This window comes from Melanotaenia boesemani, chromosome 14 (genome assembly GCF_017639745.1).
Source record: "Melanotaenia boesemani isolate fMelBoe1 chromosome 14, fMelBoe1.pri, whole genome shotgun sequence".
In the NCBI taxonomy this organism is placed as follows: Eukaryota; Metazoa; Chordata; class Actinopteri; order Atheriniformes; family Melanotaeniidae; genus Melanotaenia; species Melanotaenia boesemani.
The window spans coordinates 12,081,756-12,183,391 of NC_055695.1; the positions used below are offsets into that span (position 1 = coordinate 12,081,756).

General features: G+C 38.1%; 3 protein-coding genes across 6 annotated transcripts; 2 read left to right on the plus strand and 1 right to left on the minus strand.

Moving 5' to 3' along the window:
* Positions 1-5,330: 5,330 nt before the first annotated feature.
* On the plus strand, positions 5,331-14,194 carry mpl (MPL proto-oncogene, thrombopoietin receptor). Its single transcript, XM_042007227.1, has 12 exons — positions 5,331-5,497; positions 6,034-6,154; positions 6,717-6,892; positions 7,428-7,585; positions 8,163-8,310; positions 8,447-8,561; positions 9,572-9,741; positions 10,310-10,452; positions 11,404-11,557; positions 11,897-11,978; positions 12,112-12,199; positions 12,424-14,194. Exons 1-12 carry the CDS (start codon positions 5,386-5,388, stop codon positions 12,886-12,888), a joined length of 1,932 nt encoding a protein of 643 aa, XP_041863161.1. The 5' UTR covers positions 5,331-5,385; the 3' UTR covers positions 12,889-14,194.
* Positions 14,195-15,019: 825 nt separating this feature from the next.
* Positions 15,020-93,322, minus strand: ddah1 (dimethylarginine dimethylaminohydrolase 1). Of its 4 annotated transcripts, XM_042005701.1 has the most exons (7): positions 92,698-93,322; positions 86,599-86,925; positions 38,672-38,771; positions 34,770-34,843; positions 27,866-27,985; positions 22,258-22,401; positions 15,020-17,621 (listed from the first exon to the last, which is right to left on the minus strand). In XM_042005701.1, the coding sequence occupies exons 2-7, from the start codon at positions 86,890-86,892 to the stop codon at positions 17,505-17,507; spliced, it is 849 nt and encodes a 282-aa protein (XP_041861635.1). In that variant the 5' UTR covers positions 86,893-86,925; positions 92,698-93,322; the 3' UTR covers positions 15,020-17,504. The 4 variants fall into 4 exon arrangements, with proteins under 4 accessions (XP_041861635.1, XP_041861634.1, XP_041861637.1 ...); XM_042005700.1 differs by lacking the exon at positions 92,698-93,322 and having other exon boundaries at positions 86,599-87,401; XM_042005703.1 differs by lacking the exons at positions 86,599-86,925; positions 92,698-93,322 and adding an exon at positions 82,935-83,006.
* A 114-nt stretch (positions 93,323-93,436) lies between these two features.
* ccn1 (cellular communication network factor 1) lies at positions 93,437-96,463 on the plus strand. The gene is made up of 5 exons (XM_042005699.1): positions 93,437-94,160; positions 94,327-94,555; positions 94,877-95,221; positions 95,337-95,539; positions 95,658-96,463. Exons 1-5 carry the CDS (start codon positions 94,113-94,115, stop codon positions 95,958-95,960), a joined length of 1,128 nt encoding a protein of 375 aa, XP_041861633.1. The 5' UTR covers positions 93,437-94,112; the 3' UTR covers positions 95,961-96,463.
* Positions 96,464-101,636: the final 5,173 nt, after the last annotated feature.

Genomic DNA, 101,636 nt, shown 5'->3' on the forward strand with positions numbered 1-101,636 from the left:
ACCACCCTTACCATATCTAAAACCCCAATCAAACACAAAGACTTCAGCTGAGCTGTCAAAGAGGTCACAAAAGGAGAACACAAAAACCCTAACAGTTTTAACACCGTGGGAGATCTGCACTAAACTAAGTTTTTCTAATCACAAAACCACCAAGCAAAGCACATGATCATAACCAAAGCTCTCAAGCCAAGGGCAGACTGTCTGTGCAAACAGTTGCCAAAGAATACGCAGCTGCAGATGGCTTTTATTTCCTCGTCAGGTGACGGTATTGATGATGATTGGCCTGGCAATTATCCAGTCAGCTTGATGACGGCAGAGGTGTGGTGTATGGAGCCAGTCCTCAGTAGCAGGAAGCTAGGTGTGTAGAGCATGACCAATCTCAGATGAGTGACAACACACAGGCATTTCCATGCAAAATGAGAGGGCAATTAGTAAAATGAAGCCTTAACACACATCTTTGGTCATGAGTGGGTACTGACGCTTACCTTTTCAATCATTTACATGTAAGAAAACTCATTTAAAGTGAACTAGACATGACAATGAAAGAAACAGCAAAGAAGCACAAAAAGTTTACTAAAATATGAAATTCAGACAGAGGAGCTGAGGAAGGTGCAGAATTGAGCTGAGAAAGAAGATTGCAGAGGACATGGACAGCTACAGGAGAAAGCTGGAGAGCAGACTCCAGTAGAACAACATGAACATGAACTGCAGAACTACATGAGGCCAACAAGCTAAATCAGTTTTTTTAACAAGTCTGCCCACCCTCCCCCCAGCTCCGATCAGGACTTCACCCCCTCTGTACCTCTCACCCTCGAAGACTATTCCCCATCCCCATGCACCTCCTCTGTTCCCCTGCGCTACAGCTCATCAACACCTCAGCCCTCCTGCACCCCACTGGGGTTCTCTTCTCCCCCTCTTGTTACCTTCACTGCTGAAGATGTCAGGAGAAATGTCTGTCACCTTCGTCCCAGGAAAGCCGTGGGCCCTGATGGTTCAGCCCCAGAGTGCTGGCAGGATGTACCTCTCAGTTGTGTAGGACCTTCAAACACATCTTCAACCTGAGCCTGATCCAGATGCTTTTAACACCATTTGACATTCCCTGCTCAACAAGGAGCTACTGGACATACAGGCGCATGCTCCACAACTACCTCACAGGTAGGCCACAGTATGCGAAGCTGGGGAATATTACATCAGACACCACTATGATCAGCACAGGGGTGCCACAGGGGATGGTCCTGTCTCCCTTCCTGTCCTGCCACCTACAGAAGTTCTCGGATGACTCAGACATCATGGGTTGTATCAGCAGGGGCCAGGAGGAGGACGGGTGGGCGAACAGGTTTGTGGAGTGGTGTGGACTCAACCACCTGCAGCTCAATGGTCACAAACACAAAGGAGTTGGTTGTAGAAAACAGAGGACCAATCTGAACTCTGTTGCCATCAGAGGTACAGAAGAGGACATTGTGGACAGCTACAAGTACATAGGTGTCCAACTGGACAATGAACTGGACTGGACAAAAAACACTGATACCATCTTTAACAAAGGTGCCCAATTTTAGTCCTCGAGATCTACTATCCTGGAACTTTTAGATGCAACCCTTCTCCAATACACCTGAATCAAATGGTTCTGCAGATACCTGGCAACGAGCCATTTATTTTATTTCATCTACTTTATAACTCCCCCCACTGCAATAGCAATAAGAATTCCCTAGAACTCCCCAATAAGAACTGCAATATTTATCTGCATATACCTGTTCATACCTTTTCATAACTATATATATATATATATATATATATATATATATATATATATATATATATATGTGTGTGTGTGTGTGTGTGTGTGTTCATAAACATAAGATGTGCAATAATCTTTTTGTTATTTATTTATTTCCTCTGGGACAACAATATTCTTTGGGATCACTAAAGTTGTTGTATTCGTATTTGTGTCACTGAAGTAAAGCTGTTTTATTTGCTGCTCTTAAGCTTGAAACCATAAGACAAAAACTGCTGAAGGGAAAAAAAAGTAACAGAAGTGATCTACACTAAATTCACTGCAAAAAACTGAGAAACAAATGGTAAGAATACAAAAGAATGGAAAGAATCAAATCAAATCAAATCAAATCAAGCTTCATTTATAAAGCACCTTTCATGCCACAGGCAACACAAAGTGTTTTACATGATTAAAAACATTTATGCATATTAAAAACAAAACAAAGTGGAAATACATAATATTACAAAATATTTCACACAGCTGCACGCATGCACACACACACACACACGCACACACACACACACACACACACACACACACACCAAAAACCCCCACCTCCCCATTCTATAAAAACATGATTCTCTTATTTCTGTCTCGAACTGAATGTTATTATAAAATACTAAAAGTTATAAGCATCCGGACTGATGCTGCTGTGAGGAAACAATATCAGTGTCATGGGGATCCATCCACACCAGGGGCCATTCCACCTATGACCAGGTAATTACCAGGTCCAGGGTGTGTCCTCTGTTGTGAATAGGCTGTGTTACATGTTGCTTAAAACCCATGCTGTTTAATATGTTTAGAAACTTGCTGGCGTAGGAATCACTACTAATGTGAAGGTTAAAATAATAGAAAATAGAATAGAAATAGAAAATAAAAAATTAAAATTTGGGGGAGATGCCTTTGAGGATTACTGAAGTGCTGAGCCAAGTTTCAGTTAAAAAGAGACCGTCAATATTATCTAAAATCAGATCATTGCAATAAAAGATTTGTTTGACAGCGATCTGATGTCTAAGAGCCATGTTAAATGTTGCAGGAAAGTTCGGCTGTGAAGTTGTGGATATGTGTTCTGTACTGGGAGCTGTGTTTATGGGACGTAGACATCTGATGGTAAAAGTATGTGGATGTGGACAGACATGTCTGTATCGTCTGCTGGTGATGTGTACTGGTATGTTATGTATGAGAGAGTAAGTTTTAACTGGGGGAGGTGTATAATGGCTGGACTGTCAATCTGAAAAAGCTTTGCAGGACTGGAGGGTAAGATCAATGTTAATGGAGAGAAGATGAGAACCTGTATGATTTGGGTGTAAGCCATCTGATTTGAAAAGCTTTGGTCTATCTATAAGGATAGCATCAGAACAACTGTGGGACATACGTCTCCTACAGCTCAAAAAACGTTTTGGTATCTTGACTTTTCACCAGTGCCAGAGCAGCCATATCTGCACATGATCATAACCCAAAGCTGCAATGATTTAACCAATAACTAAAAAAAGTGAATATTTCAGAAACAAAATTGTTAGCATACTACAGATGAAGAGTCATAATATTGTCTGCTTTTCACAATTATTACTTTTCCCCATCATGCTGACATTACTCTAATCTTTCTTTGTAAAGTCTAGTTTGTATGAAGGAAAACATGTTTTTGCGCAAACACACCATCCAAGCATTTGACACCACATGTCTTCTATTGTAACACATCATGACATGAGAACAGTGAAAAACATTTAGTCAGATTGATGTTTTTTTTCCCTAAACAAATATCACTGCATAATGTTGACAATGACGAGATGAGGCGTCTGCCATCAAAAGAGAGCAATACAGGAACATCGCCTGCTTTACCACCTATTTACATACATCTGTAAATATGTGAACAATCTTCTGTTTCATATTAGCATTGTTGTTACTTTTTGAATTTTGTGTCTTAGTTCTTCCAAATGTTAAAAAAACACATTATGTTCATCAATGCCAAATACAGTTTTATAATGAAGTACAAGAAGTTCTTTTGGGTAACTTGCGTGCAGCTTTTATGTAATCTTCATTACAATCAGGGTACCCCTCAAAGATGTTGTGCAGTGGTAGTAGTGATGTTATCTGTCTGTGGTCAGCATGTGCTCATTTGCTGATTCATATGTTTTTCTTGTACCAGTTTCCGTGCTTGTTTGCTCACTAGTTTCATTATATGCAAACTGCACAAGAACATGCAGTCATAAGAAAATTCCAGTTATATGTAAAACAGTTCTGAGTATTTCTCCCTCAAGCACAAGACAAGCACTTTACTCTTTATTATGGGCTGATTTCTAAAATCAAATATTGCATTTTTCTTAGTAGTAGCAACATTAACGTATATGAAGTCAACAAAATTAACCTTTAAAACCCCAACTATTGAAATTTGGCAGGTTTTTTTCACTGACACTGGCTAATTTGGCATTTGTTTTGCATCCTGTTTCTTCTCTGAGCTCACTCTAGCAAGTAAAGTTAAGCCGATGTTAGCTCTTGTCTTAGCTCTTGCTCTGTCCCTTTCATTCTTAAGGCTGTGGTGAAGGGCATCCGAACCACCCTAGAAAGGGAGACCACCAGGCAAAGCTCCTGGTGTGGAGGAACAGAAAGAAAGATGAATAGCTGCATAAATAGTGAGTATTTTGAATAAATAGGTAAAGAAGTAAATAAAAGAGTAAGGTGGTTTCAAATAAATTAAACAATAGGCTAGGTCTTGAGCCTCTTTTTAAAAACATCTGCAGTCTCTGCAGCCCTGAGACTCTGAAGCAGGCTGTTCAACAGATGAGGGCCTGTAATGATAAAATGAGGCTTCAACATAGGTTTTAGTTATAACTTTGGGAACAACTAAATTTAGGACCTCAGGGTCCATGAAGGCTCATAATTTAAAAGCAGGTCAGATACATAAGGCTAAATCTGTGCACAGTATGGAGGATAGCCAGAGGTACTTAAACCAACAGAACAGCTAATAGATCATGGTATTATGTAAGATGAGTCCCTCAGGTTATAATGTAGTACTCAAAATATTCTTATAAATTATAAGCAAAGTCTTGAAGGTTTCATGAATTTCCAGAGCACACCCCTTCTGGTCTCCAACTGATTTTGAGTAACAATACCATGCTGGTGCACTGTTTCTGAGCAGTCCAGGATGTGGTTAATCAGCAGACACACATAAAACACTCACATGCACGCACACCCACACACTGTTTGCCGTTTGAAGCTTGTTAAGTATTCTGCATCTTCTCTTGTGGATATTTATCAGCTGTAAATTTTACTGACTTTATTAATCAGTCTTTCAACAGGCTTGATTTAAACAAAAATAATAAACGAATAAATAATTAAAAGTTAACATATCTGCCATTTGATATTACAGTTACTTGTAAACACAAGTTATGGAAATGTATATATTATATTAATAAGTCCTGCAAAACTACCTTTTTTGGTACCAGCTTCCACTGTAGTTCACTTCCTCCTTCACGTAAAACTTGTCGCACTGGGACAACCCCCCCATACTGTTCAACCCAACCTACCCATCCCTACTTAAAACCAATCATAAAAGACACAATATACACATGTGTGTTAGTTCAAGTGGTGGCTTGAAATAAACATCTTAATTTACCATGAAGTCAATCTGCATGTGGAAAAGGCTCCTTCTTAACCTATGGATACACATTGGTTTTATGCCTGGATTACATTGCAATACTGGAATCATTAATCATCTGTCAAAGGAAGGTATGGCTTTAGGATGGTTTATGTTGTAACACAGCTGTACAGTTTCAGTCAATTTACTGTAACAGCTGATTTAATTTATTGTTCTGTTAATACCAACAATTAGGTACAAGATACAAAATTCCAAATTCAAAGTCACTGATTAGACATAGTTTGCAATGTGCAGCAATTTAATCAATGTTTGATGTATTTAAATGTTGGAAATACTGTAAATGACCCATTCAAAAAGAAAAAAAATTACATTTAAAGGAGAGATATATCTTGCAGCAGTCACAAGTCATCTGTTTAAAGACAGTGTCTCACTTTTTTTTTTTTAAGAACTATTATCTTTTAAAACTTCTTTTTCTGCAAAGAAGAAAATGCCAAAATTAAAGTGTGACACTGCACACTACTGACTTTTAGGAGGAAGGAGACTCCACCTCAAAATGACAACACTCTGTTCAACAGAAACATCTACCGCAACATTCTTATAAGCACTATGTTTTATTCATTAACTGTTGTTTGTTGTGTTTTTGTGTCTATTTGTCATTTCTTGACAGATGTCTTACTCCTAAAGGATGAGAAAAACCCTAAGTGTTTCACTCGCAGAGAAGAGGATTTTACCTGCTTCTTTGAGACCACAGACAACAAGACTTATGAACTCCTCTATAAATATACATTGTATGTTTTCACACAGTTACAGTATTATGATTCATCTGTTCAGACACTTTAGAAAGTTGATTTTTGTACTATAACCTTTTAAAATGATCTGAATCATGATAGTCTACCTCCGCTACCCCTTCCTTGCATGTTGTGCCTGTTTCCTTGCTGCAACACACCTGATTCAGATAACTGGATCAGAATCAGACTAGTTTGAAGAAGAGTTGACAATTTGACCTCTTAGTCAAAATTAGGAGTGTTGGAGTGAGTAAACATGTCAAACATGAAAGGCAGGGTGGGTGAGGTGACTCCCCCTACCCTTGGTGGACTTGGTAACTGTTACATATTCCAGTTCAGGGTAGCAGGGGACCTGGAGAACAGTTACTAGGTGAGAAGTAGGGTACTCTTAGCTTCTTAGGGTACTCCGTTCTATCTTTAGTCAATTCTAACTGTTCAGAGGCTGCAGATACAGGAGACAGTTTTTAGATTTTGAACTGCTTTTATTGCTATTTAAGTTAATACAAGAATGTTTTACTGATTAATTTAAAAATTCCTCATGTTTTTCTGACTTTTGCTAATCAAGCGGGCCCATGAAGAGGTGTGAAATGTCTGTCCAGAGAACAGAAGAGGGGAATTTTCTGCACATCTGCCTGTTTCCCAGTTCAGATGTTTATACATATACGGAAATCAACATTCAGGTGGTGGAATGCACCTCCAACATCAGCACCTACAGTCGGAGCGTTTATGTGGAGGAGCATTGTAAGACCTTTTTGTTGCTTTCAGAATAATTGATTCCTCATAAATAAATAAATAAATATCAGCTATTTTTTTAAAAACACACTTGTCAATATAATAAAAACAAATTGAGTACTGTAGTGATGTGTGCACATTTCCACCTAATCAAGTAGTACCTGTTACTAACGACATGAATGCATTTTATCACTTTACCATTGCTTATAACTCGTATTTTTACTTACAAATCCATACCAATTCATTTTTATGTGCGTTGTATCAGAAAACAAAATATGGTTAGACTGAAATAGGCAGATTTATTGTTCCTAAAGCAGATCTTTGCATCCATCCTTGCATCTCTATTTTAAGTCCTAGTCCTAGTGCAGGGAAGGCAGCTTGTTAGCTGACTAGAAAACCAGCCAATATCAAAGCACAGCTAACTGTGTAAGCAAGCTTGGGGACCTTCCAGACTGTCGTACATCCACAAATTGAATCTTTTGTCCATAAACGCTAAAGAAATTAAATAGTGGGCTTTGTCATCCCTAATTGTTTTCTTCTGTAGTTCTTTTGGATCCTCCTTGGAATGTGTCCTTAGACCCAAATGGAAATGTGGGACAACTGCAGGTTTCATGGCATACAGAATATGAGAAGTACATGGAAGAAGGCAAAAAATATAGAATTCGTTATTCCTCCAATTCCCTTGGGGAGAAGACAGTAGAGGTATGCACTGCTCTTTACTATCTTAGTAAATTTATTTGGAAATAAATTATGCAGACACTTTTAGTAAATGTAAAGACCGGTGTGCCTTAAGATGAGGTGATCAATTTTTGTGCATCATGCAAAAACAAACAAAAAAAAAAAAGTGTTGATGTTTAAGTCTTTACTTGATGAATGTTAACTTCAGCTATATAACGTTTGCATTGTCATGGCGGTTGGAGGGAAGAAGAGGGATTGGTTTTCAGGTTGCATGTTCATCTATAAAGATGCTTGAGCATAAATAGATCTGTCTGTTTCATTGTTATGAATACAGCATCTAACACTTGCAATGAAAGATTCAGTAGAACTTCAGGTTAACCTGATTAAGTTTGATCTGCTTGGAATAAGTGATTTTGCTGATTATGGAAAATAACACACACACAAATGTATACTATGATACAATTATAAAAGTAATAAAGTGATAAAGTGTTTTATACTTAAATAGTCAAATGGGAATAAAATAAAACCAGTAGTACAAAAAGGGGTGAAATTACCTAATGTGAATTAATTAAATTACAATCTAAAAGGCTTTTATTTTCAGGCAAAGAATACCGACAGCTGCAGCCTTGTGCTACCACCAGGTGAAGTAGTCGAGGTCCAGGTTGCTCTCAAATATGGTTATGATCCAGTTGCAGGGCACTGGAGTAGCTGGTCCCAACCTGTGCGAGCTGCAGTTCCCCAACGTGCAGGTTTGTTTTGAAAAAGGCTAAATGAATGAGTGACTTAGTGAAGGTGGTGGGAAATAAAAACATTATCTTTTAGCAACTAATCAACTGAGCATCTGATTCTTGAATATAACGCTTCAGTAACTGTTTCTCCTTCCAGATGACATCTCATTAGCATGCTACACCTCTGACCTGCATAATGTTGTCTGTCAATGGAAAGGACAAAAATTTGGAGTAGAAAATGATTACAAACTTTTCTACAAGATGGAGCTCGGGTAATGTAAACACACATATGTTACATTACTTGTTGAATTTAGTTGCCAAATCTTTTTCTGGGAGCATTGTCCTCTTTCTGTTTTGTGTCAGTGGAAGAGGACAACACTAATTTGTACAGTTATTTGACTTTCATCGTAGATAATATGAACCCAACAAATTTCGTGTTGTGTCTTGCCAGTGTAATTATTTTTCTCAATATAAATGCATTTTGCATTTAGGACCTGCAACATATTTTAAAAAGAGTTAGGACACTAAAACTTTTGTCAGTTTTTAATGTCGCCATTCCTTTACTATTGATTTGCACACTTTTTAAAATAATTTTGCTGTATGAATGTCATGTGAAGATGATATTTTAGACATTGTTTTATTCCAGTCATTTTGAGCACAGGTTTTATGATGTGATACACTGTGGTACCATTGTTTTTGTTCTAATGGGTGTAACTGAAGGCAGTCCAATCAAGTTTTGATGGACTCTTTTGTTTATTACCATTCACACTTACTCTAAGCGTGGTGTTATCTGAGTTACTCTGCTCTGTGTTATGGCAGCCTGGTGGCTAATTCAGCCTTGTTTACATTATTGTTCCAGTTAAATGTTCTCTCCAATATAGGTTTCACTTTTGGGTTTGGCTCCATTTGTTTAGGACTGATACTTTGCTGCTCCAGCTCAACATTTTTCCACTATTTCAGTGACTTATCCTGTTTGGGATGCTTTTTAAATTCCAAATACATTAACAATCTGTTATCAGCAATCTTAATTACATGGCTAATTATTTTGTTTTTCTTTTGCTTTGTTTTGCTTTTTTAAGCACCTTTTTAATTGTGATTTTGTCATCAAGATAAAAAAAAAAATTCTCCATTTCACATTTTAGGTAGTTTTTAACTTTGTTCATAAACTGTTAATATGTAAATATTATGCAACCTTATTTTTTTTCTTTTTGAAAATAATTGTGTTTTTGACATTTATGTTGTTTTGTTGCATTTCATCATGACAATAATATAATTCTTGCAGAGAATCCTTGAATTGGAGTAACTGGACTGAGTGTCTAGCTGATGAACGCCACACTGACCAGTGCTCTTTTTATGGAAATACGTCCAGACAAATGAGGGTCAAGCTCAGCAGCCCTTCAGCACCTCTCAGCAGTACCTTCTACTCTGAACCATTCATGCTCAGCAACAGCAGTGAGTGATTTTCTTAGTTCCTCTTCATGTGTTTAAAACTCAGAGAGACTTCAGAGTTTATAGTTTTAGTCCTAAGGTGATTGCCCCACTAAAGGAAGAACTGCAAGATGAAGTAGCCCAAAATATGTCCTACCTGTCTGTTAGCAATGTTCCAGAAAAACTACAAAGCCATGTTTCATGAAGCTTGGATCTTGAACAAAGAAGGAATTTTAAGTCTTGTGTGGATAAGTATTACTGCTGTTAACACTGAACATAACACAACTTTGTCTACTGTGAAAAATGAGCTCTGAGGAAGGTTTCTCTAAAATTATTATATCGCTGAACTTTTTCATTAAGTTACAAAAAAATGACATAAAGATTAAATCACTAGTTTTTTTTCAAACAGCTGTTTAGTTATTCAAAGTTAGATGCTTTGGCAGCTCCCAATGCCTCTGCATCCATGTTTCAGTGATTGTGGTGCTTAAGAGCCAATGCAGTACCATTAGTTTACTTTCATTCTGTTTACTTTGTTAGTGCTTGTTCATTCATTTTGCATCCTTTTATTTATTTATTTTTGCTTGTTTTACAGTTAAACCACTCCCGCCACATCATCTAAAATATGCATTTAGACAAGACAAGTTGTGCTTGGAGTGGGAAGCTCCTCTTCCATCCCCGCAAACCAATTTGCAATATGAGGTTGATATTCAGACCAAAGGAGAAAAGCAGCGGAGGGTAAGTTACCGTCAAAGTGTTTAAGATCTTGGTAGAAATGCAGTAAATGGTCAAAATCGAGTTTTCATTTGAAAAGGGGTTTAGAACACATGATTTGTCTTTAGTTGTTTATGCACAAGGGTAAAGTAATCGTGACATCTGTCTTTATTTATAGAACATTAGTGTTTGCAGACAAGTAATCTATTCATTCATGCTTGAACCTGCTGATACAATTTATAAGAAATTATTTTAATGTAGAAACTGATACAAGCAACACAAGTTTCAGCCTGTAAAAGTGATACTATCCTGAAAAGTTCTACAACGTTTGGCCAATCTATCCATCATCAATAATTCCAAGGGAAAAAAAAATCCATACATACTTTATCTCTCTATATATTTCTAAATGGAACATTTGAAAGATTTTGGCCCTTTCTTTGGAATATTGTAAAACCAAAACAAAAAATAAAATAAAAAAGGCTTCAGGCAATAAAGTAAAATATCAAATATTTGCAAACTTGTAGTAGAAACAGTGCATGGAGGTCAAAGCAGGAGACCTAAAGCAGTAAAACATGAGTAATCATCATGCCACCATGATCAGTGTGTAGGTTTTATTGTTTAAACGTTTTGTTGGCAGCCACAGACCATGTCTAGATTTTTATCCAGATGTACCTCATACACTTGGTTCAACATACTGTAACATACTGTACATACATGCTGTAACATATACTTTTTGCTAGTTTATTGCTGATAGTAGTGCTAAACCAAAGTCAATTCTATATCTTCTCATGTTTTGGTGGCAAAGTACAGAATTACAAAGAGTGATTTTGCTGATTTTTGCCGCATTACAAGCTGAAAAAAAAAGTTGTGTAATGAAATATTGAGAAAATTTAAAAGTTATATTTAAATAATGTATTCAAAAAGAAAATTTAAAGGTGAAGTACATCATTACTAATAATCCATTTCTGTCCTCAGAGGATAATATGCCCAGAGACTGTTATCTGTGAGCAGGTTCCGTTGAGTAGCCAGTTCTGGGCTAAAATCAGAGCCAAACCTAATGAGTCCAATCATTTAGGCAGCTGGAGTGACTGGTCTGATATCCTGACTGGTTACACCCAACCTGATTTAGGTAAGCTCTGTTTCTATAAACATTTCTGTTTTTATTCATTATCCAATTTGAAGTGTGTTTCTTTTTCTTAAACAAAAAAAAAAAGAAAAAAAAAAGGAAAAAAAAATGTTGCACAATTGCACCAAATACAGGTCAGAGCATTAAAGTAGATTCTAATTCAACTGTTATGAGATATTTCACTTTTTGTATTTGTTTATAATTGTATAGTTACATCCATTGCTGTTCCTAAACACATTAAAATACAACTTTCTTTGTAATTCAGTATTCAGGAGAGAAATAAAAGAATGCAGTATTCCAAACACTGTCCAAACTTTAATTATGTTTTTTCAACCTTTTCAGGAATGGTGCACAGATGGGGTATCGTTGTTCTCATTCCAGCCATAGCCACCATCTTCATCTGCTTCATTGGCATTTACCACAGGTGATTGTAATCAGATTGTAATCACCAAACGTTGCCACCAATGTTTGATTTCTTTTTTCTAATCATGGCTATTTCAGTGACTTGATATATATATATATATATCTATAAAACTCTCCTGTAATCTTTGTCCAAGTAAACTACAGCAATATTTTTGGCCACCAGTGCCCAACCTTGAAAAAGTTCTACACGGCTTTATGACAGAGATAAACAAGCACAAATGGGTAAGTTATTTAACCACGTAATATAATATAATCATACATCTGGTCTACATGCACCATCACAGTATATCACACATAGCTGCATTTCACATTACACAAAAATCCAAATCTTCTTTTATTGCAGTGGGGAAGATTTAGATGTCTTAAAAACCAATGCATTCTTGCACTTTTCAGTGCATATAGGCATCATTAGCTATTAAAAAGATATGACTGTACTTACCACACAGGATTCACCTGTTACTGCAAAGCAGTGCTTTGAAGAAACCACTTCATCTGTGGTGGAGATCATGGCTGAAGGTGAAGTTCCCAGTTTGGAAAAACTATCAGAAGAATCTTCTGAGTTCCTGTCACTTGATGGAAGCTTTTCTAGTGGAGAGCTGGCCACTGGGAGTCCTGGAACTGAAGTCTTCCCAGATTATGTAACTCTGAATAAAGAAATTGTCATTGCTTGCCTTGAAGGAAACAGTTACGTGAGTGAGTTGACAATAGAGAAAAGAGATTCTGAGGTGGGAGATGAGCGCCTCCAAATTTATAATTGTTCCTGTACTGATAGCTCATCTTGTGTTAAACCTTACTCAGACTTTACTAATCATTGCTACTTACTTATAACAGAGTCTACAGAGAGGTTTAGCTGCAAGATCCATGGTGTAAAGGGTCCAGGTAACCTCTATACTAACCTGCCTTGCAGCTAAATGCTCACTGAAGCCAGTGCAGTTTGTCTAGTGGTGCAGATTTGATGTGTGCTTTCAAACTGACCCCAGAGCACACTTTAAATCTGAACAGTCCCATAAATTCAAGTTAGCTCTAAAAAAAGAGTAAAGCTGTACAAACATCTTTGGATTGACACACTTTGGCTTCAGTGAGGGAGTGTACTGACTTATTTGATTCGTAACAGCTGTAAGTTTTGATCATAGCTTCTCATTGGTCACTTTTGGTCCACTGGCCTTGAGTTATGACAGGTGGGGCCCAGCTAGACTCGATAAAACATACTTTTTGTACTGCTAGTAGAACATGGACAAATTTATGAAAGTACCAATGGGTACAAAAAAGAGACAAGAAAGTATGACAAGACACATATTGCCCTGGCTATGACCTCATAACGGTCAAGTAATGATAATGTGGTGATCATCTGACACTACGAAACCAAATAAGTTACAACTTCACTTCGGGACTTCTCATCCTAAACACAAAGAAAAGCCTAGTGATTACCTCAGAAATAAACTACTCACCTGTCATTAATAGCAGAGTTCTTTTACCAAAGCAAAAGTAGCAATTAGCAGCCAATAAATGAAAAATACCAGACTATTTCTCTGCTAAACAATATTATTTTGTGGTGCATTTCCCTATATGTTGCATTGTATGGGTTGTGCAGCACTTTATTTTTAAGGTACTATATAAATAAATATGGTATGGTAAGGGTTGGGGTACACATGGTAGTGATGGTGGGAGAGGGGATGAGGGGGCGCCCCCTTGAGAAAAAGTTTGGGAAACACTGGTTTAGCTTAGGGCCCTGCAATGAACTTGTGACCTGTCCATGGTGTATCCTGCCTCTCACCTGCTAAATGCTGGGATAGGCTTCAGCTACCCCGCTAGATATTGGATGGATGGATGGATGGATGGATGGATGGATGGATGGATGGATGGATGGATGGATGGTTTAGCTTAGTGTACAGAGCAAGAATACAGTTGCACCACAACACATACAGTTCACTTTAAACATGGGACCATGAAGTAATTGGTATAACTTTGTACATTCTTCATATGTAGCATGAAAGTTACTTTCAACTTCCTCAGTGTTGTGTTTTTTTCTGTTTAGATTTTTTTTTTTTTTTTTTTTTTTTTTTGTGGAGCATTCAGGTTTTATGCTCCTTAAATGTGGAACAAACTCCCAGAAAACTGCCGACTTCAGAAGAAAACTTTTCTATTTGCTGCCTTTTATTAAAATAACTGTTATTTTCTCACACTGAAACTTTATTTCTTTAATTTTCTATTTTATGTTAGCTGTTTTCTTTGTTTTTCTTTTATTTCTTTTAAAATTTGTTACTGCTTCCTGCACCTGGCTGTAATGCTTTTAATGTTTTATGTAAAGCACTTTGAACTTGTACATGAAATGTGCTATACATATAAAATTGCCTTGCCTTGTTATTCGTGTGTACAGTTCAACTCAGCTTATACTGTATAGTTTACACATTTATATTGTATATATCTGAGAAACATTTTATACATGTTAAGAAGAACTCATAAGCCTCTGAAGTGAGATGGTTGACTCAACTGGGAGGGGGAAGCAAAATGTTAACCATCCATTCTTTCCTCTGTGTGCTTTCCTTCATTGTGCATTATATTATTGTATGATTTGCATCTTTTGACAATAAATATAAAGACTTACTTTCTCTTTGTCTTTGCTGAAATCACTTAACCATTCAGACTGTGCAGAAATCAAAACATAACTCAGGAAGTGCTTCAACATTTACAACAGACTTAAACATGTTGCTTTCCTTTCTTCAAACTGAAGTGCATAGTGCCTTTGGTATTTCCAAACCTTGTTTTAGCTGTTTTATACTTTTGCCGACACTAGGTGGAAGCAGAGCTTTTCAGAAATATTGGAAGGCACACAAAACTGAAAATGAGACATTTAGATTTCTGTTAGGACATACATATTAACACAGTTTCCTACTTTGAGCCTTTCTGATGTTTGCCAATCTTGTTCTTAATGAATTCAATGAACACATTTATTGTTAAAAGATGAAAGAAAAGATTGAAAATTACACTGGTATTAAAAACTATCAGATTTTAATCTAAATGTACAAAAACCCACAACACAGATTAAGGTGACACTTGTTTATTAAAGCAGACATTTAGTTTAAAGTGATTGAAATAATTCTTACAACTTGTTTAACAATCAAGAGACCTGAGATGGAGCAATTACAACATCATGACTATGAGTGAGGGCATCAATATGAGGATGAATTAGAGACCTCAGAGCGACCACATTGTGAAGGAACAGTTACAGTTTTGCCCTACCAGAGCTAAACAAGTATTAAAGTTTTTAAGAACATTGATATTAAAGAAAATGCTATGTTATTGAGAGACGGAAATTCGAAACGAAAGAGAAATTTGAGATAAAACGGTATCTGCAGTTAAAGCTTGAGAATCTAAACTGGCTCCGCAACTACTATGTGCTAACATCTCACATTCAGCCAGCCGTCTTCTGTAAAATATACTGCTGTCACACTTTTAACGGCAGGTCATCACATCCACAGTGTTTGCCAGACTGTATGATATCATGGCCATAAATTAGCCCCTGAATTGTCCATGAGGCAATAGGACAGGGTGGGAGAAAGTGAGTGTTGAGAGTGAGAAAGGAAAGGCAAGCGAAAAAGAAAATTTAAAAGAGTCAGTGTTTACTGCTGAACGAGCCTCTCCTCCCGACATGAATTCTTTCCATGTTTCATCACTGCCCACTTGCCCATACGCTAATGTCTATGGAGGGAGTCTGAGTCACCTCCTGATGTTATTTCCTCAACTTTCACTTACAATCACACGGAAAACCAACATGCTTTCACATGTGATAGACTTTAATACATACAGGGTATATAATGCATTATGATGCCTACAGTTATGTTGTCATGTTTACAGGCCTCAGACATGAATTTAACTAAAACAGGACAACATCCTGCAAACTCCTTATGGGGAAACATCAAATCAGAGCTGTTAGCTTGATCTGCATGCCGAGTGCAAACTCTGACTTTAAGTCAGTGCTGGAGGACAAAGTGCCATATACACGCAGAAAGAGAGAGAAAGAAACAGAATAATCAATAAATTAAATGACACAATTACAACCAGTGATTTGTGGGAAATGAGAGTGCTTTTAAAGTCATTCATCAGGACTAAAGTCATTACAGAGGCACTGAAAATTAACAGGAGCAGACAAGCTATGTTGGAATAAATGAAATCTTAGTTTATCTTATTACATTGAAAACATACATTCACGACCAATGCAGGGTTGGCACAGCATACTGTCTTTTTTTTTTTTTTTTTTGCAATTGGCATTCCCATATGAATGTTGCTAAGGCTTACAAGAAACAGTATGAAACCACTGCAACCATGGCTGGTTCTTGTATCACTTAAAAGGTGGTTGCTTTGTCTGATGGCAGCTACAGAATTCTACAGAATTAAGGGTCAGGGAAAAAAATGCCATCAGCTTTGTACAGTGAATATCAATGATTAGAAAGCAACAGTCATTTAAAAAGTGCACACAACTAATTGGCAAAACTTTAACTACTGATCATGACAAATCACAGAAAATGATCATATCAAACTGTGATCACAATAGTTTTTTTTTTTTTTTTAAGAATTTCAAAGGCTATTTCAAACAGCCTTGTCCCTTCTTATCCAAGTTTATACACAAATGTGTAAGTGGTTTTAATTCAGCACCGATTCCAAAGAAACACATAAGATTAACTACACAAGCAAAAACAATGGCTACTTAGCAACTTTTTTTTATAGTTGAGAAACAACTAGATTTATTTCCCTCCTCTTGCTCTAAAATACCATTCTTGAAAAAATAATTTATTGCACATAAGCTAACGCACCAAAAGTAAATCACAGTTAAAAGTTTGCCTGTAAACACTGCAAATCAACTGTATACATAATTTTTCCCCTCGCTGTGTCTGTTAGTTCTGTAGTTTATAATTCTGCAGAAAGGCTGCACTTTACGCAACAAAAATAGCTATTATACAGATCCAGCCTGTTGTCTCAGCTCAGGGCTCTTCTGTCCTAAGTGCTCTGTAGATTCGAGGATAACACTCAACATAGCATATTGTTGTATTTCTCTTCCAGATAAAGATCCTTTTAATGACAGTAAAATAAAAAAAACAATGCAACATTTCCTTTAGCTGTAAAGGAGCAGATACAATCATAAGCCACATAGCCCAAGACAAGGGAAGAACTGATCAAACTTGCAAGCTTGTTTTTTGTCTTATTCTTGGCTCCTTGTTTTAATTTTTGGATTATTTTTACAGAATTACTAGATTTCCAAACCAAAACTAATTACATCTGATTTCAATTTACAATTGAAATTCATTTGGTTCTTCTAAAAATAGGACTTGAGTTTAACTACTGTATTCAGAAACTTTATTAAGAATTAATGGAGTTTTAGTGTCCCTTTAATTACGACATTCTTTGCCCCTAAGCAACATTAAAACAGGTCCATCTTTCTTCTAAGTACCAGGATAGCTTTGTTTAACCTCAGGATCCAGGTTGATCAGGTACAGTGCAGACTCTGCTTGGTTGCCATGGTGTGGGATACTCAGATGTTTGCTTTCTTGTTAACGAGTACAGAGCAGCATGTAAGGGCTCCATCCACCTTGACCTTCTCCAGGTTGGACACAGGGATCAGCATGTGGTCCTTCAATTTCTCAAACACCTGCAAGACCAACAGACATGAGTTTCAGCAGAGAAGCACACCTCCAGTCTTTTAATATTAATCTATTAATATGACTGAGAAGTTCAACATATTGTTGCAGCTTTACGAATTAAATAGTGATATGGATTAAACTAGACAACTGCATAAATTAGTTAAAAGAAACTAAACTACAAAAGCGCAACCAGTGGAATTTGGTGATATTTAGTTGTGAAGTTACAGATTAAATAACTACTCTTCTTAACCTCCCCCTTAAAGCATACAAGAAAATAGAGTGGCTACGGATGATGCAAAAGATCTGCTGTAGAGTTAATGTTTGGTTTGTACATGTAAACACAGAATTCATTCCCAGGCTGTGGATTTATGGGATTGCCACTGGTTGCAGAATCTTATCTTGATAACTTTCTGCCCTGAGAGCCTCCAGTGACGACAAGCCTTCCTTTTCCAGTGAGGAAGATGCTGCCCCACAGCAGCACACTGCTTCCAACAAAAGCTGTTACACTATTGATGCAACACTCAGCATAGCGCTCTGCATCTTCACCACACTTTGAGCCCATGATCCAACCAATGGTTGAAGCAGGGTTCATGCTCACAGGCGCTGTCAGTCAGGCACCAATCAATCACCAGATTAGCAGCACCTGGAAAACCAGAAGCTCAAAACAAGTATCAACAGCAAATGAAGTAGTTTGGAATTGGCAGAGATGATTTGGCAAGTTTTTTCATGGGGAGCCACCTTATGTATCTTTTCTCTGTGCAGATTTGGTACTTTTTACCAGAGTAATGGGTTAGAAAACCTCTTCCACTAATAGTTACTGGTATTAACTAACACTGCCCAGGTGTAGTTTGCTTTTAAAAGCATCTTTAAGTTAAATCGAATGGAGAACTCCTGCAACAATTAAGCTTGTTTACTTGTTAACCTATAATTCTCTATAAAATGAAGCCATGCAGAGACAAAAAATGTTAAGCTGGAGACCAATCATTACAGCTTTCCTTTGTCTTCCCAAAAAAAAAGAGAGGGAGAGAGAGAGAGAGATGAGAGTAAAAACTATTACGACATTCTCTAAAGACCCTTGTAAAATAGTGTTACCCGGTGGATATTTTCCAAAAGAAAACCACTGTTTTCCAACTGCTCCAAACCAGGATATTTTTCTTTTTAAGCTCTTACTTCAACCCCACAGTGATATCAAGCGAGGCCTTAAAGCACAGCCGGAGGGACCTACTAAACACATTTATGTGTCATGATGCAATATGGCTGACAAAGCTTCTGGTGATGCAGATGACATGCCCAATACCAGCACATTGAAGTGCCAAACTCTCAGTTCTTCTCTGCTCAAGACATGTGTAGCACAGGATTAAAATCTAACCCCTTCCTGAATAATTTAACAAAATGGCACTCCCATTCCTCCAGCACTATTCTGACAGTGGAAACTATGGTGTTAATGTGTGTTTCCACATGTTCCTTTTCTTGAATTTGGCAGGATCAATTCACTGTGGAAATTTGAATGTCTTGATGTGTCCAAAACTTTCTTCTGTGTTGAATATATGATTTTAAAGCCATGTTAATGGTGAGCTACATGCTCATTGTAATTTAACGGTGACATGTTTAGCATATCATGTTTAACATGTTCACCGTTTTGCATTGATGGAACCTTAGTAGCTAGTCTGGATATTTTAAATGAGTGGTGCCCAAGTTCAGTCCTCAAGATCTACTATCCTGGAACTTTTTAATGCAACTCTTCTCCAACACACCTGAGTCAAATGAATGGCTGGTTACAAGGCGTCTGCAGAGCTGAATGGCATGTGGATGAGGGAATTGAGCCATTTGATTCAAGTGTATTGGGAAACGGTTGCATCTAAAAGTTGCAGGATAGTAGATCTTGAGGACTGGACTTGGGCACCCCTGTTTTAAACAGACATTAAGGTGAGCACATGTTACTACAGATGGGACAACTGTAATGCCTCTGCCTGTTTTGACCAGGGATGACAGTAAAGTTTAACTAGTTCTGTGATTTTTATTCCTTTAAATTTGTTGTCTATGAGTCATTGATTCATTGTTTTGCAACATCTTTTCACCCAGTTTGTTTTATGTCTGCATTGTTGTGCACCTATTGCTGACTGAGCAGTTACCCATATATGCCAACAAACTATTTCATGGTTTTTAGGTCTCAAGAACTAAACACTATATTTATAACACAGAACTTATTTTGGTATGCTTATAGATTGCATTAGTTTAGAAGCATGTGGTCAAAGACCAAGATATAGGCCACTGTAAGATTTGTTTGTTTTGAATGGCTACTGAAGTTCTGCTAAACTTCAAAGTTTGGTAATTCTATGGATTACCTATATGACCACTCTACCCTAAAAGACCTACATTATGCCTGATCATAAGCAAGGGAAACTGGACATCATAGACGTGTTGGTATTAAGAAGACCCTCCATACATGGGTTGTAGGACATCTACTGAAAGAGGTATTCTGCAGACCACTGGTTCCAGTTTGTTGATCTCATTCATTTCGGACCCATTTGGAGGGTAAGACAATTGTCATGCAATGCTTCAAGCCACTAAATTCTGTGCATCGTTATTCTATGAAACCACAAATGCTAATTAAGATAGTTGTTGAGAAATAAGTTCAATAGTCTTAAGAACATAAAACCACCTCTTTCTCCTATAAGTTATTATTATTTTAGAAAAACTTCATGGAAAAAATTGGTGTTATCTAAGTCAGATGGATTTATTTTTTCTGAGGAGTAAAAAGTTGTTTATACGTGTTCTTTAAAGTGTTTAACGAACCAAGCATTACTGCCACCACAAAAACCAGTCTTCAGTTCAGGCCATATAATCAGTGGGGTAACTCAGAGAAGGTTGAGCATTCACATAACTTTCCCAACACAACATCAGTAAATCCCCTGCTGTTTACAGCACCTCCGAATCCAAAGAGTACCTTTTTTTTATCATCCCCAGCAGAGTTCTCATTACAGCAGTTGAGATTTATATGTTGGGTCAGGTTGACATGGTCCCGCACAGTAGGAACTGGACCTTTTTGTCTGCTCGGTTCCTTTATCTCTAAACAGAGCTCTCCAGAGCCGTCGCCACTGCTTACCATTAAAGATGCCCCATCTCCACCCCTTCCGACCCCACCAATCCTCTCTCATGACCCCCTGCCTTTGTGAGACAAGAACTCTTATGTAACTTCACGAGCAACTAAAAATAGACCGGAGGTTAGGGCAGACAGTGTTTGGACTTACAAAGCAGCAGATGTCTTGCAGAGTGTCTCATTGATGCTGACAAATCTCCACATCTTATAGGCGGAACAAGCAAAAATTTCCCTCCGGGAAACATGCATGGTAGTCAGCTCTGATATAACAGTCCTGTTTAATTGTGTCTTGTACTATTAATTTCTTTTCTTTTTTACTATTTTAAATTATGATGTGTTAAATGCAGATTTGGGGCCAAAACTGAGTTCCAGCCTAACTCTGATGAGTTTAAACCACATAATGGAAAACAATTCATGGAATAAGCATACATTCTTCCCAAATGTATGCTCCAAATGTCCTGTTAAAAGGTGTTCCCAAAGCAAAAAGCATGATATACACAAATCATTTTCATCATTCCCAAGTTGAACTCCCTCTTAATCATCCAGGAAAACTGAAACTTCTCTGTGGATTTAGTTCCAAAGATGCATAATTTTGTGAATTCCTCTTTCTAAAAATAACTGGCGAGTGTTTGGGTTTTAACCACAGAGTACATTTCGAGGTCTGAGTACTGTCTCTGTAGATTGTACGTTACCAGACTTGAGCCTGTGAGAATCCTTTCTGACTTGTTGCAATGGGGACTCACCCAAAAGCATCAGAATAACACAGCAATTACTGCTCAAACTGTCCAAAGCCCAGCGGACAAAGAGAGACAATAACACATCACTCTTGTCATGCTACTGCTGGAATGATGTGTCATGGGTGTAAGACCCATTTGATGGGAAATCTAAGTACCGGTTTCATCTTTTTCAACTACTGCTGAGGAAAGCAGATAGCTGGTGTATGCGGGAAAAATATTGTTACCGACAGTTTAATAAAAGATGAGCTTTGTGTTTTTACATTAAGATGTCAAAGTGCCTTTTTTGCATTAAGTTAACCTGATAAATGGAGGGCAGTGTTTGATGACAAGTGAAAGTACCAATGAGCAAAATATAATGATCAACAACACAGATTTCAACTATCAATATATATGAAATGTGACAATGCTGTATGATGATGGGGGGGGCTTGACGTTATTGTTGTAGATGAAAAGGGGGCACAGAAGAAAACGTTTGGAAGGCATAGGGTTAACTCAAGTTTTGCTTCACATCAAAGTCTATGCTTCTTTGTTTAAAAGAAGAAGAAAAAAGCCCAGGCTTTGGTTAGCCTGCTGTGGTCTGTGCAAAATAACCAAATAGATTATGGAGGCTTTTCCTCTCCGGGCAGTTGTTTTTCTCAGAGGTCAGGACAGGATGAAGCACAACAAAGAGCCACCAAACCAATCTGGTTTTCCTGACAACAGCCCTTTCTCTTCCCTCCCACAGGTGTAACCTCAGGGTTTTGGATGACTATGTAATTGTGTGTTTAAGACAAAGTTAGTGTGGATGGGAAATGAGCTGAGCATTACCTTCACACTTTCTGGAAACTCCTCTGCTGTGCAGTGCAAGAGAACATGTCCTTTGTTGGGCAGGTTCATGTAGACACAGTTGGCAGCAAGGTCATCAGGTACAGTCAGTTTGTCATAGCGATGGTCACTCATTTGTTGCATGATCTGCACAATCAGAAACAGGAAACAGACACGGAGAAAAATAAGAAGCCTGTGAGAATCCACATGATGCTCAGAAATACAGACGTAAAACAGTCTTTGAGTCAGAAATGAGGCCACATCCATTTGCTGGCTGAACCACTGTGGGTGCCTGAGGGGGGGCCTAATGGAGAACACAGGAGCACTCAAGCATTCTTTCTCTGTAATGTCATGTTTTTTATGTAATGTGAAGGAGCTGAAGGTGGGATCAGTCAGGGAGGATTGGGAGGGAGAAGAAGCCTATGCTCCCAAATGGAAGTCAGGAGGTTTGAGGATGTTATGACCAGAAGTGAGGCAGGTGCCTCTTAATGTTTATGAGCAGAACATGTGCAGGCGGATACCTTAGAGACGAGGAGGGGAGGGGATGTGGAAAGCTTGTAAAAAAAAAAAGAAAGAAAAAAAAAAAAGAAGAAATCTAGAGTGTCAACATTCAGAGAAGGTATTTTGAGAAGTGTAATTTTTCACAAAAGCTTATATGTATAATAATTAAAAATAATATTAATAATAATAATCTAAATTTCACTATTTTTTGTTTACTTTTTACATTTAATTATATTTCTTTTTTACTGCTAGTCATGGGAATGACTTGGTCATCTGCCAATGAATAAAAAATAAATTCTGACAACGGGAATGCACCTCCTTCCACTGGGTGCTGCCTGCACCACTTCCAAGAAATGCAATGTATCCTTGATGTAAATATAAGTTTACAGTTTAAAGGAGTAATCACACAACTATGGAAGAAACCTCGCTGATTTAAGAGCACAATGGGCCTTATGGCTGAATATGCTTTTATGTCTATTTGGGTGATTGTATTTCACATGGGGGAATGGGGCGTTTACTGAAACAGAACAGGCAAAAGCCAATTCCCATGTGAGTCTACAAATATGAATCACTTTGCATTACACTCCTGGCATTGCAAATTAAATATTCAAACTCTTGGTGCACAGAAAAATGGCCCAGCTCAAAGTAAATGTGCTGTTTTAAGCACTTTGTGAGGGTTTTCCTGGGAAAATCTCAAAATCTCAGCCTACAGGAAGTGACACATTCTGAGGTTCTGACTACATCAACAGTGCTTGGCTGGAATAAACAGAAGGACAATTGTTTGCTTGTATGAACAGTAAATCCCATCATTAAAGAGAAAGCTTAAGGGAAAGTTGTCAGAGCCCTGGAATTGTCAGATGAATGAGTGATCTCATGGACAAATAGGTTTTTGCACCTAAACACTGCGTCTCCCCAATGATACATTAAAGTTAATGCAACTAATAATTTTAAATGTATGAGACCCATGTCTGATTTTGAATTAAAAGTTAAAACTTGGAGGCCCTGTAAATGAGTAATGATGCAAAACTATTTTAAATGAACTTTGGTAGTGCTGAATGGTATCTGTGAGTGTAGGGCTGCTAACTTGCAGGCAGTGTGTGCGTATATGTCCGGATGTGTGTAACCAGAAACATTCTCAGGTCACTCATGGGCGTGTTACGTGATTTCAGCAGCCCTAAATGAAAACACTCTGGTTCATGTGCGTGACCGCCAATACTCTCTCTCACACACAGGAGGATTAGAAGTGGTAGAGGGGAGACTAAATGTTGACTCCACCAAAGATCACAGTAGTTCCCGTCGCACTCTTCCATCTTCTAGCCTAAAGTATAGAAAAACAACGTATTCTGGATACAAGTAAAACACCCTACTGCACAATTTCATCAAGTTTCATGTTAATTTTTGTGAAATAAGATAAAACCTCTGGAAGGTTAACAAACTTATAGAACAGTTGGGTTTTCTTTTCTTTGCCAAAAGTCACCATAATATGGCCAAACTATTTTGTATTTTAAAGACACACTACAGAACTTTTGCAGATGTTCTCAGTGTCGTGCCACCTATCTACGTCTAATTCAGCATCCATCTTACATCCTATCTGTACTGTAAGCTCTCTCCAGACAATAAAAACAGCCTTCTTTCTTGCTATTTCCCTTTCTTTCTGTTTTTCCTCCCTTCATTTGATAAAGTCTTATGTTTCTTGGCTGAATCAGCCAATGTGTGCTTTCAAAATGTCTTTTTTCTTGATTTCCGCTCGCTATGCACCGTAAAGCGTAACTTGGCTGCAATATCATACGGCATCCCGGAAGAAAAAGTAGAGTTCTCTTTCAAACCTTGTTTGGTCATTATGGGTAGTGCCCTCTTTCATGACCAATCCTAAAAGCTCCAATTCCACCAAGTCTGTCAAACACAGACTGATCACATGCCTGGCATGGGGGCACCCACCCATTTTATAAGTGCCTGAAGTTCCATGCCTGACCGTTTTGCTTGCTTCCTTGTGAAGATCACTTGAGCTCATCAGCTATCCTAACTCTGGATTAGTCGCTTAATTGTTCACCAACATCAAAGTAGTCTCTGAATGTGTGCTTTTGGTTTTAGCATATACTTTTATTTTGTCAAAGAAGTAGTGTAATACACAGATAGTTATTATCGTGTTGTAGGTTAGAGAGCCACAAAAAGACGGCATACATGTACACAATTATAAAATAGTTACCTGTAGTGCATTAAATGCTGTACTTGAGGCCACAGGAACTACTTACAGATTAAAATAAGTTTATATCTGGAAGAAATTTGGCCAGTGATGGCCACCATCTATTTACCACTGTGCTTGGCATGTGCCCATCTTTACCACTAGATGGCATTAAGTCTTACACATTGCACCTTTCAGAGTTCCTACAAAACCTACCTTTATGATTGTAGGTTTTAAAGCAGTTTATACATTAATTGATGCCTCAGATTGGTGCATCATCTTTAAATGATTGCAATGGCGAGCTAAGCCATTTACGCAACCACCCTGGCTGTCGAACAAGTGTAAAGCTACAGCAAATCAAAGGTGACCTTCTCCTGGACTGTGGCCGAGGTCCAGTTAACAGAGTGGTAACTGGGCAGCCAAATATGCTTAGTCAGAGCTGCTAAATCTAAATATTTACTGGAAGGTAATAAAATCCACTCTGGGCAGGGAATTCTCAAGCAATTAACAAAAACAATTTACTGGACCTGATGCCTTTCACCATGATAATCAGCATGATCTGTATATTGGCCCCTGGGATGAATATTTATCATGCTCACTTTAGGTATTCTTCCCAGCAAGCTTTTAAAAGTTTTACAACACTCCTTTTACCTGAACAACAGCAGTGTGTATAAAACAAATCCTACTTAAGGCTGCCTGCAAATCTACTGAAGAACATAAATCAAAATTGCTTCATGTTTATGACAATCAGTGTCTCTTATTGACTTGACAGACATGTCACTCTTCAAATGAAGTATGCCCAGTTGGTGAAGTGACTAGTGCTGCAAATGCACAGCAAAAGGTCCCCTGTTTCAAATCTCAGCTGAGGAGTCTTTGCACAGAATTTGCATGGTCCTGTTGTGCCTGTGTGGGCATCCTCTGAGAGTTCTGGTTTACTCCCACAGTCCAAAAACATGCATATTTGGATCACTGGAGATTTCACATTAGCATAAATATGAAGGTGTAAAGTTGTTTGTCAAACTGTGCTGAGCATGTGATGAACTGGAAACTCGTCTACTAGAACAAAGCAAGTACAGATATAAGGAGCTGGACTTAGACTTATAAAAGAAATATGAGTAAAGAAAAGTAAAGAAAAAAAAATCAGTTAATCTTTACTGTTCTTGACCCTCATCATCCAGTAAAAGAAATGAGTTGGAGATCAAACCCTGACCAACAGTGAGTAATGATCTGATGAATCAATGAAAGTCAGATAAAGGGTTGACTGATGATGTAAAACCTGCCCAGCATTCCCTTATAAAGGGAGGGACTCAAGCGTGTGTATATGAGTACAGGGAGTGGATGCTGAAGCCTGTGATGGAAGCTGTATTTTGGAACTGATGACTTCATTGGTGAAGCTTTGCACTGGAAGCTGCAGATGGATGATGAAATCCAGACAGTTAATGTGCTCTCTTATCCCTTGTGGGAGCTAAACACAAACACAAATCATTTGAGTTCTGAGTCCTACCCCCCAAAAAATTCTATAAATCACACAATAAATTACAATAAATAACAGTTTATTTAAACTTTTCTATAGGTGAGGTATTAGTAAAATTACACACCAAAGTAGGTACTTTGGTACTTTGAGAACTTGTATTAGCTAGGCTCCAGCCTTAACTTGTACAAATTTGTCTTTGTACCAACTAAATACACAGACAAATAGCCTCACTTCCATAAGAGCTGCATCTACATCCAAGACAAACAGTTTGAATTCATTAAAACTGCATTCATAAGATCTCACTCCCCTCACAAAGCGAACATTACCTAATTACAAATGCAGGGTTGTTAAAAGTCCTTTAAAACAGGAGATAATTGCTGCAAAAAGTGGGTGATGTAAGCTGTAATTAGAAAGTGAGCACTCTGTCATTAAGACTCGCTACAGGCCACTCCTCACTCCAGTAGCTAATTACTGGGGTGATCAAACAGGCAGGAATCTTAATGAGTCGATGCTGGAAAATAAGATTAATTGCCTTACGTGCTTATTCACAGATTCTTGTGTTCTGTGTACACTTTGGCCAAGCCAACTCTTACAAAAGCTCTTCAGCCTCTATAGGTTGTGCTGTCAAATTATCCTGTTATAAAATACAGCAAGTGGGTAACACAGATCCAACTTAAAATGACCATGTTTATTGCATGACCAGTAGGGGGAGTTATCACACCAGAAGGCAAATGAGACCTGTCAGGGGATCTGAGCAGACCAACTGTGTAAGCTATGAGTAACTATGCTGTTTTAAAACATATTCCAGTGAATTTCAAGACTGGGCAAATTAATTTCACTCAAAATCTCAAGTGCTGATGTCTGGAAAACTTAGGGATAACAGAAGAAAAAGGGACGGACTGATATTCATTACCCTCTTGGTGTAAACTACCAATCTCCCTTAGTAACAGTACAGGATGTCTATGCTCCTGCATCCTGTGGCTTTCCACTGTTGCAATTGAACTGTATCGATTCTGAAACCTTTTATGGAGTAATGAGCTCAAGCTGGTTAATGGAAGGACAAAACCTTTGTAATTGAAGCTGGAATTCAAGGATCAGGGGCAATCCAGGGAAATTAGCTGAGAATATGAATTCATGAGAAGGGATTAAAGTGGCAGGTGGTTCTACGATGTTTGCAGATGGAAGCTGCCTTCGAGCTGTAAGGGAGGAAGTCTGAATCAACATGTGCAGTGCCCCGTCTTGCAGTGTTGTTTTTGTTGAATACTTTGCACAGCCAAAGGGAAAAAAATGGACAGTGTTGGTCATGCAAACAGGATCATAAACAATTGAATCAGCTGCGTCACTCTGTATCATAGTACAATATGTTGTTTCTGTGGTTTCTATGACAACAGCTGAGAAAAGCAAAGCCACAATGTCAATGCATTAAAAAACACACACATGCACAAGCTCCATACTTTGAGGGCTTTCTGAGCAGGGTCACTGGAGCCGATCACAATAAGGCCTGGTCCTCCCATGCTGCAGAAACTCTTCAGGTGTAGCCCCTCAAGCACCGGCACAGTGGACACGGCATAATCCTGTAAAACAAAATACAATTACACTGTTTTATTATAAGCTTCACTGGGGTAGGACAGATACATGTAACAAAATATTTTTAGCAATTTCTCTACACTTCTGAGTCAAACTGTTGAGTGGTAAGAGGATTCATTGATTTTAAGTATGGCTCTCCATCTTATGGTCTCCTATTCTATAAAAGTAATTTATATGTGAGTGAATAAGATCAGAAGAGCATTTTAAATAGGCTAATAATCATAAAGGCATAATTTCCTCTTTAGTCTGCTCTCTCTTTTTCTTGATAATTAAACAGCACTGTGGTGATGTGTGTAGAATCAGAAATGGGGTCTACAGAGGCATCTAAAGGGAAGTAGAGGGGCTCAATGGCGGGAACAGCAGGAGTGTCTGAGAGGTGATGTCACTGAGATCAGGGCTCATGGGGAGATTACATAGCAATTTGTGGAAGCCTGATTCAGGATACTTTTTCTGGCTGCAGGGTGTCTGCATACCAAGTCACACACTCTCAATTTTATTGAATAATTTTTAGGTTTGACTGCAGAGAACATTTTCCATGTCATCGTTTTGATAAGGTTTTGCGATGTCATAACATTAATTTCTGTCCAAAGCTGCATTATTTTTTTGCCAAGGTCTTGTATTCTCCAGTCTTCTCCAGTAAATCCCACAGATTATCAATGGGGTTCAAATCTGGACTCTGTGGCAGCCAGTCCATGTATAGAAATGATGTGACACGGTCCCTGAATCACTCTTTCATATTCCGACCTTAAATCCTGGCATTACTATGCTGGGATATAATGGAAAAATCTGCTCATTCAGTATATTCAGATTGTCAGTCGACCTTTATAACTATCTATTCATTTGATTAGTTTTACTTACAAATGCTTTATTTTACCTTGAGTTTTCTCCACATTGTGAATATGCAACTATTCAACACTGTTGATTTTCTTCAGTTTAATATTAACTTTTAATCATTTAAGATTTTCTTCAGAGTACATTTCTTCCTAAAAGATGATGGCTGTTAATAAACTGGGTCCCTGACCTAATTAAATTGGTTTAAACTATCTCCTTAGGTATGTTTTTTGTATCTAAAGGGTAACACATCCATCATAACCTCAGCATGACATGGCTGTTTAAGGAATTATAAGCTACTTATGCATAAATATGGATTGAATAACTTGTTTCCAACTCAAACTTATTAATCACCTCACTACTTTTTTACTGTGAAGAGCTTACACACAGTATTTGTACATTTAAATCCAGGTGGTGACTTCATTTCTTGTTAGACACTGCAGGTTTGTTAGAACCTGAGAACGGCTACTGATTGGTTTTCAGGCAGTCACAGTGAAAAAGAGCATCTTGTACCCCTCATTTTTCCTCTTTACTTTCAGACTTGACACTGATACACCGTGATGGATTACGAGTCCCAGCTTGAAGGTGGCGTATTGGTGGACAAAACATTACCTTTTACCAATGAACCTGGCACGCTTATGACTGATGAGAAGTTTGCATAATAGCATTTTACTTACAATAAGTGTGTCTCTGTGAGCCTGATGGTTAGAATATTCAATATATAGGGAATTGTGATTTTAGAGTTGACTGACGGATGCAAGAACCCAAAGTTTGCAACAGTTAGACACTGTGGCCTTAACTTATGTAAGACCATCTTGCTGAATCCATTTCAATGAGCCACGTAAATTTTGAGCCTGAACCAAAGAAAAGAATTTTTCAGTTGACCTGAATGTGTCAGGTTGTTTTTTTAAAATGGTTTTCTATCCGGGTCATATGTTCTCAATATGTTTTTTTATGTTCCTTTGTGAGATTTTCCATTCAAATTGTCATGATAACACTTATCAGTTAAATTTTTGGAGTGCTCTTATATCAGTTCAAACACTTTGTCCTTGCTATGAACAAGTTACACAACAGAACTTAGCAGGTCACAATGCAAAAAAAAAAAAAACTTAAATTACCCCATCCTTGAAATTTTCCTGAACCCTTTTCTTGGCGCATGTTGAAAAGGTCTAGTGGAGACTCCAGGCAATTACAGTATGTTATCTGAACTTTTTTCATTCCTTATCCATGAACAGGAAGTTTCTGTGTGAAATTAGAAATACAAGCCAGTCTTTTGTCCTTGTCAAGATGAAGGAGATAAAAAGGGAGAAATAGTTGCTTTTTATCTTTACTGACAGGCTAATATACTGCCAAGCTGTGACCTCAAAAAAGACTTTATTTAATAACTCAGAAGGAAAGCAGACTGTGCTTCTTCACTCAGATGTTCGTGTTTTTATCTTACTGGTAGAATTATGGATCTGCACCTCTCAACTAGAACAGAGAAGAGTTGGTTTAACATATGTATTACTTTCCAAATGAACTGATTCCGTCAGTAATATCCATTGTTCTGACCTCTGTAACGACCGTAGAGAAAAGAGAGTCCACATCTGTATGCAGTTGTTTAGCACTAAACAAACCTGGCAACAAAATGATCCTTAATTTGATAATGATAGGAAAAACCAACAGTGACAGGATGAATCAATCTGATAAGAACTGGAAAAAACAATAATTGATGCTCAAGTGATTTTTCCTGGTGTCATTTCCCAGAGACGCATCATTAAGTCCCTTCTTATCAAAGATAACAAAAAACACACAGGAATCTGTAATGACGGAGTCAAATCAGATGCAGATGGGAAGCGGCAGAATAAGGCAGTTGAGGTTACCATTATGAACTGAACTCTTGACACCAAGACCCACCTCTGACATTTTTTGTCAGACACTGTTTCTTCTTTCTCATGGCTGTTTGATGCAAAGCTAAAAGTGATACACACAAGTCTGCAGAATAAAAAGTCTTCAGTTTACACCAGTGTCAAACAAGATGGACAGTGTTTAAGAGCTACACTGTCACCCTGTTTGCAAGCTGCATGCTTAAAACCCTGCCCTGAATTTGTTGTTACAGCAATGTTTCTGGCATTTTTTTTTTTTTTTCAGGATATTTTCTCTGGATTTGAGCGCAGACAGCAGTGAGCTTGACTGTGTTTATAAAGGTTAACAAAAGCAAAGGGAAATTAGTCAGTGAGGAAAATGTGTTGAAACTGATTTAAAGATACAAACACAAAACGGAAGGAAAAGAGGGAAAAAAAGAGCTAAAAATATGACTAAACCTGGTCTTAATTTTTGTGATCGGTATCCTGGGGTGCCAAAAAGGGGGGGTAAAGGGGAAGGATTCTAGGGGCCCATGACTGACAGGGGCCCAGAAGGGCCCTTAATGTAATTGTAATACTAACAAAATTATCTAATACTCAATGAGAAATCATGCAAACATTTTAGTTCCAATGCAATGGTAAGTTTCTTTGTTTTGGAAACATTTCTGAACCCCCCCCCCCTCTATATTTCCCTTAAATGGCAGCACAGACAGACAGCGAGTGGATGTTAAGACGGCAGGATGCCTCAAAAATTTGGAAGTTTAAAAAGAAAAGAGCTGAGACTGGAGAGAGAACAGAGGGGTTGACAGTACGTCACCCAGTTCTTTCAGAGGCGAGGTGGGTCAGTTGGTTTGTCTGATGGAAAGTTGTGGAACATCAGCTTGTTGTCTCTTTTAAACTTTGTACATATAAGCTAGCTCACTTTGCTCCCATATTTAGCTCACTTTGGATTTTATTAATTTCAGTGTTGTTTTATTCAAATAATAAAGGCAGGCAAACGATTAACAAGCTGCTTTGCTAAAAAAAAACAATCACGAATGTCCAAACAGACACGAGAGCAGCCGAAGCAGACGCAGCCAGAACTGCAAGAGCTTGACTCAGCAATAGTGCACCTTTACCTCTTCTTGATATCTTATTACACAAAGTTCTACCTTTTAAAATTTGGGTATTTAACTTTAAAGATGGCTCCCAGCCATTGTTTGACTGTAAATCTCCACAGTGGTTTGCTTGTGCCCATATTACATTCAGTTTATATAATACAATAAACCATGTGAGGTCCTGCTGTTTTGTTTTGTCTGAGCCTACCTAACTTATTTCACCATTTGCTTCTGATTTAATGATGATAATGCTTGCAATACAATAAATCATAAAAACTTCAGTTTCTTTTCATGGGGCCCAAAATCTCTAGCAGCGCCCCTGTCAGTATCAAACCAGACTTGATGGTCTAACCCTGTTTTTATCTATTAACGTCAGTTTCTCATATCAAGCATCAGATGCTTTTGTTTGAGACTTGTTTACTCATTAACATACATACCTCTAATGATAAAATCATGCAAAGTACAAATATAATTTTTATCCATCTATGCAACATTTTACAACATTTAAACCACGTTTTTTTAGTAGAACAAAAATCTTTATCGTTTAATACCACAAATCATAACTATATTAAACAAAGGAGATGCCAGCTTGCACTTTGTTGAGAAACTGGCTTACAAATCGGAGCTAAAAATCAAAATGGGAAAAAAAAACAGTATTTGTGAACAGAAGTTAAACATTGTGCTTACAGCAAAGTATAATTTTAGACAAGCCGGGAAAATGTTACATCAGTTTTTTTAAATCACTGCATTGGCTCATATTAGGGAGACAATAATTGCGTCAGAAATACATAATTATACATGGCGCTGGCTTCTTTTGTGGCTCTTCTGGCTCAAATGGGATAATTTAGAATAATATATATATATATATATATATATATGTATATATATATATATATATAGTATAGGGATAATTCAAAACATATTATTTTGTCAGCGCTCTTCCTCAGCGGCTTCATCTTACCGCTGTACCGTGTCGTTTATCAGCTGTTATTCATGTCAGATCTGCCAGGCGGTGCGAACTGTAATACTAAAGTCATCAGATAAAAGACAAATACAAAACATTAAGGAGGCAATAGAAATCAGAAAGCGGGCCAAAAACACCATCAAGAGTGATGAGGAAGCGTTTATGCTCTCACACAGAGGCCATTGGGGGGTGAAGGCAATCTGGCGGATGTCAGGTTCGTCAGGTTGGCCGTGTCCATGAATAACAGCTGATGAGTGACATGTTACAGCAGTCAGATTACATTTCTGAGGCAGAGTACAGACGAAATAGTCTATATTTAAGAAAGAAGATTAAATAATCCCTTTTGAGCCAGATGATCTTACAGACAGGCCAGCATCACATATTATGATGTAATTTTTCACACAAATAGCCTAACATCTTCTTAATAACGAGCTGTACTGAGCAGTTAATAATTCAGTCATGAAAATTAATGGAAGTTGGAGTTTATTTAATAAATTATCAATAAATCATATCAACCTCACTTTACAGTCTCAACACAAGCAGCCAAAACATTAAAGCAGCAAGATGCTTGATACTGTTTAGCAAAACTCTTCGTCTGCACTTGTAATTAATCCGTTAAAGCACTACGTTACAAAGTCCTCTGTTAACATGGACATAAAGTCATTGTCAGGTGTATGTGCCTGTCATGTTGACTTGATGCTGAGAGGGACAGATGCAGACCAAAAACACCTAAGGAAACTGAGCAAAACAGATTTAACAGGCTGTGTTTGCTCTGGGATCATCCTGTTTTTGTGATTATTCCGTGGTAAAGCAAAAGGAAAAAAAAATCCTGTGTCCCCCTGAGCGGCTCCAAAGGTTCTCTACTGGTAGGTGCTTAAATAATATTATAAACCTGTAGCATAATGAAGGCTTTTTAAAGGGTAAGGTGAACACATTTTCTTTGAGGCACACATGGTTTGTTGTTGCAGGGGCATTTTAACCCAGTTTATGGGTGTAAGTTACATGACTCATCTGTGTTCATGGATAAACATCCCAGCAAGTGGAATAGATTAAAATCCATCAATGCAGCAGCCAAGGTACAGGTTGGACTGGTTTATTTATTTATTCATGGTGCTGGGAAAACTGCCCACAAAGTAATTAATATGAGGGTTTCTCCCTTAAATCGCCTCTTTTAATCTGGGTCATCAACTGCTTGTTTAATTATTGTGAACAGAGGAAGCAAAGGTTTGCATCAAAAAATGCCTCAAAGCAAGCTGAGACCTGGGGCTTTATTTATAAAGCAGGTGTAAGTACAAAAACTGGCGTACACCAGTTATAGTCAACTTTTGTAATTTATAAAAACCTACCTCCACGGCAACTCTGACCCTGCCGTACGCTCAAAATCAGTAGAAACGTGAAGCTGTAACACCAACGGCAGAAGAATAAAACCAAACAAATGTTGTGAAATGTGGTACATTTGTGCAAAATCAAATATCACCTTTCATGTCCATTCCACTGGGACCGATGCATGAAGTCAATGAGTAAGTGTCTTAAAATTCAATACCACCTTGTTGCAAAGGATTTTGGGGATGAGACTACCCACTGAAGTCATTTACTGTGTCTGTGTCACATGATTTTTGCAGCTAACAGTTCCTGGCCAACTTTGTGGTCTAGCTTCCTGTTGCCACAAGGATGTGTAGGACCTCCCTTTACAGAAGCCATGTTTTAAACATTCTGACACTAAATTGCAATTTTTCTGACCAAATAACCTGGATTAAAATGTATTTCTATGCAGCACTTAAACTCTGTCCACTTTGAAGAACTGTAATGTGTTGTATTGTTGTAGATGCAATTTGCACACCTAGCTTCAATAGATTCTTGTTCACAAAGAATCAAGTTACCTCATGAAATACTAAGTCTTTTTTTTTTTTTTACACAGTTATTAAGGTCTTATTAGTACTTATTTTTATGTGTGAGGGAATTTTTACTCTATCACAGGAGGTACTTGTTTATTTGCTCATTCATTTATGTTACCTTTTATAGTACATAAACTTACCTTAAAAGCATCAGCTAGGATCTCTGCTCCTCTCTGATTGGTCCGTTTGGAAAGGCCCACAAAGAATTCTCGACCTGGAGAAAAAAGTATCATTTACATGGTGACATCTGGAAACCTGAATATGTTGAGTTTATGGTCATAGTATCTGAATCCAGCAACAGAGGTAATATGTTAAAGTAGGTGATCATTGCTGTCATCACTGTGTGTCATGTAGGTACTGTATACCAAGAACAACTGTGGTCAGGATGGCAGGGTGCATACAGACAAAGCCCTGAAAGCCTGGTGAGGCTGCAGCAGCACACTGCAGGACAGACTCTTTATGTTGCTGCTGAGCCTTTACAATATGAGCCATTAACCAGGGCCCTGCCAGCAGGAAATGTTCCTAGCCCTGCCATGTGAAACCCATTTTAGCTGAAAGGAAACGACAGCAGAGAGCCAGTGTCTAGAAACTCAATTAAGTGTACTATGCTTTTTTCCTACTAGCTTGTAAAGTGAAGAAGACACTGACCCACATTTTAAATCACCCCACGACTGTAACCAATGAACTCGAATCGAATATAGACCACCATGTTCTTGGTTCTGTTCCTTCATCAGTTTTATTACCTGCTGCCACAGAAATATGACAGCTGGGGTAAGTCTTGATGACTTGCAGGATACAAAACAGTTTTACTACAGATTATATGAAAGGGAAATTCTACTAGGTAAGCTGAGGCACCAGGTCACTGAGGTCACATAGAGGAATGTTTGTGGAGAGAATCCAAAAACACAGATGCATACTACAAGCAGGCAAACATCTGCTCTCATACTGTCAGTTAGCTATAGAGATTTTTCAGCTTCTCTGCTTTCTTCTTTACAACAATATCTTGTTATTCATACAGTTCTAACAACAGAAGTCTATACAGTATGCGAAGCAAATGCATACTGACCCAAATTTACATGTGGATCGTTGATAAGATAACATCTCTCTCACCAAGTACTTCAGTGTTTTGCTTTGTTTTTGTTTTTTTTTTTAATGCAAATATTCAAAGTATCTATGCAATAACATAAAATAAACACATTCATACATAAAGAAAACCCCTTTAAATACCAAATCCTCTTAGTAGCTTCACTCATAAAGTGATATATAATATTGTTTAGTATGATATGACATGATACTAAATTATATGATACATTTTATTGCCAAGCCATATGATGCAATACAAAGGTTAAAATACACTTTATAGTCCAGATAGGGAATTTGTTCAATAATCTACAATACAACCATTACACATCATAAGCTGTACAACCATTTGGGGGTAACATAAAAAAATGAAAAATAATTAAAATCATGATGCTATTGCGTGGCCTACACAACACAAGATTATGATTATTTAAGCTTATTTAAAACTTTTATTGAAATGAATGAATTTTTTAAATGGTTCAGTTTGCATTTTAGACTCTAGACTTTCTGCTCGAAAGTACTAACTCGTACTCAGAAAAAAGGATGCATAATGGGTCTGACTAAATTCTCTGTGCTTGTCTGAGCACAGACTGCTCCTGAATGGATTGAAGGGGAAGGTTTTTAGTCCTCCCAATTACCCTCATGGCAGACTACCAAACACAGCAGTATTGGCTTTACCTGTGCTGAGGGATTGCCATTACCATGCTGACATCCTGTACCCAATAATGCTCTTCAACACAGCCTGATAAAACAGAAAGGCAGTGCTGTTTATCATGTAATGGATTTGTTATCACAGGATTATAATTGGACAATAAACTGCCTCTTTTATTTATTTATTTAATTAATTTTATGATTGTCATGAACTGGCACTATAAATAAAGCTGAATTTAATTTAATTTAGTTAAATGTTCTAGTGCACTTCTTCTAGTGCATGTTCTTACTGCTCAAATTAATTCTAATAATGCTTTAGAGAGTTTATTGGACCTGATGTAAAATAAAAAAAAAACAAAACAAGAAAAGTAAAAACAAAAAAACCGCAAACCCAATTCCCACCCACTCCTTGAGCAGAGGTAGAAAGTTCTTGTTCTTGTCTTTATTGCTTCTTTTATACAATCAGCCATTGTAAATGGACTGCATGGTAACCAGAGTTGACCTTTGCAGAGATAATGTTCACATATTGTACTACAACTGCATCATTCCAAAGTGATATTCATATGGTAAATGGACTGTACCTATACTTTTCTACTTGTATGTTGACCTCTAAAAGCACTTCTACACAACATGTCACAATCACCCATTCACACAAACACACACACACACACACACAAACACACACACACACACACACACACACAGTATATTAACTGCTTTTTTTCATCTAGCACACACAATCATACCCAACAGACACATCAGGAGGCAACTTTAGTGTCTTGCCTAAGAACACTTTGGCATATAGTCAGGGGAAGCCTGGAATCAATCCACTAATTTTCTGGTTGGTAGACGACTGCTCTTCCTCTTCCTCTGCCCACCAATCAGCCATGACACTGACATTAGATGCACACTGAATAATACTGACCATCTCTTTAATTATTTCAGTAGGTTTCAGTAGATGTTTTAAACTATGTACAACCTGTCATGACAAAGGCACTCCTTTTCAATCTCATGAAAACTCTTGGTCTTCTTATTGTCATGAGCCCACCTCAGCAGAATAGAGTAGCTTAGATATATTAGAATGTAGACTGTACTGGTTATACTAAAGAGTTGTTTATACTTATTGAGAATATAATGTATGATGATGTGTTCATATCTCAAACCCTACAAATCACTCTATAGTAATGGTAATGATAAAAATAAGTGAATGGCTTAAAGGCAAAATAAGTAGCATTGACACCTAGTGTTTAAAATCAGAACTGCAGGCGAAAGACAAAAACACTGAAAGCGTTCTTCCTCCCTCCCCCTCGGAGAGTTTTGCACAGGTTGCCGGTTTGTGAGAGGACAGTTCTTTTATATACAGTCTATGGAGGACGGAGAACATAGCACCTGCAAACATTATGATGATGAAGATGATTCTCACACACAGTAAGTTGCTATGCTTTGCAATGCTAGCGCTAATTTCACACGCTAATTTACGTTAGCATAAAACAGATTGTAAACAAAAGCTACATTAATCAACAAATGCCATGCAGCGGCTGTTTTCCCTTAGTCTCACTAAATAAATGAATTTGATAATAAATTCATAAGTTTATAAGGACAAACACAGTATTCACTTGGCCTAAACAGGCCACCAATTTACTCCACTAATATATCCATACAGTCACACAAATTAATGTAATGTGTGCTGAGAAATAAATTAGTCTAAAATCTTTGTAAATCAAGATAAACTTTTTGGTTAATTTAAGCAAAATTCCAGTGCTTACCTGTCGAAGATAAACTTTGCCAACTCAGACTTCTCCACCTTGCAAAAAAGTCCCCAATATTGATCCTCGTTTTATTCCGTTTTTGGTCATTTGCTTTTTTAGCAGGATGCCAAGGCTTTTTAGCTTTTTCTGAAACTATTTCTGGTCCGCTTCTTTTACTAGCTTCCATACCTTATGTCTGCTCTTTTGCCGACATAAAATACCAAATGCTGGCTGTTGTTGTTAGGCAACCGTGGGGAGTCGCATATGATTGGATAAGGAACCAGGAAGTAGGAAAGAGCAACACAGTGCACTGAAGTTATTCCGGCACGGAACTCTTATTTTGAAGGAAAAAACACTTGACAAAGACATTGTTGATGTAGGAGACAGATTGTTTATAGTGAAGCTTCCTTTTATCCCTCGCAGCAAATGAGAACATTTTAAATTATTTTTACTGAAAAAATCCTAATTATTCAGCCTTTAATGTTGATGTTTTGATTGAAGATAATGCGGAAGTTAAGGTGTAATCATTAGAAAACTGTGACTGAGGATGCAGTAAAACCTACCTGTAAACAGAACATCTCCTCCATCCAATGTTGCATTCTCATCAGTCATTTCCACAATGTTTAGATTCAGATCCTGCAGAGCCCCTTTCATTGCCTCAGTCTGGAGAAAAAAAAAACACACACACATGGAGACAAACAAAAATACATTAAAAATTCAACAATAAGCTATGTCAGACTGGGGATCTTTAGGACTGTGTGTAAGAAATCCAAGGGTTCCTGATATTGAGTACAATGAAATATAATTCTTTCTGTCCAAATGGGTTGATGACATCATTTCAATGAGCCGTGAAATGATGTCATTTTGTAGGAAGTATGTTAAACTTTTACAAGGTAATGGTTGGGGAAAACAGGTAACTGAAGGACCAATGAAAAAATGCTGGAAATACCTCTCCCTTTCTCCTTCATTGTCTTTCATATATTTATTGGGAAGGATTGCAAGGAGTGCTGCCACCCAAATAATATTAGCATATTATGAAATGCATCCCCTAATGGAAAATTACGGGAAATCCACATTTTGCCTGTATGTCCTCTCTGCTGAACCTACAACCTGTGGATAGAGCAGGTCTTTTCTTGGCTGAACTCCTGCTGGTCTGCTCTCCTGTCTGACCGCCCAGTGAGATTTTACTGTCCTGTTTTTGGGGTTCCTGTGAGAGTAGTTTCCAAAGCCAGTCATGTTAGTGAGAGCATCAGTGTTTCCACAAGCCCTATCTCATGATGACCTCAGCCTGCTCACTGTGATTTTGGGCAAACATAACGCTTCTGCTTCTCCTCATCTGTGATAGGCCAAACCATGAGGTCACCCAGGTAGACTTCCAGATTGCACAGCAGGGGTCTAAGTTAGACACACGAGGGCATAGACGTACTTTCATTTCACCTGAACAAACAGACCTTTGTGCAAAAATACAAACACTATTTACTATTTCATTCTTAACTAGAAGTTGGATTTACTATTTAAAAGGGTTGTTTAAATAGTCTCTGAGGCTCATGGACACAATGGCTTCTTTCCAATCTATTTCACTTTCCAGAAATAAGACAAACTTTCCACCTCCACGTTTCATCTTCACAGCAGGCTCATCCTTACGCTTCAGTTAACCAGGAGGAACACAGCGTCCTTCCAAGAAAATGGGTTCACAAATTCATTAGTGGTTTCTTAAAAGCTTTGACGGCGACAACGTGCAGCATATTAAGTATAGGTAACAGCTAATCCTACTCGTTTTTTTCTTTGTGAATTGCCAAGGCACCTTCTGCTTTTCATTTAGTTAGGTTTGAAGATATGTTTTCTGGGAAATAAATAGGCTGAGTCAGGTTATGAGGAACAATCCAGATGGTTGAGAGCAAATTTTGCATTTTGATGTATTAGTCACGTGTTTTGTTGTATAGTGTGTCTATTGTGTCAATGCAAAGAAATATTAGTTGGTCCTTGCAAAGTTAAAAATTCTTCATGTGAAATCAGGGGTTCATCACATATCAAACTTGAAACAAATGATTCTATTAGGACACTGGTTTAAAAAAAATCCTGCGTGCATATCTCTCCTCATCAGTGAGAGCTGGTCTGCTGAAGACCTGAGTCTACTCCTGTCAACCCCAGATAAGAGCTGATTTTGTTTGATTTTTGTGGGAAGGCTTATCTTTACACACCTGGATTCACACATCAACCTACTCCTTATCTGGTCTCTGGCACATTGCAGCTCTGAGCACCACTCTGGTCATCTTCCTAGGAATCTGGTAGACTGTATGAGGCAGCCCTTTACCTCAGCACTCTGGCATTTCCTCTGACATCACTGGAGGTGATGTGACCCAAAATGTGTTTAGACTCCCCAGACCACCATGTGAAATGTTATGGTCCATGTATAGAGATTGCTGCACTGCTTCCTCTCAGTCTGATATGTATGTGTGGTGCACTTTTTACGGTGCCTTGCATCTTTAACATTACAACTTATGCTTAAGAAAGACATTTTGAGCAAATAGAAAATGAGAAAAGACCTTAGAAGTCTCTCTTTTTTAAAAAAAAATCAAGAGTAACACTAAAAATCTGGCAAAAAGCTTTGTGGGGGCAAAGATGTACAGAGAATTTATTGATCAGATTTGTTTAAAATTCTTATTTCAAAGTGATAAGTGCATAACCGTAACCCATCAGATGATTAATAACAATATCCCCATTATACTTCCAATCTGACACATCTTACTTCTAGGAATCAGCCATGCACTGTACAATCTGAAGCAAGCAGGTACTCTTTGGTCAACTGATTATCATTGTTCGTGTGTAGATCATTGCATTAGTATTTAATTTACAGATCCATCCCTGGTCTGCTGGCAAAATATTTATCTTCCTTTATGTCACACAGACACTGCAGTCCTAACTTTCACCCCCAGCCCTTTGTTACTGTAAATGTTCCCTCAGTGCATACAGAGCTTGGCAAACAGCCGTTCTCTTACTTTGCCCCGTAGATTTGGAACATGCTGCAACAAGATCTGAGGCTATTTAGTTGAGAGTGAGACATGTCAGTGAGACAGTCTATGCAAAGGCTAAATAACTATAATTTTTTTTTAAAAAAAAAGGTGACTAATTAGTCTTGTCAGACCCTGATGAATATCATACCCCTTTATCTTCATACCCCATCTGCCTTGAGGTGATATGTGAATTACTGTAATTAATCCACATGCAATGGACTGGAAACCTATCCAAGGTATATCCTGTCTCATCAGCCTAGTAGCTGCTTGGATAGGTTTCAGCATCCCTGTTGTCCTGCATTGCAATGAGCGGGTATAGAAGATGGATGGATGGATGGATGGATGGATGGATGGCAGTATACTGTCCAAAACAGTTTGTCTTTCATTTCTTCCTGCTGGACTCATGCTGTTCCCTGCCTTCCCTCTAGGCTGGTTATTTAGGTTGTGTTTTTCACTATGTAAACTGATATGTGCATATCCTTGTTCAAGAATGGCACTTGTTCTTCTTCCTAATCCTGCCTTTGCTGCTCCTTTGGCCCACCTACAAGTATGCCTGGTTGAACTGGTGCCTCAGTAGTGTTTGCCAGTCAAGATGAGACAGTTATCTGGCAGATGATTTTCAGACAGTCTTTCATTCATGGCAGCTGTTCGTTAACTTAAGCAGCTCACCTTTACGTCTTTTGTATTCTTGTATGTTGTTTGTGTTAAATCTGGCTGTAATTGTAGTACTTACTTTGGAGAGAACTTAAATTATGTAAACATGCAGTACAGCTATAGTATTTGTGTTTATTTGGTTGCAGCTCTGCACTTGTTTGTGGCAAAATTTTACCTTCTATTTTGTGGAAAGGCATTTGAATATACTGCCAGGAAGAGATGCAGGCAGAAATCCTAGGATCTTGTAGGTCCACTGGAACAAATCTTGTTTATGTTGTGGGTACTAGGCAAAAAGAGGACATTGAATGTTCCTAAAAAGGATGCACCTGTTCAGTTAAAAGGTTTATAAAGGCTTTAGCATTTAAACACTTTTTTGTTGGCAGCAAAAGGCCTGACATATGCCAAGAAAAAATATTCCGAATGCCATAACATCTCCATCCGTCTGCATCCTTCATGTTGTTTATGGTTTGTTTTTAGGTTGCCATCAACACATTGTAATCAAGTCACTGAGATTTTATACGCCTTCATATGACATAACTTGTTTGTTTTTGCTTTCACACAAACTTTCTAGGACTTTCATTATTTTGACATAGGCAATCTGTAATCAGTTTTAAGTTTTATATTTCTACAGTAATGCCACAAATCTAGTTCTTTGACCTCTTCAATCATTTTTTGTCCACAAGACGTGGAAAGTCCCAATGGAATGGCATGTCAAAGTAAGATCACATATCTTGTGCATTGTAACTCTATATCAAAAAGTAACTGAAACTTATAACTCTGCTGCATGTGCAGTACTGAACTGAAAGCCAAGTTACTGAAGAAACAACAGGTGTTTACCAACTATAAAGCAGCCAATAAATATAACTAAATTATAATCTAATCTGATGAACACTTAAAAAAAAGAGTTAACAAAGCTGAAATCATCATTGGTGAGCCCCTGATAGAAGTTACACAGTAAGCATTTCACTGCAGGACATACATTGCTCACTAAAACAGACTAACCTGTTTAATTTCTTTGTCAATACTTCTTTATGCTACTAGTTTTTGGGTAAATTATGGATTCTAATTATGATAGTGAGTGACATACATCAGTGACTCACATATTGTGAAGTTAAAGTTACATTTCTGCAGTAACACCAAGTTATAATCAACAGAAAATTAGCTTACAGGGAATCTATCAAGGCCTAAAGGTGTCCTGTAAACATGGGAGCTGCAACCTGTGTATTAATCAGGTCTTATGGGTTGAAGGAACACTTTCACAGTTTGGGAAATTTGTTTAGTTGCCTTCTTTAGACATAAGGGTAAGAGAGAAAAAAAAATACAGTAGATCCAAACTTGAAAATGTGCTCTAACCAGCACCCTTCAGACTTACTCATTAACATATTGTCTTGTTTGACTATGTCCAACCCATTTTCCTACTCCTCATCTTCACTCCTCCTATTTTTGTCTCACATTCCCTCTATTCTCTTTGGACCCCCATGGCAGGGTCAAGAATGCTTCTACAGTGACTTCTCATGCAGAGTGGCCTATTATCTCTCACTCTGAGGGACATCAGATACCCAAGCCTGTTTAGGTGCCAACTCACTTTGCCAGTCTTCCTCCTCCTCTCCCTCCAGCCATCCTGTGCTACTTCTTCTCTCTACTCTCCTCTTTTTTCCCCGAGTGCTTGGCCAGGCGACACACTGTTCGCCAGCACCCTGCTTTGAATGAAAAAGGCCTTTTAAAATTCATTAGAGGCTGAAGGCTCAGAGGGCCAGTTGGTCTGCCAGCCACATTCCTGCCATTCCAGCACAGGACAGAGGAGACGGAGCAGAGAGAACAGCCTTTTATTTGGGGCTTTTTATGGACCAATTCTCCCCTCTCTTGCCCCTGGTACCCGTGGATATCGCATTCTGCTAAAAAGGACCATCAGTCTGATAGAGCATGGTGTATTTGGAAAGGGAATTGAGAACACAACAATAGCATTCCTGAGGGTCATCCTAGCCTCCCTGCACCAGGCAACAGAGTCCCACGGTCCAGTATAATGGGGATACAGCATTCCTCTGAGCTTCATATACAAGGAGGTTAATCTCTTTGACTCACAATAAACTGCCACTGTTTGTTATTAAGTACATAAAAAAGTGTTCAACAATGACAGTCTCTGGTTTTGTGACAAATTATTGTTTTTCAGCAACACAAACTTGTCAGTAGAATAAAAAACAGTTAACTTAAGGACACAAATGTTCCATAGAGTTTAAGGAATCTGCTCACTCAGAGCATCATAAAGTAATTTGACCCACAAAATTGTCCAGATATTTAGTTATATCTTTTGGAATTCCAAAAGATATGATGGTGATAATATTCAGAGGCACATTACGGTGCGTCAAAATAAGGGGAAAAGTGGCTCTGATTGTAATGACATGTGAACACAAGATCGAAGTGTGAGTCTTCTGCCAATGTGCGTCATAACTCTGAGACATTCGAGTCACAGATTACGATGGTAACAGATATCAGAGGCCTAATGTCAAGTTCAAAGACCAGTGGAGTACAAAATGGGAGTAATGGCTGAATTTCAGGGCAATCAACCAGGTGGAATTTAGAATAAATTAAGGGATTTTAATAGCTATGCTACAACTATGTGGATAAAGCTATCTAAGTATTTCAGATACCAAGTCTCTGACGTCATGTAAGAAACACAAAGATGATGTCCTTAGTTTGCTGAAAGGGCTAAGTATATTTAAATGACTCAGTTGTAGCTGTAGATTTGACAAAAAAAGTAGTAGTTTAATTGATCTCTCAAGAAACAGCAACTGGAGGTTTGAATAAATAACTCTAGGATCTTCAATGTGTTTCTGGTTAGACTATCATACTTTCACATCTTACACTTTGTTGGGCACATACACGCACACCGAAAGATAAGCAATAACATGCATATTTGGAGGGTAAAGTTGTGATATTAAACATCAGTGCTTTCTTTTCAGCCTCTCTTGTGGAAGCTGTCATCACAAAAGACTCAAACAAGTCATATAGGTGTAGGCACAGGTGGGAAAAGGAGATAGTCCAAGTTCTGTCATGGTGTTCAAATATTGCATTCAGTTAATTCATGGCTTGTAATGATTGAGTGATATGACAACAACTCATTTAGTGGCAGCCAAAATAAAATCTCGACGTGGCCTGCCCCTACATTATCCAAACGATCTTTATCGTATGTTGGAACATACCTGTGGTTAACCAAGCCATGGCATTCCCTCTCTTTTGCAACACCCCCCTCGACTTAAAGATTACATAAATGCTGAGAAGTAGGTCAACTGGAAGGCGTGCACAGTTAACAGTAACAGATCTGGAGACCCTCGCAGCACAGTAACCACAAGTTTCTGGCAGGCTGTCTGGGTAGCAGCCAAACCCACTGCACTGTCAGACTGCTTTCATTTGGGGCTCCCAGGATATCAGGGCACCAAGGAGGAACGTGCCACTCTGTAGACCAGCATGAGTACATTTTCAGCCATCTAACTGGTGGGATTTAGCTGCATGGCTAGGATGATACACATTATATGTTAAGAAACATGCAGAAAATTATGTCTGACTGTAAAATGAGTTGGCATCAGCTTTGTTAAACATTTGGTGTCTGTTAAACATAATTATATCTTGGAAAGCTGAGAAACCTCTGGGCATTACTCTTCATTTAATTAGATATAAAATGTGGAATCAATGTCTGACAAAAGATCCATTAACCTCAAAAGCACTTCTCTGTAATTAGTTTTCTTCAAATGCTTCATTGAATCGTCTCCGTTTATTATTTTTTGCATAAAAAGTCATGTAAGAAAAATACCAAAATAAACTCTAATTGCGTCTTCATTTTGTCCTCATGAAAGATACAAAATCATTTTTTTCAAGAAATGGGAATATTTTCTTCTCTTTGTCAAACTTTAAAAGGTTAAATATATATTTTTTGAAAATAAATCATTTTCAAGAATTAAAAGATATTATCTGAAGAAAGTGATGATACAACAGAAAAAATGTGTCCAACCGTTTGGGGTTATAGGAATATCTTTTAAAATTGTTATTGCTAATCATTTAGTAGTGTTATTCATACCTTCGATAACACCAAATATTTTCTACACTAACAATATGATGCATTTCGTGCTGCAACAACTGTATGACATGGAAGAGGCTTTTGGCTTCCTAGATGGGCATGCTCAAAGTTTTTATAGATGTCATATAGTCATATAGATGTTGCCGGACATGATGAGAGTATATAGCTAGGCCTTGAACAGATTAAATGCTCACCTGATCCAAATTAACAACTTTGCATACTTTAAGAATGGGTTATTATCTAATAAGGGGAGAAAAACAACAGTCTATGTCTCTGAGGTTTAGGATTCAATGATATTCTTTTCTAAATTTGTTCCAAATTGCAGTTTTACTGATAAGCATCAGAACTGCAGAGGTTTTTGGAAATTATTAGAAATGAAAAGGTTGTTCTCTTTAACAAAATGTGTCTGTCTAAGAATTACTCTTAGATAACCCTTTTGACACTTAGGATTAATCTTTTATTAAAACCAGGAGCATACACTCAGCAGAATGCTGGCCAGGGAAGCAAATATATAGGATGAATTGGAAGTCTGTCAAATATGTACTTGCTGAAAGGAAATACTACAAGGAAATGTTGAGAAACTTCATCCACAAAGGAACATACTTTTAGTGAACATTTTGTACTGTGACATCTTGCTGGTCACAGGGAAGCTCACGTAGACACCGAAGCAGAGCTGAGTATTACAAAAATAAACAGAAATCTGAGTATGTTTGACAAATCCAATGTCTGTCCCAGAGCAAATAAAGTACTTGCTTTAATCAGCAGGGCTGCAAAGAATGTGTCTCCTGCCTACCTCTCACTGCGATGGCTCCACAAATACAGGAGAGCTGCAGGCTAGTAGGAACTGATGGACAGCAGAGAGATGGAAGGAGCAGGTTTGGAATGGACATAAGCTTCCGCCACAGAGAAAAATAAAAAACAGAGGAGGCTTTAGTAAATACATCCCCACTTGGCACGGACTCTTGTGTGTTTATTGAATTTGACCCCCAAATATTGGACTTTTATAACCAAACAAGGGCTAAAAGCAATAAACCCAAGCAGCTCATAGAGAAATACCTTTCACCCATGCTTAGCTAAGCATGTTCTATAAAACAATATCTCATCAAAAATGCTGCAACCACAGATGGGAAGATATATCACACATCACATTCACAGCCAAACATTCATGCTGAATTGCTGCTTTGGGAGAGAAATAATCTGGCAAGTTCTGCAACGCAAGCTAACCGGACATCAGCAATGGTTGTTTGTGCTCAAGAGGAAAAGCAGGAGTGCCCTTAAGGTCAGACATTTAAACAAGTTGTACAGTGATTTCCTGGGCTGAATGACATATACTGAAAAATGAGCTGAATGTTCCAAAGAGGCACTGTGAGAGTGGCATTTTAAGGAGAGTTAAAAAGATTCTCAGCTTTTCTTCTGATAAACTGATATTTTCCTTCAAGCATTTTTCAAGTAAGGGGGCTATCTGTTCTTCTTCCTTTCTTATTTTCTCCTCAGGGGAAACACAAGTGGGAAACCCAACTCGCTATCGCCTTTGGCCTACCAGGACTAATGGACACAGGACCACCCACATCTCAAGAGAAATGTTGGAGTTCAGGGTGAACACACTACGTCAATCATTCTTAAACTGTGCTTAAGTGTGTCTTTAAAGTTTGTGTTTGGACAGGGCCAGAACAGAATTGTAGTTTTCATGGAACTTAAAGGCTGAAACAGGGGGCTTGACATGTTTTAATATGAATTATTCACATTTTTAAAATATATATCAAAATTAAATAATGCTTTATCATTCTTGAAAAGGGTAATTGTGCTGGGTTCTTGCTGTGGGCAGGGGAGCTGCAGAAAAAGTGAGAAGATATGTAAAATATTATGCATTTTAGTTAAACAGTTAAAAAATTTCAATCTTATAGCCTTAAATGACATTTGGAAACAATGAATTAATTTATGATGGCAATAGGTTTCAGTAACATCTGCAAGAGAGGTTTTGTGGAAGTGCATATGGTCGACAACCAAAAGTTAAATGGAAATTGGAATCACTGACAACTGTCACAAGAAGTAATTTCCCAAAATCTGTCAGGCTTTCCGAGAGTTGTGGTTAATAGACCCTAAAGTACACAATCAAAACTTGGCATTTGTCTCATGTGTACCAAAGATGATTCAATTGAGATGAGTTGAGCACGAATCCCTGTTGTTTGTTTTAGTTCCATGGGTTGAGGCCCCTGGAAAGTCAAAGTAAAAATACCCAGAGCTCCCACATAGTTAAGTTGTTTTAACACTTGTGAGGCCCAAGGTGTGCTACAGAACAGAATGTCCAACCAAACACATTCTGTCAAGGTTTGTCTGGATTTATGTGGCCCGGAGCCTGACCTACCATGGCCTTTACCAGCCAAAGAGAAGTATGTTTGGTGCTTTGGGAGTATAGAGCTACAGGAGAGGTTGAAAGAAGAGGCGGAGACTTTGAGTGAGTCACATAAAGATGGAGCTCTTGTTGTAGGCTTCCCCTTCTCCCCCCACACAGGGAGTCCTCTTAGTCTAGGGTGCCGGCTTCCTGAGAGAGAAAGCCCATGGTAAGAGGTCAAGGAAACCAGAAGAGTCAAGAGGGAGGACAGGAGTGTACAGTCAAAGAATTTGAACCTCACTGGATATGAGGACTACGTGAGGCACGGGCTGTTCTCTCTAAGAATCCTCTCACCATGTGCTCAGACACTATTGGTTTTTGTTCATGTTATTGATGTTCTCAGTATCAGCAAAATAGCAAACCATGATTTGATGGGGAGCTAATATAACCACAGTATTTGAGTATTTTTTTAAAGCCGTATTTGCTGCCTGGAGTGTAGGAAAATCTGTTTATGTATTTTCATATCTGCATTCTTTTCATTGTTGAGGTGTTCCAGTGGTTATTCTTCATTGCTCTGTCCAAAATTCTAAAAAGGAGCCTGGAAACACATTGCACTCTACTGAGAGAAAAAAAAACCATCATACCTCATGGCTACACCAACTCTTTCCAAAGAATGTAATGGATGTGATTCCAGAGGAAAAAAATAAAAAAAGATAATAAAAAAAGTACAGTTTGCCAAGCACAGTATAGACTAACTGCCCATTACGAGGGATTTCCCAAAAGAGCTATGTGAAGTTAGATGTACTGGATGAGCCAGTATGGAAAATGAGAAAAAAAAATGTGTGTTTGAAAGGGAGGGGAAAAAACAAAACACAAAAAAGAAAAAAAGAGGAAGATGGGCCAAAAGGTTTCCCATAAATGTTAATGAAGGGCTTTCCCAGAAATATATTTTTTTCCTTCTTTCAGCTTGAAACAAGGGGTCAGGTGCTAATGTTAACCAGCAGGGCTGGATCCATGCATCTGCCTTTCAAGTATGATAGAGAGAAAAACACGTGGATTTAACCATAGCAGCAGGGATTCCACAGGGAGGCAGCTATTTTTATATAATGATGTGTTAGAAGAACTAAGCAGGCCTATAGCCATCGAAAGACACAAATCGGAGAAAATTCAGGTGCCTGAATCATGCTGCACAAGAAGAAAAAGCATAAACTGACATAGGCACACCTCTGTAAGCCTTAAATATGTTACCAGATACCCGAATCTGCACTGTAGCTGTTAGCAACAAACTTAACATCCTTTTTTTTGTTTGCACTTATAAACTTTATATCTGCAAGGGCTTGCTGATATGAACTGATTCCTGGTTCTCCCCTCAAAAAGATAAATTTATAAATCTTTTAAACGACCAATTTTAAAGCTCTTCAGGCAGTAACTGGGTACAACACTACAAGAGCCAATAAAAGTAGAACAAACCACCATCAAAATGGATGATCAAGGTCAGGTCTAGTCCAACGTTTGATAATTATCTAACTAAAATGTAGGATTTACTTCCTATGTCTTGACAGTGTGGAAAAGCAGACAGAACTGAAGTCATAAGGCAAGTATTTCATTCAGATAGACTATTAGGTCTATATTAGGTATATTTGCAAAAAAAACAAAAAAACTTTTATTACAAATGATATTTTGCATCACTGAAAAAATCCATAACTGTATTGTTATACTTTTATCCCTAGATGGATATTAATGTTCCAGTCTTTATTGGTGGAGCTTTTTACAACTTTCTACTGATGACATAATAGATGTTGCAGCTGCTAGAAGATGACTAAACTGATATAATGTTTAGCAGAGATACTCTAGATATCAGTGGTTGCATTTTTGTAAAAAATAAATAATAAATAAATAAACAAACTTGATACATATAGTTACTGTAGCTTGAGAGCTAACGTTGTTTTGGGGATTCATACAGCATAACCGCCTGTTGTTTTTTTTTTTAAATCTGACACCTAGTTGAGCTGTACTCTTTACCACCACAGTCATCTTAAGTTAACTAGCTTGAACTCAGTCCCTGGCAGCCTCCTTCTGCTTTCCTGTCAGTGATAACAGGCTGCCAGCTGTCAGACCGGCTAGCTATGTCTTTGAAGCTCCACATGTAACCCATGTGTGCATCAAGGAGGGCTACAGAAACCCCCCCCCCCCCCCCCCCCCCCCCCACACACACACACACACATGCACACACTTCTGGTGCCTAGCCTTGCAAGGCCACAGAGCTTGTCTCTTACCTCCGGGCCTCCACAAAAAAACATGCCACTGTTGCAGTGAAATGAGACAGACTGTAATGGAAACGGCACACTTTCCAGACACTTGAGGGAATAGCAAGCATCTCTGCCTCAGCCCCATGAAAAAAAGCATAGACACCACCAGTTCTAGCCTCTTTCATCCCCTGAATCACTTGTCTGGACAACAGGGCATTGACAGGTTTTATAATCATTAAGAATACATTATTAGAGGAAGAATCGTCACGTTTAAGGACTTTTTAAAGGAAGCAAAACAGTTTATCTGATCAGTTTAAACGCAAGCGGAAGACATAGGGTGGTAATTTTATTAGTAAGTATCTTGTATGACAAGGTTCTGTTGTAGCAAGATGTGGTTCAATGGAAGGTGTTGCATAATGATCAATTTGTGATTAAACATGGGTTTTATAATCTAAAAAATAATAATCATACATAAAAATCCTGATAATGTTCTTTTCACTAATGCCACTATCAGAAAGCAGAATGATAAAAAAAAAAAAAGGGGGGGGGGGGGGGGGGGGGGGGGGGGGGGGGGGTGAGCCAGACTGGACATTTTATGACACTGTTACTTATGATGACTGGGTGATATAAATTATGGGAAAATTAGATTGCAGTTAAATTGTCATTGATCTTAATGGTAAGCATGGTGCATTTTCAGCCAGCTTTTTTAACTTCAGACCATTAGTTTCACCTTTAACCCTAGAACACTAACATTATGTGAGCAGCCATTCAAAACCAATGCAGCATGGGTGACTTTCACCCAACCTTAGTGTTCTAGGGTTAAGCTGGTTGCTAGCTGCAAAAATTATCCAAAAGAAAAAGAAAGAAAAAAAAATCAATAACCTACCAACAGGCTATTCAGCAATGTATGAATGTAGCCGAAAACAGCCATGAAAGTCACAGTGAGACTGAAACTGTGCTCCTGTTATCTCCCCACACTGTTTAAACCTGACTGTACCACTAATATGGAAGTGGTTTAGATTCACTAATAATGATGAAGAACAGATTCATACACCACGCAAAACATGACTAATTTGTTTAATCACTTGAAGAGATATCACCCCAGCAACAGTGACTTTATGCACCACTTTTTGTAGTACAAGCATCAAAGAGATAAGCATCCTGTCATCCTTCGTGGCCACCTCTCCACAGATAAAAATGAGGCAGATATTACAACAGCTGTTGTAATGTCATAACAAACAAACATAGTGCCCCTTGCAGTTATAGGTTGTTTACTTTTGGAGTTAACAGCATTAATTAACATTATATCATAAACAAGACTGACATAAATCAATACAGAAAATATTATGATAATATTTTTTCTGCATCACCTAGCCTAGCTACTTTTTTTTTTTTCTCTCTCAACGGCATCTTCAGTTTCTCTTTAACTATCCTCTGAATTACATTTTTCAATCTCTTTGGAAATAAGTTAAAACCTTTAGTAGCAGCATGTAATATAGCATCATTTTCTGATTTTATGTAATGTAATAATTATTCATTCCAATAATAAAAGGATATACCCTACAAAAAATAACTTTTTTATCCATTTTGCATGGTATTGAGAATCCATCTGACTACAGAAAATAAATGACTTATTTTCAGAGAATAGACCAAAATAGTGACTTATTATAATAGATAATAAGAGCAGAATGGCACTGAATTAGAGTAAATCAGGGATGGACTGGTCTTGGCATACCAGGCATTTTCTCGTGTGCTGACGTATTTTTTAGGGCTGACAGTTTATTTTTTTGTCTGACTGGTTCATAAAACTCGTAGATCGGTAGTCCAGCTAACACTGGCTGGCCCACTCAAATTTTTATACACCATCCCCTTTTTGCTGTGGTCCCTGTGCCTGAATAATTCATTTGTCTAAATAGTCAGCACAGACTATTTCTTTCTTTTCTAACCACTGGCCCATGAAACATGTTGATCTGCGACGCACTGGTTCTTTGCTTAACTGACACCAGGCTGAACCAATCAGATACTTTAAATTCCTTTTGGTTCTGTATTATTTGATGCAGCAACTTGTCAGATCCAAGGAGAGAAAACGGGAAGGTGGCACAGAAAAAAACTGCATGATTAAAAAAAAAAAAAAAAAAAAAAGACGCTGTCAAATGTCCAAAGACATTGACATGTTTCCCACAGCAGGACTGTCATCAGCATCACTAGATGACGATGACGTTAATGATGATGATGATGATGGTAGGCTGTGGATGTGGTAAGCTGCACCACTTTGATATCACCAAGACCATGTTTTGAGAAAAGAATCCCAGTAAATCTGAGCTATACAAGCCCTATAGCAGTGAACACACTGGCTGTTTAGAAAGTTATGAAAGCTATGCTTCATTACATTAATTTGTCTTGTTATATACATGCAATTAGTTCATGACATCAGTGTTTCCAGCAGGAGAACAGCTGATTAACCAATTGTGTTTACTGGTTAAAACACATAAATTTAGTTATCTTATGTGTTTCTGAACTAAATCATCCTAATGAAAGTGAGAACATTCATTTTAACCATCATTCATTAACTTTAAGAATGAGTTTTCTGTGTTTCTATATTTCCTGGCTGTTATTGGTTGTGGGCTGGAGAATCCAGTAATTCTGGATCTGACTGAATTATTGTGTAAAAAAAAACATCTACTGTATTTAATCTTATGTTCAACCTGGTTGAGATAACGAGAGGAGAATAGGAGGCAGCACATTTTCTCCATCAAACACACAGTAGGAAATGTTACTTTATTATCCATCACTGTGCTGGAATATAGATATTTATTCTATTAACAAATTACACTTTTTGGAAGTATTTAACATGTCTACTCTCACTGATTTATGCTAACTCACTGCATGGTTTTAAATTGATGCTCACATTAAAGGGAGCTCAAAGATTTGTGGTGTGCGTGATCGTATATCGGCCGGTCTCGGTCAAAATGCCAGTGCCAGGCCAATGTTTTGTTCCACTCTGCCGGTTTAGATGAACCATGTAAGTATATACGGAAAAAAAAAATCATCTAATAAGCAGCAGCCATCAAAGCTGCTTGGCATGGACTCGAGGGGGTGGGCTTTTTGCCACGTCTTTGTGCTTGTTGTTCAATTGTGCTATTTTTTAACACTGAAAAAAGCATGTCTTTTATGCAGTTTTAGTACATCGCACATAAAATTTGGTACTCCAGATGTCAGTTTTGATGATTTGCAACCACATACCAAATTGCCTTGTTTAGTAAATCTGCCCCCACAAGGCTGAGGAGGTATAAACAACCTGCTTTTGTTTTGAAAAAAATGCTAACTATAACTGAGTCAAATCTTTTGACCATAGTATGCCTCAGATCATTAAACCACTGAGTGAGACACTGTGTCCTATAGATCGAGACGCCATAATCATGGAACGGACCACCTGCATCCGGACATAAATATTTTATCATAGAATACTAAAACATCACTCTGTATTCAGGTGCATCATCCGGTGCATTTACTCAGCATCTTTGTACATGCCACGGAGTATGGCTGGATGTTCGCCTGTATGATACCTCCTGCATTCAGTGTGTTTCTCCACTCATTAATCCAGGCTCCTCCAATAGTTTGCCTCCTGTTCTAATACATGAAAGATGACAGGAGTACTGCTTTTGATCTAAAAGTTTAGTCTCCCAGAAAGACCAAGAGAAACTCATCCATGCATTCATCTCCAGTAGACTGGATTACTGTAATGGTCTTTTAACAGGACTTCCTAAAAAGAGCATTAAACATCTGCAGCTCATCCAGAACGCTGCTGCTAGAGTTTTAACCAGGACTAAGAGATCTGAACACATCACACCAGTTTTAAAATCTTTACACTGGCTTCCAGTCAGTCACAGAATAGATTTTAAAACCCTTCTGATCATTTACAAATCCCAGAATGGTTTAGGCCCAGAATACATCTGTGATATGTTCAGAGAATATAAACCTAGCAGAGCTCTTAGATCCAAAGACTCTGGTCAACTAGTCCAGGCCAGAGTCCAGACTAAACATGGAGAAGCAGCATTTAGCTGTTATGCTGCAAACAAATGGAACAAACTGCCAGTGGAGATTAAACTTTCCCCAAATGTAGACATTTTTAAATCCAGGTTAAAAACTTTTCTTTTCTCATGCGCCTATGCATGAAATCTGCACGGTAACTTTTTTTTTACTTTTTTTTTTTTTTTTTTTTTTTTTTTTTTTTTTTTTTAACTTATCTTGCTTTTAATCATTTTAATGTAATTTATTATTTTATTGCGATTATGTGTTGATTATGTGTTGATGCCTTTTACTATTCTAAATATCTGTAATGTCTTTGTTTTATGTAAAGCACTTTGAATTGTCCTGTACATGAAATGTGCTATACAAATAAACTGCCTTGCCTTGCCTATTAATTAATCCAATCTAAGTGATTGATGTGTTAAATTAGAAGGTTTGCTACATATATTCTGGAACTAACCAAGTGGCGAGAGGGTAATGTATCAGTCTTAGGGACGCCACATCACACAACAACAATGTAAATGAAGCAGTGTTGATGTGAAGTACTGGCATCTGCTATAGGTGCACTGCAGATTACAGAAGCAGCTATAAGGTGAAGAAGTGTCACTCCCTCCCTCCTCGTTCATTTCATCGCTATAGAAGTGGATCACATTTCGACCCAGCCCCTCTCAATAAGCCTCCTTCCATCTGATAACACATAGTGCTGTTCAGAAGCTCTTAAACTTCACCATTTTTCACATTCTCCGGATTCTGGATGGTGTGACCTCATTGGGTGAGTGAAGCTGGTAGGAAAATAGCCCCCGGCCAAGCCTTTGCTTCAACATGGAAACTTAAGCTAACAAAGAATGCATGACTTCGTACAAACTTGACTGTGGCTGGGCTTATGAGTGAAAACAACATGTTCTCCAATCTGTACATATTTGCACATCAATGTGCAGATCATTCTGTACGTGCAAACTAAGGATATTTGTATGCTCCAAGAAATGCCCCATATCCATGGAACGCTGATATATCCTCAAGGATTCACAAAGAACACATAGAAGACACTGACACTGAAACTATCTGTACAATGTCAGATTAAAAACAAATTCAGACTGGATTTATTCATCTGTCTATTCTCTCTGGACTCTATACGGGTAAATTAGCTTCACCTCAACAGTAATGACACTGATTTGTGAATAATTTGGTGAATTATTGGGTCCTAACTCCTTATGTCTTAGGAATTGTAAAAGAAAAATGAACGTTTCCTGTTCAATTTAATGCCTTCTAGATACAAGATCATTTTCTAATCTGTTAACTAACAGCTATTTCAATCCTAAGTTTTGCATATCTGTTGAGAATCAGTTCAGTCACAAAAACATAGGTACTGCAGTTGTGCAGGAATACTTGTTGCAGTTTTGATGGTAAAAAGCAATTACATGGCTCTCTGCTTTATGGAATGTTCTCGGAACACAGAAAGAGGCGATCCATTAGGTTTGCTAATCAAGCTGAATGTGTGTTCCTGTGGGTGTTTCTGTGTGGTGAGTGAGGTGCATGCCTCTCACTGGAGCACATAATTACTAGCTGGTGATAAAAAGAGGAGAAGGGGGCATTGTGGAATAGCTGTGGTGTGAGTTGCCATCTCTGCCTGGGTTTACAGAATGACCATAGGTGGACATGATTAATTACACAGCAGGGAGCTCAGGTATTCACTGGCATGCATACTGACACAAACACATAGATGCACATGTGCTTGCACAAAGAAATGAAAAATCAACATCTTTAAAAGTTAACATACTTTGTTAGATAAATACCAAAATCTGTAAATGCTAAGAAATATTGTAAACCGTGTTTATGTAAAATATCACACTGTAACACATGTAGCATAGATGCAAAGACATGGAATGATCGGCAAATCGCCCCCAATCCTTCCAAAATCAACAAAAAAAAAAAAAAGACACAATGTTTATACATATTTTCAGGCTCTGAAAACATTCATTCTGTCATGCTCTGCTGAATCATTTACCAAAATTGAGGTGGAAAGAATATATGAGCACACAGTCTGGCTTTTACGTAATGCCAGAAGCCAGTCAGTCAGAACCACAGGATGCATACAGGGAAGCAGAGAAAACAAACACTGAAGGATGCTCTTTCTACATACTTAATGCTTTTCCCAGGCACAAATACCTAAGTTAGCTCAAGATGCAGCAGAACACATTAACTCTAAATTGACCTGTGATTTTACCTTAAAAGGGTTTGAACCCTTTTGGCTTTAGGTGCTGTGTGTATGTGTAGATATGCTTGTCTATGTGTAAACATGCTATGGAGTTTAAATTTTCAGAGATTATTTCTGCCAGCTGGTTGACTTTATGATTGTGATGTAGCTCTTACAGCTATGATCTAGAGATAGATATTTTGGCAGGGTCAGTCATGGTTTGGGACAGATTAAAGTAGATGAGAAAAAAAATTCCATGACTACCGCTTCTTTTAACATTGTCTCTTCCAGTTGTCCTTGCCAAGCTTTTCAGAAGTGGACATCCCTGCAAGATCACCCCAAAGTCAGACTGTGCAATGCTCAGAGAAACTGTAAAATACCCAAGAGCTGCATCTCGTACTCTGCAGGCTTCAGATAACATATTAAATGTTAAAGTTCATGACAATACAGCTAAAAAAAACTTGTTTTGAAAGAAGTATGGCTTGTTTGGAAGGGTTGCCAGGAGAAAGCTTCTTCTCTCTAAAAAGAACATAGCAGTACAGCTTAAGTTTCCATAGTTGCATCATAACAAACTATTAGATTCCTGAATCAATTTTCTTTGCAATGACAAGATCAAAATGGAAGTGTATGACCATAATGCAAAGCACCATATCAGCAACATCTCATACCAACTACCAGTCACAACAGTGGATGGAGTTGATGCTCCAATCTTGTTTGTCATTGAGTCAGCCATGAGTTTGTCTGTATACCAAAGTACTCTGAAGTGAAATATGAGACCATCTGTCAGACAGATAAATGTAAGTAAAAACCAGGTCCTGCATCATTACAATGATTCCAAGCAGTGAACCTGAAGCAGAAAGCAATCAAAGCATTGTAATAATCCAGGCCTCCTAGTTCAGATCTCAACACAAATGAAATCCTGTGCTGGGGCCTTAAAAGAACATAAACACAAAAAATGCTACGAACCTGAAGCTGAAGTAAGACTGTAAAGAAGAGTGGGTGAAAACACAATGAAGTGAGCTGCAAAAAACAATTGCTTCAACTTATTATGACTAAATATGGTTCTAAAAGCTACTTAGTTTGCCGCAAACACTCCTGAATTTTTTTTTACATAGTTTATGTTTAAAAAAAAAACAAAACCTAAGATCTAATTTCATGACATTGTGAGTATAAGATGACACCGTGCCCTGGCATGTCAAACTTTAGAACTGTGAGAGGGTGTCCTTTCTATGTTTCTGATTATGGTTATGATACACCTTGGCCTTGACCTTTTCCAGCTAATAAGAAGATTAGACATTTTCTTAAAAAATGATACTTTAAATTCACTACATCAATGAGTAACAGTAAAAGCAATCTGATAGTTAAGAGATCTTAAAAGAAAAATATAATAATAACAAATAAAATATATATAAAAATATACAAATATTTGGACTGATAAAATATTTTAACTGATCTTGGAGTTCTGTTGCAAAAGGAGGCAAAACAAAGTGAACCTACAAACTGATGGATGTAGCCATGCATGTTGAGACATATCTGCATGTCTGAAACTGAATACTGATTAAGTCACCCAGACCCTTGAATAAACCTGACACAGGAACGAGCTACCTAAAGTGCCCTTGTTATGGCAAACATTCAGGGCAAAGCATGCCTAGACTGCTGCTTTACAGGGAGAAGACCAAAGAGTTCAGCAGAGAGGACACATGCAGCAGTTCAAAGAGATAGCACAAATTCACACAGCCTCGACATCATCAGTCAAGCGTGCACATGCAGTCCAATCATCCAATAAGCAGCTGCTGAGGTACACATACAAGTGTGCTGACTTTGTGCCAGTGATAAGAGCAATACCTCACTTTACAGTAATGGTCACAGCGTTATATGATGACAAATACCTTTGTGAGAGCTAAACAAAGCCTGCTCATAAAGGAAACCCAGCTATGTTTAGCCCCCAGCTAACAGTATACATTCATTAGACCAAAACATCTCCATGCATGGTAAGAAAATCTTGACATACTTTTTGGGCCCTCTCACAAACAATGAAACCATCAAAAAAGATTAATAATAAAGCAGCTTGCTGTCTCATTTCAAATGACTGGAGTGACAATGAAGAGTGTGCCAACAGGTGGAACAAATCTAAAGAATTACAGTAAAAATGTAAGCAAATAAATGATAGCATGGTAGAAGCAGTCAACTGAATAGCAAGTGTCATTTTTGTTGCAATGGGTCTAAAAGGAAGATAGATTTGTTGCATTTGTTTTAACATTTGATTGTTTCCTCATATTAACAAAAAAGTTCAACTTAAAAGTTACAGAGCAGCTGTAAAGAGCATCTTCACGAGAAATGCAGGATTAAATATTACATTGTGATGCTTGAAAATCAATGCAAGCCTTAAAATGAGGTGTTAACATTGTGCTGTTGTTCTCCTATTCTTTAACTATCAATCCTTTGCTGTTTAGTTGTCATATCAGATGGATGAAGTGATGAGACAAGACCCCAGTGTATCGCTGTTACTAATCATGATCCAGCTTACTTCCACTGTTTCCATCATTGTCTCCAAAGACACCACAAAATCCCATCAGATGGCTGGGGAATCAGAAACAGTTTGTATAATATGGTTTATTACAAAATTAAGTAAAATGACACTGTGTGATATAAACTGACAATTTAACCTTTTGTAGATAGAAACGAATAGAAACGAATTTTGAAGAATGAAACGTGAAACAAATTTAGCTAACAATGTGAACTGGAAAAAGAATGATTTGGTGGAAAAGTTTCTACTTTGTGACTCAATAATCTGCAGGGTGTTCTCTATCCAGAGCTTCTGCTTTGAGCTTATGGTCCAAGCATGACCAGCTCTATCATTTTGCAATAAGAATTAGAAATCCAGACCAAATGTTCTCATGTACTGAACTACCGAAAGTATTTCCAAATCCTTAAAGTTTTCTTATGACTTTTTGGGAAAAATCTGACTTTCCCTAAGACCCCATTGTTCTAATGTGGTTATTGCCAGATGATGTCATGGATCCAACAGAATTATAGTAACAAAAATAAGCTCTGTTAACCCACGGGAAATGTGGATTCCTCTGACAAGCTATGGAAGAATGATAAGGATTTTGGCTCCATATTCATGTCTCCAATCTTAGGGAGAAGGTTTGGATGGAGACTAACTTGTTCCATGGTAAATACTCAGCTTTGAGATGGCATTTCCCACAACGAAACATTCATCCCAAGGACATCATGAAATAAACAAGACGCAAGAGTCTGAGAGAATGGAAAGGAAGTAGACATAAAGTATTGTTCTGCATCGGAGCAATCAGAGCACACTCCTGGTTATTCATGTCCCGTTAGTCATTGTCCTTGAATGGGGATCACAATTGAGTTGGAGAATACAGCAGTTTATTGTCTTCAATTCCACTTCCATAAATTTTCATAAACAACAATGAACAAACTTTTTCCAAGGACAAAAGTCCAGTGGATGACTAAGTGACCAAATATGCTTTATGTGACGTATAACAACTTTTCCTATATGTGAAGTACACATATTTTAGACTCCATGTGTGTTTATTTGAGAACACTTGAGCTGCTGTGAAATAGCACTTCAATAAGTCATTCTTCTTCCTGCTGACTCTACTCGATATGACTCGCATGACTCCGTAAATGGCCTTCTTCTTCCTCTGATCAGGGCTACTCCTAAATTACTAAAGAGCCATGTAGAGTCACAATGGATGTGAAAATATTTAAATCCCACTTCATGTTTGTCCTTTGGATTATATAATAATAAATAACCACAGTTCTCATACTATAGAATCAGTGCTGTAAGGCAGCCACAATCTGTGTATTTTGCTGTTTTTAAGTTCACTGTAAGCCCCACTGTGTGAGAGGCATCTAATTAACATCTTTTATGGCTTTTGTATGCGCCCAATAATAATATCATCATATCATATTAACACACTGACTGTTAATTAAGATTAAATGACGATATGATAATAAGGCCCAAATGTACTACGATACAAAATATTACCAATTCAAGCTTCTCGAAAGAATTCAACAAACCAAAAGATAAAAAATAAATAGATAAATACTGATATTGGATTGCATGAACATACTACTAAAAGACTAGAAATCACTAACTTGATATGATCAAGAAACCCTCCTTTGTTTGTGACTGCTTGATGAAACCATATACAACACTGAGTCATCATCCCTAATTGGCAGCAGATCCTTACAAGTTCAAACCATCCATTTGTGTCTACCAGTCTGACTGGTCTGACTAACGACAAGCAGGTGAAAGCCAAGAGCTCTGCAACATTCCTGAGGAGACTTTGATGCCACAGCACCCTGACAAGAACATTTCAGTGGGTTGACTGTATGACATTTCATCTATTTGCATCTTTAATGTGGTCAGCCTGCTGACAAGCACAAAGTCACAGAAATCCAGTGCGGGGAAGGGTTTCCAAGACCATATGGTTCAAGCACATATGATGCAACATGAACAAACCTGAGAGGTTATTTCCTCATTTTGGTGAGGCCACATTGTCATTATCTGTGTTTTTGGTTTAGTTTTACTGTCCTATAGGTTCCTTGTCTTGTCTGGTTTCCTGTTTTGTTTTGTAGTTCATTCCCCTTGTGTATTGTATTCTGTTTCGCTTCCTGTTCATCAGCTCACCTGGTTTAATTAGCAAATTCATTTCACCTATTCCATATTAGTTCCTCGGTGTATTTATACTCCTTGGTTTCAGCTTTCCTTTGTCAGCCCATGCGTTGTCTGTCTTAATCGTGTTTCCCCTGTTTCTGTCAACAGCGTAATTTCTCTAGTTCTTTTTTATTAAACCTTCATTCCTGCCTCTCCATCCTGCATTTGGGTCCTCACATCCCACTCACCCATGACATACATGGAATTTTGTACACATAACAAGTTCAGGCGTCCGTCCCATGGTGTATCATTAATAGTATTTTCAATTGGTGCCTTTTCCTGATACCTTACAACAAGTGCTGCTATTGGCAATACTTGGTTATATTAGTGACCAATTACACACAGCTGAAGGATCTAGTTAGTATTAGAAGTCCTACCTTCATGATTCCAGATGTTGGGATATCAAATGACCAGACAGTAAAAACTCAGAGAAGCAGGAAGCCCTGAAAGGTCCTAAAACTGCTCTTTGATTTTGATTAGGAAATTAATAACTTTTATTTAAAGTAAATTTTAACAATAACAATTTGTGCATTAGCTAACCATTTTTAAATTTAAACTAAACTGGTCAAATTGTCATTACGCTGGCCAAGACACAAAATGCTGTCTGAATTACTTACTGGGAACAAATGAAAAACCAAAGACCAATAATACACCTTAAATTTCCAGTAATAATTAGGGACTGGTTTAAACCCTTAAATCAGTCCAGTCAAGTTGAGTTATTCATGTTTTATCTACTGGAGCATTAACAATAAGCGATCAGTGTCATGGATGGGATGACCTGGTTCTCACCCGATGCTGATGAAAAGGCTCAAATTTAATATAGGCTTTGTACAAGTTCTGCAATGCAGGTTTAAACAGAACTAAAGCAAATCTTTACAGATATGTTACTGTTACCACGTTTTATTACACTGTAGTTTCTCTGCTGAGTTGTCATGTGCTGCAACTCCAACCTGCTCTATGTATTAAGAGTCAGAAGCACTTGAACTTGAGTCTATGATGTGAAATTGTGTATTTAATTCTATTTTATGATTACTGCAATTTTTCCAATTTTCCATTCAGCCTACATATGTCTCTGTGGGACCTCATGACATGCTACAAAATGTCATAAAAGACTTAAAATAATGTTGTATAAAAAAATCTATAATAAAAATGATCAATAGCTATGCAACAACAATTTCAAGAGGGCTGTGAGACGAACAACCATCTGAAAAACGACTAGATTTTATGTCCAAATGGCAGACACATTAGAGACAAGTCTTTTAAATTTAATGTTATTTATTTATTTATTTATTTTTTTTATTTATTTATTTATTTAAATGATGAATATGATCATATAAAAGGAGACATGCTGTCAGAGGACTGGAATGTGGAGCTCAGTGGGAATGTCTCTAGGTTCCCAGTGTGTGTGTCTGTGTGTTGCTAGTCGGGTCTGGCATGGGGCAGGTGTGCTTCTTGGGAAAGAACTATCCCTGTTATTGCCCATCCACCCTTTTATTACCGCCTCATACTCAGCCAATCACATTCAAACACTGGTAAACAGGTAGAAAGGAACAACCATCAATCATTCTGTGTTCACTGAGGCCCGACTGCCAGTTTTACATACACACACACACACACACACACACACACACAATCACAACATTGAAGAAAAAAAAAGAGAAAACACACACACAAAGCACAGAGTGTATTTTTGGAGGACAATCCTCTTTTTCCAGGCATGTTTCTGTCATTATCATTCCTGAAGTAGCTCATGTTTGAAGTCAGCAGGCCATAGAACAGCACAGGGCTTGCTCTGCACTGAGAAAGATGGCTGCACAGAGATGATGGAGAAAGCAGGTGCTATGATTGGGGCTACTCTAGTGCCAGAAAGTGAGCAAAGAGATGAAGGGAAGTAGTAAGGAGGGGGTAGAAACAACACCAGCAAAAGTTTCCTGACCCTATTTTACTGACAATAGACCCCAACTCTGTCTGATTAGTTTTCATTCCCACCTGTCTTTGCTGTCTCAAAAGACAGTTTAGTCTACCTTGGCCATGACCTGCACATCCATCTGTCTGAAGAGAAAGGAAGCTGAACTGTTGTCCTATAAAGAGAAAAACTGTGTCAGAATGTCACAGATTCAATCTTCTAATATCTTTTGCTTTCTCTTTGTCTCAAACTTTAAATGAGTTGAATGGTAACCAAATTTTCTTAAAAAGAAGATGCAAGTCGTGGGTCATTACAACTTGGGCCTTTTTATTTGTTAGTACCTGCTATTGACTGTGATATTAAGAGTGTCAAAGACTAATGTTTCACTGAAGCATGTGGAATTCCTGAGATAAGTGTCCTTTCGCCTCAGTGTCCTGATGCATTCGACCACACGTCATTCTGGAGTATTAACTTATCAGGGAGTGTGGGTTTGGAGATTACTGTGGTGGTTAAGGATGCTAATCTGGCACATTAGCTAATGATGTGATAATGCAATTTCTCACTTAGCAAACTTAAGGATAAAAACTCAGTTGCAGTGTTTGGACTTTCAACTGTTTACCGAAAAAGCAAAAAAAAAAAAAAAATTTAGGAATCTGAGTAAAGTATGGTAAAACTGTTTTGTGCACTTTAGTTTCTCATGGAGCTCACTTTACACACAGGGTTTAAGCAGGGTCTGTTTGCTTCTGTTTACCAAACTCCCGGACTTTTAATCATGCGCAGGTACAGCAGAGGGGGAGACTAAAGAAGGGATATTTAGTCTGGTCTGTGTGCACAGGAAGTGTCTTCCAGCAGATATGGGGCTGATGTCATTTTCTTCATAGACAGTAGGCTGGAAAAACAATCAATGAAAGGCAAGCTCAAAGAGTGACGTGAGATGAAGGAAAAGGGGGAATGATGTAAGCAGTTGGATCTTTAAGGAGTTCAGAGGCCAAAGACTGCTGATGACCTCAATTAAATATATATGGCACGAGAGACACTATTTATAGTGTATGACAGCATGCACAGAACATGCCGTGTGTGTGTGTGTGTGGGTGTGTGTTTGAGAGACAGAGAAAGCATGTAACTAAGTCTGTCAGGGATGTAATGCATGGATTTAGTTCAGAATAAAGATAACCATATAGAATCTAGTACGAATGAATGAATGAATGAATGAATGAATGAATGAATGAATGAATGAATGAATGAATGAATGACTAGTAGCTAAACAGCAGTTTGATGATTTAATTATACAAGATGAACTAAAGAAAATAAGAAAAACACCTGTGTGACGAGCTGTGAATTTCAAACAGAAATCACTGAGATAAAAAGGGAATCATCAGTCTTTCTCACTAACTCCCAGCAGTCCATGAAGGTTACACATCTCAATAAATAGGAAGATCGTTCTTAATCTTAATTACAAGAAATATCAGATAATCCAGGAAAACAGTGTTAGCTCTCCGTTTATATGAATGCACAGGCTGTAGTAGCACCAAAGCTATTCCACTTAGACATATCTCTCCCCACAATGCAGTGGACTTGCTTAATGAATACTGAATGAGAGGGGAAAGTCACATTGGGGGTTTTAATCATGATGTGATGAAAGGGAACCTGGCATGACCACTCAGCAGAGGCCTGCCACAGGAATACTACAGTTGAAATGGATGTTTGGGATTAGGTGTGTGTGTTAAACCCTCTTAAGCAGAGATGTGACACAACTGAATCTGTTATGCTTCCATTAAAATGGCCAACATCTGACAATGAACTAAAACACTAATTGAGCCACACTGCAAAGAGTTGCTCAGACTCTTTACATCACCAATGTGTGATGTAAATCTAAAATGTATTGCTTTACTGTATATTTTCAAATAGAAATTAGAACCAAGAACACTCATATTTTGCTGAAACTTCGTCTTTTTAAAGAATTGAAGCACAACTTAAAGTATATGCGGTGTAATGGCTGGGGTTTCGCATTGTCTTGTGAAGACACATTATTGCCTCTGGAGGGACAAATAGACAAGGGTGTTACTGGAATTAAGAAGCAGAGTTGTGCAGAGAAACCACAGCAAACACCTCCAAAATCTCTATAACATGTCAGACACTCAAGCAAGCTGCTTGGTTAATCCATCACCTGTCAGAAACGTCAATGTTGCATTCAAAATTTATACAAGCATGAAGGAGACAGTCAACCATTTGTCATGGAACAACACCTGTTTTATTCAGTAAAACATTGTCATGGCACAGGATAAATCTCTTTTGACATCAAACAGACATATTTTCATTCTTACTTTCAATGAGCTTTTTTCACCCCATTTAGAAACTGTCCATGTCTGACATGTGTTTGCTCTAGTATTGTGTTATGAGGCCGATGAATTCAGCAGTAGAGGATCTGTGTTCATGTTACCACTGAGCAAATCTGGGAAAATCTCTGTGCCAGTTATCTGATACATGACTACACTGGCTTACAGTGTAGCTGCATGTAAATTATAAACCCATTTGCACACAACATAGCAGCAACAACAGCTGACCTGATATGGTTGGCATAAAAAAAGGTCAGTCAATCCCACAGCAGAGCTGTGATGAGAACCAGAAAGCGGAGAGCCGCGTACTACCTGTTATGGCTGGACAATGAATGCAGTGTTTAGCCAAAAGGAAACAGACTGCTGCAAATTGTGACACATCGAACTGTGTGTGTCTAGAAGGGATGTCTGTGTGTACAATTTAATATTTTAAGAAAAAGCAACAAGCTTTTGAAAGAGTTTGTTGTCCTTCGGCTTGTTTTCATGTTTCTTATCAAACATGTATTTGCCTGGTTCTCAGTCCATTAGTGTATTTTGTCTGCTGGCTCTTTTGAATGCATGTGTATGGATTCGGGTCACTGAGACTCATTTAACACATAAAGAAAAGTAATCATGGACTGTAGCACAAGATGTTTTCAGTACTGCCTCTCAGACCGCTTATGTCAGAATTGTTTGTGTAGTCTTAACCACAGATTTCTAAAGTCTGAAAATGAAACAGATACAACTCCATCCCTTACAAACCACCATTTGGAATTTCAAATTGCATGAATTTTTTGTCTTTAAGTAATTTATTTTAGGTTTGTTTTAATGGTTCTTCTGCATCTCACTGTGATGTTTTCAATGTTTTATGTAAAGCACTTTGAGCTGTCGTGAAATGTGCTATACAAATAAACTTGCCTTGCATTACATGTTCACACTAGTTTCAACATGGTCATCTGCATATTAATAGATTAAAACTTAGTGTTCAAGGATATAATCTTGGAGATGGGGTATTCTGAACATTGAATAAGGGACAAAAGATACCGATACTAACACAAATTTGTTTTGTCACGCTTTACTGTACTTCTATCAAAGAGATTGTTATGTCATAAGTTTGGAAATAAAACTCTCATAATCTTTGGGTTTTAGGGTATGTAAAGCAAAGGCGACGGAAATAGATGCCACAAGGAAACTAAGTGGAATAAAATGTTACCATCTTGTCAGTAATTTACATGTAGTCGATAATTCTTTTTTCTTACCAATATTCATTCAGACTTATGCAAGTAGTACCATTAAGGGATAAATGTCAAATCAGCTGATCACTGTTCATATTTGCAGTGCAAACACAGATAGAAACACACCTTCAGCTGGTTAGATACTCTGCATGCTCATCTGGCACTAGGAAGAAACTAATTATTCTGTTAGGCCAACCACAACAAGACTTTTAAATATGTGTAACAGACATTGTACAAAACCAATCACACCCAGATAATATTGTTGGGGTTGAATCATTGAATTTATGTCCTTTATTAGACTCAAATAGGGCTAGGCACACCACACAGGCTTCCATATGTTTTCTATGCTTCTTTTTGTAAGAATGGTAAAGTGTATTTTAGTACAACCAAATTCCCAGTAAAACCCCTTTCATTTATATAATGTTGTGTTGCTTGTGCCACACGGCCAAGCATTTCAGAAATTGTGACTGAAAAGTAGCCCATTAAGACTAGATGGACATTTTATTCAAATAAAATCCTGATTTTATAACCACAGTTACTTGAATGGTGACAAAGTCACAATTTGTGTGATTCATAATGAGTCACAATGTATTTGCAGTGAAATCAAATATACATGTACGATGAACACCAACAGAGAAAGTGAGAAGCAATAGAATCTGTTGTGCATTTTCTCATGCAGTCCATAGTGTTGCAGTGTCAAGGTTATTTTAGTAGATAGCTTAATTCCTCTTCCATGTATGAATACTGGGAAAAAGACAATGGCCCAATTAAATGGCCACATCAAAGTCTAACTATCTACACTCAAATGTGCATATAACCGTACTGGCTGAGGAATATAATGATGCTCATCAAGCTCCTGGTGTTATCAGACCAACTGGGATACCCTCATGGGTACTATTAGAAATCATGATGTCCTTCAAATGATCCATCATCCTATACTTTTTAAAGTAAATTACTTTCCCTTTTTGCACAATTATTGCATTGTTTTAGAGCAAAAGCTCTCTGGTACACAAGCCCCAAACCCTCTCCTTTCTGTCACACTGTTTGCTCATGAAGAAAGACACGTTTCCCTCCACAGTGTGATAGATGACTTGACACAAGCATTTGTGAAAAGATTTCTTGAATGTTCCATCTTAAATAAATCGATTTTGCAGCAGAGCTTAACTTTCACACTCAAGACTGACTGCAACAGATGCTGCTTTTTTCAAAATGCCTTCTCTTAAACCGGGTTTGACACAGCTGCTGGTGCACAATTATTGCTACACATCCAGTACTATTATGTAATTATCTTGGCTCTGTCAAGAAAACTTTACTTGAGGATTCTGTTTTTTTCCAAAGAGTGGCATCAGTGTAATTTCAATTTATAAAATCTAATGGTTTCCATGTGCTTCAACCTTTGCCGCCACTTGTGCTGGAAGGTAAATGGACCTCTTCTGAGCGCGCAAAGGATGGCAAATTCTTCCTAATAACTATGTTGTAATGGCCCTGGCATCTATACCATCTCCAAAACCTTACTGGAGCTGCTTGGCCATCACTCAGTCTCAACGTGGTGACAGTATGCTGAGAATTGTGAATGCTCTGAAAAGGTGGCATTCTGGCTTAAAATATTACTACAAGCCCATTTTAGTACTCAGAGAGTTCACTTGGCTTCAGGTTTTGTGAATCATCATCTCTTCTGAGAAATTAATCAAACCTGCTGAGTCACATGAGGTATTTTAGATCTGAAAGTGAGTGTGATATGACTCCATATCTCTTTAAGCTACTGTGATAACACCACCTACCTAACTATCTAACACATCACTGAGCCAAATAATGCAATCACAACACATGAAAGTAATTACAGCGACCAAATGACTATTATTCTGGCTGGTTTATTGATTATGTTGTAGGCAAGAAATGAATAACAACAACTTGGTGTTCTTTCATCTGCAAAAAATACATAGATGACTCTTGTGCTCAAATCCTTGTTGGAATGGAATCAGAAAAATCACCCTATTTTCAACATGAACAACAAAAGAAGATGATTGTATATTTGAAAACTATTTTCATCCTGGACAAAATGTGGGCAGGTGGCGTTTCAGCTACAGATACCTGCATGTTTACCTGAACAAATCTTCAGAAAGGTGACCAGATCCTTGAAAATTTGCAGAAGGATGTTGCATATCTTATATAAGTCAGTTGTGAAAATGAATCTTATTTACAGAAGCGTAAAACAGAGATGGCAAAAACTCAGCTTTGATCTAGATTAAAGAATGTGAGGAAGTTTTTTGTTTTTTTATTTTCTTGGTTTTCTTTTTTAAATTTTTTTTTTTCTCCACTTCATTTTCCAGCGTCTCTTGCAGTTACTTGACAGTAACTAAAACACTGGAATTTAAGAAAAGTCAAAATGCTGCACTAAAAAAGCTTGTCTGTAAAAACTAAATACACCAGAACACAAAAGTAACTGATTTCTTAAAATGTGAAATAAATTCGGAAAAAATATGAGCTATGGGACTTCTCAAGAGTCAAATATCATGATTAACTACATGCAACAAATATATTACAACAAACAAATCCTGAAAATGGCAGCCCCACTACCACTCTAGTTAAAGCAAGAACAAGTTCCACTCAGTTACGGCTGCTGTGTGACCTTTAGAGCTGACAACGGTAATCAAACTTCCTGGAGTGTTAACGTGCTTCATGGAGTGTTAATGCCCTGTCTATTAACCAGCTGATAGGCACATCCTCCTCTGGATAAAAGATTCCAGTTCATCAGTCTTCCTCCTGACCCTGCAGCCCCTGACCTGTGATCACCTGCCAAGACTGTTTCCACCAAAGTTGCACTCAGTGAGAGGCTGCCTACACTGATGTAATTTCTTCCCTGCTGCGTTTTTTATTATTAACCTGATCTTATGACAAAAGGCCCAAATGGCCTGCTTACATGAACACTCATTCACTTGGAAAGACTCATTCTCCTCTGCTGTGTCCCATCACACATCTGCTGAAGGGAAAACCTGCATAATTAGCCAATTACAAGTGAGGGTGTATCATGTGCAAGTGAAAGATAAACTCACAAGCTCACTCTGTCTGTTTGCACGCACACGTTTGAGTGTTTCAAGTCTTTCCAATTTTCCGGAAGTCTGCTAGAGCCTCCCACTGCTCTGGGCCCCAGCGGATGACTTCTTATTGTGGGTTTGGAGCCTCAGAGCAATTAGATGAGTTTATGGTAAGCACTAAGAGGCAGAGAACCTTGTCATTCTGTCAGAGTTTATTTCCCTTTAGCTTCAAATGCCGACCTTTCTGGGCTGCCAAGTGTGGATGAGGACCACAGCACTGTTTAAAGGAAAAAAAGGTGGAACACTTTTGAACCCTGCAGTGATTAATTTCTTATTTCCGGTAACTAAATCTTGTAAAGAGATTTATTAAAATACATAATTGTTGGATGCTTTAGTATCTTAAGTTTGGCAACATAAAGATAAAATATCATTTCACAATGAAAAAAACTTCATATAAAATAATGTTGTAGAACAAAAATAAGCATGTATTTTTAATAAAAAGCAGAGCAATTACAATGAAAATCCAAGACCCAGAGTCTCCTGTCTTAGTCACTGCTTATATCATTGCAGTGTCTTTCATCAAGTGATTCAGCAGGTTAGGTATTCATAGACTGCAAAGGGAGTTTGTATAAACATACAGAAGCTTCAAAGAAAATCAACAGAGGTAATACAGGATCAAACAACGCTGAAGTATTTGGCCACAGACTGGCCCTGGCACAGTTTTAAAATTCTTAAATTCTTTCCATAAAGAAAGTAAAAACGTTTTAGTTAAAGCACCAACATAGCATTCTACTCATGAATGAAAAAAAATCCCTCTTCCCCATGCAGTCCCCAGAGCATTTCCCAACACTCTTGATGTCTTTTTTCCAAGTGCAGTGCCAACAAAATACTTCATTTGCTCCACCTCTAAGGCCTATGTATCCTCCCGAGCCTCTCTGTGAGATTCACCTCTTTACCAAAGCATTTGCTGGAAAACTAAATAAACACTGTTACACAATGGAGATGAAGCTTATGTAACTAACACCAGCCAAGCTGTGGCCCAGTTTGATCATTTTGTTGGCCTTGCATGGGAATACCCCTTCCATCCACAGAATCGATCTTCTATGTAGCATGTTGTGTTTTCTTTTGCCAGCTTAGAGAACAATCCCTAGGAAAAATAAGTGGGCAGTAGGTGGGCAGAGCTCTCTGAGCTAAAAGACATATAATGTTGTGGATGACTAGAAAGACAGCAAGGTGTGGTGAGTTCATATGTCCCATATGATCAAAGGAATTGTTAGAGGCCCCCAAATCACTACACATATTTATCTTTTCAACATTGCATCATTTGTTTTTCTTTGACATTTCACTATTAAAATGTGTAAAGTTAAACATGAGATTGTTGTCTCATAATTACAGTCATTATTCTCTGTTAGAGTATTTATTCTTTTGCCATGCTACTTGGCTGAGAGGTTTTTTTTGTTTTGGTTTTTTTCAGCATATTCATAGCAGAAATGCAGACAATGAAAACGTTGCACAGATGTTATACAACTTCATTATTATGGGTGGACGACCAGATTAAAGTTTATTTGATTTGCATATAATCACATTTCAAATGACTGAGGAGAGACACCGGTGTGCTAAGTTTTAATTGCCCCATAGAAATACCGTGATACAACTGGAAGCACAGCAAGACTGTAAAAGACTTCCTGTGAGATGCAGAATCACCAGGTTGATGTATTTAAGCTTATTGATCATGTTTTGGTTCACTTTCTGATTGTTTTGCATCAAACCTAGATTTAAAATATTGATCTTGGTTCCATCTAACCATTATACAACATATTAATGATTAGCCAGAAAGGTAGTTTTTTAGTCATAGATACAGGGTAATCAGATTTAGCAAAAGTAGGATAAATATTTTACTGACTGTCAGCACAATTAGCTGTTCTAGCTCCTGGAAATAAACATGGCCAACACTCTCTGATATGGCTGAATAATCACAGTTATCCAGTTAAAAAGAACTTTTCTTAATTGTCATATATGGTCAAAACAACTGCTCTTTTTATGTTACACGACTGCATTTATAATGAACTATTTTTGTCTTTGTTGGCCATTCGAAGTTCTTTACAGTACACGCCACATTCACTAACTTACACACACATTAATAAAGTTTCTTCTATACTTGATTTTTTGCACAATGATACAATAATGGATTCTGTGTTTTGCCCAAAACTGCTTTGCCATTTTAAACCCATGACCTTCCAATTAGTGGACAAATGATTTATCGCATATGGTCCAGGTGCTGTGGCACTTGGGAGTGGAAATCATTGTTACCAAAGGTAACATTTGAGACGGTGAAACCAGCAATAATCTTTAACATTATCAGTTAATTTCATTTCTTTAAACACTGATGCATTTTTGCTGCTTCTGTGGGTGTGTGTATATGTGTTTCTGTGCATATGTTTGAGAGACTGAGTAGAAATCCTGTGCAAAATAAGAGTGTGTTGTCAGTGTTATCTTTGGTATGAGAACACACCAAGAAGGGACATCACACCACACTGCAACAGGCCAGGGCAGACAGACAAGGCAACACACACCTCTCCACTCCTGTAAAGCCCCTGTGACCCTGACACACATCCATATGCACGTGTACACACAATATATCCATATGGTCATTTTCACTGTTAAATTAAAAAAAAAAAAAAAAAGGAAAAAGAACAAAACCTGGAAAATTTGTTTGATGTTCTGATACACAGTTGTGGAAAATGCCTGATTTTGTTCTTCTAAGTAAAAGTAGAGGGAGTTTTGAATATCTAAAAGGATGAATGCTAACTGCAGAAACTACCTTCTACATATACAACATTATTTTCACTGCAGGTCCAATACAAAAAAAAAACTTATTAATTAAACTTTATTAACACAGTGTAGGGACCCTTATTTTTTGTGAAATATAGTCCTGAAAATTTTGCTCCTGGATTTAATTATATCTGTACGGTAGTATAGTGTAGTGTAAGTGTAAGTCTTGCTTTCCATCAAAAGTCAAATAAGATGTGATGAATCTGAATGATTCAGTTAACCTATTGTAATGTTACGGAAACTGGTCTGAGATAATATGAGCTTCTTACACTCTACTGAGAGCAGATCAATACTCCATGGATACAGTGTGGTCATAAAGGGATTGGCATGGTGGGCAAGTACTGTGCCCCCCATCCTTTGCATTTTACAGCCAATACCTGCATAATGCTAGTGGCACACAGAAGAGGTGCAACTGCAACACATTAACATATGCAAACACAAATTCCAAGTTGTTGCAAAAGATGTAATAGATTAGTTTCCTGCTCAGGGCCTCCAACCTAAACCTGACACTTTTTAGCACATAACCGATACACACTGTCTCCTCCTGACTCATCCTGATGTGGAAACTACAAACTTGAGTTTCACCTCCTGTGTCTCATATTTGTGTGAATTAAGACTTGCAAAATTGTTAAAACATGCATTCTTACGATTTCTTGGAAACCCACAAATGTTAATAATTAACTAAATGCCAAAAAGTCAGACCAGCAGTGATACAATTCTGAATACAAATAGTCCTGGACAGGAATCATTTATATAATATTCTGTCCCACTGCTAGAAGCAGTTTTCAGAGAACAATAGGTGCACAATGAATGCTTCCCGAACTGAATAATACCAGTTACCAACTTAGGAAGGTGATTTCATTTCTCCAATGGTAAGTGGTGGTAGGTGCACCAAACTGCTCAAAACCATGAAAGTAACTGGCATCCTCTCATTGAAAAGATTTACTCAGAGTTAAATTCATCCTGAGAGTGCTCTGTACTTTGGCATGATTAAAAACTGCACTGCAAACAGCATTAGTCAGACTGAATAATAGAGCAGAGAAAGGTGCAAACTAGCTCTGAGATATAACTTCCATCAAAGACTAATGAGTGTGTAAAGAGGCAGTGAGGAGAAAAAGTTAATACAGACACAGTATTATCCACTCCATGCTGTCATAGACAAAAAAATGAAGACAAATGAATCAGTGACACTGAAATAATGAATTATGAACAGTTTTTGATTTATAAATATGTCAACACGTACACATGGGCTTAATTTATAATATTGTGTTTAAACTTGGGCTAAGTCATAAGATCATTGACAGTGTATTTATGTGAGATTCATAAAAGATGCTGAGTATTGAAACCCTTTTTCTTAAGCAGTTTTAAAGAATTTTAACATCATGTATATGTAGTTTATTAATCCTAAATCAAGTTATCATATATTGATGGCATCTGTCATGTAATTTCAAATTTAGTCAGGAGCAGCAATAAAATAAACTTGAAAGGCAAATAGATTAGATTAAAGGCAAAAAGTATTCATCTGTGGCAGACTAAATGGATAGTTGACAATAAAGCCAAGCACTATGAAAGATAATTGAGGATAATTTTGTATCTGGGAATCTTTTCCTCACACCTCGTAGTTCAAGCTCATGCAAAGTTAACTGCATGTTTGGACACAAATGCATCCCAAACCTCAATACACATAACCAATAATAAACGTTCCTATATCAAGTCTAGAGTTTACTTTCAGATAAGATCATTTCCATGTCAAAGTAAGGCTTTTAAATAAACATTGTATTCTGCTTAAGTCATACTAATCTAAATTAATTGTTTGTTTTATAAATGCAGCACCTTATAAATGAGCTGTGAAGAAAAAAGAAAGAAGAAGACAGCTGGAGATAAATGACAAGAGGAGTGAAGTTTAAGACGGTACATGTTGCAGTAACAAAAACACTTCATTTTCTTGTCTGAAAGATCCCTTTGAAAGAATATATTTTCTGCAGCAGATGTAAAACCAGAGTATTTGTCTGGGCAGTGCTTCTGAGGCTTCACAAATTTGACAAACACTCAGAACAACGATGACAGTAGGACTGAGTGTTCTATTAGCTCGTCCTCCCAGAGCGCTATCCAACAAGGAGACATGAAATTGACTTGACTATTTCAGCGATAAAAGATTAATGGAGATAGAGTATGAAATGTAGGTATGTTACTTTCTGTGTGAGGAATATAATACACACTCATTAACTATAGGTCAGAACAGTATTCGCACTTCCTTTGTTTCTTTCCCACAGTTTGCACAAAGGCTAGTTGCACTGATTAAAGTTTTATGAAACAGCATCTGTATTTAAAGAAATGTGTGTCATGTAAATGTAAAACCCACCCTTCCAAAAACATGAGGGTTGAAGAGTTTACGGTTTGTTCGGTGTCTGTCAGGTTTTGAAGTTAAATTAAAAAAAACAAGCCAAATCTCAAATTACAGAAGAAATTTGTAATAAAAACCTTTTTTTTAAACTAGCCAAAAATTTTGACATTAACTTTCATTTTGACTTTTCTTGTTTTTTTGTCATTTTAATTGGTTGTGCTCAGTATTTCATCACTTACTTCATTCTTGATGTAGCGCCAAGTTGCCAGAAGCACTGTTTCACACAGAAACGATGTGCCAAAACCAAAACAGTTTCAACCGTGTTCTTTCAACATGGCTCTGAGCCCGGCTTTCACAACATGTCTGCAAAGTGGAAGCCTGATCGTGTGAAGAATCAGATTATTTCAGCTAGCATGAGCTCACTGGAAGAAGACCATTAAGTAGTCTGATGGAGACTTCTTTTGATGTTCTGTCAATTTAAACTGCTAACTAGGAGAGAAAACAATTACATCAACCACCTGGGGATAATTATAAGTAGGATATTTAGATGTATGTTGACAGGCTTACACCTGCAGACCTACTCCAGAGGACTGACATATTTTAACTTTTTATTCGCATCAACACAAATGGCCTTCCTTGTCAAAAATTCCTAATGAAAAAAAATAGTATACAGCATGCAAACAATGATGAAAGTCCTCACACTGAGAAGCTGTAAGCTGCATATGCTGGTTGTTTTAAAAACAAGCTACATGCTCTCTGGATAGTAATAAGGCTCAGTTGATCAAAATGAGATATACAGTATAACATAAATGTAGTCATATGACTTCAAGTTGGAGACACTGTGAGGCGGTATGTTAGACATTAAACTACATGGCTTTATCTATTTATTATTATTTATTTATTTTTCTTCATAAGCACACAGATGTGTGCAGCAGACCAACAGTTTGACTGACAAGGGATGTGCATGAGGGGCATTGCTGACTCATAAAGTAAGAAATTATGAACAAATTATTAGATTTCAGAGCATCAGGCATACCAGCTCTTTACCACAGGAATATTTCATTTTTTACCATTAAAAGTTGCAGCTGAATCCCATCAAGAGGCCTAAAGATAAAATGAAGGCTGTAAAGACTAATGTTGCTCCATGTCAGTAGATAAAGCTGGACATTTAACTAGAGCTGACAGCTAAACTGACAGGCAAAACTGATGGCAATGCCCTTGGAGAGATAGACTATTCCCTCTGGCTTTTCCTCTTCAGCAATCAATAAAGCTGATGTGGATGGTTTGTATCTCTGAGGGAGTGTGCTGTTTTTTAAAAGGGAAAATAGGAGGGGTGAGAGTGACGGATCCAAGAACGATGAAGTGAGAGAAAGATTACAGCATCTCAGTTAGTCTTGACTGATGTGTGCTGTGCTGGTTATATATTGAAGCAAAACCTGGCAAAGGCTATAACGGTATTGGAAAGAAGTATTTACTTGGGTTAGCAGGTGCCATTATGGGGTAACATAAATACAGTCTCATTGGATGAGAGAAGAGGATGGGCGTGCACTTAGCTGTCATGACATTTGAAATGGTTAAGTATGCAAAAGAATACATTATTTAATACTATAAATGCATATTTTCTCTTCTCAGGTCAACTGGCTATGTGTCTTTTGAGAGATGTAATTATAATACAGAAGACTAAACCTAGAAAGCTAGGCAAAAATACAGGTCACTTCTAAATGGGAGTTTTCCACCCTTCATATGGTAAAAGGGCTTTTGTCTCGACTTGTGCAGATGGCTTTCTGACCTTAGCGAGACTTTTCTCAGCACCATCATGCCGGGGCCACTTCCTGTGTCTTCCACTGCTGTCTCACATACCAAACCAGACATTCACACACCCACGGTGACGACTGAGCATGACCGGGTCATCCCGTGAGGTTGAGAGGAGTTCCTGTTCGCAAGTCTCCAGCAGCTTACTTACAGGCGGATGCACTGTACTAGGTTGGGTGGTTGTGGTGGGTGAACCTGGGGTCAAAAAGGGGCAGGGCCCAAGGTGATGGCATGGTAGGTGGGAAGGCTGTCTGGGTTCTTTGTGCATTTTTGTCTTTACACAATACACATAAAGGGTAAAGCTGTGACATGTGTTGGCTGACCTGTACAGAACATATTAGGCTACTTATGATTTGTAAGATAGTCATAAGAAAAAGAATGTACACCCTCTTTGAATTCTAAGGTTTTATGAACCAAAACATAATACATACATTTATTTATTTAAAATAAGGCAACTACATATTTTAAATGAAAAAGAACACATTAAATATTACTTTATCATTATTAACTGTGAAAATAATAAGTCAAAATGCAAAAGGACAGTGTGAAAAAAATTAAGCACATCCCATCATTTTGCTGCTTGTAGAACCATATTTAGAAGCAATAACTTTTTGGTTTTCTGAAAAAATGTATAACTGTATGGCATTATCAGTCACAGCTCTCCTACGGTCCCGCAACAGCATTTTAAATGAAAAAGAACACATTTTGGTCTTCGACTGAGCCATTTTAACACCTTTACATAGGCCAGATGTGTTCTTTCTGGCTTCTACCAAGTGTAAAGCTATGCTGAAAGTGTCCGATTTGGTGACATAAGATTCATAAACTACATTTGTGGCGTTGTTTTCTAATTGCACTGTCATGAACTTAAATATTTAACATGTTAATGAGGTCTGCAGATTCTGAGATGTTGCTCTTAGAAGTTTGCAGTTTCTCTCATCTTCTGATGAATTTGCCGGGATGTGCATTCCTGGGAAGATTAGATATTATATTATCTGAGTTATTAAAGTGGGTTTATAGCATACTCCTAAATATACAATTCAATTAATCTCAGTAAAAAAAACTTACAGAACCATGCTTTAACCTCTACAAGACGATGAATGAGATGGAGGATCAAGTAGGCAGCGGTACTGAAAGGTTACGAATGTCCGCCAGACAAGGAGTCAGACAGACAAACAGTGAGAGGAAGGGCAGGTTAAATGTGGAAGGAATTTGACAGACGGTTGGGGAACGCACGTTCACCTCGTCTCACATGCTACTGGCGGGTTCCAGTTGTCTCACCCACCTCCCCCGTTCACACTCGGATGTCATGTCTCCCTGAAGGAAACAAGGTTGGTTCCGTAAGGGAAGTCATATAAGAGCAGAGAGGACTGCAAGGAATCAGCATCTGCAGTCTGTCTAGTCAAAACAAGGCTTTTTTACTGTCTGGTTAGTTTGGGGGTAGCTTCGTGAGGCATGACCGGAAAGGGGCCCATATAGACACAAACTGCGAGGACTGAACCTAAATATTACGTCTATAAAAACATGACCTAAATATTGTGTCTGCGGAGCAGAAGTTTCCATCCTGTCTCCAGACCTAAAGACACCTTAGATTCTTACACTTGTTATGACAGATTTTAGCACTTTTTAATGGCCATTACTTTCCAGATTGTGTAAGCTGAGCCTCCAGTAAGACTATGCAGCAGTATACCATCATAGTCATTATCAAGTGGTCAGTACAAAACTGTTTATGGGTATAGTTTGAGTCATCAAAGTGTTTGAACATAATGGTGAAAAGTGTAAAGTTCAGTAATCATCAGATTTAAAGAGATTTTGACTTCACTACAGCCAGTATGCCAGCGTAAACTGATGATCAGAGTCCAAATGCAGAGAAAAAAATCAGCTAATACAGCACTTGGGAGACAGGAAGTGGTTGTGAAGCTCAGCATAAAGCACTACTTATCAATGTAAAATATAAAAGCATTGTATGCAATCTCAGACACCACCTAAACAACACTTGGTAAAAATCCTTTGACAATGGCAAAACAGAATTTTTGTAAATCTCAACCAGCTCAAACTCACTCATTCATACGTATTGTTCAGAAAGTAACTAGATATTTGATGTTTAAACCAGCAAACAGGGAAAATTGTATTCCATTTTTTAAAAGGCAGCGAAAACACCATCAAGCCACAAAGTTATTGGACTCTTAACAATATTAATTAAGTGATGGTGTTAGTTAGAAACTGACAAAGTCTATGATATGTGCTGATAATGGCCCATCATGACTGGCCTGTCTTTATCGGATAAAATGTTCCAGTGTTTGAGAGCATTTCCAGCTCAGTCTCCAGCAGTTACAACTTATCACCACTACTCCAGGTTCTTAAAAGTTCTACGTCTGAAATAAAGTTCTCTCCAGGAGTACTTTTGTCTCTGGCTGCCACTGCTATGCTGCTCCTCTCACAAGTCCAATTTGTATGCTTGTCCTTTCTCAGTAACTTCTGGCTCTACACAACCTCTTCACATGATGGTGGGTAAAGTGTTAAAGCTAGAGCTTTGTTTGAACAGATTAAGGGGTGCAATGCAATTCTTAAACTCTCCAAGCATGAAATTGCACTTCCACCTCTTACAACAAAATAAGCCCAAACCAAACAGTAGAGTGCCATCTCAAAAACTCTTTTCACATCCGATCATCATCACACCTCGAGACAAGAACTCATGAATGGATAAGGAAACTGCTTTTGTGATTTAATGGAATCTGAGAGGAGGCAGATTAACGTCATTTCCTATCGTATAAGATAGCTGTCAAAAAGACGTATGCATGATTCTAAGATTTGTAGTCGTATTTTTGTGTTAATAAAAGTTTTGTACACAAATCAAGGCTGTCATATATGTGCGTCTGGTCAATTTTGTGGATTAGGAGTTGTTTTATGTGAGTATGAATCTTAAAGCTGTGAGTGCAAAATCTTGTGAATACAACTCCAATTTCTACGAAGACAAAGTCTCCTATTCTGTGTGGACACGAATTCACGTTTTTGGGTACGAGTAGAAAAGTATTCAGATGACGTCACAAGGGAGGAGTAATCGATCTGCCGATTGTACAAAACACAACAAGCTCCAATTTCAAAGATGGCTGAAGAAATTGCAGCAGGAGGAGCTACCGGCTCAAGTGAAGCATCACAGGTAAGATGTTCAAGCGGTCTTTATTTATATATTAAAGAAAAACATACTATTTTCAATAATATTCTTTGATTTAAAGACGTACTGCTATAGTTTGCCATGTCGGGTAGTGCTAGCATTAGAAGCTGGCTTGTGCTATTAGCATTGATGTAGCGTGGAAACTATAAAATGTTTATTCTTAGACAATGTCGATTGAAATGCGACTTTTATGGATTTATTAATTACGCTATTTAGTCGATCAGTCTGTCCTCGCCAATCCTCTTTTCCATTTACCCCACTCCCTTCGCCCGCCGAAGCTGAGGATAAATCAATCCATGTACCGGTGAATAACCGTATTTATTATATATGTCATGATATGCATATTTATGTAATCTTCTCTGCCATAAACACGATATTGCGGGGGTTGCGGGGGCGTTTGAGTGACGTGACCTGGGACGCCGATGGAGTGAAGAGACTTAATTCCTCCCAGTAGAAAGTTGCAATGGATTTCTTTAACCATCACTATTACTCTGAAGTTGGTTAAGTACCGCGTAAAACCTCATAGGGCAAATATCTGGCATATTTCCTCCCTGAGCATCATCTTTGTCATCTGATCAATCAGCGGAGCACCGTTGCTAGGGACGCCAATGCCCCTAGCAACGGTGCTCCGCTGGTTGAGGAATTAAGTCTTTTCACTCCATCGGCGTCCCAGGTCACGTCACTCAAACGCCCCCGCAACCCCCGCAATATCGTGTTTATGGCAGAGAAGATTACATAAATATGCATATCATGACATATATAATAAATACGGTTATTCACCGGTACATGGATTGATTTATCCTCAGCTTCGGCGGGCGAAGGGAGTGGGGTAAATGGAAAAGAGGATTGGCGAGGACAGACTGATCGACTAAATAGCGTAATTAATAAATCCATAAAAGTCGCATTTCAATCGACATTGTCTAAGAATAAACATTTTATAGTTTCCACGCTACATCAATGCTAATAGCACAAGCCAGCTTCTAATGCTAGCACTACCCGACATGGCAAACTATAGCAGTACGTCTTTAAATCAAAGAATATTATTGAAAATAGTATGTTTTTCTTTAATATATAAATAAAGACCGCTTGAACATCTTACCTGTGATGCTTCACTTGAGCCGGTAGCTCCTCCCGCTGCAATTTCTTCAGCCATCTTTGAAATTGGAGCTTGTTGTGTTTTGTACAATCGGCAGATCGATTACTCCTCCCTTGTGACTTCATCTGAATACTTTTCTACTCGTACCCAAAAACGTGAATTCGTGTCCACACAGAATAGGAGACTTTGTCTTCGTAGAAATTGGAGTTGTATTCACAAGATTTTGCACTCACAGCTTTAAGATTCATACTCACATAAAACAACTCCTAATCCACAAAATTGACCAGACGCACATATATGACAGCCTTGATTTGTGCACAAAACTTTTATTAACACAAAAATACGACTACAAATCTTAGAATCATGCATACGTCTTTTTGACAGCTATCTTATACGATAATTTCCCAGTACTCACATTTTTACAGACAATAAACTTCTATATCCTGGTGAAAGTAATATTCTACACTCTGCTGCCTGTTTTAGTCACTCTCACAGAACTCGAAACAGAGAAAGAAGACTATAACAAGTAGATGTTAAAGCTCAGCTCACTTATACAGCAAAGTATAGAAGTACTGAAGTGATTAAATAGGCAAATAATAAAAAAAATGTTGGTATTGGTTGGGGAAATAGCAAGATGTTGCCATGGGCAAACATATATATGACCTGTGAATGAGGAAATCTTTATTTACTGACACACCACAGGGAACATATTCAAAAGATCAGGTCATTTCTGACTCAGGCTGCACCGAGCTCTCATCGCAGGTTATTACCTTGACTACTGCAATCCTTCTCTAGAAGAATAAGATCCCATTATTCACTGTGAACACCCCACAAATGGTCCAGAATATGGTGGCATGTCTGGTGTTCAATCCACCATACAGAGCACTTGTCACTCGATTACTCATTAAACTCCACTGGCAGCATATGGCCACCAGAATCAAAATCAAGTCACTCACGTTGAGTAATTTCAGGGTCTGATCCCAACTACGTAAACTTCTCCATACAGGCTTATGATCCACCTCAGGAACATCATCTGGCCCGGCCACCTTTACATACAAGCCAATAAGTCTCAACTGTCATTCCACCATGGTACAAAGAGCAACCAAATGCTGTCAATGCTAAATCTCTCAATTATTCAGCTCATTTAAAAAGACCCCTTCCTAACCTTAAAACAGCAAACTTTTTTTTTTTTTTTTTTTGTTTGTTTGTTTTTTCACTTTGGTGCATTTGTGAAAGAAAAGTAAAGGAAAGGCAGGGGGTGTTGGCACTGGCAGGGCTTACCACAGATTGAAACAACAATATTGAACGTTAAAAATGGTTTCTTAAAACATGTGTCTGTCAGCTAAAACTGCATGAGCCAGAACCATCTGCCAACCTAGCCAACTTCCTAAAAATGGCCATTTGTTGGTTCGTAAAAGTTATTTACATATGATCCAAGTCAGTTGCGCATGTCCCATGTGTGCCAAAAGCTACATAGATACATGAGAAATGTGGGCATTGTGCACATGCATGAAAAATAACTATGCAATATAGACATTGTAAGTACAATGTACATACAGAAACCTCAAATGGCAATGTATTTTCATGATAATTGGGTTTTTAACACACAACCATACATTGACCCTGCTTTGCACCTCTTTAGTTAATCTTACTCTTTCCTATAGTTACAATTAGTTAGTGGTTATTAAGTGTGTCTTACCGTACTGAAGCTTGAATGTTGTTTGTTTTAGGTTACTTTGGATTAAAGTGTGTTCTACATGATCAAATGTTAACAAGGGAGTAGACGACAGCATGATGGACAAAGATGGGTGAGGGCACTAACATCCTGTAAAAGACATTGATTACCTTTAATCACATGAGCTCGATCTGTGTTGCTGAATCCTATTCATCGATTATACCGCTTATTCCAATGCAGAGTTGCAAGGGGGGTTGGATCCTATCCCAGCTGATATTAGGGAAAAGGCAGGGTACACCCTGGGCAGGTCACCAGTCCATCACAAGGCCAACACAGAGAGACAAATAACCGCTCATGCTCACACTCACTCGTAAGGAGCATTTAGAAACACAGATGAACATGCAAAACAGGAGGAAGCTGCAGCGCCGCAGCACAGCCAAATGCACAAATAATCATGTGACCACAAGATCATATAATTATTATACAATATAATATACAATATAAAAACTTGGGATTTAGGCAATGGTTTGTTTTTATTACACACCTACTAAAATTACAGATTCTCTGACTGTTGATCCTAAATATAATGATGAAATCATTTGCATGAGTAAAACATATGAACAAGCAAAAGTATGCTCATTTTGACCGGCATGAGGACTGACCTGCTATTAAATCGTCAAGAAGAGCTTCAACAGAGAGAAGAGACACTCTGCAAATAGCCTTCAACAAGGGTCACAATGAATTAAAACTTTATCTACACACACCTGCAGCACACAATTTCTTTGTTTTCTTCCAAATATGAGGACATCTTAATTAAAATATAATAATGGGATGCTGGATTATTTCTTCCTTACCAGATAATTTATCTAAATTTAAGGTAAAGGTCAAAGGATATGGTTAAGATGAAGCTCTGCAAGTGATACATAAAACCAAGAGGGCTTCCAGAAAAAAATCCAATAGAGTCAGTGGGTCACACAGATATCTATAATCACTGTCATTCCTTGTTATTCTGTGTTTGTAAAAAAAAATCCCAAACACATTCTCTGATGTGGCTGTAAAGCTGATGATGTTTTATAAGTCTGGCAAATATAAACATAATCATGACCTACCAACAACGTCAGACAGTGCATTCAGACCCATTTCTGTTTGTAGATTTACCACTTAATGTTGAGAACAATCATAGATTTGGCATGAAAGAAAGCTTCTTGTTATATAAATGTACCATATATACAGTATGCAGTGTTTTTTCTCTATTCGCATGCCAATAAATTTGTGAGGTTCAGTGTCTTGCCCAAGGATACTCCAACAGAGGGATGAAGGGGACTGAAAGGGGGCGGATGACCGTCCAGTTGGTAGCTGAGCTGAATGAACTGACACTAAAAATCAAGGTTTCAATTGAAAATGCATTTTCCCATAAGAAAGTATTCAAGTCATTGCCAGCTATCATCTTCATCTTTGCCTCCCTCCCCTCTTTTCTTATGTAGTTGTGTAATAAGATGAGATCATTGCCAAAATATTATGATTTCACAATTTATAGAGCAGAGGAAAGTCATTTGTGTAAATTGTGTGAGGTTAATTTTCACTGTAGTGATGTTGCAGGATAATTACAAGGATTTAGATAAAGATAAGATAAAATGTGTTTATTGTCATTTTACACACGTACAATGAGATTAAGCCACCACCAATGTCAGTGCAAGAAAGCAGTATAAAAGATAAATAAAAGATCTAAGGTATAAAATATTTACAAAATAAACAAATGTGCACACTCATTGAGTTATTTGAGGATATAAATATGATGTATATACCTGTATACCATACATATAGTGTTCGAGTTGAAACATATATTCAAGTCAGAAAGAATATATTGCACATTCAGAGTATTCTTGCACGTATCATGATATGTTGTACATGTCACATTTAGGGGGGGGGTGAATTTGAGGCAGATTTGATGGAGGTGAAGAGTCTCCACACTATGAAAATTAATGAGTGAAAAAAATCCCATTGCACTGAGAAAAAGAAAAAGTGATAAACAGCAAAGCAACATCCAATTGCTCTCTTAGACTCTTACACACCCCTGTGATCCCACATCAGGTCACACACCTGCTCCTGCAGCGTCTTATCAAAGCATTTTAAAAGCAGGCTCAAAGCAAAGGACTTTTTTTTCTCTTATCTCCCCAGAGACAGTCCAAAGGCTCTGGACAAAGTTCAAATTTTCACTGGCAACACATCACGTTTTCCTGGTTAATGATGAATTAACATGTTTTGTTCTTTTCTCCTCTTTCTTTTTTTTTTTTTTTTTTCATGTCACTATAGAGTATTAATTTCTGTAGGACTCCAAACTGACAGTACAGTATGAACATAGCAGTAAACTGACAGCAATAAACTGATACAAAGTTGTAGTAAAATTCATTTGCTCACAATTGGCTCATAAGATTGGCTTTTATCTTCATGTCAAATTTGCAAGCCACGCCAAAAATCATGTATCATACTTTATTCTTTGTGTAATTAGCAGTAGAATCAGTTTCCCTTTATCACTTTTCTTAATCATCAAATACAAGCTTTGTACTGATTTGGTTTAGAAGTAATCTTAATCAAGTAGGATAAATCATATGTCAATCTTCTAATTAACTCCTGAAACAGACTCTCCAGAGAAGTGTGCTTAGTGAGAGGCATCTTCAAGACAGGAAGCCATTCCTGCCAGCAGCTATCACCCTCTGGAATAAGACTTGAACTGTCAATAAATAATTATTTAAAATAATAGCAATAGAAATATTAAAAAATCTGCTACAACATTACAATTTTCCTCAGGAAATAAATAAAGTGTGTTTCATCCATCCATTCATTCATTTAAAAAGTTACTAAAATCACACTAATGAGTGAATACTGTATAAAGTATTCAAGATAAAAATATAATCTTATATTACCAAACTGATGCAAAATGCAGCTGTTTGATTAACACATTCTTTGTAATCCAGCTATAATTTATAAATGCCTGTTTTAGACATTATTTATGCAGTTGTACCTCGTACTTTGTCATAAATGAAATGTGGTGGCCAAGGGTAGCAGCACTGGGCTTTCCAATCAATATCTCCACCGCCAGTGAGGCTGAGGGACCATTAGCACCAATGAGCCAAGTAAAGTGACTCTGATGTGGAATGACAGGGCTTTTGCAGAGGCCATCCTACCGTTTCCTTCATTGTCATTTGAATGCATTCACACACATGCACCATTGCAGCTGCCCTCACTGAGCAACCATTTGCAACTTTACAGTTTTTTATTATTATTATTTTCAGTAAATGACATTAATTTCTGAAGTCATGATGTATTTTATTTCTTAATTTTCTTATGTTGTCCCCTCTCTTTCTCATTAGAACTTCATATTTAGTGGAGAACTGTGTAAGATATGAAGTAACAACTCTAATGACTCTTATTAATAACTAATGCATAGAGCACACAGCTGATATGTGAACTCACGTGAAACTACTGAGGATAAGAAGAGTTGCAGCTACACTGCCAGATAAGTAGCCCAAAATCATTAGTTTCAAACGTTTGCACAGGATTTAACATGGTGGGCTATCAAATAGCCGAATAGGGTGTTAACCTAACGATGGCTTGACTGATATTCCCTCCGATACAAATCAATCAACTAAGATCTAATACACTATTTTAACATTGATCAATCACCTTAATGTTGTGCAGTTACCTGCGTCAAATACTACCCACCCTTCCATCCTATTAAGTGCATGTCAAGTGAGCTTAATGGACACATGAGCGGGCGGACGGACGCCTTCACTTTCACGTCAAACTTTTTTTTTTTTTTGGACACATCCCTACCTCTCTCCTCCTGCTCTCCGCCCCAGGTCTAGTGATGAGCGCCGTGTCACCGCACACCACGGCCGCGTCCTCCACGAACACGCAATCCGGGAGCGACTCGTCCGCGGGGAGCTCGACCAGCTCCAGACCGAGCCTTGTCTTCAAGACCTCAACGTACGCTTCATGCTCCCTCTGCGCCTTGGCCAGGTCCACCTCCGCCTGGCTGGTTCTAAGGGCTTCTTTGGAGAGAGACGCAGGGATTCCCCGGACGACAGCGTGGGTGTAATGACCAAAACCTGCCATCAAACCAGCCATGTTTCGCTTTCCTTTTACTTGGCACGCTCAAATCTGAAAAAAAAAAGAAAAAAAGGGGGGACCCTATCAGACAATTCAGCGACTTAATCAGAAAAAAACAAAAGTGGACCCGATGCTGTCTGTCTTTCTTATGTTTTACAATAAACTTGTTGGTTTTTAATCTTTATTTACAACAGCCTGCTACACAGTGTCAGTCAGCCCTGCGCCAGTCTCCAGGCGAGCGACAGCGCGTCGATGACGCGCAGCAACCATCACGTGCAGCCTACGAGCTCTGAGAGAGGCGTTCAGCCCAAGTTACAAAAACACGGCTCAACCAATATCACCCAGGATCAACAAGCCAGAGTCTGTACATTCAACCCATGCTATTGTATTCGTTTTTTATTATTTTTTTTTTATTGTTATTTTTTAACTGTCATTATTCTATTTTATTCATTATTTTCCACAATACTTGCCCTCCAGCACATTAATAGCCCATCATCATTTTTATATAATCTATCAACTATAAATCTAAAAGACACACTTGTACAAGGTTATCAGTTTGTGTTATATTCTATTTAAGCCCTTAACCTTATTCAACCTCTTCAACTCTATATTTATTTCCTCTTTATACCTGTTTAACTCTTTTTAACCCCTTGCTCCTTAACCCGTCCCAACTGCTCCTCGGCCACAGAAACATTGGGGACCCTCTGCTTTTTAGTGCATCTAGAGATGGTTCAAATGCAGAGCCAAATTTTCCAATCTGGATTAATAAAGTAAAAGTTATTATTATTATTATAATAATTATTATTATTATTGATCAACCACTGTGTAACACATCAGTCTGACACTATACCTTTGACTGTCACTGAATGTGGATGAGCTCTCACCAGTTTTAATAATTATAAAATGTTTCCTGCCCATAAACATGTATATTTCTGTCCATAATGATATCTGTAATTGTACCATACTGTAATATTCATAATGATGTTGATGCTATTCTTACAAACTAAATGACAGATTCATTCCCTGGCTTGATTTCTTTAGTATTCATTCACTTTTATGTTAAACTACATCACATTTAAAAAGAAAGAAAATGAGAACACATCATCTTGAATTCAATACTAAAAGACTTTTGCCTTCTGCAAACGTTTAGACATAATGTACACGAAGTTCAAGGGCAGAGAATATGAAAGAGGGTTTTCTCTTTGTGTAAGGTGTAGAGCAAATATGGAAGGAATGGCAGGTGGATGGGGGCTTCTGTTCCCTACGGTGCCATCTAAGGAAGGTTCTGGGCCTGGTGAAGCAGTCTGAATGGGTGGAATGTTTCTTCAGACATCCCAGAAGCACATTCTTCCACCACAGGACTTCGGTTTGTCTTTTCTTGTTCCAGATTCACTCAATTATCCTCGACTGCTCTAAACATTCCAGTACATTCCAGGAGCCCCACATTCCTTTTCCCACTCCAGCCAAGATCACCAAACACCACCACCCTCCTCTTAGTACCTGCCTCCATCCTGCCTTTTTTTTTCATTCTTTCCCCATCATGGATGGATGTAACTCAAGAAAAGACCTTCTATTTTCTTTTTTCTCGTCATGCTGAGGAATTTGAGTTAGTCTAGATTAAGTAAAACCCTCATTCTCTAGGCACACCTGGATGGTACATTTTGCAGCTATGAAATCAAGCCAGTGAAAGCAGACACAGTCCTCCACCTGCAAGGTGCATAAGCTGCACCTCTTTATTTGTCTGTATGACTGTTGTCCCTGTGAGATTCTAAATGTCTAATATGACACTGGCATGTATGATTATGCAGGTGCAAAGAGTTGAGTTCAGCTTTATTTGTATAGCACTAATTCACGACACAAAGTCTTTTAAAGATACAGATCAATTCAATCCAGTTCAGGGGAATCCGATTATAATCGAAATTAAAACAAATTCATTATATGATCTATGTTAGTCCAATGTATGATAACTGGGTTCAAGCCAATTTGTTAAAAAAGTAACTGCAAAATAACTACCAAGCTAAAGAAATCAGAAATCATAATCATCTCAGGTGAAGGAAAGCCGGGGAAATAAAATGAAGAGCTCAATTAATTGCTAGCTATTAAAAAGGAAAGTTTTAAGTCTAATCCTGAGCTTGTTTGCTTCCCATTCTACTTTAGAAACTCAAGTCAACCTGCAGTCTGAAAACGGTGCTCTTTTGAGAAATGATCAGACCCTTAGAGCTTTATATGTAAGTAGAAAGATTTTAAATTGTATTCCATATTTAATAAGGTCTATGAGGAAGATTCATAGTTTACATGAATAAAATGGAATCATTCAGATAAATATGACTTACACCAACCTAATGCAGCTGCTTTCAACCTTTATTCAGCCAGGAGGTCCCATTGAGATTCAAAATCTCTTTTTCAAGAGAGATCTGGCCAAGTTAGCAGCCAAGCCACAAAGTAAATGCAGGATACATATTATAACAATTTACATTTTCATAATAAGACAATATATACAAAGTCATAAAAACATCTTTAAAAAAAACAACAAAAAAAAAATGTCTCCATCACCACATTTTTAACGGAAGCTTTAAATTTATTTATGGATAATGACATGTTCATGCTTCTGTAACAGTTTCCATCAATGGTATTTAATTCACCAGTAAGATTTAACACAAGTCCATTGTCTGAGGCGCGAGGAGACCATTTGTGACTTTCACCACGGCTGTTTCTCTGATATGATGTGACTGAAGATCTTGAAAAAGATTATTTTTGTGCACATGGGTACATATGGATTTTTGTCAGAGATTTTTAAATATAAAGGAAAGATTGGATATACATTGTGTCTATAATAGGCTACCAATCCGAGATCAAGAGCAGTTTTCTAAGGAAAAGTTTGATTAGAGCAGCCACCTGCAATACATAGCAGTCATTAGAGATATATTGATAAAATCCAATACAGAAGTATAAATTAAGGAAAAAAAACTTGATTAAACAGTCTGGTTAGGATGGAGCTCAAAATACAAGTTGATATTGGATGACATAATTACCAGTTGTTTTATTTGTGAAGACACTCAGGAAGCCATCACAACTGAGAGTTAAAGGAATTCATGGCTCAACAGGGCTACAAATCTTACTGGACACATTGCTGATCAATGAATAAATAAGAAGCAATCCGAACTTTACGAAGCACTTTCCTATATGCTGTTAAACCTTTTTTCCAGCCTAAGTGAAACTCTTCTAAAAAAGTTGGACACTTTGTTTTATTAATCTTCTTGGAGTCTATTATAAAGTGTGGAGCTGTGAATGCCTTTTCTGACTGATTCCCTTTTTTCAGTGGGGCAACATTGTGCTGTGTACTTTGAAACTGTTGCTCTGTCAACAAGAGGATCAGCTTGTGGTCCTCTGCTGTCCTCCTTTGTATTGGTACATGGCACTGTAGAAAATAATAATAAACCTGATTCCTCAGATTTTGTAACAGGAATGTCAGACAGATATTTGCTAAAGAGAAATTTCTTTTTAGCCATTAGAGAATGAATAGGCTGGTGTACATTTTGTGAAAATGTACTAACACAGTTATTTTGGGGTTTTGTTTCTGTTAAAACAATCTTCAAGTATTGGAATGATCTTTTTATAAAAGCAACAACAACAGAGTGAAAACAAGATATTCTTCAGCTTTGAAAATCTGCAACTTTTCTAATGAGTCTCACATTTAACGGGCATGTCTCCCGTACTTACACCTAACGGTAAGCAACAGCTTAAAGGACTGTTAAAGAATTACATTTTCAAAGGATGCTTAATATAAAGTTTCCTGATAGTTCTAACTAATTAACTATCTGGAGCTTCTGGTTACCTTGTGACAGCTTTGCCTCTGAGGATTTACATCAGCAGCAATTGAGCTGACAGTCCCAGACAAAGATTGGGAAATAGTGAAAGACAGACTCATTGCATTGGCTCCACTCCAGTAGCATTTTCTATTTTCACAAAATATGTTAACAAGGATAAATCTTATAAATTATCCCCACTATCTATCATTGTGCATTTTAAGTCATAGAAAGAGTAAACATGACCTCATCCCTGCATGGGGATAAAATTGTGCTACTTGGTTTAAAGCTGGTAGTAACTCAGACATACAGGATGTGAAATGGGAATACTAAACACTGTAAGCAAATACTTTACTTTATTCTGTAGCATTTCTTTTTAAGAGACAGTTCTCACGCCTCCATATAGGTTGTTTGGATAAGGATTAAGTCATGGAAGAAGAATAAAATACTAAATCATTAAACATTGAGTTTTAAACAAGTTCTGAACTTTTATTCAATAGTAGCTACAGACATTTTTAAAACCGGCTCAGTGAGCATCACATTAGATGTCAACATGAACACCCACTCCCCCCACCCCACCCACAGAAAAAAAAGATACCTAGGGGTAGTATACTGTGTTGTAATGCCTTGAGAGTGAAGCAACACAGATAGCAGTATATAAAATTAGACCGGGCAGCTCTCATCATCACACAATAACTCCTGGAACACACAGAACCTTTGACATGTTGTACTGTGGACAGGTATCAGACTGAGATTTATTTTTAATCAAACTTGTCTTGCTTTGTCAGAAATGGCAGATATGAAAAGATAGAAAAGAAAAAATTGTGATTTAGGAAGGATTTGCTTGGATAGCATCTTTGCCCTTCATAGAGAATTAGTTAATCTTACTAACCAAGGTTTCATAAATAGATCAAATGAAATTCACAAGAACCTGTAAGCATCCGTCTTTCCTCAGTCTTTTCAAATCTAAATTTCATTAGAACTTAACTCACTGTTTTGCTCACAGATTTTAGTTTGAGCAGATGTTCACACGAGAACAAACAGTAACTCATCAGCCTTCCTGCTGCTCCATGAGCTGACAGAGAAAGGAAGTGTTACTTGTACACACTGCATAGTTATGACATTGAATCTTGAATATACTTCAGTGGAATCTGTTGTTTAAACATGCCAAGCTGCTCTGTTTCATTCCATCTGACACTGAAATATGGATGGGGGCTGCTAGCTATAAACTTCCTCACCTGATTCAGAGTGCTGGTGTCTATTGTTTATGCTCATGGGGGATCTGATAATTGCTTTCCATTAGACTAAGCCACAAGACAACACACAATCTCTAAAATTGTGATTGTAATTGAGAAGCAGAAAGGATAATCAAATCATCATATTGTATATTCAGATAATTTAGATTAATCATGATATATTTATGGAATTTCCCTCTAAAATCTTTAATTTAACAAGTGCACAGAGGCAAAGTTAGATGTTTACATTGGCTAAATCAGCGTCAATGCGCAACAGAGAGCACATGTGCTCACAAAGACACGCCCCCAACCCAAAAAGGAGCACACACAGAGGCACATCTCCTGTCCAAATACTCACACAGACATGAGTAATGGGCTTTCAGTGCGATCACGTGAATACGTCCTGCTCTGTTTGATGAGGAAGCTATTTCTGGGTTGTGGTAAGTCTTAAAATAAGAACACTTCGTCCACTAAGTTAATCTTATCACATCACCATCTAGTGTCTTAAATCGGAAGTATGAAACATATGATCACAAAAAGAGGAAATCCTAAACCCAGACAGTCCACGTGGAGAAACTTACTGTGCCAGAATCACGGTCAAGAGTTTCATAAAGTTTGACATGTTTTTTATTTTTTATTTTTATTATTATTTGTTTATTTATTATTATAAAAAAGAACAATGACAACACTCATCGTCTTGTGAAGAGAATACGGTGATTTGCAAGTCATGGCTGATTCAGCCGTGAACTTAACCAACTAAAAACAAAAGAAGTCCAACTCACCATGGTGGCTCTTCAGCCGTCTTGTTCCCTGTTGCTGCCTCACTATGCTGAGTCTGCGTGTCAGGCTTCTAAAAAAATCAGAAGCGGTGAAATGTCCGATCCTTATAAACAAATAAACTGACTCGGCCAGCCGCTCATGGCAGTAATAACTGTGCATGTTGCGTCTTTACGCATTGCGTTTTCCACGGGTGAAAGTGTTCATCAATCGGAATCAGTTCAGGTGGAGGGGACTTATTGAGACCCCTGAAGTAAAACGTAGTCAACTATTTGTCTCCCCCCCCCCCCCCCCCCCCCCCACCACAACTTCTCTTGTGGAAAATTGGATCACTTCACCTTCAACGGGACCCACTTTCTCCCCAGCAAAATGTGGATAGATTGCGTGAAATGTCAGAGTGCCTTAAAGGAATGAATGCAAAAGAATTTCCCTGCACGGAGAACATATTTAACAACCCTTTAAGCTGTCAGGAATGCTGGCCAAAGGGAGAGAAATATGTTAATAATGTAGGCTACTGCCATACCAAATATGGCAATATTGTTACGTCTGAGCTCTGGTGCGCATCTGGAAATGCTTAGCTCCTCTGAATACAGGCACTAGAGAGCCAGAAATAGACACTGTTGAACGTTTTTCTGCCCACACCTTTTAGCCTCATAGAGAAAAACACTTTTTTTATTTTATTTTAGACGTGACCTGTTAGAAACTGCATTTTACAAATAGTTTTGATTAGCAAAAGCAATGACACAATAAACATTGATAGTGCTAAAAGATACGTGAGAATAAAGTGACTTCTCACTCAAAACGTTCAAGCAGGGTCTACACGGATTATTTGGTGGAATTGTAGTAAGTATATGCGGGTGAAAATCATTAGATGATATTAAAAAAACAAACACTATCACTCCCAATTTATTAAACTGTCGCCTAAAGTAGGCTACTTAAAGCCCTCCGCTTCATACATAAGTTCGAGTTGATAGATGTGAGACGCAAACAGGGGAAGAAAATGAAGAGGAGGATAAACGACTAGAAAAATATGAGACGGAAAAGTGTGTTCAGATGGGATGGGGGGCATTTGAGCAAGAAAAAAGAGAAAGGTTTAGACAGGGTGGAGCTTAGGTCTTGGATGGAAAATGCGCCGAGAAACATTCCTAGCATTCTTTGGGAACAGTTCAGCAGGCAGCCCAGGGACGACGTCAGCTTCCCATTTGGTATATAAGTCCGGAGGTGGCCAGACTTCAGCAGACTGCAACCGCTTTACCAAGAGCCTCGTATACTCTAAAGGAGCCTCTAATACGAGAGACTACCAGCAAACAACAAGAGACAAACGACTGAGAGAGGGAATACCTAAGGACTCCCCCGAAGAAAGACTTTTCATAGCCCGGGAACAGGATTCCTCTTGAACGCATACACAAGTTTGTCCAAGATGCTGATGCTTACTTTTGTCCTTATCTTCCTTGGAAGCTTCAATCTGGTGAGTTCTTTCTCTCTCACTTTTCCACATTTTTGAATGAGAAACATTTCACTGACTATAATTTAACCCAGTGAGTGAAGCAAGGTTTTCTTCTGATTTTTAGCTTTTCTGTGTTGCGTGACTTTAAGCTTCAATCTAATCGAAGATTTTCTTTTTGATTGTGCAGATCCTCTCCTCCTCCTCCTCTTGCCCCTCCTTGTGTGAATGTCCGTTGGAGATACCCAAGTGCGCACCAGGCGTGAGCCTCGTTCCGGACGGCTGTGGCTGCTGCAATGTTTGCGCCAGGCAGCTGAACGAGGACTGCAGCTGGACCGAACCTTGCGACCACACTAAAGGGCTGGAGTGTAACTTTGGAGCCAGTTTGGCTGCTGCTACCACTCGTGGCATCTGCCGAGGTATGTATCCACATCATCCCGCTCCAGATGTGCATGCTTTTGAATTTTATTTCCCCTTTTTTCTTAATAAGAGTGGGGGGAGGGGGTATTCAGGAGTATGAGGACCTATGTGATTTCAACACTGTGGAATGCAGCTAGGGGGGGAACTAGTCTAAACCTCAAAGACCACTATACAGGGAAATAGACTCCTCAGGCAGCCTGTAGAATTTCACAGTTTAACTGATCCTTATCTGGCAGCCATGTGATGTCTTCAGCAGACATCTTTGAGCAGAGCAGGAAAGAATAACATTCCTTTCCTTCTGTTTTTTCTTCTCTCTACAGCCATGTCAGAGGGCAGACCCTGTGAGTACAACAGCAGAATCTACCAGAATGGAGAAAGCTTCCAGCCCAACTGTAAACACCAGTGCACATGCATTGATGGGGCAGTGGGATGTGTCCCACTGTGCCCACAGGAGCTCTCCCTGCCTAACCTAGGCTGTGCCAGTCCCAGACTGGTCAAAGTAGCAGGCCAGTGCTGTGAAGAGTGGGTGTGTGACGATGACAAAGAGACAGATATCCTGGAGAAGATCTTCGGCAAAGCCATACTGAATGATGAGCTGGAAAGAGACCTCACCAAAAGGAATGAGCTCATTGCAAATTTCAAAGGAGGACTTAAGTCCCTGCCTGGTAAGAAAACTTGAATTCTGAAAGTTTTCTATTTTTTTTGGACAGATACATGCAAGATCCTAAAATATATAATATTTTGAGTTGCTAATGTTTCGTCACTTTTTTTAAATCACAGCTTTCAGAGAACAGCCTGAAGTCCATGTGTTTGACACCCAGAGATGCATTGTCCAAACCACACCCTGGTCCCAGTGCTCCAAGAGCTGTGGAACTGGCATATCCACCAGAGTCACCAACAACAACAGCGAATGCAAACTGGTCAAAGAGACGCGAATCTGTGAAGTGCGACCATGCACCCAGTCAACTTACTCCAGTCTGAAGGTAAGCTGCAGCCAATCATGACTGAATGTTGTGGAAAGTATGCAGATACTGAATCACTTCACTGCCAGTTCTTAGTGCATGACTAATCACCACCTTTCTCATGTTCATTCCTCTGCAGAAAGGAAAGAAGTGCAGCAGAACAAAGAAGGCCAGCCAGCCAATTAAGTTCACCTATGCTGGCTGCTCCAGCCTGAAAAAGTACAGACCCAAGTACTGTGGAGCCTGCGTTGACGGCCGCTGCTGCAGCCCCCATGATACGAGAACCATCCGAGTCAAGTTCCGCTGTGAGGACGGCGAGACCTTTAACAAGAACATCATGATGATCGAGTCCTGCAAGTGCACTTACAACTGTCCTAATGCCAATGAAGCCTCCTATCCCTTCTACCGCCTCTCCAATGACATCCACAAGTTCAGAGACTGATTGGTGAAGAGTGTCCAAACCCCTCAGCACAACAGAGTGATCAGCAGCATCACGGGCAGCCAATGGCAGTCTAGATGAATGCAGGGGTGTAAATAGACAACCAGCCAACTACCAGCTTCTTGTTGTAACTAGATTCCCAAGGAATTATGGGCTTACATCATGAGGACTTAATGAAGTGCACTGTATGCTGTGACTACATCAGCATTCTTAATACAAACTGCTTCATATTAATGGAGCATTTGAAGTAGCTTCGTCATGGAGCAATATGTAATTATTATTTGTACATTAACTTTAGTTGCTGTTATCAATTCACTGTGTATATTTTGATCCCTTATTTCTGACATGATCCAGACTGTAGACTTGTGTGTGTATATGTAGATATGCACATGCGCAACTTCAATTAGCATACCATCTTATATCTTAAAAAAAAAAGAAAAGAAAAAAAAAAGATGACGAAATGGAACCTCTCAGCTTGTTTAACAAGTGCCTGGTTTCATTCCTTCCTGACGTGGGCATTATTGTTCATGTTTTGTGGCAGCTATTGATCTCCCTTCATGACAAAGACTAAGCGAAACATGTCAAAGGATGAATGAATGTCTTTATTATTGTTATTAATATTATTTATCTAAAATGTAGCTACTTTATTTGGATATTATGTGTCATACTGGAATAAATTGTAAAATGATTTAATTTTATATGCTACAATAAAACTGATTTATTTATGAAACATGACAGCCTGATTTTTATCTGTTCAAATTACACTGCAGGATAGAGCAAACAAACAATGCTCACATGCACAGAGGTTGGGGAAGATATTTAAAGCCCCTACTGAAAGAGAAAAACTTCCTGTTATATCATACTGGAGATCCAACATATTCTCAGACAGACAGTGAGCAGGGTCAGTGTGTTCTTATATAACCCAACCTTGGACTTTTCCTTTCCTGATCTTCTGTACTTTGGAATGCCATTCTGTGGTGAGCTAGCTTGCTTTCATTTGATCTGGCTAAGCCATACACTTGACTGATTTTGAGAAGGGGGAAAAGATTAAGTCCATGAGTAGCAATGAGTGTGAGAGTATGCCAAGAATCTTAAGTGCTGGTCTGAATGGGCTGGGATTAGACACCATGCAGCAGGGACAATGACTATAATTGTATACAATGGGCTGTATTCTATGAATGCATTCCCGCTTTTTTCACACAGTGGAATAGTGCAACCAAATTGACCTAATTCATTAGCAGCTGCCTTTAAAAGGGAATTAGTTTCATTGGACTCTGTTGGCTCTTAAACAGCAAGAGTCTGCTAAACAGTTGTAAACAGCCCCGAGGAGCAGGGATGGTTTAAGTCTCTCCTCCAGGTTTCAATATAACAAGAATTTAAGAATGATAACACAATGGTGTAAGGGCAGGGAACAGGGGTAGCTTTGTGTTTTGCTTCTATCGTAACGCTTGACACGTTTTGGTATTTTTGTCTGAGCTTAAACTGGTCCTACATGCTTGAAACCCACCTTTTTATGACCCCCAATGTTCTCCATGCCTGCACAATATGATATTATGAATGATTAAAGAATACAAAATTGAACACTGTGTAATTTTATTTCCACACAGGGTTTGATGTTTGCACCTGGTACAAATACCACCAGTACAGTTTGAACTGAGCCACTGAGAGCACAGCTCAGGGGCAACGACAGAGATGGGTTTCTTTTTTTGATCCAGGTAGAGGGAGCGGCTCAGGAATGCAGCAGTGGCTCAGAAAGCAGACATCCTGATGGGCGGCAGATGTTGGAAAATATTTCAGAGCAACATGTTCACTTTAGTTGAGAAGGTTTTCCAAATATACACAAACACTCCCAAGTACTCACTTGTTTCTACCAAAGGCATTTTATGTCCTCACAGCTTTAAAAACTTGTCAATCTGAAACAACATGGCACCCCTGCAAACTTTCCTGCATGACTGTTGGCAATAAGTCTCAATCGAGTGTGTTTAATAATAGGCTAAGCAGGACACATAGCCTTTGACTGAGTTGAATACTGCACAGGATGTACCCACTGAGGTTTTACAGATTGCTCACATGAAAGGCTTCTGAGGTTTACCTAATCACAAAGATGTGTGGCTGCCCTCTTTCAGCCAGGGTTTACAGTCAAAACACTTTCAGGGAGCCCTGTTTTTGGTCTTTGTTGCTTCCTACAGAAGGAATTTTCCATCCCATCCTTCAGTTTGGTAACTGCCATGCTATCAGACTGTCATTTATCTTGATAACAGAATGCAGCCTACTTGGTTATATAATGACACCTGTATGTTATGTGAGCAATGTTCTCCATCTTCTTTAGCATTCTTTCCCGATGGACAGACAAGCTCACAATCTTTCAGTCTGTTCAGGAAACCCAAAGAATCAGGTTTATTGAAAGAATGAAACTGCGATGTGCCAGCAAACAGCAGAAACCTGTAAAAACGTTCACTCTCAGACACATGGGCAAACAAGGCTCTCACACACAGGCGCCCCCGCAATTAAATCACTCACTGACTACCTAATTCCTTGAACCCAAAATGTGTTTATATGACAAAGACATTAGCATTAAAGCTTCACCAAGAACTACGTAATGCTCTGCAACCAGAAGCTAACACGACTGAAAGTGGCCATTACAACATGCTGGAAGCTGCTGAGCACTGATGTCAACCATTTTACAGCCCTCTTGTCTATAACCTCAGGTTAATATTCACTGTTATAAGGAACCCAGGGGAAGGAGGAAAAGAGGGTTAGAGGCTGGCCACAAAGCTCAAATGCAGAGGCAGCCACTTGTTTCATAAAGTACCATCTGCTGGACAAAAGAGGAAACAGCATTCTGTGTCAGCTGACATCTGAAAAAAACCCACTATTCTTAAATAAGAGGCTCAAGTTAAGTAAACACCTTATAAAGTAGTATACTTCTATATCTTTGTAAATTATATATTAAATCCTGAAAGGGTGGGGACACTGTGGTTTCAATCAGAATGAACACATACAAAAGTGACAGTGACGCAAGTCCTCTGGCACACCCTTTGGATCCTCAGTTGTAATTACATAATAATAACTGATGAGTAGATTTAGGGGAGAATCAGTCAGTTCCACCACAGGCTGTAAGACAGTTTAGGTCAGCCCCAGGAGGCCACTCGCTACTGCAGTGATTATTTCCTCAGACAAGCTGAGTGCTGAAAGGCCGACCAGCACTTAGTCTTTGGGCGCCAGAAATTTAAGCCTAACCAACTCAATAATCTCCAAGTTTGCACATACAGTCAGCTAAGCTAATGTTGGCATTTGCTATTCCCGCTGAATGACATGGCAGACCAGTAGAGTCACAGAAAGATGTACTTTTCTTAAATGAAGAAGGAATTATCCCCAACAACTTTGTTGGTTTCTTTTAAGTATTGCAATTACTTTTTTTTTATTCTATAATGCTGTTACACTAACTGGCTGCAGCATTTCAGCTTCAAGCAGATCTGTACCACAGAAAGGAGCATCTGGATACTACTTGGCATCTTTAGACATCACTTTTGCTGAAGACAAGCGTTTTGACCAATGACCCTGTTTCTTGTTCTTTTCTTATTCTTTGTGCTGAGCTTTGGTAATACATCTAAAACCCCTGTCTCTTATTTAGATTTACTCCCCCATTTATTTGTAAGTTTCTTTAGATTTAACTTTATTAAGTGTTATGTCACATTTTCTTTTCCAAAATTCCCCACTGTAAATATTCAGTGTCTCTAACTCTAAATATTTAGTGGCACTTGACAGCATTGACTGCCTTGGAAATTACTGTTTCATCTGCAGTCACTTTGAAGCAGAAAACACCAGTGGACACTGTTTTTTAAAAGCTGTGATACAGCCTTTGAAGATGAAGACATATATGCCTAGAATTGCTGTTAAAAATTTCACTACAATTAAGATGTATTCTATTTAATACATCTGGACTACAAGTCTTTATATTTTCTTGGATATGATTTAGAAATGTGCTTTGAACTCTTTGCACTGGTGGCCCTCACTATTTTGTTCTAGTGGAACATTAAGTGACAAGCGTGATGACTTTTCCAAGGGTTTTGTCTCTCCCATGCTGGGTAATTGAGGTCTGGTTTCCACTATTGTGAAAAGATGAAGGCTTGGAGAGCCTTAGTGCTATCAAAGTACACTTTTCTCTTTAACACTTTGCTTGATTTCCTGTGAATTTTGTGATCTAGCCCTGACTAAAGCTGTTCCATGGAAAAGTAGCAAATGAGTGGTAACTAAAACTACAGGTTTCAAGCTCTACCGTGCCTTTCGGTCATGTTTTTCACAAACTGGAAACTGATATGCACAAAGACACAAAATACACAAAGTAAGGTGCTTACCAATAGTCACCTAATTTAGTTTTTTTAATGTCAGTATATGCAGATAGAAAACAGAGGCTTAACAGGTGAGGCTCAAACTGTTATCGTTCCACAATGACTTCTTCTTGTAAAATCATGAGGTATTATTAATTTAAGTGTGAAAGTTCTCGGCACATACCACACCTTTTTAATACCAGAAGGGACATGTAATACCCTTCAACAACTTCTAAACCCATTATAAGGTGTCCGCTAACTGGACATGTCCAGTAAGTGTGAGTTTAAGAGACGCTCACTTTTTTAAAACACCTCAACATTCCTGCGCTCTTTCTTTGACTCTGCTGTTATTGTGAATTTTATACACCAACCTCATGACTTTAAATGAGCTCTGAAATGTGGATGAGTATTAGTAAAGCATACACATCCCTGCCCGAGCCTTCATACCCCAGACTGTCAATCTCACACTCAATTTTGCCTTTACTGATTTTAATATGCTCGAGTTACTTCACGTGCAGAGAAATCTGGAACACTGAGAGGTACTAAGTCTCATACCAGCTGCCTCAAACTCAGCCATGCTATACCCCGGGACAGCATCACTGGTCATTTATCACTGCTGCCATGAGGTGTTGATAATGGTTTGCCCATGACAAGCATAAAGGCTCATTAAATTTTCCTCTTTTAGAACATTTAGGTTCCTAAAAAGGCAGGCTCCAGAACCATCAGTAGAAATGCACAAAATTCTACAGAAGCAAAGATGTTAAAAACCTAAAATACTGCATCCTTCTTCTTACTTCTTCCTACAATATCTTATCAAATCAAGAATATTCATTACCTTCCCAACAAGATGTTCAGTGGGTAACTGAAACTAGCTTGCTTTAGGAGAGCCTACAAACCTGAGTTAAAAACAGTTTAGCATGTGCTTGAGTGTATTAAAACAAACAGAACAAACAAAACAAAAATCCATAATTGTTTCAACCAAATGTAAATATGTTGGTCTGCATAGCTGTGTTTAGAACAGGTTTTTCACTCGTTGTGGGATTGATGATTCAATTCCCAGCCATCCCTATGCACATGGCATGTCCTTGAACTTGATGCAGATTCCCAAATTGCTCCAGATGGTTAGGCAACATAGCTCATGTGCTAATAGGTCAATGAGTTACAGCCTGTACAGCACTCAGGATAAAGTGTTTTGTAAACACTGACTATTTTAGGTTTTCACTTAAAAATAATCAGGTAATTGTCTGGGGAAGGAAAGATGATTGAAACTGACAAATGTAGCCACATTCAGAGAAATAACTTGAGCAGAAAGAATAAGAATGATTCTTAATAGGAGGCCTTGAAAAGA

Bases quoted from the DNA above. Each gene is read 5' to 3' on its own strand.
- mpl (XM_042007227.1), top strand. From the start codon at position 5,386: ATGAAGTCAATCTGCATGTGGAAAAGGCTCCTTCTTAACCTATGGATA. The intron at 5,498-6,033 runs GTATGGCTTTAG...ATTTCTTGACAG, and splicing joins TAATCATCTGTCAAAGGAAG to ATGTCTTACTCCTAAAGGAT. The intron at 8,311-8,446 runs GTTTGTTTTGAA...TTCTCCTTCCAG, and splicing joins TGCAGTTCCCCAACGTGCAG to ATGACATCTCATTAGCATGC.
- ddah1 (XM_042005701.1), bottom strand. From the start codon at position 86,892: ATGGCTGGTTTGATGGCAGGTTTTGGTCATTACACCCACGCTGTCGTC. The intron at 27,986-34,769 runs GTAAGTTTATGT...TTTGTTTTACAG, and splicing joins TCCTAGCTGATGCTTTTAAG to GATTATGCCGTGTCCACTGT. The intron at 22,402-27,865 runs GTATGGAGCTTG...CTGATTGTGCAG, and splicing joins CTGCTCAGAAAGCCCTCAAA to ATCATGCAACAAATGAGTGA.
- ccn1 (XM_042005699.1), top strand. From the start codon at position 94,113: ATGCTGATGCTTACTTTTGTCCTTATCTTCCTTGGAAGCTTCAATCTG. The intron at 94,556-94,876 runs GTATGTATCCAC...TTCTCTCTACAG, and splicing joins CACTCGTGGCATCTGCCGAG to CCATGTCAGAGGGCAGACCC. The intron at 95,540-95,657 runs GTAAGCTGCAGC...ATTCCTCTGCAG, and splicing joins CAACTTACTCCAGTCTGAAG to AAAGGAAAGAAGTGCAGCAG.